General features: G+C 41.6%; 1 protein-coding gene across 9 annotated transcripts; it reads left to right on the top strand.

Moving 5' to 3' along the window:
* The first annotated feature begins 34,928 nt into the window (after positions 1-34,928).
* Positions 34,929-140,140, top strand: eif4g1a (eukaryotic translation initiation factor 4 gamma, 1a). 9 transcript variants are annotated; one of them, XM_055645368.1, is made up of 37 exons: positions 34,934-35,095; positions 35,249-35,309; positions 46,966-47,112; positions 50,808-50,861; positions 52,696-52,790; positions 53,508-53,621; positions 53,706-53,795; positions 58,738-58,920; positions 61,074-61,167; positions 70,164-70,279; positions 80,187-80,279; positions 86,106-86,187; positions 86,957-87,805; positions 95,029-95,120; positions 96,461-96,653; positions 101,875-102,008; positions 106,068-106,184; positions 110,610-110,744; positions 112,493-112,666; positions 114,428-114,625; positions 115,101-115,247; positions 121,155-121,391; positions 121,495-121,599; positions 122,726-122,885; positions 123,766-123,869; positions 123,987-124,095; positions 124,731-124,827; positions 126,260-126,591; positions 128,250-128,368; positions 130,443-130,615; positions 130,983-131,108; positions 132,682-132,763; positions 132,856-132,954; positions 137,417-137,560; positions 137,919-138,000; positions 138,095-138,238; positions 139,138-140,140. In XM_055645368.1, the coding sequence occupies exons 6-37, from the start codon at positions 53,550-53,552 to the stop codon at positions 139,317-139,319; spliced, it is 5,064 nt and encodes a 1,687-aa protein (XP_055501343.1). In that variant the 5' UTR covers positions 34,934-35,095; positions 35,249-35,309; positions 46,966-47,112; positions 50,808-50,861; positions 52,696-52,790; positions 53,508-53,549; the 3' UTR covers positions 139,320-140,140. The 9 variants fall into 9 exon arrangements, with proteins under 9 accessions (XP_055501340.1, XP_055501347.1, XP_055501343.1 ...); XM_055645364.1 differs by having other exon boundaries at positions 52,691-52,790; XM_055645365.1 differs by lacking the exon at positions 46,966-47,112 and having other exon boundaries at positions 34,929-35,095; positions 52,691-52,790.
* Positions 140,141-144,001: the final 3,861 nt, after the last annotated feature.

Raw genomic sequence — 144,001 nt, 5'->3', positions numbered from 1 at the left:
CTCTTCTCCCCTCTCCTATCGGGCAAAAGGTATAGAAGTGTGAATATGCACAGGTTTCTCCAGGTTTAGTGTTCAAGAAGGAACTGCAAATGCTGGAAAATCAAAGGTAGACAAAAATGCTGGAGAAACTCAGCGGGTGAGGCAGCATCAATGGAGCAATAACCAACCTGATCTCCCTGGGGCTCAGCACTTCAACTCCCCCTCCCATTCCGAATCCGACCTCTCTGTTCTGGGCCTCCTCCATGGCCAGAGTGAGGACCACTGTAAATTGGAGGAGCAGCACCTCATATTCCGCTTGGGCAGTTTACACCCCAGCGGTATGAACATTGACTTCCAATTTCAGGTAGTCCCTGCTTTCTCCTCCCCTTCCCAGCTCTCCCTCAGCCCACTGTCTCTGCCTCCTCCATTCTTCTCCCCTCCCCCCCCCCCCCCACACACCAGATTCAGGGGCAGTTTCTTTCCAACAGTTATAAGACAACTGAATCATCCTACCACAACTAGAGAGCAGTGCTGAACTACTATCTACCTCTGATGACCCTCGGACTATCCTTGACTGGACTTTGCTGGCTTTACCTTGCACTAAACGTTATTCCCTTATCATGTTCTATACACTGTAAATGGCTCGATTGTAATCATGCATTGTCTTTCCGCTGACTGGATAGCACGCAACAAAAGCTTTTCCCTGTACCTCGGTACACGTGACAATAAACTAAAACTGAAACTAAAAATCTTGTTCAGCCTGAAGGGTTGGAAAATGGAGCAAAGAGTGGCAGATCAAAGGACATAATGTTCAGTAGGAAGGAACTACAGATGCTGGTTTAAACCGAAGGTAGACACAAAAAGCTGGAATAACTCAGCGGGACAGGCAGCATCTCTGGAGAGAAGGAATGGGTGACGTTTCGGGTCGAGACCCTTCTTCAGATGAAGATTCAGATGAAGACCCATTCCTTCTCTCCTGAGATGCTGCCTGTCCCGCTGAGTTACTCCAGCTTTAATCATAGAATGTTGCTTGAACAACTGTGAACAGACTCTTGGCCCACCTATATTTCTCATTTGAATGGCTAGGACAAGCAACAGGAAAGAAGTGCAGCTTAATTAAACTTGTGTACGTAAGGAACAATAGCCTGCAATTGAATAAATAACTTCAATCCCTCAGCGGTATGCAATTTTAGACCTGGAATCTGCACAGATTGCTCCTCACTACAAATGCTGTTTGCCAAATCCATAATTACTCATTGGTTCAATAAATAGCTAGACCCGTCTGAACCCACACAGGTTCAAGGTTTACCACGCAAGTGGAAGCTAAGCAGCACATTGGTCAGATTTTCTGTTGCGACTTTGTTGGTTTTTGTTGCTCTCGACCAGATGTTGTAGCAGATTGTTGAATGGAAGTCGGGCTGTGACCAGAGAGGTTTCCTTCATACAACAGCATTGCTCACCTCCTTCTCACTGTGACGTGAATAATATTCAACTAAACTAATAATTAACCTGCAGCATCTGATAACTTGTGCCACCGTTTAGCACTGGGTTCCCTGTGCCAAAGGAAATTTGGCACGAAGCTTTGAAATTCAAATATTTCCCAATGTCTGCAGAGCCTTGTTTAAAGTCCCACCTGTGCCTGAGGTGCAATTCCTGCCTTTTCAAACTTCAGGTTGATGATGGGTACACCTTGAGTTTCACAGGATTACTGATCAACTGACTCACCCTGATCTTGCCTTACTTATAATAATCGTAGACAGAGGAAGGGAGGTACGAGTAAATATCCAATTCTTCTTCTCTGCGGCTGACAATCCCTTCACAAACTGAAATAACCCCCTGACTACATTCCGCAGATTGGATATTGTAAAGCAAAGTCAATAGACAATAGACAGCAAATGCAGGAGTAGGCCCTTCGAGTCAGCATCATCCAGAATCAGTGCCCCGTTCCTGCCTTCTAACCATATCCCTTGACTCTGCTATATTTATTAATTCATTTATTTTAATATTTTATTTATTAGAAATAGTGTACATTACAGTGATATCAGCCACAAATAACATCCTACATTTCCTGTACCACTTCTCGTTTTAAACTTTCAAAAGAAGGAAAGTAGAGAGAGTTAGATAGAATAGTAAGTGCGTGAAAGATCGATCAAGAGAGACCCGTAGAAACGTAAAACACGAAAAAGAGATAAAAAGAAAACCAAAGAAAGAAAAAAATCGAGAACAGAAAGTAAAATAAGATAAAAGGGATATACCTACTTCGTATCTTTACACACCCCTCACCAGGTCCTGAAATCGACTCCGCTATATTTAAGAGCTCTATTTAACTCTCTCTTGAAAGCATCCAGAGAAGCGGCCTCCATCGCCCTCGGAAGCAGAGAATTACATTCCTGTGCAGTGTGGAGTCATGCATTTCGGTAGTCGGAATAAAGGTGTAGACTATTTTCTAAATGGGGTGAGAATCCAGAAATCGGAGGTGCAAATGGACTTGGGAATGCTGGTGCAGGATTCCCAAAACGTTAATCTGCAAGTCGAATCGGTAGTAACTCAATGTTCGCATTTAATATTTAATATTTAATAACAGACTAAAAAACAGTTTTTACCCCACTGCTATAAAAGCACTAAATGTAGCCGCCAAGGAACGCAGGGACGAGACATACTAAGGGACTGTGGTACACTGTGAAATCGACAGAAGGATGGAGGGTTGGTGTTTATGCGTGCTATTTTCGTGATATTTATTTTAGTTGTTTATCTTTTAATATTTTATCTTGTATGTATCGTTAGCTTTTAGAAATGTTTGAATGGTGCACTGACTGGCTGACATTTTTAAATTTCGTTGTACACGGTTCATGTTACAATGACAATAAAGAAACTATTCTACTATTCTTTATGTCAAGAGGGCTTGTATACAAAAACAGGATTGTAATGCTGAGGCTCTATAAGGCGCTGGTAAGGCTGCATTTGGAATATAGTGAGCAATTTTGGGCACCACATCTGAGGAAGGATGTGCTGGCTCTGAAGAGAGGCTCCAGAGGACGTTTACAAGGAATGATCCCAGGAATGAGCGTTTGCCGGCACTGGGCCTGTACTCACTGGTGTTTGGAAGAGTGAGGGGGAATCTCATTGAAATGTACAGAATAGTGAAAGGCTTGGATGTGGATGTGGGGAGAATGTTTCAAGTAGTGGGAGAGTCTAGGATGTGAGGTCATAGCCTCAGAATTATAGAACCTTCTTTTAGGAAGGAGATGAGGAGAAATGTCTTTAGTCAGAGGATGGTGAATCTGTGGAATTATTTGCCACAGAAGGCTGTGGAGTCCAAGTCAGTGAATATTTTAAAGGCAGAGATAGATACATGTTTGATTAGTACAGGTGTCAGAGGTTATGGGGAGAAGGCAGAAGAATGGAGTTAGGAGGGAGAGATAGATCAGCCAGGGTTGAATGGCGGAGTAGACTTGATGGGCCAAATGGCCTAATTCTGCTCGTATTCCTATGATCCTATGACTACCCACAGCCCAAACATAATGAAATTCATTTGGATAAGAGATCTAAATGAAGTGGTTCTACACTGCTCCTTCCAGTGTAGTTTGTTTAAAATATTCTTCTCCTTAGATAGCCCAAGATGGAAGAAAAGCCACACTTTGTTCCACATCCTGCCAAGGGCACTCACCCCTGAATTATGAGAATTGCTGCATCTGGAGGCAAACATTATCCTAAAAATAACTGATCTCCACATCAGAAAACACATCAGAGTCAGCGTAATCTTGTGCTTCTTGCTAAAGGAAGTACACCATCAATCGAAAGGCACAAAATGCAGGAGTAACTCAGATGGACAGGCAGCATCTCTGGAGAGAAGGAATGGGTGATGTTTCGGTCGAGGCCCTTCTTCAGACTGAGAGTCAGGGGAGGGGGAGACCAGGTGACTGTTTCACCAAATATATTCACTGTCTGCCAAGGCCTGCTGGAGGTCCCAGTTACTAACTACTTGCCTATTTGCATACTTGCCAATTTTCATCTTTTCACCTTTGCATCTTTGGCCTTGTCCATAGCCAGGTTGAGACCACAAGCAAAGTGTACCATCAACGCCACAGTTGACACCACCCCTCCACAGTCCAGCCTCAATTCAGCAGACGCACAGATTCACAGTTATTCAGCATGGAAACAGACTATACTCACCCATAGATACCTTGAATTCAAGATAGCTTGATTTGACCTGTGGTAGACCGGAAAATGTTGGAGTAACTCAGCGGGTGAGGCAGCATCTATGGAGAGAAGGAATAGGTGACGTTTCTTCAGACTGATGCCAGGGGAGTGGGTGGGACAAGGCGGAGACAGTAAGACTGGGGGGAGAACTGGGAAGGGGGAGGGGATGGAGAGAGAGAGAAAGCAAGGGCTACTTGAAGTTAGAGAAGTCAATGTTCATGCCGCTGGGGTACAAAGTGAAACATGAGGTGCTGTTTCTCCAATCTGCACTGGGCCTGACTGACATTGGAGGAGGCCCAGGACAGAAAGGTCAGATTGGGAATGGCAGGGGAAGTTGAAGTTCTGAGCAACTGGTAGATCTGGAGAAGGCGGACTGAGCGGAGGTGTTCAGTGAAAAGATCGCTGAGCCTGCGCTTGGTCTCGCCGATGTAGCGAAATTGACGCCTGGAACAGCGAGTACAGTAGATGAGGTTGGAGGAGGTGCAAGTGATTTGACCTGTTTCGCTTTAAACCTTTCCATGCATGGATTTCTACAAATGTCTTTTAAATGTTGTACCTGCTTCTAGCACTTTTTCTGACGGCACATTTCATCCACCCATCACCCTATCATTTGGGTCCCCTTTAAATCTTTTCCCTCTCACCTTAAACCTCTTACTGTCCGACTACTTTTTATCTCTGTACCGTCCACTCTGCTCACATCAGTCTGAAGAAGGGTGTCGACCCGAAATGTCATCCATTCTTTCTCTCCAGAGATGCTGCCTGTCCCGCCCGCTGAGTTACTCCAGCATTTTGTGTCTAGCTTCTGTTTAAACCAGCACCTGGTTCATTTCTACACACCTGGTAGTTTTAGGTTGGCCTGACCTTGGAAAAAGATTATGATCATCTACCCTATTAATGCCCCTTATATAATTCCACAAATCTCTATACAGTCACCCTTCAGCCCAGCCTATCTATTCACTCCTTATAACTTAAGCCTTCCAGTCTAGACAATACTTTAGTAAAACTGCATTTGGTGCTCAGATGTAGCCTCCTTTACATCAGCCAGACCAAAGATAGACCAGACGACCCTTACAGCAAACATATTCACTCTGTCCGCCACTATCCTTGATGGCTTGACCTTGCACTAAATGTTATTCCCTTATCATGTATCTATACACTGTAAATAGGTCGATTGTAATCATGTATTGTCTTTCTGCTGACTGGTTAGCACCTGACAAATGCTTTTCACTGTACCTCGGTACACGTGACAATAAACTAAACTGAAACTGAAACTGAAACTGACATGGTGTGTACATATTTCTGCCACCATATCCCACCATCACCAGCCACCCTGTTATATTCCCCTCCTTCATACACTTCTCTCCGGCCCCTTTCCACCCATATCCTTCTCTGGTTTTACATTTCATTCCTCTACTTTTTTCCTTATCTGACACATTTTTTGTCTCCTTTTCACCTCTACCCTGTGCCCCTTCGCCACCCATCTGCCATTCACACCTCCCTCACCTGCATTCACCAAACATATGCCAGACTTTATCCTACCTCCACTTCTCTTTTCCAACTTTCTCCTGCTCCTCCTATCAGTCTGAGGAAGGGCCCCATCCTGAAACCACATCTGAACTGAGTTCCAGCACTTTGCCTTTTGCTCAACATCTTTGTCAATCTTTTCTGCACCCTCTCTAGCTTTTATGTGTACTATTTTATGGACAATAGACAATAGATAATAGGTGCAGGAGTAGGCCATTCGGCCCTTCGAGCCAGCACCACCATTCAATGTGATCATGGCTAATAATCCCCAATCAGTACCCCGTTCCTGCCTTCTCCCCATATTCCCTGACTCTGCTATTTTTAAGCCCTATCTAGCTCTCTCTTGAAAGCATCCAGAGAACCTGCCCCCACCTGAGGCAGAGAATTCCACAGAATCACCACTCTCTGTGAGAAAAATTGTTTCCTCGTCTCCGTTCTAAATGGCTTACTGCTTATTCTTAAACTGTGGCCCCTAGTTCTGGATTTGATGTATTTTTGTATTTTAAGCATTTTATGTATATTAATTATTTTAACTCAAGCACTCTGTTGTACACATGTACACACACTATGTACCATGTACCTGAAACAAAAGGGTGCCGTACAAAGGTCGCAGAAGCTTTGGCAGATTTCAGTTGTGACGAACATGTGCTGAACTATTGGCTCCAATCCATCAAGGCCTGCAGCGGAGTGAAAACACCGAAGCAACTGTTCCAGAAACTGATATCTAAAACCTGTCAATATTGTCAGTGACCTATATGACTGTCCCACGTGGAAACAATTCATAATATACCTGGAAATGATGATCATAATCATACTTTATTAGCCAAGTATGTTTTGCCACATACGAGGAATTTGATTTGCCGTACAGTCATACCATAAAAAGCAACAGAACACACAAAGTACATTTTAACATAAACATCCACCACAGTGACTCCTCCACATTCCTCACTGTGATGGAAGGCGATAAAAAGTTCAATCTCCTCCCTTATTTGTTCTCCCGCATTGGGGGATGTCAGCTCCCCGCGCCGGATGATCAACCCTGGGTCGGGGCTGGTCAAACCTTCTGCGACTTTGATACGAGACTTTTAATAATTTGTTGTTAGCTGAAGTCTTTGAATCTCATGGCAGGGGATTTATGGCATGTTGCTTGTGCAATATTAAGAGTTAAATAGATTGAGGAGCTGATTGCAGCTCAGGAGTTGCGGCATTTGTGAAAGGACAGCAGGTTAATGGGTCCGATGAGCTTATGGTGTTTTGACTTCAGAAACACTCGTGCCACTGTCTACTGTCTGCGTACCTCATGATGGTGAATTTACCATCTCCCAAGAGTCTGTAAATAAATGAGTAGATGGCAGCTGAAAAATAGTCAGTGGAGGTCACTAGGTCATAATCGAGCATTCATCAGCAGATCTGAATGGAAATGCCACTGTCATCAGTGAATTATAGTCACGCAGCATGGATCAGGTCCTTTGGCCCATCTCGTCCATGCTGAACAAGATGCTCCATCTGATCTCTCTGTGCATGGCCCAAATCCTGCGTAGGGAATTATGACTTCATAAAGAAAAGCATGGGCAAGGGTATATACCTACAAAACCATTCCGAGCCTTCTCCCACTAGAAGCTCTGCGTGAAACAGAAGGTTGAAGGCTACATCAGAGGCATTTCGAGTTGGCAATGCAAAGTCATACATGGAAGTGCAAGTACAGTATACAGAAGGCTATTGCAACGTAAAGGGATCATTTTAGATCAAACTGGAGTCACAGGTGGATGGGGGCCGGTCGATTGACAGCTACGGCAAGGCCTGCACGCTATCACCGCCTATGAGGTGAAGCCAGGTAGCATAAGTGAAAATGGCGCATCACTTCCCATTGAACTCAATGCCTTTAATTCACAATTTGAAAGGGAAAACAATGACATACTTTCATGAGCCCCCACGTCTCCAGCTTCTGCGTCTAATGTCAGACTATACTTCAGAGGGTGAATCCACATAAAGCGTCTGGCACACACAGCACACCACTGCAGACCAACCAGGTTGGGATATTCAAGGACATCTTCAACCTCCTGTTTCTATGAGCTGAGGTTCCCATCTGCTTCAAACAGGACATTTATCAGCTTGTGTTTGAGAAGAACTTGGTGACCTGCCTGAATGACTCGCGTCCAGTTGCATTTACATTCACCATTCTTTCATCAATGCTTCATATTGGTTATGACTAATCAACACTTGCCTCACAAATGACCTGGATCTACTTGAATGGATGAATGAATGAATACGTTTATTGGCCAAGTATTCACATACAAGGAATTAGCCTTGGTGCTCCGCCCACATGTGACAACGACATACAGCGACAGTTAGGAATGACACATAAAACATTAACAATAAAACATTATTGATTAAACATATGAATGAAATAAAATACCAGAGCAAAAGGAGGCTACAGATTTTTGGTTATTGAGTAGAGCTACTACTCTTGGAAAAGAGCTGTTTTTATGTCTGGCTGTGGCAGCTTTGACAGTCCGGAGTCGCCTTCCAGAGGGAAGTGATTCAAAGAGTGTGATCTTACCCACTCGCTTCCTGGCCCTTGCAGTGTACAGTTCACCAATGGAGGGAAGGTTGCAGCCAATAACCTTCTCAGCTGATCGGACGATTCGCTGCAGCCTCCGGATTTGACTTTCGCCACAACACGCCAACAGGAGATGCAATTTCACTGGCTCGCTGATCTGGACTATCTGGGTAACAGAAACACTTACACCAGGCTGTTGTTCATTGACTACAGCTCAGCGTTCAACATGATCAACCCTTCCCAACTTATCACTAAGCTCCAAGGCCTGGGCCATCGCACGTCCCTTTACAACTGGAGTCTTGGCTTTCCCCTCATTGGCCAGCTCCCTCATTCTGTGTGGATTGGTAACATCGTCTCTCCTCACTGCCAATCAACACAGGTACACCTCAAGGCTGTGTGCTCAGTGCCCTGCTCTGCTCTCATTGCCCCATGACGGTGTGGCTGAGCTCAGCTCCGATACCATCTACTAATTCACTGACAACACCACTTGGCCGATCAGATAGCATACAGGAAAGAGATAGAACACTTAGTTGAGTCTCAGAAAGGGGAAGTTGGGAGACCACACGCCAGGTTTCATTGGTGGAATGACAAGGAGAGACTTAGCAGCTTCAGATTTCTGGCTGTTAACATCGAGTCATAGAGTCATGGGCTATGTATTCCTATATCCCTCCGCAAGTCAAATGCCTTGATATGGGCCACATAGACTAGTCCTCAGCACTGCCCTCATCAACCTTCTTGGATACTCAATCAAACTTTATGCATGGGAGATATAATCTCCATGCACAAAACCATGTTGTCTAATCAACCCCTCTTTGCAAATGAATGTATATCATATCACTCAGAATCCTGTGCAATAACTTGTCAAAGATGTTAGACTTACAAGTTCTTTTTCCTGACCAGAGCCTCATTTTTTTTGTCATCTAGGGTTCGTTATCCCGGCCTGCCTTGCCCTTCACTAACAGGAACATACATACTGAGGCCTCACTATCAAACTCTTCATATTATCGTATTTTCCATACTTCACTTTGCCTGTAAATCAACCTGCTCCAATAACTTTTGCAAGCTTCTATCTAATGTCATCATAGTTGGCCTTGCTCCAATTTAGAACTTTCACTTGTGGACCAGCCTTGCCTTTATCCATCATTATTTAAAGCTAATATAACTGTGGTCGCGGATCCTAAAAGTCTCACCCACCAACACTTGTCCTGCCCGATTCCCTCAGCGTAGTCAAGCTTTGCCCTCTCCCTTGTTGGGGCCTCTGCATATTGCTTGAGGAAATATATCTGAACATACTTCATAAATTTCGCCCCATTAAACCCCACATCACAATGGCAGTCCCAGTCCCTATGGGCAAAGTTAAAATCCCCTTAGAAACATAGATAATAGATGCTGGAGTAGAACATCCGGCCAGCATCGCCATTCAATATGATCATCCAAAATCAGTACCCCATTCCTGCTTTTGCCCCATATCCCTTGATTCCTTGAAAAAAGAGAGACCTTCTATGGCAGTATCTCAGATGACGTGTCCAGTGTCCAGCGCAGAGATGTAATCACAAGGAAGGCACACCAGTGCCTCTGCTTTCTTAGGGATTTCAGGAGATATGGCATGACACTGAATACTCTGGCAAATGATATGATGCACTGTAGAAACTATCCTGGCTGGCTGCATCGTAGTCTGATATGGTAATGCCAATGCACTGGAACTCAAACGACTGCAGAAAGTGGTAGACTCAACCATCCCCACCATGAAGAAGCATCTGCAGGAGGTGCTGCCTCACGAAGGTAGCATCTACAATCAACAATCCTCACCATCCAGGCCATGACCTCCTCTTGCTGCTACCACCGGGCAGCCTGAAGTCCCACTACAACTGGTTCTGGGAACACTGCTTTCCTACGGCCATCAGCTTCAGGAGTCTGAAGAAGGGTCTCGACCCCAAAACGTCACCTATTCCTTCTCCACAGAGATGCTGCCTCACCCACTGAGTTACTCCAGCAGTTTGTGTCTATCTTCGGTTTAAACCAGCATCTGCAGTTCCTTCCTAAACAGGTTTCTAAACCAGCCTGCTCAGCCCTGACCCTACCTTGGCAATGAAACACCTGCATCATCTCCTGCACTACCATTCTAATTGTGATTTTGCATTAATGTCTTGTTTTACACTATTTCTTTATTTTCATTGTCTTGTATAATTCATATTTAACTTTGGTATAAATTAATGTTGTGTATGTTGTGTGAATCTTTGTGACTGTGCTACTGCTACTGCTGCTGCAAACACCATTTGTCATTGTATCTGAACATCAACATGCTTGTGTACATGACAATAAACTCGAGTTGACTTGACTTAAAGGATTCTGTCCCTACGGACCACCAGCTCATACAGTAGCCCTGTGACCAACTGAAATTAGTCCTGAATTAGTCGGAAGAAGGATCTCAACCCAAAACATCACCTATTCCTTTTCTGCAGAGATGGTGTCTGACCCGTTGAGTTACTCCAGCTTTTTGACCAAATGATCATAATTATTTAATTCATTGTACCCTAAGGCTATTAAGAAAATAATACTGGCTCAAAGAAAATAATATATATCTGATCTGTCAGTTGATTATGCTGGCACTAAAGCGATGAGCAAACCAATGTATTGCAGATTAGTACTTTTAAACGACCTGTCTATAAACACAGCTGTATTTTCCTGCTGTTTTGATAATTTAATTTTATCTGCAGCTGTAATCTTTTGTTTCTATTAAACGTGCATACTGTTGTCCTTGGACAACATTTTCATTAAGGCCTCAATTAAAATATCAATGGTAGTTGTAGTCAATCCAATTGGTGACATATTAATGTGTAGGAAGAAACTGCAGATGATGTTGTACATCAAAGATAGACATGTAATGTCGGAGTAACTCAGCGGGACAGGCAGCATCTCTGGGGAGAAGGAATGGGTGACGTTTTGGGTCAAGACCCTTCTTCAGGTATTAGTGGTTTGGTAAAGGCTGGAGGACAGTTAATCCATGTTAAAATTCTTTTATTTGCTCAGATAACTTAATTGAGCTTGGTCTTTATGCTTTAGAGGTTATATAATGTTCATAGAATAGTGAAAAGTTTGGATTTCATTTATGTAATGGAGGTCTTGGAGGGGAGGGCGATCCTCAAACTGCGGAGCATCCTGGACAATACAGCTCACCCCCCTTCATCACACAGTTGGTCAACCTGAGGAGCACCTTCAGCAACATGCTGGTTCCACCAAGATGCAGCACAGAATACCACAGGAGATCCTTTTCCCCTGTGGCTATCAAACTGTACAACTTCCCCTTCTGCAATCTTTGCACATCCCCAATCCTGGATTTTCCATGTCACTTTCATTACATGTTTCATGTATGTTGTGTTTTATGATTGTTGGCTGATCGATTTCCCTCCTGGGATAAATAAAGTTCTATTGTATCATTTTGTATCATATCATATGTAGACCTATTGGTGAATTAATAAGCTAATTGGTGAAGGAAGACCATGAGTTATGCTTACAATTTATTGAAGAGAAAAACTAGTTTGTACAATGTGTTGTTTCTCCTTTCCCAGCATAGAGTCAACCTGTTCAACAGGTTTCCAGCTCCTGCTATGAATGTCGTTTCAGGGAACCAAGAAAGATTTATGGAGAATACTGGAAATCACGGTCTAGATATTACACCAGCAAAAACGCAAAGACCTGGCGTTTACAATCAGTGGTGAAACACACAGTCACGTTGACATTGAAGAATCCCGCATACAAAGGACAAGTGATTTGTGACATGGCCGTCCATTGGTCTGATGGGGAGACAAGAAACTGCAGATGCTGAAATCTGGACTCTGGCGCAAAAAGCAAACTCCCACCCAACATGTTCACCATCTATGTGCCTCCACGGATGCTGCTTCACCTGCTGAGTTCTTCCAGCAGTTTGTTTGTTGTTCCTGTTTCCAAAGAAACAAGGAACTGCAGTTGCTGATTTACATAAAATGATGCAAAGTGCTGGAGTAACTCAGTGAGTTAGGCAGTACCTCTGGAGTACACGGTTGGGTAACGTTTTCTATCCATACTTTCCAGGTGTTGTAACCGGGCTAGTCCCGTTTACCTACATTCCACACATTTCCCTCTAAATGTTCTTATCCATGTCCTCGTACCACCTCTGCAGCTTCCTTTAAAAGCTCGTTCCATAAATGCCCCACTCCATGTGTGAAAAAATGTCCCTCAGGTCTCATTTAAAATTTGTCCCCTCTCACCTTAAACCTCTGCCCTTTAGTTCTGGACTCTACTCTGGAGACAACACTGAGACTATTCACCTTGTTTATGTCACTCTTGATTTTGGAATGGATGGAATGGAATGGAATACATTATTGTCACCTGTGGACCAGGCAGAGTGAAACTCTTCGCTTGTATACCTAAGGTATGCAAATAGTCGCCACATACTGCACTGACAAAATAACAAAGCATCCCGCACCGAGTCTTCCATTGTTCTTCCCCTTTCCTCATGGCGGTTCCTCGATGCCGAGTTCTCCATTGTGCTTCCCCCTCACCCCCCCCCCCCCAACCCCCCCCACACCCTCATCGACCGCCGCACTGCTGGCCGTGGGTCAACCCGCGAGGCTCCCCTGCCGCCGGGAGGCTCCGTAGGCCGCAGGGCCCACCGCCATCGTCAAGGCCCCACCACAGCCGTGAGGCTCCGTAGGCCGCAGGGCCCCACCGCCATCGTCAAGGCCCCACCACAGCCGTGAGGCCCCGTAGGCCACAGGGCCCCACTGCCATCGCCTAGTGCCCATTGGCCCAGGTTACTCCTGAGACACCAATGACCCAAGGAAGTAAATCCCAGAATATCCAGCCTCTCATTATAACTCAAGCCCTCGAGTCTTGGTAATATCCTGATGAAGCTTCTTCCAGCTTAATGACATCCAACTTATAGCAGGGGGCCACAACTGCACATAATACTCCATAAGTGATCCCACTAACATCTTGTAGAGTTGTAACATAACATCACAATTCCTATACTCAATACCCAGACCGATAACGGCAAGCATGCTCCACGCCTTCTTCACCACCCTGTCTACCTGTTTCTCCACTCTGACGGGAATTCAATGGAAACATTCAGGATTTCCATTGGATTGGGTCTTGGTTTCAACAGATGGGAACCTGAATTGAGAAATCTAGCATTGTAAAAGGTGATGTTTCTTTACAATCCCAGGCAGACATGCTGGGGGGTGGGGAAGGGCTGTGGCATAAGATGTGGAATATTCAAGGTTCTTTGGAATAAAAATCTCACAGGAGAAGATTGCGTCATTCATGGTTACCACTGTCTTAAAGGTTAGGGTTGACCTCTTTGGATATGTGTTGAAGGAGGGCAGGAGGTTAGCATTTATCTATAGAAGTCGCCCAGTTTGAAAAGGAAGTGAAATGATGAAATGTCAGGCTGTGCTGTTTTTCAGTGATGTAATTCAATGTCCATTTGGGATGCCAAGACATTGTACCACCAATTCATTGGTACGTTAGACTCTGGCAATAACAAATAGACAGGGTCCTGAACTGTGATTGTGATTGTAGAGGCACGGTGCTACAAGGTGCCGTCTTGCTGACTTCACCATCTCTGGCAGGACTCAGCAGTGGCTGCTATTTACCTGGTTTCATTGCCAAATCCATACTCTGCAGATTAATACCCTAATATGTTTTCTTACTGAACAGTCTATATTGATAAATAGCCAGTGCTCAATAGCATCACATCTTGCATTGAATTATAAATTGAAGCAATATGTCCATGTTGGACGTCCGTGCCTGTACAAACAGCTCTTCAGCCAAGACTGCTGCTCCACCCTTCTGTCATTGTGTGCCTCAGATCTGCAGGAAATTCCCAACAATTAACGTGAAAAATGAAATCCTTCTGGGAATGTGTCACAAATTGTTAGAAAGGCCCATTTTTTATGAAATATCAAGCTTTGTAACAAATCGAAGTCTACGGTTCCAAGATTGTTTAAGTGACTATAGACGCAATTCCTGATAGAACTTTATAGAAAGGTACAATGTTTAAATACTGAAAAATTCTGAAAAATTCTATTTCTTTTGAATTTCTTTTAACACTTCACTAAACACTTTACAAAAGAAATTAACAAAAATCCTCATTAAAATTCCGAAATGTTTAAATGCATTAACTAACATGTAGTAACATGTGGTGACAAACGTATGGGGAAGTATTTTCACTGGTGTATGAAATGGGTTTAATTTTTATTGCTGCTTTCATTTGTAACTACAATGTGCAGATTTGAGTACTAGTATTCCTATCAATTTTTTATGGATAATGAAAATGATTTTTTTTCAATACTTCCCACTCACAGCAATTGTTAACGTAGAACCAAATTAATAACCAACTAAATTAGTTCCAAAGATAGACACAAAATGTCAGAGTAACTCAGCGGGGCAGGCAGCATCTCTGGATAGAAGGAATGGGTGACTTTTCAGGTCGAGACCCTTCTAATCATGAAATGGCTAAAGAGCTTTGGAGCCAGTGATTTATGCTTTTCAATTAGTAATTGATACTTTAGGAAAGTGCAATGATCAATTCAATCAACAGATTTTTTGTGCATTTTTTAACTTATTAGTTAAAACAGTGTCAACTTCTATTGCTAGGTAAAACCATATTATATCTGTAACTTTCCCCAGTTCTAATGAGAGGTCATTGACATGAAAAATTAATCTGGCATCTCCATCCACAGATGCTGTCGGATATGCTAAAATATTTCCAGCATTTCTTATGTTTGTTTCAGATTACCGCAATCTGCAATATTTTGCCTTTGGAAAGTATGAAGCCCCTAGATGTCTTTGAAGACGGTATTATTCACTCAAGCAGGTGGAGGAGGTTTGACACCAATTGGATTATTCAGTGAATGTTCATGGACTGAGCAAGATGTGGCAAAGATGTTTCCAAAGATGACCTCACACTGGGCAAGAGTCCAAAACTACAAAATGCATTCAGCAAGTTAACCCGTGAATGCCAGCCTGCCAGTTCAATTCAGAAGATTCGTAGCTTACACGTGTTTTAATCATATCTTGACCCAATACGGTTTAGAGGAGCATCAAGAATCCTGTGAAGCATACAACCATGAAGCAGTAGCTGGGATTGTGGGAGAGCCACTCTTTCTCAATTGTGGGAACAAACTTAACAACAAGGTGTTTGTTGTGTTGCTCTATGTGGTGACCCAGCCCCTGCTCCCAGGCTGCAGCAGACCCCAAGTCAACTCCCATTATATCCACAGATTGAAAATAGATTGTGTGCCACAGGTATAATGCATTAATCTTCCAAGAAAGGGGGGGGGGGGGGGGGGATGGTACTTAGAAGAGCAGATCTCCACTAATGCCAGAACAGTTCTTCATGTTGAATGTGTGGGACACGATGATCACTATGAATGGCGGTGTTGGTTCGAAGGGCCGAATGGCCTCCTCCTGCACCTATTTTCTATGTTTCTATGTTTCTAAAACTGATTTTGAAAATGTGCTTATCATTGTTCTCCAGAGATGCTGCCTGACATACTGAGCAACTCCAGCACTTTGCGTCTTTTTTTTGGAAACCAGCGTCTACATTTCCTTGTGTCTACAATTAATATTGTATTGTTTAACGCAAGGGTGGGGAACCTTTCCATGTTGGAATGCCGCATTAAGTTAGCTGTAATCTAATAAGGCCGCATCCAGGAAACTTCAATTAGATATAGGATTATTTTGTTGAATCTTCTTTTACTCTTTGGTATTTTAAATACGTTCATTTTAAGATTAAAATTAAAATAATAAAAGACGAACAAAAACATATTAATAAAAATAAAAGGATTCGTTCTACAAAATTTGGATTCATTCAAAAGGCCGCACTTAATGGCGCAGAAGGCCGCATGCGGCCTTAAAGCCGCAGGTTTATCACCCCTGGTTTAACGCCTTAAAATTCAGCACAACGACCTCTTTGATGCAGGATCAAGTGCATTAAGGCTAGGTGACAACAAGAGAATGTATTCTGTGATTAAACATTCCGGATGCCTTGGTGGAAAGAACAAATATACAGCATCTCTGTTAGTGGCCATTGAAATATCTACCTCTGTTGGATTTGCTCAGGATTTCAGGCATTTTCTGTTTTACTTCAGATGTTTGATAACTGCAATGTTTTGAGTGAAGGTGTTCAGTCATGATGCATGACCAAGTGTATAACATTAGGTAGTTCCCTGATTCTAGCTTGGCCTATTTATGGAGCAGGTATGAAAGAAACATTTCCAAATCTTTCTTCAAAGGATTAAACAGACTGTGTAGGGTGCACAGAACACCAAATGCTTCATGAATGTTACCCATCGGTGTGGAATGTAAAGAATGTAAAGAATGGGATGTCGGCCTCATTCAATTTACTCTGGTCTTTTTTCAAAATACTGATTTATGTTCCTTACGTTGAATGCAAGATATCCTCTAATATATCACACAAATTTTAAATTTAACCGAGTGATAAGTGTATATCGGTTACAAATCAGCACAACTCATTCTATTTTTGATTTTGCCCATTCCTAAGTCCAAAGCACTAAAGTTGATTAAAGTTGCCACCAAAGTTTACAATTGTTTCAGATTTTCGCCTGTCGGAGATCCCTGAGTTGATATCAAGATACAAGATACAAGATACAAGATAGATTTAATTGTCACGTGTGCCTGATGGCACAGTGAAATGAATTTCCATACAGCCATACAATAAAAATCAACAGGACACAACACACTATAGGGTTTGACATAAAACATCCCCACACAGCTGAATCAAAGTTCCCCACTGTGTGGGAAGGCACCAAAGTCAGTCTTAGTCCTGAATCATGGTCTCCAATGGCTGAGTTATTGGATAGTCAGCATGAAAATCTTTTCAACGTGCAGCTGAGACGGGCTGTTTTTGGAATATGAGCAACGAGAAAATAATATTCTTTGGTTTTATTCCCATCTGTAGAAAACATAGTGAGATAATTGGCCATTGGCAGGACTGAGGACTCAAAGGTGTGTGACAAAAACGACAGCTGAAACAGTTGTCACAATCACGGATTACCAAGAGAAGATATCGTGTGGCAGCGATTTGCTTTGTTACATACCTTATAGTCTTTATTATGGTCTTTAATCTTCCTAGCATTGTGAAAACTTTGTGATAACTTGTGCACGCTTTGGTGCAAATCCCAAAAGGTGCACAACAGCAGTTTCACCAGACATAGAGAATGTAATAATCTGTTGAAACCAAAAACTGGAGATAGTTGGTGCATTCAGGACAATGTTGTGTTTGGACTTGCAATATGATTTTTTTTAATGTCTTTTGGCAATGATCATTTAACTTTGGAACTTTCACAAAGGTCAAGTTGACATGAATTTAAAAAAAGTAATATTAATCGGGAAGGAACTGCAAGAAAATAATTTCCATTAGACATATGTCAAGGTAAAAAGCCAATGAGAGGTATCATTAGGAAAGTGTCCTCCACATTTATTTTTATTAGGCTCCAGATGCTGCCGAAACAGGTATGTCTCTAATATGAACAATGCAAATTGGAAGCGCGGGTGAATTGTGCCATATATTTGCATATTTAACTTGCAAACATTCTGCTTTGCAATTATTGAGGTTGTAAGATGGCAAGCTGCATCTCCCACCAATTATAGAAAATGCCTAGTTTACACATTCAAATGCATATTTGCATTGCAGATCAAAAATCCAACTCACTTTATTTTGAACAGTTACATATCAGTCTATTCAACATTGTGTTTTACATCACATTAACATGCACAAAGTTAGTGTAGTCAAGTCAAGTCAAGTCAATTTTATTTCTAAAGCACTCTCGTTGACCAAAGTGCTTTACATCAGTGCAGGTCCCAACGTGCTACATACAGTGGTACATAGATCTAACAATACATACATAGATACATACATACAGCGCTCCCCCAGAGGACCTCAAGAAACGCTTGTGAGTAGTAATAAGTTTTAAGTCTAGACTTAAAGGAGTTGATTGAGGGGGAAGTTATGATGAGAAGAGGGATGCTGTTCCACAGTCTAGGTGCTGCAACTGCAAAAGCCCCTGAGCTTATGCCTAGACCGCGGGATGGTCGGCCGATCTGAGGGACCTGGAGGGCTTTGTATACATATAGAAGGAGCTTGAAATTGATTCTGTACCATGGGAGTCGGTGGAGAGAGGCCAGAATTGGGGTGATGTGGTACCTTTTACAGGTACTCGTCAGAAGTCTCGCTGCGGCGTTTTGGACCACTTGCAGGTGAGACAGGGATGATTGGCTGATGCCAGTGTAAAGGGAGTTGCAGTAATCAAGGCGGGAGGAGATGAATGCCTGGATCTTTTCAAGGTCATCGAATTGGAGGAATGGTTTGATTTTAGCTACCGTGCGAAGCTGGAAGAAGCTAGCCTTTACCACAACATTGACTTGTTTGTCAAACTTTAATGCAGAGTGTAAGATGCAGTACTCTGTTTATTTTTCTTCTTTTCCTTCATTTAGTTACTTTTTTAGTTTTAAAGATACAGCACGGAAACAGGCCCTTCAGCCCACTGAGTCCGCACCAACCAGCGATCCCTGCACATTAACACTATCCTACACAAACTGGGGAAAATGTATATTTATACCAAGCCAATTAATCTATAAACCGGTACGTCTTTGGAGTGCAGAATGAAACCAAAGATGTCGGCAAAAACCCACGCGGTCACGGGGAGAACGTACAAACTCCGTTCAGACTGCACTCCTAGTCAGGATCGAACCCAGGTCTCTAGGGCTGTAAGGCAGCAACTCTACCGCTGTGCCACCGGGCCACTGGATGCTGAGTGACCCTGACCAGGGTCAGTCATTATTGCCCATTCCTAATTATACTTGGCTGCCAGAAGTAACCAAATGGAGTCATGTGTAGGCCAATCTAGAAAAGGACAGTGCATCTTTTACATTAGGCTATACATGAAGCAGGTTCATTTTACAGCCAACCAATTATGTCAATTTCATCTGACAATTGATTTTTTAATTTCAGATATATTTAATTAACTAAATTTAAGTATAATTTCAGCTTGTCATTTCTCCAGGCCAGTGCATCAATGATTCAGTCACCACTTGAACAGAATGTTGGTAAATTTCCAGAAGACACCACAATTGCTGCATGGGGACAATGAAGAAAATTGCCTAAAGGGCCTGTCCTACGAGCATGTGACCTGCATGCGGCAAGTGGGACCAAACCGCAAGCGGGAGCCGCGCGGAGGTCGAGTGATCCCCGTACAGGGCCGGTCCCACCAGCATGCGCCTGCATGCGGCGAGCGCGACCAAACCGGAAGCGGGGGCCGCGCGGAGGTCGAGTGAATGATGTGAAGTTCGAGTGAAGTCCGTGGGAAGTTCGCGCGTGATGTACGGCATCAAGACGCTGCGTACGCCCATCGAGGCGATGCGTACGGCGTCAAGGCGGCTGCGGGCTGGCAGAATTTTTGAACACGGTCAGTTTTTCGGAGCCCCGCGCGATATCGGGACCAGCTCCGCACAACTCCATACAGCTCCGGCCATCGAAGTGGGACCGGTCCCGCGAGGCCGTACGGCTCAAGCGACCACGTTAGGTCGCGCTTCCCACATGGAGTCACATGCTCGTGGAACAGGACATTAAGGATCCACAGTAGATCCACAGTAGATCAACTGGGAACGTGGACAAGGGAATGGCTGATGGAATGTAATTCAAACAAGTGCAAAATGATGCATTGAGAGTTGTTCATTCAGGCTAGGACATAAACAGTGAATGGCAGGGCCCTAGGGAGAGTTATTGAACAAGATATTGGGGTACAATGGCATCGTTCTTTGATAGTGGAAACACAGGTAGACAGAGTGTGTTGTGTGCTTGCCTTCATCGTCTAAGGCACTGAGTACAGGAGTTGGGACATCATGTTACCGTTGTACCAAACATTGGTTTGGCTACACTTGAAGTATCCTATGCAGTTCTTGTCACCATGCTATAAGAGGAATGTGAATCAGCTGGAGAGGGTCCAAGAATGATTCACAGGATATGTCGTGTGGGGGGACTTGAGTTATAAGGAGAGATTAGGTAGGCTTAGACTGTGTTCCCTGGACTGGAGGTGGCTGAGAGGTGAACTTATTGTGGTTTATAGAATCATGAGGAGCATGGGTAGGGTGGATGGTCATATCATTCTCCCAGGGTTGCCGAGTCTAAAGCTGGAAGGCATAAATGGGGAAATATTTAAAGGAGATGGTGATAGATACGTGGAAGGAGCTGCCAGAGGAGGCGGTAGAGGCATGTACAATATTTGGAAAATGAATGGACAGAATATGGACAGAAATTATGGATATTGCCCAATATAGACTCTGTATGATGTCCAATTATAGACTCCGTAAAAATGTTCAATTGTCTATTTGGTGCACGTACTAGATTGATTGGTAAGTAGTATCATAGTTTATACGTAAAGTTGTCTTTCATTATAGCTGGGAATTCTCATTCTCATTCTCATTCTGTTTATCAACAGACAATATGATGCAGTCATTGACAATGTTGAAAAAAACATCATTTCACTCGCATGTTGTGAAAACGTCTCTCAGCTTTTCCCATTCCCAAAACAGTGGCCACCAATTGCCCTTGAAGATTTACAATACCCAGTTAAAATGTATCAAACCACTGCTACTGTTGTATGGAACAGTTAGAACACACTGCCGTGCATATGAAACCACCATCTTGAAGAGCTAATCCTTGGAGTGCTAATATTTATATAACACACGCACGCACACACACACACACACACACACACACACACACACACACACACACACACACACACACACACACACACACACACACACACACACACACACACACACACACACACACACACACACACACACACACACACACACACACACACACACACACACACACACACACTCTCACACACACACACTCTCTCTCTCACACTCTCTCACTCTCTCTCACTCAAAGGGAAGTTATTTTTTCACTTTAATTACTGGAAAAATAGTTGAAAACTGAGTGTCTGACAAACCCTGAAGGTTCTGATGGAAGAGGTCAGATGAAGAAGGGACATGTATTTCTACCCAGACAGGAAATAACCTGAAACACATGCACCACGCATGGTAAAGAGAATGTCAAAGGCTCTCATCTGCCTGAATAAATGCAGACTGGACTCAGTGGTCTCACAAGAATAGCAGAGGGCATGCCAGATCTTCACTTCCCCATTTCTCACACTTGGCAACAATCCAGTCTCAAGGTTCCTCTCCTCTCCATTACTTCCTCCATGACCCAGCACAAAGCAGACTCCCCAGTGTCAATGCAGTGGAATTGTGGGATGTTGGCATCCTGCCCCTACTTTGAGTACAGCGGTACTACACAGATCGCCAAACTCAAGTGAAAACCTATCGGAGAGTTCAAGGCATTTGCATTCCCAACCGAGCCTTGAAATTGGTGATGTTTACCCCTTTTGTAACTGTAGAGTATAATATCTCCATTACCATCAATCTGGGACCAGGCAACATGGCCACAAGTGAGTATGTGGGAACTCATTCTTCATCGGAAGTAGTTCATTGTAACGATATTTAGATGCTTTGTAAGGGCAAACAGGAAATTACAAACAGGTTATGCAGACTTGAACATTGAAAGCTTTTCTGCAGTGTTAGTCGTAGTTTTCTTCCTGGTTCTTACATCAGTAATCCTATCAAAAAAAACCCCAGCCAGATTAGTTTTGTAAATAATCGTTTTTGGGACCTCACTTTTCCTCCTGAAGATAGACACAAAATGCTGGAGTAACTCGGCGGGTCAGACAGCATCTCTGGAGAAAAAGAATAGGTGACGTTTCATATTGAGACCCTTCTTCAGACTGATCTTTTACCTGTTTCCTCACCACCAACTCCATCACAACTTCAGCACCCTATGGGTCAGTTTCTTTATATTATCCATCAAAATCCCTTCCCTGCATTGTCAAATAATTATGCTGCTGTTGAAATTATATCTGCAGTTCAACTCTTGAATGCACCCCGTTTGTCAAAGAGTTTGCTGAAAATGAACGTAAAATAAAAATCTCATACACTAGCGGCAAATGCCCACTTGTATAAATGACATAATATAGTGGTTCCACCCACTTTGGGCACAAAGGCCATTGTGACCAGACCATATCTGCCTGTTCTCCTCATTCATTTAGACAAGTTTGTCAAACTTTCTTGTCCAACTTGTCTTCTGCAACTAAGTAAACTAAAACTGTATCAATAAATCATTTCCCATAATATGGAATCCTCTTTTGTATAAAATGATTGCAGTGATATTCCTTGAGGAGGATCAGCTCCGATGTAACTCTATGTTTTGAAATGTTAGGTGGTTTTTCTTTTGCATTTTATTACATATGTCTTGTCATATAGCTTTAGGAATCCCATTTGTTTTTCAAATACGATCCTGTGGAAAGTTAATTTAAACTTTTTATTCCGACATTCAATAGAAATTAATTCCTACTCTATATTCCAATAAATGTCCTCCTTTACAACATATTAGCATGTTTTATCTATGTTGAACTACTAACCTAATTATTTTACACAGCACATTAACAAAACGTGCTGGAATTACTCAGCAGGCCAAGGTGCACTTGTGGGAAAAGAAACAGTGTTAATATGCCATCATGAAATGAAGAACACATGCGTTAGGTAAGTCTATATTAATTCCTTGATGTGTTGTAAGTCCTATATGTGGAACTACAAAGCAGCATATAAGAGGAGATGAAGCCTCGTTTGGGATCACTGGACTGCTTACTGGTACAAATAGAGTGCGTGGAGTTTCACATCTCTTGCAGAGACTCTCAATGAATAAGATGAATATTTAGGTGAGCCTTTACTCTATAAGGGAATCCTTTGTTCAGGCATTGCCTCCTTTCTGGGCAAAATGATGCTGCACATGAGAGCATCCTCCTCAGAATCATCATCACTCTTCTTCTCCCGCTAGCCTTTGTCTTGTTCTTCGGTCCTGGGTCTGTATAAGACATGGGTAAGATCACACTTGAAGTATTTGCCTAGTTATAGGAAGGATGTCAATGCGTAAGAAAAGAACAGAAAATACTCACAAGAATGTTAAGAACGTAGGAGTTAGAGATGAACATATGGAGATATATAAAATCATGAAGGGCATAGATGAGGTGAATGGTTAGAGTCTTTATCCCAGGCTATGTCAATCTAAAACTAGAGGATATGGACAATCTGGGAAGCAAGGATATAAAGAGTACCTGAGGGCCAACCTTTGCACACAGAGGGTGGTGGATATGTGGAATGAGTTGCTAAAGATGTAGAAGCAGATATAATTACAATATAAAAATATATTTGGACAGGTACGTGGATAGGATTTTTATTGTTACTATTGAACCTAAGAAACAGTGATTAACCCATCCACTCAGGCACTTGAACACATCATAATGTTCTGATATTTTAGTTTAGTTTAGTTTAGAGATACAGCGCGGAAATAGACCCTTCGGCCCACTGAGTCTGCACCGACCAGCGATCCCCGTACATTAACACTACCCTACACACACTAGGGACAATTTTACATTTGTACATTTATACCATGCCAATTAACCTACAAGTCTGTATGTCTTTGGAGAGTGGGAGGAATGGGGAGAATGTCCAAACATCATACAGACATAGGCAATTAAACACTACAACCACAAATAAGGTTCCAACCTAGGTAGATTTGGGGGCATCAGTTTTGTCTTTGTTCATTATTATTGTTTGTTTGTTTTTTATGTATGTGTATATATAGAAACATAGAAAATAGGTGCAGGATACATATCTATATTACTAAATGTCTGTTCTCGACCGGTTTTGGCCATCTGTGCTGCGATTTCTGAGAGAACGCCGCCACCTACGGCCGTCATTTTAGGCCACCTTGCTCAGAGCCCCCCTCCGCCGCATGTGTGCCGAGGATTTTTCCATTCGATTAAAAATGACAGAGATATTCATGTTTTTACAAAATTCCCCATTCTCTCTGCTGCCCCCGCTGGCGGCAGGGGGGAGGGACTATAAAACCAGGAAGTGGTGTGCCTCACTCACTCTTCAAGATGGAGGAAGGCAGAGGGTCACGTTTCTCTGAGCTGTGAATAACACTGAACACATGTCTACTCAAATGTAAGCGCCCTTAGTGGTTCTAAAATGCTTGTGGAATGTGTCTATTGGTTCTAAAGCTTGCAAAAAAAAGTGTCTATTGGTTCTAAAACTTGCAAAAAAATGTCTATTGATTCTAAAGCTTGCAAAAAAGTGTCTATTGGTTCTAAAGCTTGCAAAAAGTGTCTCTATTGGTTCTAAAGCTTGCAGAAAAATGTCTATTGGTTCTAAAGCTTGCAAAACAATGTCTATTGGTTCTAAAGCTTGCAAAAAATGTGTCTCTTGGTTCTAAAGCTTGCAAAAAGATGTCTATTGAGGAAGGACATTATTGCCATAGAGGGAGTGCAGAGAAGGTTCACCAGACTGATTCCTGGGATGTCAAGACTGTCTTATGAAGAATGATTGGATAGACTTGGTTTATACTCTCTAGAATTTAGGAGATTGAGAGGGGATCTTATAGAAACTTACAAAATTCTTAAGGGGTTGGACAGGCTAGATTGCAGGAAGATTGTTCCCGATGTTGGGAAAGTCCAGGACAAGGGGTCACAGCTTAAGGATAAGGGGGAAATCCTTTAAAACCGAGATGAGGAGAACTTTTTTCACACAGAGAGTGGTGAATCTCTGAAACTCTCTGCCACAGAGGGTAGTTGAGGCCAGTTCATTGGCTATATTTAAGAGGGAGTTAGATGTGGCCCTTGTGGCCAAGGGGATCAGAGGGTATGGAGAGAAGGCAGGTACGGGATACTGAGTTAGATGATCAGCCATGATCATATTGAATGGCGGTGCAGGCTCGAAGGGCCGAATGGCCTACACCTGCACCTAATTTCTATGTTTCTATGTTTCTATTGGTTCTAAAGCTTTCAAAAAATGTCTATTGGTTCTAAAGCTTGCAAAAAAAATCTCTATTGGTTCTAAAGCTTGCAAAAAATGTCTCTATTGGTTCTAAAGCTTGCAAAAAATGTCTATTGGTTCTAAAGCTTGCAAAAAAGTGTCTATTGGTTCTAAAGCTTGCAAAAAATGTCTATTGGTTCTAAAGCTTGCAAAAAAATGTCCATTGGTTCTAAAGCTTGCAAAAAAATGTCTATTGGTTCTAAAGCATGCAAAACAATGTCTATTGGTTCTAAAGCTTGCAAAATGTGTCTCTATTGGTTCTAAAGCTTGCAAAAAGATGTCTATTGGTTCTAAAGCTTGCAAAAAAAAAAATGTCTATTGGTTCTAAAATGGTTCATACTAGCGCTCCAGAAAGCGCGCCCCCCCCCCCCCTCCCCCCCTCCCTCCCCCTGGTTGGCTTGGCTTGGGTGTGTCTTGAAATTGAAAGGCACTACTTACTGCAAATGGTGGCATGAAGTTGAAAGGCACTACTTACTGCAAATGGTGGCTTGGGTGTTTTGGCTTGAAGTTGAAAGGCACTACTTACTGCAAATGGTGGCTTGGGTGCTTTGGTTTGCAGTTGAAAGGCAGTACTTACTGCAAATGATGGCTTGGGGGCAATGGCTTGAAGTTGAAAGGCATTGCTTACTGCAAATGTTGGCATGAAGTTGAAAGGCACTACTTACTGCAAATGGTGGCTTGGGTGCTTTGGCTTGAAGTTGAAAGCACTACTTACTGCAAATGGTGGCTTAGGTGTGGCTTGAAGTTGAAAGACATCACTTACTGCAAATGGTGGCATGAAGTTGAAAGGCACTACTTACTGCAAATGGTGGCTTGGGTGCTTTGGCTTGAAGTTAAAAGGCACTACTGTAAATGCACTTACTTCCTGTTTTGTACTGTATATTGATTTTAGATAAACCGCTACCACATACGGCTGTGATTTTTGGCCATCTTACTCAGTCCCCCTCCGCTGAGCAGGTGCAGAGAATTCTTCCCATCAATGAAAAATAAAAGTGTTATTAGTTTTTTTTTTTAATGTTGAGAATCTCTCTCCTGTCAATCACTCCATGAAAGCCACACCTTTTCCGGTGGGGTGGGGAGTGGTTATAAAACCCGGAAATGTGGGTGTGGCTCAGTCTCTGCAAGATGGAGGAGGGAGAGGTCACGACTCGCTGTCTTTAGTGGCTTTGCACCCTACTTCAAATGGTATGAACCTGCACTTGAATTTGGTGGCCTTACACCCTGCTTGAAATAGAATTTCAAGGATTAGTCGTGAGTCAACTACCAGCCCACCAGCCGTGAGTGAGTGAGTTGCCAGCACAACAGGCTTGATTGACTGAGACGCCAGCTCAAGAATCCATTTGGCACACAATTTACATACTAGCCCTCTGGAAACCAGTCCCTTCAGCCCACAACACCCATACTAGCCCTCCAGAAAGCCCCCCCCAACTGGTCACCAATATTAGAATTGGTGGAGAGGTGGAATATTGCGTTGGATGACCAGCCCTCCTGTGTGATGCTGGAACCCAACGGGTCCCACTTAGTCTAGTATATATATGAACTCCCAATTCCAGTAGCCCTTGCTATCTCCTCCCCTTCTCAGCTTTACCTCAGCTCTCGGGCTCCTCCTCTTCCTTTTTCCTTTCCATTCCCCTCCTCCCCTCTTATTTATTATATTGTTTACAGTGCACTATGTCTACATATTCTGTTGTGCTGCTGCAAGTAAGAATTTCATTATTCTATCTGAGACATATGACAATAAAACACTCTTGACTAATCAGTTCTTGGCTTTGTAACGTGTGGGAAGCTGGCCTAATGTCCGCTGTAGCTAGTGGAGGTGCATGTATTAGAGCTGAACTTGTGTTTGGAGTCTCTGTGCAGCATCCGTTAGGCTGACATCTTTGTGTATAGCACACTTAGAGGCATGGTCACCTCCAAGCCAAAAAGAGAGTAGCACAGTGGCGCAGCGGTAGAGTTGCTGCCCACAGGACGAGTTCATTCCAAGAGTTCTCCCGAATTTGTCCTGATTCGAACTCGGAGATTTACGGTGATGGCCACTCGTCGGTACTCGGGGCTCTCGTGGACATTTTTCAACATGTTGAAAAATCTTCCCGAGTCTTCCCGTGCTTACCTGCCGTTAGCGAGTCTTCCCGAGTACCTGCCGTTAGCGAGTCTTCCCGTGCTTACCTGCCGTTAGCGAGTCTTCCCGAGTACCTGCCGTTAGCGTTACGAGCCGCTAAGAGACGTCCCCGAGCTCCGACGTACCCGCTACGTTCATTCTCCGTGCTTACCACGAGTTTGATTTTATTTTAAACTCGGGAGAGCTCTTTGAATGAACTCGTACCGTGGGACAGGGCTATTACAGCGCTTACAGCACCAAAGACCCAGGTTCAAACCTGGCTACGGGTGCTGTCTGTATGGAGTTTGTACATTCTCTCCGTGACCTGCGTGGGTTTTCTCCAAGATCTCCGGTTTCCTCCCACACTCCAAAGACGTACAGGTTTGTAGGTTAATTGGCTTGGGGAAAATGTAAATTGTAGGACAGTGTTAATGTGCGGGGATCACTGGTCGGTGCAGACTCATTGGGCCGGAGGGCCTGTTTCCGCGCTGTATCTCTAAACTAAACTAAAGCTGTCAAGCTGGCAGAGGAGAAGAAAGCAAATAACATAAAGTCCCCGTGGGCATTCCCCTCTCAAGCAGATCAATCGTTTTCGATGTTTTTGGGGGATGATGACTTCTCAGCAGCAGAGAAAAAAACAAGTTAATGGCACAGTGGGTGGCTCGGCAGCAGAGGAAGGAGGTGAAAAGAATAGCAGAGCTGAAGACACAGGGGATTTAATTGTAAGGGAAACAGATAAGTATTTCTATGCCTCAAGCATGACTCCAGGATGATGTTGCTTCCCTGGTGTTGAGGGCCAAGGATGTCTCAGATCAGCTTCAGGAGATTATTACATAGAACAAAAATGAGTGCAGTGTAAGAACAAGCCCACAATGTCTGTGCTGAACATAACAACAAGAGCATCACATCTACCTGTGCATAACCCATAGAAACAGAGCAACATAGAAAATAGATGCAGGAGTAGGCCATTCAGCCCTTCGAACCAGCACCGCCATTCAGTAAGATCATGGCTGATCATCCAGAATCGGTGCCCCGTTCCTGCTTTTTCCCCATATCCCTTGATTCCGTCAGCCAAATTAACTCTCTCTTGAAACCACCCAGTAAATCGGCCCCCACTGCCTTCTGCGGCAGAGAATTCCACAGATTTACAACTCTCAAAAGACACAAAAGTTAGTGGAAGAATGGTTGATGGAATTTAATACAGAGAAATGTGAGGTGTTGCATTTTGGGACGTCGAACAAGGGCAGGACCTACACAGAAAATGGTAGTACAGATGCATGGGTCCTTGAAGGTCAAGTCGCAGGTAGATAAGGTGGTCAAAAAGGCTTTTGGCACATTGGCCTTCATCAGTCAGAGTATTCAGTATAGAAGTTGGGAGGTTGATGTTGCTGTTGTATGAGACCACATTTAGAATTTGTGTTCAGTTCTGGGCACCATGTTATAGGAAAGATGTTGTGAAGCTTGAAAGGGTTCAGAAAAGATTTACGAGGATGTTGCCAGGGTGTGAGCTATAGGGAGAGGTTGAGTAGGTTGGGTCTCTATTCCATGTAGCGCAGGAGGATGAGGGGAGATCTTATAGAGGTATACAAAATTATGAGGGGAATAGATTGGGTAGATGCACAGAGTCTTTTGCCCAGTGTAGGGGAATCGAGGACCAGAGGACATAGGTTCAAGGTGAAGAGGAAAAGATAGGATTCCGAGGGATAACTTTTTCACACAAAGGGTGGTGGGTGTATGGAACAAGCTGCCAGAGGAGGTAGTTGAGGCGTGGACTATCCCATCGTTTAAGAAATAGTTAGCCAGGTACATGGATAAGACAGGTTTGTAGGGAATTGGACCAAGCGCAGGCAAGTGGGACTAGTGTAGCTGGGACATGTTGGCTGATGTGGGCGAATTGGGCCGAAGGTCCTGTTCCCACACTGTATCACTCTATGATTCTAGGACTCTATGACTCTCTGGGTGACATTTTTTTTCCTCATCTCAGTCCTACATGGCCCACCCCTTATTCTTAATAATCCCTCCATTCCCTGCATATCCATTTGCCCAAAAGTATTTTAAATGCTACTAACGTTTCAGCTTCAACCACCACCCCTGGCAGCGTACTCCAAACACTCACCACACTCTGCGTAAAAACTTGCCCTGTCAATCTCCTTTAAACTTTTCCCCTCTCACTTTACAGCTATGTCCTCTAGTGTTTGATCTTTTCCATCCTTGGAAAAAGATTCTGACTGTTTACCCTATGTTCCATCAGGTCACCCGGCAATCGTCCGCATTCCAGAGAAAACAATTCAAGTGGCACCGTTGCGCAATGGTAGATCTGCTGCCTCACAGCGCCGGACACTTGGTTTCGATCCTCACCTGCTGTTTTTGTGGAGTTTGTACGTTCTAATTGTGACCGCATGTTTTTTCTCCGAGATCTTCTCCGAGATCTTCTCCGAGATCTTCTCCAAGATTGTGAACCGAAAGTCCTGTTTCGACGCTGAACCTCTAAACTGAACTGAGGGAGTTATTGATGGACCTCAAGTTCTCTCTGTACATTAATGCTGTTAAGATTCATGCCATTAATTGTACACTTTCCTCTTTAATTTTACCTCCTAAAGTGCAACATCTCACACTTGCCCAGGTTAAACTCCATCTGCCATTTTGCTGCCCATTTCTGAGGCTGATCTACGACTTCAGCCATTATCGGTGAAAGGAATCCCGACCGCATGCCAGCTGCAGGCCTGGCTCATGCACTGTGAATTCAAGAACCCACCCCTAGAGGGAAGCCCCAGAGGGCTGTGGAGGCCAAGTCAGTGGATATTTTTAAGGCAGAGATAGACAAGTTCTTGATTAGAATGGGAATCAAGGGTTATGGGGAGAAGGGAGGAAAATGGGATTAGGTGGCAGAGATCAGCCATGATTGAATGGCGGAGTGGACTCGATGGGCCCAATGGCCTAATTCTACTCCTATAACTTGTGAACTTGAGAAGCCCAGCGAGCTGTGGCTGTATCCCAACAGCAGGCATGGCTCGTGCGCTGCAGAAACCTGTCCAGAGAAGGAAGCCGTGGAGAGGAGAATTTGGTTGCACAGTCATGAGTATGTAGGGAATATAGTAAGGGTTTTTAATCACTATGGGTATCAGGGTTTATGATAAAGTCGACGCGAGGAAAGTTGAATCAGCCATAATCTTATTGAATGGTGGGCACGCTCCAAAAAACAACCCAATAATCTTTTCTGGGCTCTTTTAAAATGGACTGGAGTTGTCAGCAGATCATATTGTCACGCTGAGTACAATATAGGCTTGTCTACATCATAATATATTGGGTCAAATCAGTCTGAAGAAGGGACTCGACCCGAAACATCACTGATTCCTTCTCTCCAGGGATGCTGCCTGTCCCGCTGAGTTACTCCAGCATTTTGTGTCTATATTTGGTTTAAATCAGCATCTGCAGCTCATTCCTGCACATTGGATCAAACTTGCTGTGTTTGGTCTGCCACTTGGACTCTTAGTTCTCACCTGATTGTTCTTGTCTGGGCAGGATACAGAGGTTTGAACTCACTAATCCTCCACAGCTGGAAGGACTAAAGCAAGGTACAGCAATTCTGCAGTTGCAAATGGGCCTTGGGGACAATAAAAATAATTTAAAAAATGTAAATGATCGAAACATTAAAAAAAAGCAATCAATCCAAACTATTCAAATACTGTGTGATGGGTGACTGCAGATGCTGGAATCAAATTACTGGAGGAACTTAGTGGATCATGTGGAGGCAGATACGTTTTAGGTTGACACTCAAGTCTGAGAATGTAGAGGGGAGATAACTAGCATAAAGAGGTGATGGGGAGCAGTGGGGCAAGAACTGGCAGGCCTTAGGTGGAATCAGGTGAGGATGGGGATGGTGGGCAGTATGAACTAGTTAGGGGAGGGATGGGAGGCCCAGTAGGTTGATGTGGATGATAGGTCATGGAGTAATGGAACCAGGTTGTGAGTTGGAATGAAAGGGGAAGATGAGATAACATGCATGGAATAGAATGAGATAGAGGGATATATTTTGGCCAGGTTAATCCAAGCTGCTCTTTTATCAAATCCTTGCAAGGAATCTTCATCATTTGTCTGAGTGGGTTGATGATACTTTGGTTTGATATCTCAATTGAAGTTCAAGTTCAAGTTCAAGTGAGTTTATTGTCATGTGTCCCTGTATAGGACAATTAAATTCTTGCTTTGCTTAAGCACACAGAAAATAGTAGGCATTTACTACAAAACAGATAAATGTGTCCATATACCATGATATAAATATATACACACATGAATAAATAAACTGATTAAGTGCAAATAGCAGAAAGTGGTTATTAATAATCAGAGTTTTGTCCGAGCCAGGTTTAATAGCCTGATGGCTGTGGGGAAGTAGCTATTCTTGAACCTGGTCGTTGCAGTCTTCAGGCTCCTGTACCTTCTACCTGAAGGTAGCAGGGAGATGAGTGTGTGGCCAGGATGGTGTGGGTCTTTGATGATACTGCCAGCCTTTTTGAGGCAGCGACTGCGATAAATCCCCTCGATGGAAGGAAGGTCAGAGCCGATGATGGACTGGGCAGTGTTTACTACTTTTTGTAGTCTTTTCCTCTCCAGGGCGCTCAAATTGCCGAACCAAGCCACGATGCAACCGGTCAGCATGCTCTCTACTATGCACCTGTAGAAGTTAGAGAGAGTCTTCCTTGACAAACCGACTCTCCGTAATCTTGAAAGAATGATTTAGCCCTGATCACAGCCTAGACCTTGACAGGGAATCTGAACAAAGGTAGACTCCACCATTAGATTCTATATGGATTCCAAAGACATTCACATGGAGATGAACATCGATGTATATTCTTATTTTATTTCAATAACATCAGAATATCAAATTACATCATAAAACAGATTGAACTTTTTTTTTCCTCAACAAATTTTGCATGAAAGTATTCTGTAATTGTTATAAAGTGGAACACACAATAGACTGCAATGTGTAATAATAAGTTTAAAGTCCATGCATCAGAAGACACAGAGACAAGCTGCAGTATAACCATAATACCTCACAAACTACTCACCCACCTGTGCCAAAACTCACCTCCTGCCCTATCTATGGAAGGTTCACACATTAGCCTCATCTCAAATTGTACAAAACAGGTCATAGGACAGGTAACAGGCACAGAACTAGGCCATTCGGCACATCAAATCTGCTCTACCATTCAATCATGGCTGATCTAACTATCCCTCCTAATCCCATTCTCCTGCCTACTTCCCATAACACCCTGATACCCAAACTAATCAAAAACAGCAGTGGAAGCAAGTCATCTTTGATTCTGTGGCATAGCCTCAGAAGAAGAAAATAAGAAATAAAAGAATGATTAAACCCTCTGCACCGCTAAAAGAATAAGTGATATCCCAACGATGATGATCGCCCCATTTGGTTGGGGTGGGAGATTGCAACCTTCACGTGGTACACCCTGTTTCAATAAATGCAATCAACCTGGCGTGCACAAACAGAAGATCAAATACTGTTCTGCACGCCAGGGTCTGAAGAAGGGTTTCGGCCCGAAACGTTGCCTATTTCCTTCGCTCCTAGATGCTGCTGCACCCGCTGAGTTTCTCCAGCATTTTTGTGTACCATCAAACAGAACAAGTTGTCTTACAACTTTAGGCTGTGTACGCCATATGCAAGATGAAGAAGTCCCATTTAGTTCTTGTGGTGATTGTCATTGCCCACAGTTATCGATGCCTCCTGCTCCTTCCATTTACTCTATCTGAGAATTACACCAGTATTTGTGATATTGGAAGTGCTTGTGTTGATTCAAAAGTGTATTTTACTTACAATATTCTTTGAACATAAATGCACATAATCTAAAAACTCATAGGTATATAAAATTTAAACTCTGAAGGCAGTTAAGCTGCTTTATGATGTCACGAGAAAGTTGTTGACATCATATCAGTAAATTGTGACATATTAAAAAATATTTTCACTTTGGATAAGGAAACTTGTAAATAATGTAAATATGTAAATACTCCCAATTTGTTTAATGAAGCCAAATTCTTGTTAAGAACAAACCATTCCTCTTCTTAGGAAGACCTTTTCAGTTCCAATGTACAGACTGTGATGGAAAAGAGTGAGATATCAGGCACCTAATTAACCTATATATTATCTTTTAGAACGTTATTACGTTGTGTTCTGTTGATTCCCCCATGGGAAGATTGTCATTTAGAAGTAAAATAACCCAATACATCAGTTATGGGTTCAAACAATTATAATGAAAATGTAATTTTCTGTTAAGAACAATTTCTAATGTCAGCAATCTTTCTTGGCAATTTCAACATTCTCTATGAATAAACTGACTGCACACTTGAATAGAATTGGTAGCTATTTAATGTTATACTTCAATGATTATGTTCCCTTCACTGAGACAATAATCAAAAAATAGCATTGTTTGGTCTTTATAAGCTGAATCTTTGCTAGTATGACATTATTGTATATTTTGTAATGACCATATCATGACAAGTAAGCTTTGTTACAAATGTTACTAAGTGGTCTGAAATATGAAATTGCAAAAGAAAATATTTTCTAAAGTGCTATATTTTTTTATTATTACAGTACACTATAATGCAAATCTAGTCAAATTTACAGTAACTGAGAATGGAGACTCGCTTACAAATCCTTACATATACAGTTCCCCATTCTAATCTGTACCATTAGGAAAATGACAGATTGAGAGAATTCTCAATCAATAGAAATGAAAGAAAATCAAAACATTTCTAATTTGTACAATTGTAAGCAACATAGTTCATAAATTGTGTATATCCTCAAAACAATATAAAACATGATAGTTAGACAATACATAAATACGGACACATGCATAGATAGGACTAGTTTTATTTTATTTTATTTATTTATTTTATTTTAGATTTTATATTATGGTCAAAACTACTTTGATCAATTGTTGATACTGTTGATACTGGAACTTCTGAAAAGTAAACTGTGTTTCTCTTTTCACACATGCCTGCTGAGCATTCCCATTACATTCTATTCATATTTTTGCTCGATCTATTTAGGTTATTTGAGAACACTTCCATCCATGAATTGCTAACTTTTATCAGCTAAACTTGGATGGCATTGGGATAAAGTGTTTCACTGAGACTCTGTGGTGAGTTAATAGAACATCCGACGTAGTGTTCGTTTTCTTACTTTTTGTGGATAATGCCCAGCATTATAATGGGTGTGTTGCTCTTTTAATGACAAAAAAAGATCAGGATTTTTAGTTTTCCCCCCTCGGATGCTCTCTGGACCTGCTAACTAATAGCACTTTCCTTTTTTGTTGCACTGTAAAAGTGATATATTGAAAATATAAATTATTTGGGGCACTTTTCTAAATAAAAACGAAATAAAAATCTAGTGCGCAAAAATAAATAAAATGCAGTGCACTGAGTGTGTGAGAGTTGATGTGGATGTTTGCAGTTGTGTGGAGCAGAGGCAGGGTTGGTTGTAAGGAGAATAACTATTTGTTGCCAGGAGCGAGCGGCGGCTCGGCTGGCCCAGGCGGTGTCACGTGCCCCTGCCTTCGTCTCCGGAGCGCTAGGAGCGGGAGTGGCCGAGAGTAGCCGAGCGTTTCCGAGCCGAGCCGAGCCGAGCCGACGACAGCCGAGCATCGCCGAGCCGAGCCGACGACAGCCGAGCATCGCCGAGCCGATCGTCCGTCCGGCTTTGCGGACTGAGGAGGAAGGTACGCCATTACCGCCCCGTGCCCCGCCATCCAGCTCCATCCGCGGCGTGGACGTGTGATCGCCGAGCCGAGCCGAGCCGAGCCGCCACGGCCGGTGCCGCCCGCCCACACCTCCCCGCCATGGCCTGACTCTCTTCTTTTTATCATCCGCAGGACAGGAGAAGGAAAAGCAAACGTCTTGACAGCGGAGGAGGAGCGTGTCCTTCCTTCCCGGGTAAGGACGCCTGGCGTGTGTGTGTGTGAGATTGCCGGGGTAGAGAGCGCTGCGCTGGGCCGCTGGGCCCGACCCGGGGGCGCATCCTTTGTAGCCCCGCTCACGCTCCCCTCCCCGGGCAAGGCAGCGCCTCCTAGCCCGGGGGAACAAGGTGCCTCCAGACGCCGGCCGGCCGGGCCTGTTCCCGGGGAGGAGCCGGGCTCCGGCCTCGCTCACACCGGCCCGGCGTTAATTGCGGGCGGACCAGGCCCGGGCACTGGGCACTGGGCACTGGTGCATGGTGTGGGCTGAGCTTTCCCAAACCTCGCTGAGTGTTAATTGCGGGGAGTGGCGGCGTGAGTGAGTGTTGTACCGAGGCCTCTGCCTGCTTGCCACCATATGGGAGCAGGTTCTGGTGCAATGTAACCCAGCCCATGTGCAGCGAGCGAAGGCTACGAGAGCTGGTTCTGGTGCAAAGTAACCCAGCCCATGTGCAGGGAGAGGCACGAGTCTTGTACCGAGGCCTCTGCCTGCCTGCCACCATATGGGTTGGTTATGGTGCAATGTAACACCCACCCCATCGGCAGCGAGGGAGAGCGCACTCAAATTTTCCTCCACGTAGGCATTAATGTAGAAAAAAAGCATTTAATGTGTTATCACCCCGGTGTTAGCTGCCGGGGGGGGGGGGGGGGGAAGAAACCACGTTGGAGGTGTTGCGTTTGCTGCACGAGTTTAATCTGACGCGTTGGTACCAGAGGGGGAAGATACGCCGGTAGGAACCATGTGCGGCTGTACTGCGAGCATGGCGCAGCTCACTCACAGAGTCGGTGTCACCCCCCCACACACACACACTCTCACACACAGCTGCTGACATTAAATGAGAAAATATGACTTCGTCTTTATCTATATATAGAAATGGATACAGCACTGGACATAAAGTAAACCATGTGATCATTTAAAAAAATATATGAGGAGGAGGAGGGAGGGGAAGAGAGAGCTTGGATTTAAAACGGAAGTGCAATAAAGTTTTAACCATCTTTGGGAAATGTGTTTAGCGAGCAATGGGGCAAGTTGTAGCAACCTTGAGCAGTGGCGCAATGCTGCATTGCTTGGAACACGTAAGAGCAATTTGCTGCTCGAGTTTTTTTAATAAAATCCTTGGAAGTTGCATACAGTGAACTTGTTATTTTAAAAAATCATTTAGTTCACTTTTCAAGTTATAATGTGGGCCGGCGGAGGGCAGGAGGGAGGAGGGAGGAGGGGGGGAGTGAAACGAAATGTTGGGTTCATGGACATTTCTTCTTTTCGAAGTGACCGATGTACATGAATGTCGTGACCAGAAATGGCCATTTACCGATTTCAAAACTATATATAATTACTGATTTAAGGTTACATGATATCGTCATTTGAAGTAAAGTGAAGGTTACCTCTAGGAGAGTGACGTGTATCTGCCTAATCCAGTTTGTAAATTGCCGGGCCGAATTAATTTTGTCGGCCGATTTGAACCTGATACTAAAGTAACTTAACGTTACATTTACTAAAATATAAATTGACAGTTAATAGAAATAAATTAAGTTATGGCCACCGAATTGAAGGCTTGCTTATTTCAAATTTGTGAATCTTGTTCAAAATTAATGTTCTGGTTAGGTTAATGTTTAATTTCACATAACGAAAATGTAATGCACGAATGTTGGAAGTCTTAAAGTGCTGGTTCTCGTATTATAAAGTTAGATGAATTAAAGCATGCGGTGAATCTGCATGTGCATAGGAGGCCTGGCTTTTTAATCGACATGTTGCACATGGACACGCAGTGCTGTTTCCTGACAGTGGGTGTGGTTTTGATATTCATTGCAATTTGTAGGCCTCTGCACTGCAGTAACAGACAGTACGGCCAAATGGTTTAGCACCATATATGTTCTGATTTTAAACAATGACATATCTTTAGATTATTGCTTTAGTTTAGTTCCTGTATGTAGTCTGAATCATTTTGAAAAGTTACTAACAGGTTTGTGAATGTTTATTTTAAAGTAACCTGGATACTCAAAATCTCAAACTAGTTAATCAGTGAAAATGACATTTGTGAAAAAATGCATTTAATGTGACCTTGCATTTTGGAAGAAATATGCGTAGTTAAATGGTCTAATACTTCCGTGTCAATGTGTCTTGAATGGATTTTCTTAATGTGGCTGTTTTAAAAATTCAGATGGATGACTAAATGTTGCTTAATATGTGCAGTGTTTGTTTTAAAGTCAGGCGCATCTGACGTTCAGCTGTTATTGATTGCTTTGGTCTGGTACGTTAGGTGAGTTTTTGGAAGTGTAGCAAGGATGAAATGAACCCAACCATCTGCTAAACACATTGAATTGTTGGCGGGCATTACAACACAATTAATTTTAGTAGCAAAAGTTTGAACATATTTTTGGTCCTGTTTGCCTATGTTTAGTTTAAAGATACAGTGTGGAGCCAGGCACTTTGGCACACCGTGTTCGCGCATACCAGCAATCACCCATACACTAGTTCTATCCTACGCATTAGCGACAATTTACAGCCAATTAACCTACAAGCCTACTTGAATTCGGGAGGTAACAGGATCACCCAGGGAAAACCCATGCAGTCACAGGAAGAATGTGCAAACTCCGTACAGATATCACCCTTAGTCGGGATCGAACCAGGGTCTCCGTCGTAAGGCAGCAACTCTACTGCTGTACCACTCTCAATCACAGAATACGTATCTTGATGTTTAACATTTTACACCACATTCTCCTTCAAGGGGCTAATTCATCTACTTTGCATTGATCTTGAGTTACAGTAGATTTTATTTGGTTTGGTCAGCAACATATTTTACTGAAGAAAGTTTGTGATGCAGCCATAGTTGCGGAATTGGTTGGCAAGGTGTAGATAGTAGTGTTTAAATGTAACTGTGTCTCCAAGTTTTAAATATTGGCCGAAGAGTTTTTAAGTTTTTGGCGTTAGCAGAAATTAAGTATAACACATGAGATTAATTCAGTCCATTGCACATTCTAACAAATTAATAATCTTGATACAGTTTGTATCTATTACATAATTGATGTGCAAGATTGTTAGTTTTTGCCTGGAAAAACAAATAGCTGCATCTGGCATTTTGAGCTAAGCTCCATTAATGTTAACTGAAGCAGAATTGGCTTCAAAGAACTAGAATTTTGCTATTTGTTATTTGAAGTTATCCATTATTACTGGAATTAGTATTGTTGAATAGTTTGAAGTATGTTTTTTAAACTGCTTTTTTAAGGTCTGCTAAATAAAAAGTAATACACAAATCGGTTCAGTCCTATTTCTGTATGGTAACATCTTGCAGGACTGGAGAAGAACATTAGTCTTGTATTATCTGGCTCTTTAAAACAGTTGGCCAGTTTAGTCCCATGCCCAATTATATTTTGCACATCGGTACCTTTACTAAGTGATGACAGGAGACTGCCGATGATGAAACTTTGAGCAAAAAATCAAAATGCTGGAGGAACTCAGCAGGACAGGCAGCATTTGTGGGAGGAAATGGATGGACAACATTTTAGGTCTGAGCTATTCGATCTGAAGGGTCCCAGCCCATGGTGTTATCAGTCCACTCCCCACCTCAGATGCTGTCTGACCGACCAAGTTCCTCCAGCAGTTTATCTTTGCACTTTTAGCAAGTGAGCAGCTGTTTTTTTGTTTTTTTTAACTGCAATCTGCCGCCATCACTCTCTTGTTGCGTTCCAGATAGTTTATCTTTAAGGAAATTCCATGTGATCGTCTAGATTATTAAAAAGCTGTGAAGCCTGATTAGTGACCCATTTACAGAAACATATATAATTGACAAATTCTGTACAAATGTGAATGTCAATTGTGGAATTCAGTGATAATTTTGATGGTTAATGGTTTCATCTACTTCAGCCTGTTTGCATTATTGAAATCCCTTACTTAGTATTGACGTTGAGTCATGTTGTCAATAATTGGTGACATGAACAACTACAGGTACAATAATTGGGGCAATAAAGGTATAACATCCCTTTGTGTGACGTATGTTTTGAATAATTAAGATTGTAGAATAATTCAGGATTTGTATATTTTGTCAAACTTGTAAATGTGCTTGACCCTTGCTTGGCCAACTACTGGTGTGCAGTTTTGGGCTTGCCGAAAACAAAAGTTAAATCCTGTTCTTTCTGGTCTATTCTTTGATGTAGCAAATACATTTTTTTTCTCATTGTAAATGTGTTTTCAGCTGGACTGTAGGATGATCAGGGTTGTATCCCGTAGTTGTGCTTGTAAGTTACTTGTGCCAGCTAGATTTGTAAATTTGTGATGGGCCTGTAGTTTTCTGCCAGTTAGAGCACCCCATCTAGTGGCTAGGGTTGAAGCTTGTTTTAAGTTTATTTTGCTAAAATGACTTTCCGACTGAAGGTCATCTTAGAAAAATGCTAGATCTGTTGTCCTGTTATAATGTGATATGGTGATAGTTTTTAAAATTAATTTAAAATAGAAGCTGCTGAACCTAACATCAAAAGTATTTGGTATTCTTCTCGTCTTGGTGTGTGAACCTGACTATTATGCAAGATAATTAAAGTTTAGGCTTATTATTGCCACATGTACCATGATACAGCGAAAAGCTTTGTTTTGCATTCTATGAATTCAGATAACACTATACACAAATACAATCAAGCTAAATGCAAAGTACAATAGGTAGAGTGAAGGGAAGGTCCTTTTGTCATGTGACGCAGTGGAGTGGAGATAACCAATAAGCCGCGAACAGAAAAAAATCACTTGGTATAATATGGAATTCCCTAAATTTGTCAGACTGTCTTGATATATAAAACATTATATTATGGGCAAAATATAGGACATTTAAAATGTTTCTGTAACCTGAGAAATGTTGCTGTTGTCAGTTATCTGTACAATAGGCTATAATGGCTAAGGGGCAGCTTTTAGTTTAGAGATACAGCATGGAAACAGGCCCTTCGGCCCACCAAGTCAGTGCCAACCAACTATCCCCGCACACTATATCCTACACAAACTAGGGACTATTTTACAATTATACTAAGCCAATTAACTCGCAAACCTGTACGTCTTTGGAGTGTGGAGAGATACCCGGAGAAAACCCATGCAGGTCACGAGGAGAATGTATAAGCAAGCACCCGTATTCAAGATCCAACCTGGACCTCTGGAACTGTAAGGCAACAACTCCACCACCGTGCCGCCCATTATTGAAAGGCAAGAAAACGAGCTCTGGTCAGTGAGGATGTGCTATTTGAACTGTTGCACAGATTGAATGTAGTTTATGCATGATTTTTCATTGCCATAGATTGTTTAAAAAAAAAAAAAATTCCCACACCCTTCATTGTGCATCATCCTCAAGAATGCAAGTTTGACAAAGTTGTTTGTGAAAATGTGAACTCTGCTGATTCATTTCACTTGATCAAATACTTGAAATAGTATTCCAAAATTCCATAAGTAGATCTGCTCTCATACTAGAATTGGAAATTGCTTGTAATTTCTACTTTTATTCTCTATTGTATGCTTTTTGTCCCATTCACCTGCAGTAGAGTAGATAATACTTTGTTCCCCACAAACATGCCTATATAAAGCAAACTGTGTGAACCACCCTTTGTGGTTAATGGTAAATATTTAGTTATTTTGCAAAGAGCTTTACTGGATAGATGGCAAATCATTTGAGTAGCAAAGATGGTAATGTATCCTTGATTTTAAATAAATTAAAAAATATATATATGTGTGTGTGTGTATGTATGTATATATATATATATGTGTGTATATATATATATATATATATATATATATACATACATATATATATATGTATGTATGTATGTATATATATGTGTATATATATATATGTGTATATATATATATATGTGTATATATATATATATATATATATATATATATATATATATATATATATATATATATATATATATATATATATATATATATATATATATATGTGTATATATATATATGTGTATATATATATATGTGTATATATATATGTGTGTATATATATATATATGCGCACACACACATTTATACACACATATACATATATATATATATATACACGCATAATATATTTTTATTTATTTAAAATGTGTATATATATAACCATCTGAATTAAAAAAAAAATCATTAAAAGAGAACTTGCATCTGCCACATGCCTTTTTGTGATTGAATTGAATTTTATGGAAATTACAATTGCATTTCAGTGGCAAAGGGTTAGAACGCAGGTAATAGTGATAATAGGCTAAATTGGTGAACTCAGAGTTGTCTCCGGCCCACTGCTTGTCACACGCACAAATAATTTTAAAGAATCTGATTCAATAATAGTTGACTTGGATTTGCCTGAAAACCTGAAGAGAAAGCAAAGATATGGGGTATGAACCTGGAGAGGGGATTAATTATAATTGATAGAATAATACAATGGAATGAGTGTGAGATTGCCATTAAAACAGCGAGAGGTTCAACAATCATATTAAATGTATCACAAATAATAGGTAATCAAGTGTAAAAGTGTAAGGAATTTAAAACAATTGGTATCACAAGAGAATAAGTATGTCAAAGGGGTGACTTGCCATTTTGAATCCGTAACTTGCATTTTAGAGTTCTTTAAATAGGTTATATTACATTGTGAATGCATAAGTGTCACCACAGGGCATTTAAAGGATAACTTGACTAGGTAGAGGTAGTATGGTTGAGTGAAGAACACATGGTTGTTAGCAAATTGAGCATTTTTACGTAACTAGCATGATGGTCAAAGGGGCGCAGTGGGCCCACTGTGTTAATTAGTTTGTGTGCCATAAAGTTACTGTTTAAAATAGGGTGCAAAGGGTGGAGGCAAGGAACAGTCCCATTGACCCAACTTGTCCAAGCTGACCAAGATGCCCCATCTACACTAGTCCCATTTGCTGGCATGTGGTTCATGCCCTATCCATCTACCTGTCCAAGTGACATTTAAATGTTATTGTACCTATCTCTACTACCTCCTGGGGTAGCTCATTCCATATACTCCCCATTCTCTGAGTGGAGAAAGCTGCCCCTCAGGTTCCTGTTAAATATGCTAAATGTTGTACCCTTTATCCTTTATCTTTCATGTTTAGTCTCTTCTTTGTCTGGATAGCACGCAAACAAAAGCTTTTTGCTGTAGCTTGATACATGTGATAAACAAAACTAAATCTATCCCCTCACTGTAAACCTATGTCCTCTGGTTCTTGATTCTCCTACAATGGGTAAAAGACTCCAATCATCCTTTCAATTTCCCTCATGACACAAAGATCACTCTTCAGTCTCCTGCGTTCCAAGGAATAAAGTCCTAACTTGCTCAGGCCCTTGAGTCCTGACAACATCCTTGTAAATTGTCCTTGCACTCTTTCCTGCTTAATGACATCCTTCCTGTAACAAGGTGACCAAAACAACGCAATACTCCAAATGTGGCCTCATCAATGTCTTGTACAACTGTAACAGAACGTCCCAACTGCTCTACTCAATTCCCTGACTAATGAAGGGCAACGTGCCAAAAGCCGCATTTACCATTGTATCTACCTGTGATGTCCCTTTCAGGTAATTGTGTAGTTGTGCTGCTAGATCCTTCTGTTCTACAACACTCTACTGGGCTCTACTATTCACTGTGACGGTCCTACTCTGGTTTGACTTCCCCAAATGCCACACCACACACTTTTCTGCATTGAACTCCATTAACCATTTTTCAGCCCGCTTGCCCAGATGATCACGATTCTGTGGTATTTTTTGATAATCATCTTCGCCATCTATGATACCACTTACTTTAGTGTCATTGCAAACTTACTAATTATGCGTAGCACATTCATATCTATTCGTTAATATAGCCACAAACAACGACAGGTCCCGCACCAATCCCAGTCACACACCACTAGTCACAGGCATTCAGTTTGAAATCGACCTTCGAGCACTGCCCTCTGCTTCCTTCCATGAAGCTGTAGCCAACCAGCAAGTTTTCCCTAAATGCCATGCATCTCCCTGAAGGGTGGCACCGTGACACAGAGGTAGAGTTGCTGCCTTCTTATAACCATATAACAATTACAGCACTGAAACAGGCAATCTTGGCCCTTCTAGTCCATGCCGAAAACTTATTCTCCCCTAGTCCCATCTACCTGCACTCAGAAATGCACTTCTTCTTGCGTATGGCGTGCACAGCCTAAAGTTGGAGGATAACTTGTTCTATTTGATCTTATTTGATTGTGCACGCCGGGTTGATTGCATTCGTCGATACAGGGCGGATCACATGAAGGTTGCATTCATCCACCCCAGTTGCTGCATTGTAGCGCCAGAGACACAGGTTCGCTCCCGACTACGGGTGCTGTCTGTGTGTACCTTCTCCCCGTGACTGCGTGGGGTTTCTCCGAGATCTTCAGTTTCCTCCCGCACTCTAAAGGCATACAGGTGTGTAGTTTGATTAGCTTGGTGTATGTGTAAAATTGTCCTTAGTACGTGTAGGATAGTGTTAATATGCGGGGATTGCCGGTTGGTGCGGACTTGGTGGGCTGAAGGGCCTGCTTCCTCGCTGTATCTCTAATCTGAATTGTTAAAAAAGCCATGTGCTGCAACTGCAGCTTTCCAAGACTGCTCAGGGATACTGAATGTCTTTGATCTCCTACTTTAAGGAAGGTTGTAGGTGTAGCGTTACTTCACTAGTTTAGTGTGGTCTTTATGGCAAGATTGAGCGCATGTGGGATTGTGTTTGTTAGCGTTGAAAAAGGGGTGATTTTATTGAAATGCGCGATTCTGCTGCAGCTTAAGGTAGATGTGCGATAATGTTTATCCATCTGGGGGATTTGGAAATGGGGCTTAGAATCAGAGTCCAAGTGTGACCACATGAGACTAAGCTGAGGGGATCTTTCTAATGAGTTGTGAATCTTTCTATTTCATTACTGAGGGAAAGCATAGAACTATTATTAGGATTTTTTTTGATTACTGGAGAATTGAAGCGTTATAAGAAGTGTCTAGGAAAATGAAGTTAAGACCAAAGCAAAGATCGACCCTGGCCGTCTGAATGACCGAGCAGGTTTTATTTACAATACAAATCACTTCAATCAAAAATATATATATGCTGCAGTTAACTGAAGGTGCACCATGAATTTGCAAATTTTGTGGTTTTGGGCAGAGTTTCCAAACCAAGCAGCGATCTAACTCAGCAGTATGCTTTCTGCGATGTTTCTGTACAAGTTGGAGATATCCAGACTTGTTAGGAAGTACAGGTGTTGAGTTGCCGCTTTGGCTGGTGCAACATTGTGGTTGGTCAATGGCAGATCATGGGCTATAATAATGCCAAGGAACTTAAAACACTCAATTATTTCCACTTTGGCACCATTGATGCTGATTGGGGTATGTAGTCCGTCCGCCATGCTTCATCATTCTACCCACAAATGACTGGCAGTGGTTTATGAAAGATGTTTGCAGAGCTGTCCAGGTGAAGGTGGCAATTCTGCATTGTGCAAGATTCAGTTGTAGAAATATTATTTCCGGTCCGGTCCGGGGGCTGGGACGACGTTCTGGCGGCGGTGTCCAGAGTCCTGGGTTCAGCCGCGGGCCGGCGGCTGCGTGTGCTGGACTGGAGGTGCGGCGGCTTCGACCACCCCGGGCCGCAGTGTTTGAACCGGCCCGTTCGCGGGGTTCGGTGAGCTGCGGGACTGTTTGTACCATCGCCCGGTGGGGAATCGCCTCAGCGCAGAGGGAGCAGAGGGAGAGACTGCAACCCTAAGATTTTTGCCTCCACCACAGTGAGGAGGTGTTTGGAGGACTCACTGTGGTGGAAGTTAATTTGTGTTTATTGTTGTTATTATTGTATCATTGTATGTATGACTGCAGGCACGAAATTTCGTTCAGACCGTAAGGTCTGAATGACAATAAAGGAAATTCAATTCAATTCAATCAATATTAGAGGAATTATTTGCCCAGAACCTTTTTCCTTCCAAGGAATACCAAATTGATGTGTTATGATGTGTGGCATGCTATGGTGATCAATCATGTCAGAAACACTAATTTTGGATCATGGGTGCTTCGATCTCTAATCAACCTTTGATGCTTGTTGAACCTTAATGAATTTAAACTCCAATCCATGAATTGGTTTTCAAAAATAGTGTGATAATTTAACACAGGATTAAGATCAGCCATGAAAACTGTCTCTTCAAAACAATACAATCATAGCACAAACTGAAATAATTCTAAACATTGAAAATAATCGTTGCTAGAATGTTGGATTAGGAATCTTAAATATTTTAATTGACCTTTTGGCAATCAGCATTTTCATTTCAATGAAATTGAATACTGGTGCTGAAAATTTACAGCTATAAGCATGCTTATCAAAAGGAGCATCTGTTGAATTAAGAACTCTCTATATTTTGAAAGATATGTACTGACAAACTAATCGCAACGATTGACTGTTCCACGCACTGGCTGGGAAAATGTGTCAAACTGCAGGTGGGTTAGGCAGAGCTGCCAAGTAGTACGGATTTTCCGTATTTTGTACAGAAATGCGATTAGAATACGGATGTACGATTTTGTGTCGTTAAATACAGAGTTCAGTTCAGTCTGAAGAAGGATCTCGACCACAAAAGTCACCCATTCCTTCTCACCAGAGTCGCTGCCTGTCCCGCTCCAGGTTTAAACAGAGCGCTGTCAGTTTAACGTGTGGGAATTTAAACAGCCTGCGCGCTGTGGGTTCTAAATATAGCGCTACCGTCTGGAGCGCTATGGGCTTTAAACATAGCGCTATGGCCACAGTGCTATGGGTCACAGACTGTTCAGGAAAATTCTTGTATAACAATGAGTCTTTGGAATTCTCTTTCTCAGTGAGCCATTGATTATTTTTCAGGCTGTGGTAGAATTCTGGATAAGCCTAGTAGTGAAAGGTTACCAGTGGGATTGCAGTTACATTGGGATTGGCCTTGGTTTTACAGAACGGTGGGTGGGCTCAAGGGGGAGGGAGAGAGGGAGGGGTGGAGTTGGGGAGGGAGGGAGGAAAAAAAGGAAGGAGAGGGGGGAAAAGGGAGGGCTGGAGGGAGAGAGCGAGGGAGGCTTCCAAAATGGCTTCTACATCATCATCTGGTGCTAAAAGGAGGACGCAGCCATTCAAACAGCAGTATACAAAGAGATGGCAATGAATGCATTGTCAAGTAAGGTGCGTAGAAGACATGTCAATTGGTAGCAAAGTTATGCATTCTTGAACTGTTACATGGGTATGACTGCACATTAAAAAAAAAAAGAAAGAAATTTCAGCAAAATGGCATGGCGTAAAAATACTGATTTCCTCAGCAAAATACTGATTTTCAGGTACAGGTACTAGAATACTGAAATGCTCTGACAAAACTTGGCAGCTCTGGTTAGGGTGTAGAACTCCACCTCCCATGCTCATGTTCAAAATATTGGGCCTTGACATTAGCAGTTGTTCATCTGCTACTTGCCTATTTGACAGAATTGGGAAAAGAATGGAAAGATTCAAAAATGTACAACTTTAACTCCTAGCGTTTAAAAATAGGTTAGTGTGCTCTGAAGCATTGATAATGGGACCTCTAAAAGACTCCTGATGAATTTTAGTCAGATGTTAGTAAGAAATATATGGCCACAAAGCCAGTGCATCCCAGTTAATGGCACTGTGTTAATAGAACTGTTTGTTTAATAGGAACATTTGCTCAACCGCGGATTAATTCCTCATGACTTCTAATGGAAAGACTACTGGCTTGTAGGAACAGTATAGATCGGAATTGCTGCTTTATAGGGAACACGTTCGGTCCAGCATTGCAGCTGATCTGTTATTGAATTATCTGATGTAAGTATTTGTTATATGAATTTGTGTTTTTTTTATATTTGTATAAATATGATGCATGTGTATTTCATCAAAAATTGGATTCCCATAACATATGGGTAAACCAAATATTTTTGCCTGCAATAGTCTTTTATGCTGGTGCACTTTTTCTTAGGGCTCTACGGTAATCTTGTTCCCCTTCAATTTACCTAGCTTGTAAAAACAAATAACTGCAGATGCTGTTTAAAATAAAAAAAGTGCTGGAGCACCTCAGCAAGTTAGACAGTTAGTCATTTCTGGAGAAGGGTCCTTGCACGAAAAATCACCTATCCATGTTCTCCAGAGATGCTGCCTGACCCACTGAGTTGCTCCAGCACAGTCTTATTTTTGATTTGCCTAGCTTGGCAGCTTTGGTGAATTGAATGCATGGAAGCATATGTCTCGAAACTGACAAATCAGAAAGATAAAAATGTGAAATTTGTATGCATGGATTTTGAACTTGGGCAGTAATTAATTGAGTGTCAATATATTCACTACCTGAAGATTTTTTTTGTAATTGAAAATAATTGCCTATCCCATGTTTTCCTGATGGAATTTGCTTCTTTCATCACTGACTAATTTTTCCTGAGATTTGTCATGCTCAGCCTCTCCTTCTAACTTGGTATTTATAATGTAATCATTCATTGTGATTTAACACAGAATTTAAACGCCTATGTGCAAAGTACTTTACAAAGTCCACTTGTTCATTGCCTTTTGCAGCTTGGCACACCAATACAACTGGTTGCCATAGTGAATTTAATAAAATTCAAAATGGAATAAATGTTGGAGATGAAAATAAAATGCTGGAAGCATTTAACAGGTCAGGCAGCGACTCTGGAGAGGGAGCCAGTTAATATTTTGTCAGTGGACTTGTTCCTGGCTGCTTAGAATCCGCAGCAGCATTTGAAATTCATACAACTTTCTAGGTTTACAACTGTAAATTAAGATCTTGTTCTGGGAGAAGAGTGAATACATGTTTTGGAACAAATCCCACAAAATTTGAGAGGTGCCATTTTGATAAGCAAATTTTTATTTTGCGTTTTCGTGGAGTATGTCCCCTTTTCATATGTGGGAATGCTTATAGTTGCACCCTGGAATGATTATCTTATTTAAGTTATTGACCCCATCGTTTAACTTATTCCTAATTAGTTGCCTTAACTTCTGACCTTTGATCATTTGTGGTTGCTTAACATTTTAGATGCCTTGGAAAATCCTCGTGATTAGTGATTGAGAAATACCATTTTCTAGCATGCTTTAGGTGAAAATGGGTGAATAGCTTGCAATAGATACTTGGTCAGGAGCGTTTTCTTATTACCATTGGAATTGTTTAAGAGCCCAAGGCAAGGAAACTCTTAAACATTCATTTGATCACACTAATTTTGAAGTTGCACACAAATTTTAGTTTAGTTTGGAGACGCAGCATGGAAACAGGCCCTTCAAACCCACTGAGTCCATGCTGGCTCTCAATCATCTGTTCGCAGGCTTTCTATGTTATCCCACTTTCTCATCCATTCCCTACACACTATGTGTAATTTAAAACAACAAAATTAAGCCACAAACCTGCACATTTTTTGGATGTGGGAAGAAACCGGGGGAAACATGTGGTTACAGAGAGAGTGTGCCACTCCACACAGAGCACTTGAGGTCATGATGGGTTACTGGCGCTGAGGCAACAGCTCTACCTGTTGTGCCACTGTGTTACCCATGTGCGTGCGATGACTAAGGAATTTATTGCAATCTTGCACAGGTGTAGGAAAGTAAAGATATATGTCTTATTTTGGCATCTTATTTTGGCCGAGATTTGGATAACCTGCTGTGAAAATTTCCCTGACTCTTAGTGCTTTTACCTCCTTGGCTAGGTTGTACATTTCAAGTTTAAAATCTGTATTGGAGATATAATATTTGCCATATACTGAGCAAGAGTGGAGCGGCATTAAACTGGGGCTTTGAAATAAATCCGTACCATTCCTGCACAATTTGAAGGGAATTTTGGCTAACATTCCTATCTCAATTAATGCCAATAAAACTCCAGTTAATTTATTTCTCAGTGGGACCTTGTACTGCAAAATTGACTGGCATCTTTGAGCAAAATGACAATGGTATGGTAGAAATCATAGAAAATAGGTGCAGGAGGAGGCCATTTGGCCCTTCGAGCCAGCACCATCATTTATTGTAATCATGGCTGATTGTCCCAAATCAATAACCCGTGCCTGCTTTCTCCTGTTTTAGCAGAGTCCTTGTGTGTGAAGTTTTGGTGGCTATAAAATTCAATTTTCTCCAAGAACAAATACATTTGTGCAACTTATTGATTTGTTCCTAAGATTTAAAGTGAATGCTTTACATTGATGGATAATTTGCAAAAGACCTTCAGGAGGATGTAAATTGATATGGAGTGATCATCAAACACTGAGCTTTGTATATATATATAGGTTGCATTTGATAAATAACAAAAGGCGCAAAGCAAAAATGAATGTACCTAAATTCAATTAAAATGATGCTGCAAAATCCATTTATTTGGAACATACATGCAAGTTATTTGCTATAAATGTTATATGCAGTGCTTTATCTTCCCAATGTCTTTGTAATGTTAGGTAGATTTAAACTTTTGGGGGAAAAAAAACATTGCTGAAATATTGTTAAAAGAAATCTATTAAACATGGAATAAGTTATGCAAGTTTCAGTTGGGAAAATAGTAGTGTTCGATTTGTGCAGGTTTAAAGCTTTTTGTCAATTCGCTAAAAGCGTTACCGTGGCCAATTAGCTTAGCAGAACATGAGATGTGGAATGGAACAGCCACACCTGGCAAAAGCCCCTGCGATCATGCGGAAAATGTATCAAATGGCCAGCAGAGAAGGTCAAGAATCCTGCAATAATACCTCTAGTCCTGGATTCCCAGTACTCCTGTAATTTAAAAGCTACATCCGCTCTGTGTGCATGCTGCTGTACTGGGAACCTGACAGTATTGCAGCAGCTAGATTATGATCACATTGTGGAGCGGACCACTGAGGCAATGTGCTGATGCTGCCACCGAGGGTTGATGTTGGTGTGTGTGGTACAGTGCTGAACTGTGGGGCATGGGTGTTCCCTTGTCAACATAATGATCATGGACCATTTCTGGGGACTAACAGTGGTCTGTCAAAATATGGAGGGTCTGCTGTTTGTTCCAATTGAAGGCCCAAATTCCCAGTGTCAGGCAGGGTATGGCCCTGATTTCTTTCCTCCATCCCCATTAAGCATTAAGATAACTATCATGCCAATATTTTGATATCTAAAGAAATGTTGTGATATTACATTAAGGACTATGATATGGGTGCAAGTAGTAATGGAAATTGGTGCCTATGCAATCATAACTATACTTAGAAAAATTGGGTTTCTTGTTTAGGTCATGCAACTGCAAGCATTTGTCCAATTACAGACTATACACGGGGGGGGGGGGGGGTATGATATGTAAATGATTTGAATTGGACAGCAGGACCTGTTAATTAAATAGATTCTGACATCGACCTGAAAAGAACAAAGGACTGTAACCGCTCAATTAGTTTAGTTTATTATTGTCACATGCTGTATATGGAAGCAATTATGTGGGGGTGGCAGTCACAAACTGATAATTCATTGTGTATAGTGTATTTTATGTATCTATTGCGAAATGTGAAATTTTCCTTTTACCATTGGCTTGACAGAATTGATAGAGGACCAGAATCAAGCACAGAACAGCCCCGGGACGTTACAGCACAGTACGTACGGTTTTATGGCTTTCTAATTTGGGAAGAATTACATTTTAAAGGACTATCGCAGTATTTGAAGAGTTTTGTGTCTTTGTCTTTTTATTCTCTCAGATCAAATTTATTATTAATAATAGCAATATATCAGTGGAGTTTTCATAATCTGTATTTCTTGCTTAATCTTGTTTGTGGCAACATTGCTGCAGCAATCCAGTCAGGAGATGGTGGCTATCTCCTTAAAGAGTCGAGAATGTTCAATTATATATACATGCAACAGAACAGTGACATTTTTATTTGTGACTGCTTTACATGCCCATTAATGTAATAACACCAATAGACAATCTCAAATTCAATAATCAAATTAATAATCAGTAATACGCGGTAACCAGACCATAAAAGCACAAAACTGCAGTCTGTAGTGCAGCAAAAACAGTCCATAATAGATTTTAGTTGCTTGGGGAGGGTTGTTGTTCGTGTTATTCAGTGTTCAAGAGCTGGTTGCTGGGAAGAAGCAATTCCCTTGGAGGTCGTGGTTTTCGGGTTCCTGTGTCACCTTCCTGGTGGTAGTAATGAGATCAGTGTGAGCAGAGTTGTGTGGGTTTTTGATATAGCTGGCCTTTTGAGGCAGTGCCTCCTGTAGATAGATGGGGAAAGTGAAGTCATCCAGAGCCCCTGACTGAAAGTGTGACAAGGCATCCACGGCACTTGCCAACATTTTGTTACCAGTTGAAGGGAATAATACAACAATAAATGCATATTGAAGAGGCAAAACCCCAATGTTTGTTAAATAAAGCTTTAATGTTGGACAATAATCTTTCATAGATGTTTTTGTTTGATTGCCTGCAATTGCATTAGTCTTTCAAAAATGTAATCATTTGCAGTTGAGGTACTTAATGGAATTATATGTAATAATAATTTTGATGGTTTTAGTTCTGTGGTGAATGATTTCCATGATCCTGTGATAGGTCTATAAGCTGCATTTCTGGTATAAAGATAACTGTTGAATGAATAACTTGTCCACTTTACGAAGTGATTCCCAAACACAAGAATATAGGAGCAGAAATAGGCCACCGGACCCCTGAAGCATGTCCTACTATTCAATATGCTCAATATGCTCAAGACTGATCTGTGCTGGGATAAACCCCTCTTCTGCATTCAAACCTAGTGTCCCTTCTTATTAATGCCTTGGCATTATCCTTTGAAACTAAACATTAAATTTAGTGTCCATTATTTTCAACAAATATATATTTGCTCCTTGTAAAACTCCACATTTAGGTTTATATGGCAATATTTAGTTCTGATCCATTTTAGGTCTTTATTGTAGACTTTGCTGCCGCATAGTTAAATTCAATGATACATTTTGATTGTACTATTTCATATTTGTGTGGAACAAGGATCAGAGTTTTATGTCAGAAAAAAGGACCCAGAGCTAGGAGAGAAGAGGATTGATAGTAATAGTAATATTAAACCTGTGGTTGCTATGGAGATTTGTGCATTTGCACACTACTTGTATTGCAGAAAACCAAATAATCTTCCACAGGTGTAGGACTTCCTGTCTTACCCTAGTGGCACGCTTCACAAATAAGTCTTCACAGTTTTTACAAGTAATTTCACTATGCAGGAGATTACAATTATGATCTATTCTTTCCTAGCTTACGGTCTGTGTGCAACTGAGTGATTTGCAGAGGGGTAGTAAGGGTAAATCGACTAAATGATAACTGAGTCAATCGCAGTAGAGTTTGTCCTTGGCATGTGTTTTCTAGCAGAGGCCACTGGACAGCAATCGAGAACAGGAGTATTAGCTGATTTCTTTTTTTTTTTCTCTCTCTCGACTTCCCTAGTCCAGGAGTCCTGAGGCCATTTGTAGCATTTCATCTACCATCTCAGTTGACGTCAGCTAACTGAGTACAGATCAGGGATGGGAACTTTTGGTCTGTGTGGGTAAGTTCCACACTGAACAGTACATTGATTTCCATTTTGAATGGATTAAGATTAAGGTTCTGGGTATTGATGTAAAGTGCTTTCAGTTCCGGTAGTTTTCCACTTTGAATAGTGATGATTAGGGTTTGGGGGTGGGGGTTGAAGAAGAGATTAAATTACTATTTAGCTTCTGCATCAGATTTGAGCTGAATTAACAGATTTCAGGATGCTTAGTTATATAGCAGAACATACTGCTTTATTAGTCTGCTTCACTCTTCTTCCCTACCCTAACCCTGCCCTATCTGCCACTTTCCTTTACTTTCCACCACTTACCCCACCTGACTCTTTTGGTGCAACTAAGTTAGATTTCTTTGTTGATAGATGTTGCCTTGTTAATGTGGAATGGTTATACATCTGGGATAACTTGGATGAAAAGGCTATTAATTTAATACATGTTATCTACATTGAATTTCCCGACTTTCATGATAGTTTTTTGATGACTTTAGCTTGACTAACTTAATTTAAAGTTGCATAAAATTAAAATAAAAATAATTTGATACTCAAACCTTGAATACTGTTCAGCTGTATATTTATTTTCAGTGATTTGCTCATCAGCAATATTTTGAACCTTTGTAAATTGGGCCATTTACTAGAATTAATCAAATTCTTCTGTTTTTAATCTGTGAAACCAGATAAAGGTTAAGCAGGAATCACAGTTCTGATTTTGTCATTGAATAGATTTCACAACCAGTAGGGGCTCCATATGGTGTGCCACATGAAATGAACAAAGGACCCCAACCTATTGGAGGACTTCCATCTGCCCCACACCCATCCCCTTCTGGAATAACCCAGGTATTGTCCCACTTTTTAATCTACCAATGCGATCTTGCTTTCTAAATGCATTTTTTTTTTTAAGTACCACTTCATTGTTTTTAGACTGCCTATCACTCTGGCCAGACAACTGCTGCAGTAGTTTATGCACCACAGCAATCTCCACAAATGAACACTCAACCACAACCACGGCAGGTAAGAAATTTCAGAATGGAAAGTTTGTAGAACTATTTGAGTAATTGTATAATCATAGTCGTGCAGCAGTCCAACAGATCAAGGTCCTGCTGTCATTTTTGCTCACCATATTTGCTATCTACAATGTCACCCACTTTCATGTCAACTGTAAACTTGCTAATTATGCCTTGTATGTTCTCATCAAATTGTTGATATAAACCACAAACAACAAAGGGCTCGGCACCGATTCCCATGGCACACCACTCATCGCAGCCTCCAATTGGAAAAACAACCTTTCACATACATCCTCTGCTTCTTTCCATGAAGCCAGTTCTCTATCCAGTTGGCTAGCTCTCCCTAGATTTCATGCGATCTAATCTTCCAGAGCAGCTAACCATTGGAACCTTATCAAATGCCTTGTCAAAGTCCATATAGCCTACGTCTATGACTTTGCTCTAATCAACCATTTTAGTTGCAAAAGGTTCACCCATGGACACTTTGGTCACTTGCCCTACTCAATTACCTTAAAAATGGTCCAGCTTTGCCCTCTCCTGTGAAGGGCCCTCTGCATATTGCCTGTGGAACCTTTCTTGAACATATTTCACAAATTCCATCCTGTCCATGCCCTTGGCCTATATTGGGGAAGTTATAAACCCCTGTTATAACTACCTTTTTAGCCTGATTGCTGTCTACAATCTCTGCATATTTGCTCCTCCAATTCCCGCTGAATATTTGGCCTCCCAGCAACGTAATTATCCCCCTTTTTGTTTTTTGGCTCCACCCATACAGACTCATCAGATGAACCATCTGTAAAGTCATCTCTGACTACTGCTGCGACATTCTCCTTGATCAATAAAGCAAAAATAAAACCCCCACCTCTATCTGTCCTGTAGCCCCAATATGTGTAAGAAGGAACTGCACATGCTGGTTTACACTGAGTATAGACACAAAATGCTGGAGTAACTCAGCGGGTCAGGCAGCATCTCTGGAGAAAAGGAATACGTGACGTATCGGGACGAGACACTTCTTCAGATTGAGGGTCAGGTAGGGGAACACTGGAGCTAGGGAAAGTACAGAACGAGGTAGAGCCTGCTTCGATGACTCAAGAAAGATGGAGCTCACAATGGTGCACTGTAGGCTGGGGAATACAGAGAAATACGTTTTAACTCCCATTCCCATACTGACCTTTCAGTCCTGGTCTGCTCCTACTGTCACAGTGAACTCCTATTTTACTTGGGCAGCTTACAACTCACATGAATATTTATATCTATAACTTCAAGTAACCCTTGCATTCCCTCTCTACATCCCTCCCCCACCCTAGCCCTCTTGCTAATTTCACCGTTTGTATTCCTTCACTCCACCTTTCCTGGTTTCCAGGTGCTCCTGTTTCCTTACGCCCAAAGACGTGTAGGCTAATGTATAGGCTTCTGTAAATTGTACTTAATGCATAGGGATGCACAAGGTGTGCCGATGGGTCAAGCAGTCTATCCTTGAATTGTATTCACCTCTCCGTGCAGAAATATCCACCTGATCATTTCAATATACCTGGCACCCAGATACTGATGACACCTCATTTCTTTCCATATCGCCTTGCATTTTGCCATATGCACCATCTGGTACCTCCTTACTTTCTCACGTGATTTTGCAGCATCTACATTATTGCCATAACTCAACTAGGTACGTGCAATTATTGTATGCTGGCGTTTCATCTCAGTCATGATTGTAAAGTGGCAGAGGTAAGAGGCTGCTAGCCTCTTACATTTTAAGCTACAGTGCCCTCCATAGTGTTTGGGACAAAGACCCATCATTTATTTATTTGTGCCTGTACTCCACAATTTGAGATTTGTAATAGAAAAAAATCACGTGGTTAAAGTGCACATTGTCAGCCCATTGCTATACATTTTCATTTCATCATTGTAGAAATTAGATTGGTGTTTATACATAGTCCACCCATTTCAGGACACCATAATGTTTGGGACACAGCAAATGAAAGTAGTCATGTTTAGTATTTTGTTGCATATCCTTTGCATGCAATGACTGCTTGAAATCTGGGATTCATGGACATCACCAGTTGCTGATGTGTCTTCTCTGGTGAGGCTCTGCCAGGCCTGTATTGCAGCCATCTTTAGCTTATGCTTGTCTTGGGGGCTGGTCCCCTTCAGTTTTGTCTTCAGCATATAAAAGGCATGCTCAATTGGGTTCAGATCGGGTGATTGACTTGGCCACTCAAGATTTTACCATTTTTAGCTTTGAAAAACTCATTTGTTGCTTTAGCAGTAAGTTTGGGATCGTTGTCTTGCTGTAGAATGAACTGCTGGCCAATGAGCTTTGAGGCGTTTGTTTATACTTGAGCAGATAGGATGTGTCTAAACACTTAGCTACTACCATCAGATGTATCATCAATGAAGATAAGTAAGCCAGTACCTTCAGCAGCCATACGTGCCCAGGCCATAGCACGTCCACCACCATGTTTCACAGATAAGGTGGTATGTTTTGGATCTTGAACAGTTCCTTCTCTCCTCCATACTTTGCTCTTGTCTCATCTGTCCACGTGACCCTTTTCCAGAACTGTGGTTGCACCTGCAGCTGTAATTTCTATATGGTGAGACCAAAATGTATTTTTTTTTTAAAACCCTTTAATAAAATTTGACCGTGCACTTTAATCACATGTCAGGGCTCTTACTTAACTTTTTTTCCCTGTTGCCAGCCGGGCAACTTAGGCAGCTTTTTAGGTTGCCAAATGACAGTTTAGGTGGTCAATTTAAGACGGCTTGCATGACGCGTGCAATGTGTTCGAATGAAGTGTGTAGTTACCAGCCGGAATTATGCTCAATGAACCATTCACATATTATTTCTGCTTCTAATTAAGTCACAAACTAAACATATTCACCAATCAATGATATATACCACAATGGCATGCAGCAAAGTTACAATACAGTGTCTCAACTCTTTTTACACATTGCAATTAAAGCAATTTCTATTATTTCTTTCCACTTCCCAACAAAAATGTGGTTGGATTATTCAACGTATGATCAACCTGTGTCAATAAATCCTGGACCACGGTAACATATGCTTAACCATGCACACCACAGATTGATGCAAGCATGTTTTATGTGAAGGATCGAAAATTATCATGACATGGCCATAGCATGTGTCGTTATTGCTATTGGTACAGAAACACTCGCTTCCCACATAATTTATCCACAACAAAATATACAGGTTGCAAGGAAATTTGTAAAGGCGTTTTATGATAATAGCTGTTACAACCGACTATACCCATCTGACAGGTTAAACATTACACTAACTGACAAGAGATGGCCAAAGGACATAAATGCAGCAAATGTTCTTTTGGTAATATGTTTAAAGGTGTCAAAACGCCACATTACCGGTCATTCAGATTAAATGTATGTGTTGTGAACAGCAATGAAGATACCCAGTTTGTATGCACCAGATTAAAAAATAATTATTGATAAACGCAGTTTCCATCATTCCCACTTCAGAATTAATGTTAAAATTTCAACTGAAATATCCCCTGACCAAATTTATGATGTATATGACCGACTGTAGTAGTAAAACCTGGATAAATCCAACGTATAGTTGTGAATGTTGATCATTAAATAACTACGGTACTGATACTCCATATTAAGAGTATTGATTTGCCGTTAAAATGAATTCTGTAATAACGTGTCAATAGTAGCAGTGACAATCGAACATTGCGGTTTTAATGTTTCATGTGTTCACAATTTAATTACAAAACAAATAATAACATTGAGATTTAAAACACATTTGATTGCTTTCCATTATCAAACATAGTCAATTTTCACTCTGAAGACATTTCCAGCACAGTAGTGTTGGGGGGGGGGGGCTGTGAATCAGTGTGGGGTGGATAGATGGAGAGAGAGGAGGGGGGGGGGGGGGGGGGGTGAGAAGGCAAGGTGCGGGATGGATGGATTGAGGCAGGGGAATTAGTGCGTGTTGGTTCGAGTAGGTAAAATTGTGAGGGAGAGAGCGCGGGGAATGTCAGTAGGGTTGAATGGGGTGGATCAGTACGGGATTGACGGGGGGCGTCAGTACAGAATGAATGGGGGGATCACTACAGGATGAATGGGGGATCAGTACAGGATGAATGGGGGGGTGGGGTCAGTGCAGTGTGGATCGGAGGGTCTGTGCAGGATGAATGAGGGTATTGCTACAAGATGAATGGGACGGTCAGTAAATGGCTGCTGCTGTGCGGGGCCCATCATTCGCTCCGACCCTCCGTCAACCCACACCCCGTATCTTTGCTCCGCACCACGTCATCGCCGCCGACACGAAACATCACGTTCCTTTTCTCCAGAGATGCTGCCTGACCCACTGAGTTACTCCAGTTTTTTGTGTCTATCTTCGGTATAAACCAGTATCTGCAGTGCCAAGCCGGGCAAAATTACTCTGCATTTAGGTTGCCCGGCGGCACTTTGGGTGGTCATTGGCACCCGGGCAACCGCTAATTTCGAGCCCTGCATGTAATCTTTTTCTATTACAAATCTCAAATTGTGGAGTACAGAGACAAATAAATAAATGATCGGTCTTTGTCCCAAACATTATGGAGGGCACTGTATGTTCAGCAATATCCACAAAGTCTTTTGGAACTTTTTCTGTTTCTGCACTTTTACGATATAATATTATACGATATATGATATAATATTATTTATATGATATAAATCACTAGTGTAAAATGCATTGTTTTGCCAGATGAATTTAAAGGACAAATGCCTTTAAAGCATCTGTATAGAACTGAACAATTTTACTCCTGACCTGAAATGTCAGCTACTCATATTCTCAAGAGATGCTGCCTGACCCGCTGACTCACTCCAGTGCTGTGCCTTTTTTTGTAAACTGGCATCTGCTGTTCCTTGTTTTGCTGTTGGATCGAATGCATTCCGCTTGCTAATGCTTTTCCCCCCCCCTCCCCTCTTTTCTGTAGCAATACTACGCAAACAGAGCCCAGCAACAGAATAGTGCTTCCAGGGTTCAGAGTAGTGCAACAACTCGACCTGTGGCCTCTGCTACCCATGTCTACCAACCTGGCTCACAGACTATTATGATGATGACAACCCAACAGATTCCTGCTTATCAATCACAAGGACCTTATTATGTCCCAAGCCAGGCAAGTGCCTTTTCTAAACAAACCTTGTTACTCTTCGGGTTTACCTATGGGCACTGCTTGTTTTCATAGACTTTTAAGTTGACTATCATCGAAGAATTCTAGCAAAATAAAAGTCTGTATAACAAAGAAAAGATAGTTGAATTTCTGTACTGTTAAGAAAACAATTTCATTGTAAATTTCCCATTAAAATTACATGTATCCATCAATCCTGTGTTCAATGTTGAAGAAAACTGACAAAAGGAGACATTTTACTATTGCGTAAGGTGCTAACTTTCCTCAGCTCCATGCTAATCCCATTAATGTAACTAAAACTGCAAGACATTGCCACGGTTGCTTCATAATTTATATACAATTTTCATGGGCTTCTGAAGAGGCTCAATAAAGCAATTTCCTCATTAAATATTGTATGACTAATCCTGCCTAACTTTGCCATTTATACTAATACAGCATTTTAATTTTCAATATTGGATATCTTTTAATTATTTACACTCAATATCTTTCATAACTTTAAATATCTTGCATAAACCCCATAACTATATGTTACATAGAATCATTATAATGTCGAAGATAAGACACAAAATGCTGTAGTAACTCGGCGGGCCAGGCAGCATCTCTGGAGAGAAGGAATGGGTGACGTTTCGGGTCGAGACCCTTCTTCAGACTTGTTTTTAATGGCGTTATAATGTCTGTTAGCAATTCATTGAATCTACATTATACGTTTTAACAATGCTGGCAATTTCTATTTTTCTTACAAAGTGTTTCACTGCACACTGTATTTCTTGAGTATCTACTTATTCCCCTATTCTAATTTCTCAATTTGCAATATCTTCATTTAGTTTTGGCACGTCTTATCCCTTTTATACCATTGTCATTGTTTGTGAAATGAAGAATTTTAAGTGTCTATTGAATCGTTAGGGCAATCCACTGACTTTTTGTTTAAAAAAACAAGTGTCTTACAGCTCCTATATAAATGCAGCTATTCTTTTAACCCACACTGCTTCTATTGTTCCTTGTTTCAGGCTGAAGTTTTACCAGTTTAATCTCCTTTTAGAGCAAGTCTGAAATCAGCTGTTCGCTAAACTACCCATTTCATGTTTTCAAAATAAATAGCAGTGAGCTAGTCATTAGATGGAATTATGGGCCTGTCCCACTTAGGTGACTTTTTAGGCGACTGCAGGAGACTTTGCAGTCGCCACATGTTTGCGGGTGGTTGCCGGGTAGTCACCTTCATGGTCGTGCGGAGTTCCCACATTCTGGGAACTAGTCGAGGCCTCATGGTCGCCGTGAATTTTTCAACATGTTGAAAAATTAGCGGCGACTAGAATGAAGCCGCCATGGAGAGTAGCGAGAACTTTCGAGCCGTAGGTGGGTCGTCAGGAGGTCCTAATGGGTTGCCAGGAGGTCGAAGGTTCTTGGAGGTTCTCGTAGAGTGTAGCTGGTGCTGATCGGTGAATTTCATTGGCTCATTGGGGAAAAAAAAGATAAGGGGTAGTTTTCAGAACCAAGGATAACCGACCGGTAATGTTAAAAGTCCACCGAGCTTCACAGCCGTGTATCTCTGGATTCTTAAAAGTTGTCTCCACTTCTTCTTCCCCTTCTCCCCACTCTCTTTCCCCCCCCCCCCTTTTAAATGACTCAACGTGTGCTGTGCTTTAGCCATCCTTTTACAGCGCCAACCTTCCTGCTCATCGCAGTGTGTGTCTGTTTCACCGTGGCTTTGCACCGTGTGAATTTTTTAGACAGCGCTCCCCCTACTTGCCCTGTCCCCGCCTGCATCACAGGCTGGTGAAGGAAGCGATGTGTTTGAGTGTGTGTGTGTGTGGATTCCACTCTGACAGTCGCTATTCCAGTTGCCGGTTTTTCAGGCGACTGCCGGCAACTTGACAGTCGCCTGCAGTCCGCTGAAAAATCGCCTAAGTGGGACAGGCCCATTACTTGGTTTTGTTTCTCCCAGCCTTTTGTGCAGTTTGAAAGCTTGAGATTTGCTTGGCATGCAGTTTTTTGCTGGCACGGATCATTCTACAATGAAATAAAATATCGGCAATTTATGTCTGTTAATACTGATGGCCATTAGAAGTAAATTATTGCTAAGATCTATTACAAAGCAGTCAATTTGGAGCTAGAAGTTAATGGTAGTTATTTTTGTATTACAGTTCCGTTCTTCATTTGTACAGCCAACTCAGCAGTATCCTGTTCCACCCGGGACTGGATTTTATCCAAGCCCAAATCCTGGGGAGTACCCTTATGGTAAGATATTTATAATTGTCTAGTAGTTTTGCTGGTAAGCGGTTGAAGACATTGCTTGAATTGCCGATTTGAGGGGCATCACCATAACAATGCTATCGTTAATGTCCTCCTTGGTGAACTAGCTGATATTGCATTAAAGCATACCGCTTTTCACTCGGGATTTAAATCAAATCCAAATTAATATTGTTGAAGTTTCCTGCTCTCAAATGTATGTTTGTCCATCAACTCTATTTCTAATGTCTAGAATTCATAAAATGACAATGATTCAACTTGAATAAGATTTTAAGCCATCTATTTGAAAAAGTTATGGTGTATTCATAATTGGTGTTGAGACCTCTTTCCATGCGAATAGTGCATGCTTGCTGTTTCAATGTGTGATCCAGATATTTCCTCTGGTGTTTGTTCTTCCACTTTAACCTTGTAATGAAAATAATTTATCCAGCTGCCTTATCAAAGGCCACGATTTGCTGCTTTATCCGGCAGTACAGGATACCTGCAACTCTGCATGGAGTTTTGTCTTGTGTTCTTTAAATCATTACATTAAATCTTTGCTATTGAAAACAGTTTGTTGCTGTTTAGTTTCTCCTAACCTCCAACATTGATTTCACAGATGTGCAGACTCAATCTCAATGCTGTGCATAAAATTTAAAAATGTAATGCATTAGGTCGTTAATGCCTGCTCTGCTTTGCATTGAGATTAATGCTGATCATTTGATATTGTGCCAATTCCTATAATAACCCTAGATACATTGATTACTTATAAAATATAATATCTGTCTTGACTATGTTCAGTGACTGAGGTTTCACAGCCGCCTTGGATAATGAAATTCAAAGATTTGCCACTCATGATGTGCAAACCTCATGTACAGACTCTTGTTTTTAGACTAGTTTTGGTTCTAGACACACTGGCCAGGGGAAGTGTTATCTGATCTCTAGCCTATCCAGCCCCATAAGACTTGTATGGTTTTTAATAAGATCACCTCTGAATAGTTTAAATTCAAGAGTATATATGGGAAGTATGTTTAATCTCATACAAAAAATCCACCATCTCAGGAATTGGTTTTCCCTCTATTGCTGGTGTATCTTTCCTTTAATAGAGAGACCTTATTACATGGAAAATACACATGGAACAAGAGTTTATTCTTGTATTCATCTTGTAGCATAGGCCAATATTTGTTGCCAATTGTTTGTTGCAACGAGTTAACATTGTGGTCTGTGTATACGGAACATTTACATTTTTTGGTTGCCCTTAAAAGTAGATCTTTCCTTTTTCTACATTGTTTCCTATCTGCAAATGTTCTTGCCATGGCAGCCGATCTAGGCCCTCATGAAGCATCAGCATTTCATAACTGCCACCCCACACTGCCACTTCATATAATTACTAAACTTTGCTATGTTATTTTATTCCTTCATCCAAATCAACATATAAAATTATTAAGGGATTGGACACGCTAGATGCAGGAAGCATGTTCCCGATGTTGGGAGTCCAGAACCAGGGGCTACAGTTTAAGGATAAGGGGTAGACCATTCTTCTTCTTGCGTATGGCGTGCACAGCCTAAAGTTGTAGGACAACTTGTTCTATTTGATCTTATTTCATTGTGCACGCCAGGTTGATTGCATTCGGTGAAACAAGAACACGTTTAGAACTAAGATGAGGAAAAAACTTTTTTGCACAGAGTTGTGAGCTTATGGAATTCTCTGCCTCGGAAGGCAGTGGAGGCCAATTCACTGGATGCATTCAAAAGAGAGTTATGGGCCTGTCCCACTGTATGAGGTAATTCAAGAGTTCTCCCGAGTTTTCCCGTGATTTGAACTTGGAGAATGTATGTAGGAGTTTGTGAATGTCTCGTTGCGGCTCGTACGAGTAACGGTAGGTACTTGGGGAAATCCGGTAAACTCGTGACGATTTTTCAACACTGAAAAATGTCCACGAGTAAAATGAATACTCGTGATGAAAAAAATTGGTACTTATTACTCTTACAAGCCGCTACGAGACATCCACAAACTCATTCGGACATTCTCTGAGTTCGAATCATGGGAAAACTCGGGAGAACTCTTGAATTACCTCGTACAGTGGGACAGGCCCTTTAAATAGAGCTCTTGGGACTAGCAGAATCAAGGGATATGGGGAGAAGGCAGGAACGGGTTACTGCTTATGGAAGATCAGCCATAATCGCCTTGAATGGTGATGCTGGCTCGAAGGGCCGAACGGCCTACTCCTGCATCTATTGTCTACGTATCTATATTATGAGCAGCTAATCCTTTCGATATTCTCGTCAAAGCTACCAACTCAAAAATCACTAGGTTATTCCAATTTTCTTTAATTCGTTGTTTAATCCATTCTGGTAGCCTGTTAACGCCCTCTGAAATTCCAAAAACAACATAATTTGGACTGTCTATCAATTTTGCTGGTCATAATCTCAGCACTTAATATGATATTCTTTCATTAATTGCATGACAGCGGCCTAATCCTAGTACTGTTTTCTATGTTCCCCCATGACCACTTATTATACATGCATGTTGTTTCCAGCTGGTGTTATGGTGAGCATAATAAGCAAAGTTTCACTTTTGACGCAGTGAGCTCCAATAATTTACCCCTGTTCAACCCTATCTACGTATCGTTCCAGTGTTGTTTCACGGCTCATCCCAGCTATTCTACTGTACTTTTCTCGTCTACCAGATTTAAAAAATATAAATGGAGTGTCTCCTAATATTTAATTTTTTGTTGTTTAGAATCATTAATTTAGATCCATCAGGTAGAGAATCGTTAATTCATTTTCAAATCTCAGTATGCGATTAAGTCAATGAATTCTGATAATTCAGCAAATGGTATATTGTACCTATAATTGACGAAATTTTAATGCTGATGGTAAATGCTGTTTTGAAATGCCAGACCCAATGCAGTGTTCAGTGCAAGATAACATTTAGTGTCATGTCATTTGTCATAATGGTGCAACTGTTTTGCAAAGGTAGATATATTTAAAAGGCTATGAAAATTAGGATTGCTATTTGGGTTAATGCCTACAATTGCGCAAAATAGAAGATTTTGTATTTCAAAAACGCATCTGTCAGTGGACTAGGGAAAAGAGCAGTATTCTAGTGTCCTGCACCATGGAATGGAAGAACACCTATTTGTGTTCAACTTCATAACATGGTAAGTTCCTCGTACTTTCTATCAAGATTTTGTATGTCCAGCTGGAAAATTAACATTGCAATGGTTTTTATATGCATCAAATCAATTTGGTGTATTTTCATAGACTGCACTTAAACAGTCAGTCATGTTTTCTACATAATTTCAGCAATAAATTTATCATTGCTATTTTCATAAGACAATTTGAGTTTAACAGAAATGTAAGCATTATTGACATGAGTGTCTGATATTTAAGGGCCTGTCCCACCAGCATGCGATTGCATGCATCTAGCGCGACCAAACGTGATGGCTTGAGGCGTACGGCCTCGCGGGGCCGGTTCCACTTCCAACAGTCTGGAGTTGTGCGGGGCTGGTCCCGACATCATACTCGCCAATCAGCTGGGCAGGAGGTGGGCCGACTGAATTTGGACGTCACACGGTGTCGGGCGGTTACGTCATAACGCAACGGCACGTCGGGCGGTGACGTCATCACGCAACGCCACGCGCTATGCGTACGCCGTCAAGACGCTGCGTACGGCGTTGAGACGCTGTGTATGCTCATCGAGGCGCTGCGTACAGCCTGAATGTGACTGTGGGCCGACAGGCCATTGCCGCGCTGAATTTTTGGACCGTGTCAGTTTTTTGGAGTCCCGCGCGATGTTGGAACCAGCCCCGCACAACTCCATACGGCTCCGGCAATCGAAGTGGGACCGCCCCCCCCCCCCCCCCCCCGAGGCCGTACGACTCAAACGGCCACGTTAGGTCGCGCTCGGCACATGCAGTCGCATGCGGGTGGGCCAGGCCCTTTAGTTTTAAACAAAAAAGCACAATTGTACATTGTCTTTATTTAGATAGACAAGTTAACAATCTTCTGTACGGAGTAGGAAGTGCAGTTTAAGCAAATAATTTGGTTCAGCAAATGTGGGGTTTCTTCTGGTTTGCATCCTCTGGTTGACCCATACAGATCTGATATATGTTTGGATATCTAAAAAGGCATAATTTATTTCCCTTGCAATTGTCCTGAAAATGTAAAATTCTAATTTGTATTAATTCCACCCACTGCAATTATCTTGAAATAGGTTTAGGATTATTGGTGATTTTTGTTATTGGTAACAATTGGATTATCAATTGATCCAGTTTGCAATTGCATCAAGCAGCAGGAAATGTATTGTTTTCTGGCTTTATAAAAGTCTTATGGTAATTGGCTTTGATTCGTGTATCCAAATAGTTGTTGCCTAAATATTTACACTACTTGGGTAGATAGTCTTGCAGCGTGGAAACGGGCCCTTCGGCCCAAGCTGGCATAATTTACATGGTATAAAGAGTTCAATTTCTTATTTATGGGATATTTTACTTTTAAAATATCTAAAATCTGATTTCATAAATCGGTTAGGATGAATTGTGATTTAAAAGTCTAGTCTGATGCCTGTCTTGAATACATCAAACACAGTCCTTCAAGATTATATCATTTGTATAAGGAAAGACCAACTTGTTTCTAGTTGCTGTCTAGCAGTACTTGCAGAGGAACGTTTACAAGTGAGAAACCTTTGTTAAGAATGCATTAACATCATAAAGCGGCATCCTGGTAATTTATTTGTCAAAATGATTGAAAACAAATTTTAACCAGAGCCCAGCATAAGGTCCCCCGAGTCTGCTCTGCCATTCAGTGAGGTTGATTCTTTGTTACATTCACTTTGCTTCTTGACATCTCTTCTTTGCCATGCTGAACCAAAAAGCCTTCATGCGGTGTCTTCACCACCTCTGCACAAAGAAATTGCAACATGTCCCGAAAGGGTCAGCTAAAAAACGGCATCAACTGGTGAATGCATCTTTTTTTAAAAAAAACCCAAAAAAACCATATGTAATCTTATTCTTCAAACTATAGTGAGTTTAGATTTGTTTTGTTCAGTCTCCCTTGAAAAGATATCCCTCTCTTCATTGGAATTGATCTACACTGTCTCAACTTAAAAAATACTGTTAAACAGTTCATTACTGCAATTATGGTTTTTGCCAAAGCCCTGCACAATTTTCATTTTTAAGACAGTGCTGGAGTAACTCAGCAGGTCTCTGCAGGCAGCAACTCTGGAGGACATGGATAGGTGACGTTTCAGGTCAACTCTGGGGTGGAGGCTGAAAAAAGCCAAGCAAGTGATAGATGGATACATGTGAATAGGGATTGATAAAGACCAGAGATGAAAAAGACAAAAGGCTGTCAAATGAGGAGAGAAGTGCAAAATGTTAAACCGGAGGATAGGATGTAGTTGGCATGGGACGAGGGAAGAGGAAATCGGTGGGGTAGGATAGTGTGAGAAATGTATGCTCATTCAGGTGGGGTATATGGATGAGCTGTTGGTTAGTTTCCTAAAATTGGTGAATTCAATGTGGTATCACTCAAGCAATGGAGGAGGCCCAGAAAGGAAGTTCGATATAGGAAAGGGAGTTAATGGTTAGCAACTGGGTAATCCAGAAGGTCATGGTAGACTGAATGCAAATGTTTGGCAAAACCGTTGCCTGATGTAGGCTTGGTCTCGCTGATGTAAAGGAGGCTACATTGGGGACAATTTATGTAACACTGTACACCATGCTTGTCATAGTAAAAGCTAATATACCATTCCTTCGCTAAATACTTGCTTTTCATGATTGGCTCTTGACTAGTCTTGAAGATTAATGTTTTCTAATCTTGGTTCTAAATAAATGATTAGTAAATTATTTATTTTTAAAATATATTTTCGAGTAGTATTTTATGAATCAACTACATCCTGAAATATGACCATGTATGGTCAATATGCAATGTTTTTCTCACTAAATTGGATGTTCATACCATTGCTTTAAAGTCTGGAGATTCAAGCATCGAGTTCATGCTAACCATCATCACCCGTTCCAACTAGTTCTGTTATTCCACTTTTGTATCCACTTCCTACATGCTGGGGACAATTTACAGAGGCCAGTTAGCTTACAAATTGCTGTCTTGGGGATGTGGAAGGAAACCTGAGCACCCAGAAGAAATCCACATGGTCATACGGAAGACATATAAACTCCATACAAACACACCGGGTCTCTGGCGCTGAGGCAGTGGCTCTACCAGCTGTGCCACTGTGCTGTCCCTGAGCACAATAGTTGTATTGAGCAGAACAGCGTCTAATTTTGTTCATAATGCTGACCATGTTTTTTTCCCCATAGACTAGATTTCATTGTGTTTTCAACATTGATGGAATCAGCGATTAATTTTTAACAAGGACAATTTGTAGTAGTTTAAGACTTTATACTGTACACTTTCCACAGTAGGGTGTATACATTTTCAGCAATTGTCGGTGCTAAATTAAGTAGTCTTTAGATGGATTTTTATTTGCGGCTTGTTCTTAAAGTTGGGGTCTAAATATAGCCTTACTCAAAGCTAACAATTAGTACTCGGAGTACAAGATTTTTATTTCATGTTTCAATGACCACTCTAGAGTTTTGAAAACAAACATTAAACAGAAGGGAAAATAACAAACTGCATATTTCCTGTATGATAACTTGATCAGTGACTGAAGTTTATCAATTTGTGATGTCTGAATTTTTTTGTCAATTGCTTCCCTTGTACTCAAATGGACTAAACATTTCAATATGAAAAAGAGGAACAACCCATTACATTTTTCAAATGTATTTTGATGATTGTGAAGTAGTTTACAAGTGTAAGTAATATCTTTCGGTTCATTGCATTGATTTGCAGTGAATTTTCAACTATTGTGCAGGTTTTAAGAGGCCTTTTTTATTTTCATTTATTTTTGATGGTAGTTGATTATTTCCCCTATTGTTTTCCTGGCTGAAATTTTGATAGTAATGTGCAAACTATTGGTTGACTTTGTGGTAGATATGTTGTAAATTTTGAAATATTGCCTGTGTTATTCATTGACCATTTGGGGCCCTGTAGAAACTCTCCCAATAAGGTGATTGTTCCCTATGTTTATTTCTCAGCTCCACCCATGTAGCCTCACTGGGTGAATCATCAGTAATGTCAACTTGAACTACTGCTGTGGCATTCTGTTTAATCAACAAAGCTACTCTTCTACCCCCCCCCCCCCCCCCCCCCCCCCCCCCCCCCCCCCACCTCTGTCTCCTGCCACACCTGTCCCCTGGAACATTAAGTTGCCACTCCTGTACCTCTCTTAGCCAGGGTTCAGTAATGGCAGCAGCATTCCAGTCACCATACCTAACCCAAGTTCACCTACCTTTAACGATCAAATCTCTTGCATTAAAATAAATGCGATTGTTTTAAGATTGCACTACACCTGTTTTGTAATTGCTCTAAAGTCTTCTTGTGTGACATGGAATATTTTGACCATTGTGCTCAAGTGCATTAGGAAAATGGTGTAGTAGTGCGCCAAGTACATTTTGAAAAATGGGAGACATGTTTATGTATTAAAAACTTTCCTCCAGATGTTAAAAGTAAAACGAAGTTGACATGGATATAGGGTAAGCTTGCTTATATTAATATGTATATCTGTCCAAGTTCCCGCTCCAATGTGTGATGAGAATTGGATTATGGCAGTACAAATTGGCACTGTTCTTCAACACTGAACACTGCTGTGATGCTTTTGTGGAATAATTCTGATGGTGTCTATCGCAGCTTTTGTATGTAAATCATGGTTTTCAGATGGGTTGTAGTCATACAGCACAAATGTGCCCTTCGGACCAGCAAGTTCTTGCTAACAGTACTAATCTAATTTACCAACATTTGATCTGTAATATTGAAAAATTGTGTTTTGTTTAGATGCTCTTCAAATGTTCCAAGATTGCTTACCCAGCTCCACCTTTGGGAGTGTGTTCCAGAATGGATGAAAATATTTTTTCCTCTGCCTTCTAACCCTCTGATTCCTTAAACCTCAGCTCCCTAGTTTTAGATGATGCTATTATGGGGAAGGATTTTATAATTTAGCATGCCTCCTATCATGTTCTCATGTTCTTATCTATTCCAAGGAAAACTGCCATGGGCAGGTATATAGATTGGAACGGTTTAGAGGGATCTGGCAGGTGCGACTAGTGTAAATGGGGCTGTACGGTCAGCATGACGAAGTTAGGCCGAAGGGCCTTTTTCTGTGCTGTGACCACATGACTCCATTTAATCTCCCTCATAACTGCAGCGTTCCATTTCAGACAATGTTCTGCTTAATCTTTGTACACTCTGCAATGCATTTGTGTCCCAACTGCTCGGGATTGTGTGTTTATCAAGTTGCAACTTAGTTAGAAATCAAAGATGCCACTTAGATGAGAAAATTAGAAAATGACGTACGTAAGGTTTGTGCCCCTATTGTGCTCATGGGCAGCTGGAATTCTGCAATCATCTATGAAAATGAAGTAATGGGATAATTAAGAACTTGTCCCAAAAACTCTAGGGAAATTATCATAAAATTCTACGGGATGATTTGTCCACCCTTCAAATATTTAGCACTGCAGTTAAAATCAGTTTGTATTGTGACTCATAAATGTACTCTCCAGAATCCTGTTACGATTGGTATCCAGCCAATAATGATTTGAAGGAAAGCATTTGCAGTTCCTGTTGGATTGGGCTCTGCTAGTTTATGAAGAGGGAAGTTGAGACTGCATTTTCCTGATGGTATACAGCAATTGTTCTCAAAAATGTATAATTAGAAGTTTTGGATTCTAGGGGTTTGTGACTAATGTTTTTTTTTCATTTTAGATTCTCTATAATTTCATAGGTGAGAGGAGCCAAGATTAAAAAAAAAAAAAAAATCTATTTAACCTTCATTTGGTTTCCTGCAAATGATTGATCTAAAGTAGAATTTTTCTAAAAGGAATCATCAGAGGTTGACCTTTCAGAGGATGGACTACTTACCCTCAGTTGTTGACACTTTGTCTCTTCAGGAACCTATTATCCAGCAACACAGGGAGTGCAATCATATTCTGCACCAGTGGCGCCTGCCACTGTTATGATAAATCCGGCTCAGCCACAAATGCCTCCAAAAAGAGAACGTAAACAGGTAAGTTCTTGCTGAACTGCATTCTCTTGGGTTGGTATTACAAAGTCTTGCCAATACTTCTTACACAATTACTCTCTCAAAACTACGTTATTAATAAACTTGGTAAATATCTAGTTAGATGTTTTTACTGAAAATTAACTACCTTTCATGTTTTATTCTAAATTCACCGCAGTCATGTTTTATTTTAGTTGATGCTCGATTTATATGACAGTCCTGCTCTGATGCCCTCTGTTGCCTGACAATATAATTTACCAATATTTTTTTGACTGCAGAATTTTTAATGAATTCAAGCTTGGAAAATCTTTTCAAACATTAATGTTTGGCAGCAATAATACTTTAAAATAAGGTGGCACAATGGCACAGCTGGTAGAGCTGTTGCCTTGGAGTGTCAGAGACACAAGTTTGATCCTGACCTCGGGTACTGTCTGTGTGGAGGTTCCACATTCTTCCTGTGACCACGTGGGTTTCCTCTGGGTATTCCGGTTTCCTCCTGCATCTCAAACACTTGCGGGTTATATGGTTAATTGGCTTCTGTAAATTGCCCCTGATATGTAGGGAGTGGAACTAGTGTGGATGGGTGATCGATGTTCAGTGTGGACTTGGTGTGCCAAACGGCTTGTAACCATGCTGTATTTCCCGACTAAACAAAAATAGTGGCATTTCTCACCATTATGTTCAATTAAAAATGCAAATTGGTTCTTGAATGTGTCAATTGTGCTCAATTTGCATGCCCACTGAAAAGCAATATGTAATTTATTCATAATCATAATTTAATTTATTAGCCAATTATGTTTTGTTACATACGTGGAATTTGGTTTGCCATAGTCATACCAAAAAAGCAACAAGACATACAACTGCATAAACATCCACCACAGCGGCTCCTCTACTGTGATGGAAGGCAATAAAGTCTTGTCTTCTTTCCTCCTTTCTTCCCGCGGTCGGGGTAGTCGAACAATCTGCTGCCGGTGATCGAGCTCCCACGTCGGAGTGGTCGAACTCCTGCGGCTTGGGGTTCCCGAAATCGGTCCCTAATCAGGGACCGGGAGCTCCACAATGTTAAAGTCCGCAGCTCCCGCCGATTGGAGCATCAAAGGCCGACCCCTGGCAAAGGGATCGCCCAACTCCAAGATGTTTAGTTCTAGAAGTTCCAATCACGAGGCCGCCAACTCCACGATATTAAGCCGCAGCGCGGGTGGAGATACGACACGGAAAAGTCGCACCTCCGTCGAGGAAAGAGATAAAAAAAGTTTCCTACACCCACCCCCCACAAATTCTAAAACGTCATAATGTTTGGGACAAAGATCCATCATTTATTTATTTCTCTCTGTACTCCACAATGTGAGATTTGTAATAGAAAAAAATCACGTGGTTAAAGTGCACACTGTCAGATTATAATAAAGGCCTTTTATACTTTTTGGTTTCACCATGTAGAAATTACAGCTGTGTTTATACATAGCCCCCTCCATTTCAGGGCACCATAATGTTTGGGACACAGCAATGTCATGTAAATGAAAGTAGTCATGTTCAGTATATCCTTTGCATGCAATAACTGTTTGAAGTCTGCGATTCATGGACATCACCAGTTGCTGGGTGTCTTCTCTGTGATGCTCTGGCAGGCCTACATTTAGCCATCTTTAGTTTATGCTTGTTTTGGGGGCTAGTCCCCTTCCGTTTTCTCTTCAGCATATAAAAGGCATGCTCAATTGGGTTCAGATCGGGTGATTGACTTGGCCACTCATGAATTGACCATTTTTAATTTTGAAAAACTCCTTTGTTGCTTTAGCAGTATTGTCTTGCTGTAGAGTGAACCACCGGCCAATGAGTTTTGAGGCATTTGTTTCAACTTGAACAGATAGGATGTGTCTATAAACTTCAGAATTTATCATGCTACTAACGTCAGCAGTTGCATCATCAATGAAGATAAGTGAGCCAGTACCTTCAGCAGCCATACATGCCCAGGCCATAACATCCCACCACTGTGTTTCACAGATGACGTGGCATGCTTTGGATCTTGAACAGTTCCTTCTCTCCTCCATACTTTGCTCTTGCCATCATTCTGATATGTTAATCTTCGTCTCGTCTGTCCACAAGACTACTTTCCAGAACTGGTTTGCCGCTTGCAGTGTAGCCTCTGTATTTCTGTTCATGAAGTCTTCTGCGGTCAGTGGTCATTGACAAATCCACACCCGATTCCTGAAGAGTTTCTGATCTGTCGGACAGGTGTTTGAGGATTTTTCTTTATTATAGAGAGAAATTCTTCTGTCATCAGCTGTGGATTTTGTGATTAGTAATCTCACCAGTGCTCTCTTTCTTCTTAATGATGTTCCAAACAGTTGATTTTGGTTAGCCTAAGGTTTGGCTGATGTGTCTAACAGTTTTATTCTTGTTTCTCAGTCTCATAATGGCTTCTTTGACTTTCATTGGCACAACTTTGGTCCTCATGTTGATAAACAACAATAAAAGTGGAAAGACTAGGTGCTGAGAGCTCTCTTATAACTACATTAAGGAGGCAATTAAACACATCTGAGCAATTGCAAACACCTGTGAAGCCACGTGTCCCAAACATTATGGTGCCCTGAAATGGGGGGGGGACTATGTATAAACACAGCTGTAATTCCTACATGGTGAAACCAAAATGTATTTTTTTTCTATTACAAGTCGCAGATTGTGGAGTACAGTGGCAAATAAGTAAGTGGCGGGTCTTTGTCCCAAACATTATGGAGGGCACTAAATTTTACAACAAACTAAAAACACAAAGAATGAAAAAGGCGCAGACAGACCGTTGGCGAGGCAGCCATCGTGTGGCGCCCCCTGGTGGTTCTGCGTCTGGGTTTTTAAAGCATTACAATGCTGCCATTTATAACCTGCTTTGTGGCACAAGCACTGGTGTTAGATAGAGCCAGCCTTTGTGCCATGTCTTGCACAATCCTGAAGTCAAAGCCAATAAAACAGTTTACAGAGCCCAAAATCAATTCTTGTTCTTTTTGAATATAAGCAGTATGTATGCCTGGTGATCTAGCTGGTTTTGCTAGACGTCTGCAAATCGTTGCTTGACTTGGTTGCACATTGTCCATAATCCCATCCAGGTTACACCTGAAGTCAAACTGTACCTAGAATGGCAAATAAGAGTCCATGTGAATGCAAACCACAATGTGGTAATTACGTTTAATGGATTGTTCTCGTGCTGGAGATGACTGCAACCAGAACAGAGGATTGTGGTGAACAGAGATAGATACAAAATGCTGGAGTAACTCAGTAGGACAGGCAGCATCTCTGGAGAGACATAATGGGTGAAGGGAGATAGATAGATAGATAAGGAAGTGTGAAGGGGTGAAAACAGGGCAAAGGGAATGAAGTTCAAGGGAAATGTAGGAGAAATCATTGTTACCTGGGAGAAAGACAACAACAACGCAAACAGAGATAATGTAGTCAGAGACGGTAAGACTGGTCAGAGAACTGGGAAGGGGGAGGGATGGAGAGATTGACGGGATCCCACCCCTAGCCACATCTTCCCATCTCCACTATATTCCCCCCCCCCCCCCCCCCCCCCCCCCCCCCCCCCCCCCCCCCGGCTTCATCCAAGGATCCCGGTAGTTTAACCTGGTGAGGCAGAGTTTCACTTGCACCTCATCTACTGTATCCTCTGTTCCAGGTGTGGACTCCTGTATATCAGTGAGACCAAGCGCAGGCCTGGCTATCGTTTCGCTGAACACCGCCGTTCAGTCCGCCTGAACCTACCTGATCTCCCGGTTGCTAAACACTTTAACGCCCCCTCCCATTCCCACACTGATCTTTCTGTCCTGGGACTCCTCCATTGTCAGAGTGAGGCTCAGCACAAATTGGAGGAACAGCACCTCGGATTTCGCTTGGGCAGTGGTTTGAACATTGACTTCTCTAACTTCAAGTAACCCTTGCTATCCCTCTCTCCATCCCTCCCCCTTCCCAGATCTCCGACCAGTCTTGCTGTCTCCGACTACATTATCTCTGCTTCCTTTGTTGCTATCTTCTCCCAGCTAACAATGATCTATTCTACATTTACCTTGATCTCCATTCCCTTTGCCTTGTTTTCACACCTTCACACTTATCTATCTCCCTCCCCCCTGAGGTCAGTCTGAAGAAGGATCTCGACCCAAAACATCACCCATTTCTTCTCCTGAGATGCTGCCTGTCCCACCGAATTACTCCAGCTTTTTGTGCCTACCTTTGAGCTAGAGATGTTGTCTTGCTTGCAGGGAAATTTGCATATGATCTCTGACTTGTACGCTGTCTCCTTTTATAGTGTCAACTCATGTTGCATCTCTCTCCCTTCTGTTTTCCTTTGAACTTTAAAATTGCACTGATTCTGGACCTGCTTTAGTTTTCGAGATGCAGGGCATGAACAGGCCCCTTCGGCTCACCGAGCCTGCACCGACCCACACATTAACACTACCCTAATGTTCTAGATTTTGTTCAGTTAATTACAACAATGCTAAGTCCACATGAATCTGTTGTGCTCTGGACATGTGTAGAATTGTTGTTTTGTATTGTGCAAAATTGGTGCTTATGCTTTTGTCAGTATGTGCATTCGCAGCTGTTGCGTGCCTTGCTGTAATTTATTCTAAAGTAGCTCCTGTATCATCTTGATGCCTATTTGATGATCAGCTTCTTGTTGCTGGTAATAGGAATTAAGTTTATTTGGGGTACCCAAAAGGATAGTATTGGAGGAATGTAGGAATGTAAGGTGTGTAAGACCTGAGGAGCTTATGCGGGATGGAGAGGCAAGATTATGGATGAATATGAATTTTAGTGTATTTTGAAAAATATTGCAATAAATTTAAGTTTTTTAAGTCTTTAAATAGTTTATTTTGCTTAGCTTGGTATAAGACTTGTTTTAAGATTGGGAGCCTTTCTGCTAAACATCTAATGGTTGTCAGGCCTCTAAAGATTGGTCAATAGCTGGAATTTATGTGGCATCTTTATGATTTTGGAACTTCCCATTGAACTTGCATTTATTTAGTTCTGAAGTTATTTTTCACACAAAGGGTGGTGTATGGAACAAGCTGCCAGAGGAGGTAGTTGAGGCTGGGACAATACCTATGTTTAAGAAACAAACAAGTACATGGGTAGGACAGATTTGGAGGGATATGGGCCAAACATAGGCAGGTGGGACTAGTGTAGCTAGGACATGATGGCCGGTGTGGACAAGTTGGGCCGAAGGGCCTGTTTCCACACTGTATCGCCCTCTTTTAAGTGGCTACTGCTTCTGTAGACGGATAAAGCAGTCACCGAAATGTCACCCATTCCTTCTCTCCAGTGATGCTGCCTGTCCTACTGAGTTATTCCAGCATTTTGTGTCTGTCAACGCAGGAATAGGTCCATTGACCCGTGAAACCTATGCTAACCATGATACAAATTAATCAACCCCATCTGCTTCCTATCCAACCACTCCCTGCATGTTCATGTGTCTGTCTAAATGCCACTTAAAACTGTCTGTTTCTGCAAACCCCAGCCAATTTTCCCCCTCCCTTACCTCCTCATGGCAAGCATCTGTCAAATGTTCGCGCTTGTGTTAATTCTGAGTGTTCTAGTATGTGACATTTCTACCCTAGAGGGTGGAGGTTATGGCAGACTACCCTGTCTATGCCTTTCGTAATTCTACGTTACACAGGTTTTCCCTCGGCCTCCAATTTGGAGAAATCAATATTTTCATTATTTTATGGCTAAAAAATAGATGCGTTGTGAACTAAAAAAAACTAACATGCAGAATGCAAATAGGGCAAGTTTTGATTAGTGAGAGTGAGAAAGTAAATAAATAGAGCTTTTTATTTAAAGAATTGGAACAATTTACTGAATTTACAACTAAGAGGATTATTTTTTTTGAACTGGGATGGTTGAGAATCATTTCCAGTCATTTGAAAAGATTCTTGCTTTGGTAAATACTATGTTTTTGCAGTAAATATGTTGAGTCAAATGGAGGATCAGTCGCAAGCTTGAACTTTTGTAATTTAACACATCAGCTATAATTAATTGGCATTAATTGCTTTGTTTTAAAAAACATCCTATAAGAGCAAGATAAGTTTTTTTTAATTGAAAACTCACTTTTATTTGCCTGGCAAATTCTTGTCAATACATATCCGCTGAAGAGCAGAGAACAAAACTGCTTTGTTATATACTACCATATAATCTACCATGTACTTTGATTAATGGCTCTATCTGAAAGACTGCATCTCATCAGTTGTTGATCTCGCAAAATATTCCTCCATATCGCACTGAGGTATCATTTTGAATTTTCCTATAATTGGCCTTGAACCACAGATTTTTTGTTATTAATTGGTATATGAAGTGGAATAGAATTCTGCTGAATGTTTTAGGCTTCTGCTTTTGTGTTGATGTAAACCCCATACTGATCCCATTTCCTTGTTTTTTCAGCAACTTCTTTGATATTTTTTGTTTTTCTACTATTTGTAGTGAAATGAAGAGTGTTACCTTTAGCCACTGAAGTGCTTAATGTTATATTGTTGATCTGTGCTTGGTTAAAAGCAGACTACTGACATTGAACTGTCTTGCTTGCTCATGGTTTGTTTGGTGTTCAGCTTTTCATCCAGCAAATAAAGACCGTGCTAGAGTAACTCAGCGGGTCTGGCATCATCCCCATTATCCCTGGAGTCAAAAGGATTGAAGAGTTGTGAATTGTGTGTGTGGTGGGGGGGAAGGGGAAAGAGGAGAGGAGTGTAAGAAGGGACTGCAGATGTTCATCTCTGGAGAATAGGGATCGGTTATATATCAGGTTGAGACCCTACACCGGGCGGAGATTAAGGAAGAGGGAAATTAAGAGGTATGGGAAGGTACAGAACAAAGCAGACCCTGCATCGATGTCTCTGGAACAGTGGAGATAACGAAGGGATATAAATGTTGGCTGTGAATGGGGTGATACCAATGGGATACAAACGGTGAAATTAGTAAGACTAATTAGTAAGGGTGGGGAAGGGACTAAGATTAGTAAGGGTGGGGAAGGGACGAAAAGAGAGGGAGTGCAAGGGTTACTTGAAGTTGAAGGTTGTAAGTTGCACAAGCAAAATATGAGGTGCTGTTCCTTCAGTTTGCTTATGACAGTGGAGGAGGCCCAGGACAGGAAGGTCAGTGTTGGAATGGGAAGGGGAGTTAAAATGGTTAGCGACTGGGAGATCACATGGGTCTTGATGGACAGAGCTCCGGAACTCCGTGATCAATTTGTCCATTCCCACCCAATCCACCCTCTCCTGGCACTTTCCCTTGCAACTGCAGGAAATGCTACACTTGTCACTTTACCTCACCCCTTGACTCCATCCAAGGACCCAAGCAGTCTTTCCAGGTGCGGCACAGGTTCACCTGCAGCTCCTCAACCTCATCTATTGCATCCGCTGCTCTAGGTGTCAGCTGCTCTACATCGGTGAGACCAAGCGTCGGCTTGGCGATCGCTTCGCCCAACACCCCCACTCTGTTCGCAATAACCAACCTGATCTCCCGGTGTCTCAGCACTTCAACTCCCCCTCCCATTCCGAATCCGACCTTTGTGTCCTGGGCCTCCTCCATGGCCAGAGTGAGGCCCACTGTCAATTGGAGGAGCAGCACCTCATATTTCGCTTGGGTAGTTTACACCCCAGCGGTATGAACATTGACTTCTCTAATTTCAGGTAGTCCCTGCTTTCTCCTTCTTTGCCCTCCCCTTCCCAGCTATCCCACAGCCCACTGCCTCCGGCTCTTCCTTTCTTCTTCTCCCCCCCCCCCCCCCCCCCCCCCCCCATCCCCACCCCCACATCAGTCTGAAGAAGGGTCTCGACCCGAAATGTTGCCTATTTCCTTCCCTCCATTATTGCTGCCTCACCCGCAGAGTTTCTCCAGCATTTTTGTCTACTTTACTAAATGAGGACATCTCGACTTTGCTAGAATGGGAAGATGGAGAAATTGAGTCGGGGATAGTGTCTTTGCAAGAGGCAGAGTAGCTCCGATAACTGAAGGTCGGTAGGTTTTCAGTACGTGTCAGTTTGTAGTCTGTCCAGCAATTGGGCGATTATTCCGATGTTTGTACTTTGTGGATTTTCATCAGATAAGAACATGAGAAATAGAAGCAGGCTTAGACCATTTAGCCCCGGAACCAACTGCGCCATTCAGCAACAATGTTTTACCTCTGCCATTCCTGCACGAACCCATACCACTTGATAATTCTCAGTATGTAAAAATCTATCCACCTGTCTTGAAAGTGGTTTTAGAGGTATAACAAATTGTTGAACAGATTTAGGTTGGAAATATAGCAGTACTTATGACATTAAATTTGCTGTACGCCTGCACTGTCCAGCATAAGGTAGATTTTGAATTTGGCTCTCTCAGACTTAAAGATAGTACATAAAGTAGTTAAATGAATAGGTTCTTAATACGTGGAAGTACTTAGTACATACTTATTTTATAATTTAACTTTGTTCATTGATTATACAATATATGTTATTCCTTATTAACCTTTGTTAGTTGGGTAAAATGAAATAATTATAACATGGCTCATGTTTTCATTCTGCATTTAGAACCCCCTCCATTTCCTTTCAATATTGTTTTGGAGATAGTTATACTTTCCTTTCCTGCGAGCAGTTGGTTTTCATTGCTAGTAAGCCAGTTCGGTATTCAGACTGTGCATGCACAGGTCATAGGTTGCTCGGGCTAAGCACTCGCATGGGTGCAGATCTGCTCCTCGTCACTATCCAGCCGCCGCTGGGCTGTCCCCTCCCGAGTGCCCTGTCCGGAGGCGGCCCAGTTCCAGTGGGAGCGGCGGAGGGGGAGGGGGGAGGCGCCGGCTCCAGCTCGGCTCTGCCTGTCAGAGCGGGGTGTGGCGCGTAAAAGAGGCACCAATTCCAGCTCAACCCCGCCCATCCCCCCCGGCGGGACAGGCAGAGCTGGGGCCGGCGCCTCTCCTCCGCGCTGCCTACGGGCCTGGGCCGGCACTCCCGTCCATGGACCTGGAATAGAAGACCCTCCTTCAAAATTCCCACACATTAGACTTTTGCGCCATGGTTGGGGTGGATGGGAGCGGGGATTTCCACGGGCGCAAGGAACAAACGATCTAAAGTTTGCGTTGAGTGAACTGACTATTCTTAACGTCCTCGCCCTACACCAGCGTTTGTGAGAGTGGTTGGATCCCAGCTTCAGCTCAACCAATGTCGGTCACATTATCCGGACATGCGGTGGGGGATCAGCAGCTGATGTGAGGCATTGGTGATGCTCTGGAATCCTAGTCGGCTGCCGCCAAGCAGCGGGATCGAGGAGGCAGCGTCCGTCCCGGGGAGTAGAGGTGTGAGTTCTTCCAGCGGCGAGTGAGCGGAGAGGCACCAGCTACCGCGGGCCGCTCACCTGTCAGGCGCTGACTCCTCCATCCCGGGATCCAACCACTCTCACAAAACGTCGGTGTACGACGAGGACGGTAAGAACATTCAGGTCACTCAATGCAAACTTTGGGTCATTTGTTTCTTGCGCCCGCGGTCGAGATGAGGGGGTTCTGAAGTTGCATTCCCTCGATTGAGGACATTTTCTCGACTCTCCTAGAAGCAACAAGCCATGGCTTTACCAGTGGTTGTCTGTCTAACTGAAACCTATCTTCCCCCACCTCTCACCGTCTCTCCCTGTCTCCCACTCGCATCTACCCCCCCTCTCTCTCTCTCTCGCTGTTGCACCCCGCTCTCCCCCGCTACCAGGCACCCCGTTCGCTTTTTTTGATTCTCAAATAACCTTTGCCAAATCTCACGATTCCTTGCGTTTATCGGAATACCGAACTGGCTTATACAAAACTATCTACTTTGTTCTCTCATTCCCTACATGCAAATGCTACGTCAATGGCTTTAACTTGATGAGATTCTTGAGCAAAGTTTCCTTGAACTCTATATTTTCTGGATAATTTGTTTCTTAGATCCGGATAAGGGATCCAAACCAGGGTGGAAAAGACATCACAGAAGAGATCATGTCTGGAGGAAGATCGGGTTCTACACCAACGCCGCCACAGGCAAGTATTATAACTGGGTGCTTGCAAGTGTCCTGATTATAGAACCAGTGAATGGTTTCTTGTTTTTATCCTTTTAGTCTTATAAATGAAGGAAATATTATAAACATAACTTGCAATATTTATAAGAATAGAAATGGTGTCCTCTGGCAGAATTTGAAGAAAGATGGTTAATATTTTGAGTCCATGATCTCCCATCACGACTGGGAAAGTTAAATTGAATCTTTTAACGAGAGGTGGGGTAGATGAACGGAGGGGTATTGGTATTGGGGACAGAAAGAACAAAAGGGAAGGTCTGTGATGGAGATTGGGAGAGATTAATATGTAGAGCTCAGTGATGAACAAAATATATGACTTCGGAAGGTACAGTTGAGAAAGGACAAATAAACTCTGAAATTATCGGTAGGGAAAATAACTTACATTTACTTGAAATAATACTTACCTGAACCTGGACATTCAGGAAGGTTAGACCACATGGCCTGCAGGGGAGCTAGCACTGGATACAGAATTGGCTTCATTAATAGAGGCCGAGAGTGGTGGTGGAAGGGTGTAAGAAGGAACTGCAGATGCTGGTTTAAACCAAAGATAGACACAAAGCTGGAATAACTCAGCGGGACAGGCAGCATCTCTGGAGAGAAGGAATGGGTGACGTTTCGGGGCGAGACCTGTCTTCAGGTGGAAGTGTGTTTTTTTTCAGATTGGAGACTTGTGATGAGTGATGTTCCTCGGATCAGTGCTTGGCTCATTGCTGTTTGTGGTTAATATCAATGATTTGGATGTGAATGTAGAAGGCATAATTAATAAGTTAGCAGATGACTAAGGTGGATAGAATTGTGGATAGTGAAGATGGTTATCAAAATTACAGCAGGCTCTTGATCAGTGGGCTGAGGAATGGCTAATGTTTTTTTAATGCAGATATGTGTGAGGTGTTGCATTTTGGGAAGTCAATCCAGGGCAAGACCTTCACAGAGAATTGTAGGCCCCCTGGGGTGTGGTGGAACAGAGGGCTTGAGGAGTACAGGTACATATTCCCCTGACAATGGCACAATATATAGACTGGCTGGTCAAGAAAGCCTTTGGTACATTGGCCATCATCAGTTCCGGTATTGAGTGTCGAAGTTGGGGTGCTATGTTGCAGTTGTATAAGATGTTGGAGAGGCCACACTTGGAATAGACTGTGATCAGGTTTGGTCACCCTGCTATAGGAAGGATGTCATTAAGCTAGAAAGAGTGCAGAGAAAATTTATGAAGATATTATGGAGTCTATAAAATCATGAGGGGAATGGATGGGGAGTGCACATTCATTTGCGATGGGAAGGGAAATGAAAAACCAGGCCTTGTTTAACATGAGACAATGGTAAATTAAGACCAAAGAACTTCCCAAGGAGATTGAACATTTTCTAGTTTGAAGAACTCAATAGATAATGAAATTATGAGAAGAAAGTAACCTTAATATCAAGTTTCTGTAAAAGCGGTTGCATGGCAAAATTAGTGAATATTTTTGGTGTCCACCATCTCATGCATAACATCAGCATTTTGCAGTAGCTATATTTCCATCAAATTATGTACCGGCTGTCTCTTATTATGTATGGACAATTACTTCCATAAAGTTTATTCAAAACATGAGAAAGAAATGACAACAAAAAAAATACTGGAATAAACAGGATCTACGTTCATTTTGGTGTCGACTCTTGGACACTGTAACACACGTTTCAGTAGATAACATAAATATTGCTCATTTGGTCACATACTCCATGTTTATAGCAAGAAAGTATATTTGTATGTTAAAAAACAGCAAAAGTGAAGAAATCACCTAGCATGCTTTAGAAAAAAAACGTTCTAAAATTCATGTAACGGTTGTTATGGTGGACACCAAACATAAAATGTAAAAAAACGCATAGGGACGCATGTTAAACAAGGAATTTTGTTCATTAATTAAATTTATCTATCTCTCCCTGTCATGTACTGCTGCTGGGAGGGTTTTTGCTTAATCCGAATCAAGTTGAAATAATTTATTTGTGAGCTTCAGTTTTACGTATGATGTCACACTTTTTGTACCCAATATTGTAAAAACACACACATGGCCTAAATGAGACTAGCTTGACTGGGGCATCTTGGTTAGCAGGGACGAGTTGGGCCGAGTTGGGCCGAAGGGGCTGTTTCTGTGCTGTATGATTCTATGACCATATGAGATGTGCTTTTGAGATCAGGTTGAAAGGGCCCAATCAAAAGATAAATAGGGCGTAGCTGGCATCTGTATTGAGTTGTGTTGAAACCTTGCAGGAGTCCAGACCAAAAGTCTGAGTGAGAATGGAGTGGTTATTCAGATGACTGTTGGTAAGAAACTCTCTCACCTTTGCATAGAGAATGGAAGTGTTCTGCAAAGCAGTCATTCAGTTTGCATTTGTTTTTCTCCATATAAAGGGGACTACATTATAACCATGTAACACTGATATTGGGAAATATTAATTGGCCTGGGTTTGCTGATATAGGAACTGAAAACTGCATGATTGGCTTTAGAAGATTGTAGCTGGGAAATTTTCACAGGTGGTCAGCTAGTAAGATGAAGGTTAGCACATTTAAGTGGGCGGTCAGAAGCTTGGAAATACTTGCAGGCAAAACTGAGCAAAATCCAGGCCATTGTTTGCTGTCCCATTTGGTGCAAAAACAACTTTCCTGCGTATTATCACATTACTTCCCATTTCAAGAGCTGCCAAGTAGTACAGATTTCGCGTATTTTGTACGGAAATGCGATTGGCATACGGATGTATGATATTGTATTGTTAAATACGGAGTTCAGTTCAGTCTGAAGAAGGGTCTCGACCAGAAACGTCACCCCTTCCTTCTCACCAGAGTCGCTGCCTGTCCTGCTCCAGGTTTAAACAGAGCGCTATCAGTTTAATGCGTGGGAATTTACACTAAGCACTGTGGGTTCTAAATATAGCGCTACCAGCTAAAGCGCTATGGGTTTTAAACATAGCGCTATGGGCTTTGCATATTTGCATATATGGCCATCGCGATATGGGTCATAGACTGTTCAGGAAAATTCTCTTATAACAATGAGTCTTTGAAATTCTCTTTCTCAGTGGAAGTTGAGCCTTTTCAGGCAGTGGTAGAATTCTGGATAAGCCTAGTGGTGAAAGGTTATCTGGGATTGGGACTGGCCTTGATTTTACGGAACGGTGGGTGGGCTCAAGGGGGAGAGAGCGGGAGGGAGGGGGGAGAGAGTGAAGAGAGGTAGAAGGAGGGAGGAAGGGAATAAGAGGGAGGAAGAAAAAAAAGTGGGAGAGAGAGGGAGGGGTAGGAGGGAAAGGGGAGCGAGATAGAGAAAGGGGGAGAGTCGGATGGAGAGAGGGAATAGGAGACGGAGGGAGAGAGGTAGAGTCGGTGGGAAAGGCAGAGAAAGAGGGAGAGGGATGGAGGGGGAGGGAGACTTCCAAAATGGCTTCTACATCAACATCTGGTGCTGGATGCAGCCGTTCAAACAGCAGTGTACAAAGAGATAATGAATGCACTGTCAAGTAAGGTGCGTAGAAGACATGTCAATTAGTAGCAAAGTTATGCATTCTTGTACTCTTACATGTGTATGACCGCACATTAAAAAAACATTTTTTTCAGCAAAATGGCACCGTGTAAAAATACTGATTTTCTCAGCAAAATACTGTTTTTCAGGTACTAGAATACTGAAATGCAATGACAAAACTTGGCAGCTCTGCATTTCCAGTAAAAACAAAATTATGTCCTATCACCTTCTGCAATCAATTTATTTGGAATGTTGTTGCATTCTGTTGTCACACATCATTTTACTACCAAGTTCATTTTACAGCAAACAAATTGTGGTTTGTTTGTGATGGTCATAAATTCGCAAATTCTCTGACCATAATCTTAATTCATTTTCTAGCTGCTTGTCTTTGCGCTAAAATTTTGCTGAGGTGGTTAGCAAACCAGATAGAAATATTGACAGATTGATTAACCGTAATTTTTTATGTTATGTAACAAGTTATTGTATAGTGACAATAAATGGCATATCTCTAAGGAAACGCCCTGTTAACAGGAGAGGAAAAAGACTGTAGCAACTAGCTTTTAAATCTGTCTAAGATCTCACTGTTTCATTAATTTAATTTAAATATAATTTAAACTAATAAAATGCTTAAAGATTAAAAAATTTCAGCATTTTACATGCTGGAACAATGAATTTAGAAAGTGAATAAACTGGTATTTTTTAACAATGCAGTTAAAGCTAATGTAATTGATCTGCTGCCCTGGCTATTTGATTTGGAAAAGAGGATGCGGATAAGACATAATTGTATACAATTGAAAGATCTAGAGTGGATAGGAAGGTCAAATTTCTTTTAGCAATTCACCATAACTATTAATATAATTGGCAGCAAAAAATGATAGGGTGTAATGATCAAGATGATGTTAACATATGCAATGAATGAAAGTATGTCTGTAACCATGTGCAAAGCAGTATTGAGTGTAGATGTGGTGGGTGGGTAAATTAGTTTTATTCACATACAAAATTAGTTTAATATTATTAAAATGACTGTGATTGAGCTCCATAATCTTGGCGTTTGGGAATAATGCAATATATTATTCAGATACTGAATAAAACCGACAAAATTGAACGCAAAAAGTTGTTAAACAACCTGCCTTTGTTCATATCTTTAGCTAATTAAGATTCCAGCTCTATCCAATGGTATTTTTGCTGTGTACTTGAAGTAGCTAGTCAAGACCAGAACACCAAAGGTGGCCTAGTTGGTAAGGCAGCAAAATTGGCAATTGGAGTTTAATCCAAAAGAGTGGTGTGATGCGCGTCCCAAGGTTCAAGTGAATCGGCTATAACATTTGGGGATGACACGAGCTGTGGAGGAACAAATGGACCTTGGATAAAGAAGTTGCCTGAGATGGGATTTTGGGTTATATCTGGGAAGAGTAAATGGATCCTTGAGTCGGGAGGCCGATGAGGGTTACAAATTGTATAATATACTTTAATTGGAGCTGAGGCTGGGTTTACAAAGGCAGTGAAGGTTATGCTACAATAATAGTTAGCTACAGCTTGTGTAGTGTTCTCATCACCACATTACAAATAAGATAGGATCGCGTTGGAGAGGGGCATGGACTCTCTGTTCCTGCGGGGAAAGGAAAATATTAGCTTGGAAGAATGTTGAGTGGTCTGAGGTGATTGTTTTAGAACAGGGAGGTGAGAGATGACTGTATGAACAGGGAAGTGAGAAGTTACTAAGTTATGTATAGTGAATAAGGAAGGAGCTATTTCCCTCCGAGGGATCATGTATGAATGAATATCAATTTAAATAATGTGTGGAGGAAATTAGGATATATTTATAACCCAGAGGATAAAAAAGGATCTGACACTCGCCCATCTGAAAGCTAAATAATCTCCACCCGTGTCATAGGTTTTCTGTGATTGTATGAAAAGTAGGGACTGAATATTTTTTCAACAATTGAAAACTTAGTAGGTAACATTAGCTGAGTAATATTAGCTCTACAGTGAATATGAAGTGTGTATAGAGGCAGAGATGCAACATGGAGACTGGCTCAATTGAACATGTGCTAAGCATCGAACAGCCATTCACGCTTAACCCCACATTCTCTCAACTTAAAATCAAATACTATTGCTGATGCTTGGTTTCTAACTATTTAGCACTTTCTGTCTGTTCATGCTGTTGTTTTTACTTGTATTTCAAATAGCTTAAACGCCATAACTTTAATAACAATTTTAAATAGGCATCACATTATTTGGAGCAAATGTATACATAAAAAAATATTAGTTACAAACCTATCATTCTGTCCTTTCTCATTCCACAGTCTGCAGGAGGTTTAGAAGGAAGTGGTGCTGTACAAGCAAATGGGGAAAGTCCTCATCCTGTTCCCGTTGTCATTCGGCCAGGTAAGATGAAATGCTCATACAAAATGTAGTTCAACATTGGAATCGGGCAACAATTTGTTCTTGCACAACAAAAGCGGCACTTTTTTCCCCAGTATGGATGGCAGTTAACTAAATTGCATAATTTGGTTGAAATTTGCTTCTGGGCACATTTTTGTAATTGGGGATTTTATATTCAAATTTGTAGAAGTGATCTGGCATTCTACTTTCCTACAAACTGTAAGTAAGTAATTTATAATATCCTGGTATCTTAAACTCCAAAGTTAAGTTGGCTTTGAATAGACCTTAATTTATTTGTTTAGTATTTTTCCTAATGCCATTTTCTTCAGTTGAATTAGCTACTACAGAGCTGGTGACACTTCCTATGCTTTGTCAATGCAATTGTAGGTTATTCTCTTGCGTGACTTGTCACCTTTTTATGTGCTTGTGTTATTGAAGTGTGAAGCCACTGGTAAATCTGGTAAAGGCTCATCTGCTGGAACCCAGTCTTGATTAAAGCAACATTATTATTATTAATGTCCTTTTCAGAGGCACATGTTGGTTGCTTAAGCTTTTAAAACATATTATTGAAGAAAATCTGCAAGTTGTCATGTCCTCATGTCATTTAGTTGGACTCAAGCTGCCTCCAGACAACTTATGATCTGTAGTCTGACCCTGTCTAGACAATTATCTGTCTAGACAGCTATGTTGGTGTCACTCCGTAAAACTGAGCACCAATTTTTTTGAATTGTATGCGATATTTCTTGTATTAAATCTTTTTTGATTTTTGTAGACAAACCAAAGTCCCCTGCAGTGATATCGAAACCAGTAGAAGAGCCAAACCAACTTGACAGACCTATTTCGCCTGATATTGTAGAAAACAAATCTGAAAATGACACTAAACCACCAGAGTCCAAAGAAGTACAAGAAAATACCGTCACAGAGCCAGAGGACACCACAGACATTACAGTCTCTTTTGATGTGACTGTGACAGATTCTGTGCCACCTGATGGTGATGGTGATGATGATGGTGGTGATGATGATGGCGATGGTGTTGGTGGTGGTGGTGTTGATAATGATGGCGATGATGTTGATGATGATGATGTTGTTGATGATGAAATAAGTCCTTTGGCAGAACCTATTGCTTTGACACATGCAGTTCAAGAAATGCAAGAAAGTGAAACGGAGGTAAAAGAACTACCGAAAGAGGTGATTCCAGAAGAATGTAGCTCAAAAGACTTGACAGTGGAAAGTAATGGTTTTACACCAGCAGAGGAAGTTGAGCCTAGTCAAGTGTCTGAGCCTTCATTAGAACCTCTAGAACCTCCACTTGAACCTGTAATGGATTCGCCCATTGTACAACCTGAAGAACCGAAAATGACAAATGGTCTTGAGCTTTCAACAAAGCAGGATTCTGAAGTTTCAGAAGTTCAAGAGGAATCTCACATCAGTCCTATTTCTGAGCCTGAGGCACCGACATGTGAAGAGAATGCAGAAGTATTAGCACCTTCTGAAGAGAAGGAGAAGGAGAAGGAAAAGGAAAAGGAGGAGGAGGAAGAGGAGGATATTGCTGAAGTCCAAATGCAGGATGCCTTGCCATCAGCAGCTACTTTATCCCAGACTAACGACAATTCTACGCAAGGTATTTGTGATAGATATTGAGAGAGTTGAGTTAGTGGTGGCGATTTAACATTATAACCCATTTGATTGTACTAGCATTCAAAAGTAAGAGTAGCAGTTTAATTTGTAACTAATTAGGGAGAATTGTACAGCCATTTGTTTATTTAAAAAAAGAAATGCTGGATTGTGTAGCATTGCAAACAAAGTCCATTGTTAAGTATGTGTAAGAAGGAACTGTAGATGCTGGTTTAAACTAAAGATAGACACACAAAGCTGGAGTAACTCAGCGGGCCAGGCAGTATTTCGGGAGAGAAGGAATGGGTGACTGAAGAAGGGTTTCGTCCCGAAATGTCACCCATTCCTTTTCTCCAGAGATGCTGCCTGCCCCGATGAGTTATTCCGCTTTTTGTGTCCATTGTTAAATATATATATATTAATGTCAATTAAATCTCACTTGCAGTCCAAAGTGATTTTGGTGCAAATTGAGATGGTATAGAGTCATAGTGTGGAAACAGGCCAATTGGCCCAACTTGCCCACACCAACCAACGTGTCCCATCTACACTAATCCCATCTGCCTAGGTTTTGACTAAACCTGTCCTATCCATGTAGCTGTCTAAATGTTTCTTGAATATTGCAATAGTACCTGCCTCAACTGCCAGCTCTGGCAGTTCGTTCCATATGTCCACCACACTGTGTTTAAAAACAATAAGTTCTATGATTCTGCAGGCGCTTTGACAGAAATTATATTATCCATGAGTCCTTCATACCTGGACATAAGTATTAGTTTATTTTCCCTAAAACTTTACAAGTGTAAAAGAGAGATACAAAATGGCTGGAGGAACTCAGTGGGTCAGGCAGCAACATGGATAAGTAATGTTTTGGGTTGGGATCCTACTTCAGTCTAAAGAAAAGTCGCGACTATAAACATCACAGATTTGCTGACCTGATGCACTGAGTTACTCCAGCGTTTTGTGTCTATCTTTGGTATAAACCCAGCAGCTTTTTATTACTAGGCATAAGAGAAATAAGTTTAAGCATGATTTTCAGTTAGTATCTGGTTCATAATTTAATATATATACATTGATGCTTGTATGATGTGTACTTAAAACATCTGGAATATGAAATTGTTTCGTTCATTGGCTCGTTGCACCAAGATTGGCCTTTGTGCTGCTTTTGTGTTGGATTCCATAATGATTGCTAAAAGAACAGTTTTTCAAATTGCAATTGCAGAAAGACAATTTTTTGGGGGTTCAAGACTCCGTAAGAACTGCTGAAGGGCTAGTGATGGCTTGGGTAATAGAAAGTGTAAGAAATACTGAGCAAATCAAGTATCTGGAGAAATATGAAACATTAATGATTTTTCATTTAAAATTGAAAAATCAAAGATTAAAACAAATTTTAATTGGGGAGGGGGAAGATTGAAAACTAAATGAAAAGTCAGTGAAAGGAGATAGAATAAAAGTGTTGATGGAGCTGGCTCAATGAAGGATTGTAAATGACAAAAGGTAAAAATCAAAAGGGGAAATCATGCTTGACTAATCTTCTGGAATTTTTTGAGGATGTAACTAGGAAAATGGACAAGGGAGAGCCAGTGGATGAAGTGTACCTGGACTTTCAGAAAGCATTTGATAAGGTCCCACTTAGGAGATTAGTGGGCAAAATTAGGGCGCATGGTATTGGGGGTAGAGTGCTGACATGGATAGAAAATTGGTTGGCAGTCAGGAAACAGATTAGGGATTAAAGGGTCCACATCAGAATGGCAGGCAGTGACTAGTGGGCTATTGGGGTACCGCAAGGCTCGGTGCTGGGACCGCAGTTATTTACAATATACATCAATGATTTAGATGAAGGGATTCAAAGCAACATTAGCAAATTTGCGGATGACACAAGATGGGTGGCAGTGTGAACTGTGAGGAGGATGCTATGAGAATGGAGAGTGATTTGGACAGGTTCGGTGAGAGGGCAAATGCATGACAGATGCAGTTTAATGTGGATAAATATGAGGTTATCCACTTTGGTAGCAAAAACAGGAAGGCAGATTATTATCTAAATGGTGTCAAGTTGAGAAAAGCGGGTAGTACAACGGGATCTGGGGGTCCTTGTTCATCTGTCACTGAAAGTAAGCATGCAGGTACAGCTGGCAGTGAAGAAAGCGAATGGCATGTTGGCCTTCATAACAAGAGGAGTTTAGTATAGGAGCAAAGAGGTCCTTCTGCAGTTATACAGGACCCCAGTGAGATCAGACCTTGGAGTATTGTGTGCGGTTTTGAGGAAGGATGTTCTTGCTATTGCTATTCTGTCATATGCTGAGAGAATGGAGCGGCTGGGCTTGTATACTCTGGAATTTAGAAGGATGAGTGGGTATCTAATTGAAACGTATAAGATTATTAAGGGTTTTGACATGTTAGAGACAGGAAACATGTTCCCAATGTTGGGGGAGTCCAGAACCAGGGGCCACAGTTTAAGAATAAGGGGTAAGGCATTTAGAATGGAGATGAGGAAACACTTTTTCACACGGAGAGTTGTGAGTGTGCCTCTGAGGTCTGTGGAGGCCGGTTCTCTGGATACTTCAAGAGAGAGCTTGATAGGGCTCTTAAAGATAGAGGAGTCGGGGGATATGGGGAGAAGGCAGGAACGGGGTACTGATTGCGGATGATCACATTGAATGGCGGTGCTGGCCCGAAGGGCCGAATAGCCAACTCCTGCACCTATTGTCGATTGTGCCTGAAGAGGTGTTAATGAAATTATGGGAAAACGTAAAAGAAGCATATGTTAGAAATTTTAAAAAGCTGGAATTGCTGTTATTTGAAAGACTTCTATTTTACGCCAGAAGACATCAATATATCAAGTTGATCAACAGATGAGTTTGCATAGAGTTTTGAAGGAAGGTGTGTGGGGTGCCACTTGGAGGAATGAGTGTTGGATGGAGAGAGTGGTTATGGCTTTCAAGTGAGATTGTATTGCTAATCTTCCTATTCCCAGTAATATGGTAGGGATGCATATCGGTAGCAGTGCACTCTAGTGATAATGAGTTGCTGAGGCTCAGATGTTTCAGCACAGGATGTGGCCATTTAACCCATTGATAAGAATTCAAACTCTCCCTCTACTCTTAGCCATGCAAATCATTGTTTACTTATTCAGTTTGCCGTTTGCCGTTTTTGAAACTTACTCTATTGTGGCAGATAATTAAGCTGTTTCATAATGCCTAGTAGATATTTTTCACAATCAGAAATATAAACCATCTTTGTTGATAAAGGACGTAAAGGAAAATGTCAAAAGCTAAAGCATGCAAAGTGATGAAATTTAAAGGTAGATTCGAGTGCTGGGATATTTCAGTAACGATTGTGGAAGATTGGTAATAAGAGGGCAGAAAGTTTTGACTAAACTAATGTGTAATATCAAAGCAAATAACCATATAACAATTACAGCACGGAAACAGGCCATCTCGGCCCTTCTAGTCCGTGCCGAACACTTGCTCTCACCTAGTCCCATCTACCTGCACTCAGACAATAACCCTCCATTCCTTTCCCGGCCAATAGAATATAGAAAGAGAAATAGAAAGAGAAAGAGCTATGTGTATATAAGAAGGAAGAAGTTAGCCCAGGTAAATATAGAACACCAGTGGAGTGAGAGTGGAATTAATAGCAGGAAACAGAATATTTTGCATCAGTCGTCGCAATAAAAGTCACTGCAAACATCGCAGACAGCACATCAGCAGACATCAGATGGTTTAAAAAGGAGGGAAAAACTTGTAACTGAGATGCTCACAAAGACCAAAGTATTAGAGAAACTAATGGACCATAAGCAGAAAGTCAAAGAATCCAAAGGAGTTCATTTGGGGTATGTTATTTAAAAAATTGAGTGTTGAAATAGTTCTTCTGTTTGAAGTTTTTCAAAATTCACTTGGAGGAGGTTCTCAGGGTTGGGACCTACTTATATCGGGAAAAGCTTAGACTTCTTTGGGATGGTCAGCATTGCTTTGTGTGGGGGAAGTCATGTCTTACAAGCTTGTTTTTTGATGACGTGACAAAGATAGGGCTGTGGATGTTGTGCACATGGCCTTCAGTAAAGCTTTTAAGGGCTAGGCATGGGATTCATGGATAACAATGTGCTGGCTCTGGAGAGGGTCCAGAGGAGGTTTACAAGAATGACCCCAGGAATGAGTAGGTTAACCTCTGATGAACATTTGTTGGCACAGGGCCTGTATTCGCTGGAGTTTAGAAGAATGAGGGGGAACCTCATTGAAACATACAGAATAGTGAAAGGCTTGGATGGAGTATATATGGAGAGGATGTTTCCACTAGTGGGAGAGTAGGACTAGAGGTCATAGTCTCAGAATTAAAGGACGTTCTTTTAGGAAGGAGACGAGAAATTTCTTTCGTCAGAGGGTGTTGAATCTGTGAAATTCTTTGCCACATTAGGCTATGGAGGTCAAGTCAGTGGATATTTTTAAAGCCGAGATAGATTGATTTGTAGGGCCGGACTTGTAGGGCCGAGCTGGCCTGTTTCCGTGCTGTAATTGTTATATGGTTATATGATTAGTACAGATGTCAGTAGTTATGGAGACCGAAGGCAGTATAATGGGGTTAGGATGGAGAGATAGATCAGCCATGATTGAATGGTGGAGTGGGCTTGATGGGCTGAATGGCTTAATTCTACTCCTATCACATGACTTGGAAGATTTGATGTAAAGCTGGCTTTTCTGTGAAATAGTGATGGAAGTATTAATTTGATATAAGGTGTCTGACCAATGCTCTGAGGAATATTGCTGTGACCTCTGATTATGCATAAATGACTTGACAGTAAAGGTAGATGGGCCAATTAGTATCTTTGCAGACGACACAAACATTGGAACTGTGTGTATAATGTGGGAGGTTGTCAAAGGATACAGCAGGATTTCAACCAATTGGAAATGTGGGTGGCGTAATGGCAGGCGGACAAGTAAAGCATTGCACTTTGGGAGATAAGTGTAAGAGGAAGCTATACAGTAATGGCAGGACCCTAGAGCATTGATATTCAAGGCAATCTTGGGGTGCAAGTTCACAGCTCCCCAAAAATAGCAACACAAGTGCTCAGGATGTTAAAGAAGGTGTATGGTGGAATGCTTGCCTTCATTGATCGGCGTATTGAGCATGTCGGTCATGTTGCAGCTGTATAAAACTTTAGTTTGACCATATTTTGAAGTATTGTGTGCATTTGTTGTTGTGTTTGTGTGCATTTGTTGACTGGAGAGGATGCAGAAGAGTTTTGCCAGAATGTTGGTTGGATTGGACTGTGTTGGCTATAAGGCGAGATTGGACAAACTTTTGACTTTCAATGCATTTGAGGCTGAGTGTTGACTTGATACATTTAGGAGAGGCATGTAATGCTATGAAGCAGTCTGAATTGTAATATTTCATAATGCCACGCTTCTTCATTGTGCATGCATCGAGAAAATATAGACACAAAGCTGGAGTAACTAAGCGTGTGTGTAGGAAGGAACTGCAGATGCTGGTCTGAAGAAGGGCCCGAAACAAAACGTCACCTATTTTGTCCAGAGCCGCTGAGCATCTGAGCAATCCAGCATTTTGTGTTTATCGTCAAAAAAAGATTACTTTTGCATTCACCTTATTTTTTTCACACATTCTGTGAGCAAATATTTGTGAAAGTGATTTGTGAGTTCTATAAGGGTTAACTTTCTTTGAAAAGCAAAAAAATAGGGGTTTCCTGTATTACAATTTTATAGGAATATAGTAGACTAAGTGGGAGCCGTTGGGTCCCAGTCACACAGGAGGCCTGGTCCCCCCCCCCCCCCCAATGCAAACCGTTCCCCAATGCAATATTCCACCACTCACCGGTTCCCACAACGCAACCTGTTACCCCAAAGCAATGTTCCACCACTCTGGGGAGGGGGTGTGGTGGGAGGAGGGAGGAGGTTTGGGTGGGGGGGAGGGGCGGTGTGTGGGGGAACCTTCAAAACCTTCATAACTTTTGAACTATTTCACCGATTGGAACAAAACTTATTTGACTTGCAGCAGAGGAGAATTGGCGAGTAAGGTGGCGAAAAATCGTAGTGCTATGTGGGATCGTTTTTGCGCAAATTTAAATACAACGCAGACAGAAAGTGGTCAAGATGAGAGTTTTAGTAAGATACTAGCGAGTCCAGCAGATATTAGCGAATCAGTCCACTAGACCAATACATGTGATAATCGGATTGGCCTATTGCGAGTAACTAAAAAGTTAGACCTTTTTCTTTTCTGAAGTTTAGAATGAGTGATGATCTCTTATAGAACATACAGGATCTTGGAAGGTATGACAGGATAAATGTTTTGATGTTTCTGCCAGCTGGAAAGTCAGATGAGGACACGGTAATAAGATAAGGGGGCAGTCATTTAAAACCTAAGTAAGTATGAAGTTGCTCTTTGAGAGGATGGTGAGTTTCTGGAAATCTCTACGCAGGAGGGTCATGCAGACCAGCTAAACAGCCAATATTTATATTATTGATGGATTGTGGAATTGGTGGCTCCGTGAACGGACAGCAGTGCGGTTGAGAGAGGGGTAAATTGGTTATCACCTTGAATGGTGGTGAAAGACCAAGTGGCATTGTCTTATTTTTGTCTTGTTTTTGTTTATTTTTTTTTACCTAATTGTTCATGAATCAGTTTAATTGTTCTAACGTAGAGTTAACTCGTTTTATTGTAATCGAGGCGCACCACCGATTTTCCAGCACCCTTGGTTCCAGAGCCTTTCTGCATTATCCATTTTGCCTGACCAACAGTGGTCATGGCCTACAAGGGACCGAAATACCGGCCCACAAAGTTGGCCTCGGAAGTTGGCTATGGGAACTGATCTGCCGGCTTCAGCTGGACTGCAGTTCTTCCAGTGCCCCGGCTGCAGGGGGCTAATTCTACTTGCTGATTGGCTATGAAAGTGGATCTGCCTGCTCCGGATTGGCTAGAGTTCCAGAGCCCTGGATGCTAGGAGCAAATTCCACCCACTAATTAGCGCAGAGGTCCCATTGAGGTCAAGACCGGCCACCTTACCCGACCCATGCGTCACATTTCGGGGGGACTTATGGGAGGATTTCATGTGTGCACTTGTGTTTTTGTCCGGATTAAAGGAGCTGGAAAATCAGTAGTGGACCTGTATGTAAAATAGTCGTTCTGATCCTCAACGGGCTTCACCTGTGCTAATTCATTCTTGATTCCTATTCTTGACTTGAATAGTTTCTGCATGCAAGTTCACTGTCATCTCTTTTTTTTCAGCTGCAGCTGTATCTGTGCCAAAGAAGAAGAGGAAAATGAAGGATTTAAACAAAAAAGAAGCAGTTGGAGATCTTCTCGATGCTTTCAAAGAGGTATTTCAAAGAGGAACATATAAAGCAAAACAAGATAAATTCCATTTACAGCAGATGATTGCAAAATATGGCTTTTGGCAAGACCTTTGGGTGCTAGCTTGTACGTATGTAAATGGCACTAAATGTGCAGGTTCAGACTGCTGTATTAGGGTGGGAACAGCTCTATCCAAGACCTCAAGAAATTGCTGCGAATTGTAGACGCAGCCCAGACCATCGCACAAACCAACCTCCCTTGTATTGACTCAATTTATACCTCACGCTGCCTCGGCAAGGCCAGCAGCACAATCAAGGATGAGTCGCAACCTGGCCACTCTCTCTTTCCAGTCAACATTGGCCAGCTCCTCCCTCGTGGCTCCGTAGTCTCCTTTATTCAACTGTCACCTCTGATTTACCCTTCTCTCTCCAATTGTAATTTAAACTTAAACTATCTCCTAATGGCTCCTTAACCTGGAGTTCCTTTTATCAAATCCGGTTCATTACATAACACTAAATCCTTACACTATAACACTTACATAACGCTGCTCTAAGAATCCATCGCGGATGCACTCCACAAACTCCCTTTCTTGGGGTCTAGTACCAACCTGATTTTCCCAGTCTACCTGCATGTTGAAATCTCCCATAACAACCATAGCATTACTTTTACTACATGCCAATTTTAACTCTTGATTCAACTTGCACCCTATGTCCAGGCTACTGTTTGGGGGCCTGTAGATAAGTTCCATTAGAGTCTTTTTACCCTTACAGTTCCTCAGTTCTATCCATACTGACTCCACATTTCCTGTTTCAATGTCACCCCTTGCAAGGGACTGAATTTCATTCCTCACCAACAGAGCTACCCCACCCCCTCTGCCCACCTGTCTGTCTTTCGATTGGAGGTATACCCTTGAATATTCAGTTCCCAGCCCTGGCCCTCTTGCAGCCTTGTCTCTGTAATTCCCACAACATCATACTTGCCAGTTTCTAACTGAGCCTCAAGCTCATCCACTTTTTTCCTTATATTTCGCGCATTCGTATACAACACGTTGACGTCGGTATTCACCTCCCCTCTCGCAATTAGCCCTGACCTTACTCTCTTATCCCTTCTCGAACTTTCCTTCCCACTAATTTCTGTTGACTGGATAGCACACAACAAAAACTTTTTACTGTACACGTGACAATAAACAAAACTAAGTAAGGCATGAAAAATGTACCTGAGGTAGAATATCTGCTGCAATCTTGTAGAATGGTGGTGCAGGCTTAAGCTGATTTCCCATTATGAAATCCAACCTAGTGTTTTGGATACATGTCTCAAATTATGTCAGCTGTCATCTGAAAAATAACTTTGGGGTTTATTTCTGCAGTCTCAAGTAAAAGAACCTGCAGCTGAATCTGTTGCCCAGCCTACAGCTGTAGGTGTTGAAGTGACTGAAACAATTCGTCCAACACGTGACGAACCTGAGGAAACCTGGGAGGAGAAGGAAGATAAACAAGACGTAGAAAACATCAAGCCGGATGGAATTAAGTTGTCGGATCAAAAATATCAATATAAAGAAGGTGAGCTCTCAGCAATCAATACTAAAATGCAAAGCTTGCTTTTGTTCTGCAACTCAATCTTGCTGAATGGAAACCGTATCTTAACGATTGCCAATTGTTCAATGAAATAAAACATTGTTAAATGGAACCCTTAAATGGTAATAGGGGCACAATGTATTATTTTTTTCGTAATTAAATTTGTACTAATTGATTATCCACCAATTATTGTACTTTTCAATCTATTTTGCATGTACCATAATTTGATTGGAATATTGTGTTTTAGTATACAAATGAAAGTCGCCATACTTTGCTGTCTGTAATAGACTTATGCTCATCTAATAACTTCATGAGCTCCAGGTTGTTACGAAGGCACCAGGACGCCAGCTGTGACACTTCCTGTCTGTAGGCAATTTCCTCCCCATCCTGGATCAGTCCAATCAGGGTTGTGTTATCCGCAAACTTGAGAAGCTTGACAGAGGAGCCAGTGGAGGTGCAGTCGTTGGTGTAGAGGAGAGGGGCAACCTTGCAGTGCTCCTATGCTGAGGGTCTGTGGGTTCGAGATGTGTTTTCCCAGCCCCACATGCTGCTTCCTGTCTTGTCAGGAAGTTGGTGATCCACTGACAGAGGGGTTCAGGCACAGTCAACTTCAAGAGTTTGATGTAGTTGCTCTGGCACAATGCTGTTGAATGCAGAGCTAAAAGCAACAAACAAAATCCTTGTGTAACTCCCCTGGCGGTCTAGGTGCTGGAGGATGAAGTGCAGGCCGAGGTTGACTGCGCCATCCACGTATCTAATGCAAACTGCAGAGGGTCCAGCAGGGGGTTAGTGATATTTTTCAGCTGGGCCAGCACACGTCTTTCAAGGGTCATGACTACAGATGTCAGTGCGACAGACCTGTAGTCATTAAGACCAGTAATCCTTGCCTTTTTGGGTACAGGGACAATAGTGGAGACTTTGAAGCAGACGGGGACAGTACAGGTTTACAGGGACTGGTTGAAAAGCAAAGTTCCATTATCATGGTTTCAGATTGAACAACTAAGAGATGAGAAAATGGACCATCAGTGATCTATTAAAGTACGAATATAGATAAGTTAACCATCTTGTGTGTAATATGTAGTTTAGTGTCATTCTGTGCAACCTGGACTAATCACCTCAGATTTCCCCATCAGTGTCTGTACATCAGAGCACACAAGTAGCACAACAGAAAACAAGATCTCAACTCCAAATTCCAATGGGCATTTGGCAATAATTTGAGCGAAATCAATGGTTCATAACTTCGAAGGAACTTTGAGTTGAAAGTTGATTTTTCTGCTGTGTTCATTTGTAACAGGTGTGCAAAACATGATTTTCAATCAAACCAGAGATGGTGACCAGCCAACCTTCTTCTTTGCCTTTATTCGGTACAGAATCAAATCATCCAATACCAAACAATTTATATGCAAGTCTCTGATAAACCATCAATGTTTGCTGGATTTTATCCTTGAAAATTGGATTTTTAGACCTTAAGTCCTTGAATTTATAGCTGTTCCAAGTGTAGGATCCCTGGTGTTCATTTTCACTGAGCAATATTCACAATTTTTGTGGTCCCAGCCTCCCATACCAGCATTTGTGCCTCTTTTGCATTCAATTGATCACCAAAATGTTTGCCAGGAAAGGTGTGAAACAATTTTGTGGCAGGTCCTGTTTCTTGTACTCCTTTGACCAAGTGTCAGGTTGTATCAGAGCTGCCAAGTACTATCGATTTTCCGTATTTTGTACGGAAATGCGATAAGAATACTGATGTACGATTTTGCATTGTTAAATAAGGATTAAAAAAAAATCCGACCATAGATATTTAACTCTGAAATTGAAGATAGACACAAAAAAGCTGGAGTAACTCAGCCGGACAGGCAGCGACTCTGGAGAGAAGGAATGGGTGACTTTTCGGGTCGAGACCCTTCTTCAGACAATCACAAATACTCTCACCGACGAGACTTCAGTTCAGTCTGAAGCAGGGTCTCGACCAGAAACGTCACCCATTCCTTCTCTCCAGAGTCGCTGCCTGTCCAGTTCCAGGTTTAAACACAGCGCTGTCAGTTTAACGGATGGGAACGGGTCGGCTGCAGCGCTGTGGGTTTTAAATGTAGCGCTACCGGCTGGAGCGCTGTGGGCTTTACACATAGCGCTATGGTCCCAGCACTATGGGTCACAGACTGTTCGGGAAAATTCTCGTATAACAATGAGTCTTTGGTATTCTCTTTCTCAGTGGAAGTTGAGCCATTGATTATTTTTCAGGCAGTGGTAGAATTCTGGATTAAGCCTAGTAGTGAAAGGTTAACAGTGGGATTGCAGTTACAGTGGGATTGGCCTTGTATTTACAGAACAGTGGGTGGGCTCAAGGGGGTGAGAGGGAGGGGTGGAGAGAGGAGGAAGGGAGGGAATAAGGGAGGGAGTAAAAGGAAGGACGAGAGAGGGTGGGGGGGAAAGGGGAGGGGAGAGAGGATGGCGATAAAGATGGAGATAGGGATGGAGGGGAGTGAGAGGAAGGGAGCGAGGGAGGGAGAGAGCAGAGACTGAGACACATGAGAGCAGGTTGAAAAAACAGATAACGAAAAATGTTGGGGGCAATGAAAGCTGCTTTACATAACAAGTGAGTAACAAAAGCAGGCAGATACGGTGTAGTTACATAGATCGGATTTGCCTTGTTCTTTGTGTTAACATGTGCCCGCAAAAAAACCCCAACAACAAATAGCGACAAGGTTAGAATAGGAGTAAGAGTGCATAATGGCTTCTACATCATCATCTGGTGCTGGATGCAGCCGTTCAAACAGCAGTGTACAAAGAGATGGCAATGAATGCATTGTCAAGTAAGGTGCGTAGAAGACATGTCAATTGGTAGCAAAGTTATGCATTCTTGTACTCATACATGGGTATGACCGCACATAAAAAACATTTTTTTCAGCAAAATGGCACCACGTAAAAATACTGATTTCCTCAGCAAAATACTGATTTCAGGCACTAGAATACTGACATGCTCTGAAAAAAACTTAGCAGCTCTGTAGTATGACTGGATTCACACATCATAGCTGTAAATCAGGCTCAAGCTTGCCTCTCACTGTAGTTTGTCTTTTGGTATGAACCATAATTTGACACTATACTGTTGGTACATGGTCTAATTATAGATTTTTGCATTGATGTCGATGTTTGTAGTCTTCTGTTCAGTCTTGCAGGATTTGAGATTTATGTGTTCTTTCTGATTGTGTGTGTTGCTCAAGTCAATGTACCAGTGAACCTCTACAAGACAGATTTTCATTGGGCCTGTACATCGTCATAGTTGTTCATATCACAAAATAGACTTGACTTGAGCCAGGTAGCACCTGTGGAGACTAAACTAATTAATGTAACAAATAGATGGCCATTATCAGATAGTGGCGAGGAAAGTGCAAGATGGGCAGTTTGTGGCCAGATGGAAGGCAGAAGATTGATGAAAGGATCATGCAACACCAGTACTGTTTTAGGACAAAAAAATTGGTTCTAGAACTGGTGAAATAGAAGGATCATTCTTTGCTGCAGTGGGGAAAAATGTGTGTGTTGACAAAGTGCCTTGTCAAACTCTTATTACCAATGAGTACTTCCAAAATGTTACCATTGTGTTTTAAGGAATGTCACGGTCAAATATGCATTCAGCTTGCTCCCACAAAATAATGCTGCATTATGACTAGATCAGTTATTTATAAACACCATCTAGGGTGTTGGATTATTTGTGTCTATTCAAAAGAATCTTGATTTGGGAGTAGGATCTCATCTGCCACTTTTAGGGATGGATAACAATTAAATTTTGCTGCATCCCTGTGTTTTGAACTAAGGTTAGCAAGCCTGATGTGGGCATCTTCTACAGCTCTGACATATTTTCGAGCCTTTACATATTCCTTTGTTTTTTTCCACATCAACTATTCAAATGAATATGTAAAGGCTCTAACATACAAGTTAGACACTCTTTTTGCGCAGGATTCCAACATCTGACACCGTGTCTAATCAATCTGTTAATCTCTGCCTTAAAAATATCCATTGACTTGGCCTCCGCAGCTGTCTGTGGCAATGAATTGCACAAATTCACTACCCTATGACTAAAGAAATTCCTCCATCTCCTTTCTAAAGGTACATCCTTTTATTCTGAGGCTATAGCCTCTGGTCCTGGACTCTCCAACTAGTGGAAACATCTTCTCCACATTCATTCTATACTTTTCGGTAAGTTTCAATGAGGTCCCCTCTCATCTTTTTAAACTCCAGCGCACTCTCCCAACCTGTCCTTTTCTCTCTCCCAGTTTGTTCAAAGGGTTTTTAATCTCAAGGTCCACTCCTTTTCCCTTTGCTTTAATCCGTTTTCAAAACAGGTTTTTAGATTTCCAATATTTGCAGTTTTTTTTTAATTTTCAAGAAACTTCAATTTGTGTAAAAGACAAATGCATTATTTGGATGTCAAATTGTAGTGGGGAATTTGCTTATAATGCTATGTCTTGGCATGTGATTAGTTGATGGTTCTACTTTAGGAAGCTTTAATTCGGACAGCGACCTTTGAGGTTAGGATTAATTCCAGTATAATTTTCCACATAAATGGATGTGTATAGGTAATATGCACATCAGTGGTACTAGATTTCAATTGGTGCTCATTGCACTGGGTTATCTTGTCAACTGTTGAGAATCCAAGCGCAATTTCTTAATGTTAAAATATCAATCCATCTTTATTTTTAATGTTGCCCGTTTTTAGCATGCTAAAGCAATGCCTTATTGCTAGTTGGTTTATTAAAAGTATTATATCAACAATATACTAATTATAAAATCCTATATAATATATAATGCTGTTAGTAAGCAATTAATTACAAGGTTCTACTTGGGACAGCAGTTCCCAGTTTGTAAATGTTTGTCTTGTGCCCAGTGTTTCATTAGAAGACAGGTCGTTTAGCGACTTTAGCTTTGACATGATGGAAATGTGACCGTTGCAGCTGAGTTTGTTCTTGGTACCTGAGGTTATTCAATCCAGCAAAGTTTGTAAAATTTTTTTGGTGCTTTTGCTGCTTTGTCTCGTGGAGGTAGAGCTGAAGGCCTTAAACCAGGCAAGTTAATTTTAAGAACGACCAAAGACCAAGCTGCCACAAGATTTTTGAGAACAAAGTTGGGGGAGGGAAGAATGTAAGATGGTTGCAGTGTTTTATACAGTTGAAATATCACGATTTGACTTAACCATTCTAATTCACCCCATTAGAAAATTGGAAGCCACTTAATCTTGAAGATAAGAAGAAATATGACCGTGAATTTCTCCTGGGGTTCCAATTCATCAATGCTAGTATGCAGAAACCTGAAGGTCTACCAGCAATTAGTGATGTTGTATTGGATAAGGTAAGTGGCGCACTCCTTGATCAATTGGTTGTTTCAGCATTAAGTATCTTGACATAGCAAACTAAAAGTAATGTTTTTCAAAATAGTCTGTTGCTTTTGATTGATGTAAATTTATGTTGCTCCGACTGATGCTCTTTAATGCTATTGAGGCCCATATCGCTGCAGCTGGTATTTGCTAAGAGTAAAACTAAAGGTTAATGGATGAGTGGGGAATTTTTGATTTAGACATTTTATTTCCCATTTACATGTGGGTGATGGGTACGGATGTTACGATAGTTTTTATGATTGGGAATGTAACCATCTTATTAAACCCTGTTTTAAAGCTGCAGTTTTTTTACATTACTGTTGCTTTCTGTCCATTTTGAAAATATGTTTGTATATTTTGGCAGTTTGAGGAGTTTTGTTAACTGGGTGTGGTCATCTGTAAATTTCCTTATTTAAATGGTATTTTAAACTAAACCTGGTTTCAAACTCTGCATCACAATACATGCCAGTACTGTCACCAGGTAACATTTATAGAAATATCAGATTTCTTCATTTGGTTCAAAAATCTCTAAATTATCTCTTGATGTGAAAATAATTATGGATTCTTAGATATATCCGTTCAAACCAAAAATGAAAGCGGAGTGGTGATCAGCAGATCTGAAAGGAATACTACAACTTTCATGTTAGGAGAGATAGTTGTGGTCTGGACTTGCAGTGGACTTCAATGTGATTCACAGCAGTGGAGGTGACCAGAACTGTCGAGTAAAACTTGTTTTCTGCAGTTGTGTGGTAATAGGTTTTGATGTGGTGCTCATGGTACTTCAATCACCATGTTTTTTTGCCAATCTAACAATCTGGAATAATTCTTTTCTGAGTTCTTTACAGGTTCTCACATTGTGAGAATTTCCCATTATCTGTTGACTTGTAATTTATTCCCATATTTCTAAACATAGATGTGCAATATTAAATCTACTGGATGGGAGACTTTTCCTGGCTAAAACTTTCCCCCTCTTGTAGAGAGAATGCAGAAGGAGACTTAATTGATGTCATTACTCTGAGAGTATGATGTGTTTCCAGAAGCTGCATATTTAAATGGTATGATGAGTAGCGTGCCAGTGTGAGATCCTGATCATTGGATCTAGCTATACAGCATGTTGTTTGAATGACCCACTCCACTTAGAATGGTACCCCAGTCTTTCCCCAAATCTGTCACATTACTTTTCAAATACATATGGAGTAATGTATCAGATGTCTCAATGCATTTAAATCAGCATTGTTCCTGTGAAAGCCTAATGGGCCTGTCCCACTTAGGCAATTTTTTGGGCGCCTGCCGCAAAATTTTCAACATGTTGAATGTTTTCAGCGACAGTGGTTACAATTTTTGATGTCGTAGGTGTTGTCGTTGGCTCTCGTAGGTTGTCGCCAGGTGTCGTAGATGAATTTCATTAGAACTAGTCCTTGGCAGTCACCTAAAGAGTCGCCTAAGTGGGACAGGCCCATTAGTGCATCATGTTTCACAGGGATTACTGACTATGACTCTGCATATGGCAGCTTTCCACACTTGATCTTGATTACAATAACCAGATAAGCAGCCTTTTCCAGCCTTGTATTTGTTTTCATTGTTTATTTTCCCTTTGCGATGTTTTCAGATTTCATTCACATTACACCTACCGCAGATATTGTAACCTTCGGTAATTTATTTCCAGTTTTCTTCACTCTGGCGCCACCATTACTTTTGTTTGTTTTTTAACACTCCATCTTTTAAAAAACATTTTTTTTTTTTAAAACAGCCTTTCCACAATGTTAACTCTGCCTAAACACTTTCCATTTTCTGATTAAAGACATTCACCTGAAAGATTTAAATCTACTGGAGGAACCCAATGGGCCAGGCAGCATAACTGGAGCAAAATGGACAATTGACTTTTTGGATCAAGATACTCCACAGGCGCTACCTGACCAGCTGAGTTCCTCAGCAATTTGATTTTTGCTCCTGACTATTGGAGATTTCTAGTAGCAATCTCCTGTGTCTCCTTGACCTGAAACATTAGCTCACTCTCTCCGCGGATGCTGCCAGGCTTGTGTATTTACAGCACTTTATCTTTTCATCCGTAGCTACCATTCATTTACGTAGATCATTATGGCCATTACATGAACTGACTTTCTTCACCATTATTGAAATTCATTATTAGTCCACCTGTCAACTTCCTCTCATCTGCCATTTTCAATACCTTAGTTTTTATGTAGGATCCAGATTTTCCCCCAGTTCTCAGCGTAAGTAATCTCCACTGTTTTCCTAAGGAACCACTTCTTTACTCTCTCCAAGGCCTTGACAAAGTTAAATGTGCCAGGAGTTATAAACAGTAGAATTGTGACACAGCATTTTGTAAAAGTTTGGTACAGCTTCCCTTTTTTTGATTTTAATGTTTGGTACCAAACCCTATTTCCAGGTAGATTTCAGTCTGAAGAAGATTCCTGACCTGAAACATTCAGTCATTCCCCCCACAATGCTGCCTAACCCCGCCAGCACTTTGTATTTTGGTACAGATTCCAGCATATGCACATTCTTGTGCCTCCAGACTGTTGGACGCCATAATATTTTTCTTTCTTCTCCACCCCACACTCACCCTGAGTGTGAATATCTGGTCTTGTTTTATCTCGGATATAATCACATAATTTATCTAAACCATCCGAGTTGAACTCTGTTGGTTCTATCCTATTACTTTTTCATTTGAAATGTTTCTTATTTCACTATAGCAGGTCTGCTGCTGTTATCCATGTGAACTTTGTGGTATTAAGTAGTAACTACAATTTCATCACGCCCCCCATCCCACCCCACTACATCTGTTTGTATCTGTCATAGAATATCAACACCTCTCTGTGATGCAAGCTTCTCTATTATTGTCATGTGCGTATTGCCTGCTTTCTATCTGAATATCACCACATGCTGTTGTTCACTCGCTCACTCGATGCAGTCTTTGCCATCGCTCATCCTCAATTGTCCTTGCAAACCTGGAAGAAAAAATGTGTGGTAACTGCATCTATTCTGTCATGGCATCATTTGGGTTTCCTTGGAGGATTGAAGCCAGGTCATTGAAGATGTTAAGCCCGCACCCTGGCTCCCAACAACAGTGACTGTTTCAAACCTGGATCCTGTCTGGAAATTGGGTCTACAAATCTACTCGACTTTCAAATTGTAATTATTTTTAAAGTAACTGGAGTTAGATGTGGTCCACGTTGTTTAGCTGCAATGGTACATATTTGTTTGCCCTGAGCTACAGATGTTGGATTCCTCTGAATTGTAGCATTATGGCAATTGACTATTTCTCTGTTCAATATTCTTGCTTCAACTTTGCAGTTTTCTTGAACAAAGAGCCTGATATCAAGCAGTATCATTGTCATGTGTGCTTCCAAGATCATATCCCCCTTTTGACCCAAATTGATTGATCCTATTGTTTAATGATCCGTTTTCCTTCAATATTAAAAGGCTTGAATATTTTAATTACTCTATTAGGTAGAGAGTCCAGGAACATACTTTCTTACATTTGGCTTCTATATAAAACAAATTATTGGATCTTACTCTTTTTGTTACATTAATCAATGTTAATTATATATTTTTAGCTCTGTTCCTCTTTTAAGATTAATGAACTGAGGTGCTACTACATTTTCACAAGAAAAGGTATTAACAGAATCTACGTTTAAACAGATCAATAATATAGTTCTAAACTACTCCAGGTCAGAAGGAGAATGAGCAGTAGACAGGAAAGGAACTTTGTATGTGGAGGTTGAGCTTCTCTCAAAGAAAGAGGAATACTCTGCCTGTGGTGAGTAATATAATTCCTCTGTTTTTCTATCAACCTCCACATCCAAATAAACTGAGGACTTATCTTTTGGTTGATTCAAAATACAGTATCTTGTTTATCGTGCTTTTTAAAAATATAAAAGCGTGATAACACTTGAAAATGTAACTGCTCCAATCTCCAGTCATTGTATTTGCCTGATTTAAGAAAGATGAAGGGTGGGCCAATATGCAAGGCCAATATTAAGGTGATTGATTTTATTTTTTTTACTATACAGGCAAACAAGACTCCTCTTCGTCCTCTTGATCCAAGCAGGCTGACTGGTATGAACTGTGGACCAGACTTCACTCCGTCCTTCGCACAAATAGGGCGACAGCAGATTGGAAGAGTGCCTGTAAGTTGAACTTTTGAAATTATAGTCATAAAGTTAATATTTTAAGATGGTGGCATCTGGCACATGAGCTTTTGAGCACAGGTGGCAAATTTCATAGCCTTCTTTCTGCCTGGTATAATTAAAATTTTGCAGGCTACCAAATTCTTTGTATCACTAAACACTTCAGGATGACAAATACCTTAAAGTAAGATACAAAGGGCAGGAGTAACTTGGGCAGCACTGCAGGTGAACATGGATAGGTGACATTTGGGATGCAGATCCTTCTGACTGATTGTAGGGGTGGGAGAGAAGAAAGCTGGAAGAGAGGAGGGCTAGGCCAAAATGTGGCATGTAATAAAATGCAGCAATGGATCGACAAAGGCCAGAGATGACGAAACAAGGTGTGACTCAAAAAGATTAAAGAGTTGCGAATTGTGAAGCCAGAAGAAGGAATGTAGGGGGAGGGGAGAATGAAAGGAAGGACCTTCACGCCCCTCCCCTATGCCAACCTGAACTCGCACTTATTTCTCCCCTCCCCTTGCATTCCTTCCCCTGGCTTCACAATTCACAACTCTTCAATCCCTTTGCACCTTCTGTTTCAATGCCTATCAAAACCCCCTTCACCTGTGTGTATCTGTTACCTGCCATGCTTTGTCCTGCTCCTCTTCCAGCTTTCTTTCACTCCTTCCTGCACTACCATCAGTCTGAAGAAGGGTCCCAAGTCAAAACATGTTCTCCTGAGATGTTGCTTAGTTACTCCACTTTAAAGTACTTGTGGTTACTGGTTTGAAGCAATGTGGTCCACCTTTTAGTGCCAGAGCTGATGCAGTGTTTACTTTCCCATGAGAAATATTGTCTTGCTACTTTTGAGTTAAAATGATAAACTAATATAAAGAGTAAAAGACTCAAGAAGAGGATAAGAAATTGACATAGATGTAAGCAGCACAAATCCTCAATTCTTCCCCATTGGTAAATCTGTATTTTCAGTTTCCTGGGTGATTCCCATATACCACTTTGATCTCTTAAAATTAAATATACAACAACTCACTATTCCTAGTCTCTGGTGCAGAGTATTACAAGGGATAGACAATCTCCTTGATAGAAATATCTCCCTCTTCTCATCAGTTCTAAATTGTTGAAATCTTGTCCAAATATTTTATGTAGCTTACTAGATAGATGAAGTGACACGTGTTTACTGTCAATCAGTTTTGGCATCTTTAATTTTGCTACATTGAGGTAATCGAAAGGTTAGTGCATAAATATAAAGATGTGAACTGCGTAGGGATGCACAGCGGTGAAGTTGCTGCCTTGCAGCACCAGAGGCTGGGTTTGATCCTGACAACGGGTGCTGTTTCCTGTGGAGTTCATACATTCTCCCTGTGGGTTTTCTCTGGGGTTCCGGTTTACCCTCTCATTCCGAAGATGTGCAGGTTTGTAGATTAATTGGCTTCTTTAAGTTGTCCCTAGTGTGTAGGAAGGATCGAGCAAGTGATCCTTGGTTGGGGCGGACTCTGGGGGCTGAAGGGCCTTTTTCCATGCCTTATCTAAAACTAAAAACTAATATATTATACCTGGAATGCTCTTGCCAAAGTCTTGTGGGTTTGCTGCAAGACAGTGTTACAAGTAGGCCTTTACTGCAAGTTGTTTGATAACATCCCATTCTTTGCTTTGTTTCGCAAATCAGCATGCTAAAATTTTGCTACACATCTTGACTCTTGTCAATCTTGTTATTTTAATTGCAATATTGCATGTTTTTAGAATGACTTTCTGTTTTCTTGCCAATTAACATTAGCCCAACTGCTATAATTTTCTCTCCCCTCAAGAGTGGTTAAATTTGACACCTTCACATCTACTTGGGCTGCCCTATACTCTCAGGAATTTTGGAAGATCATCTGTTGTAGTCATCCATTAAGCCTAGAAGGAGATTATCAGATCATGAGAGCTTTTAGGTGTAGAGTCATACAGCATGGCAACAGGCAGGCCTTTTGGCCCATATCCCTCTAAACCAATCGTAAACAGGTCAGAAAGTTTCTTAAACATTGCAATAGTACCTGTGATCGACTACAGCTGGTTCCAGATACCCTCCTTTTTGTGGTAAAAAAAAAAAAAGTGACATCTTGAGTTCCTATTAAATCTTCGCCCCCATAACCTCACTTTAAACAAATGAGCTCTGGTTCTCTATTCCTCTACTCAAGGCAAAAGATTTTATGTTTTTACCCGACCTATTCCTTATTTTTGATTTTGTGCACCTCGCCTTCCTGCACTCCAAGGATAAAACCCTAGCCTGCTCAACCTCTCCCTACAGAACAGGACTGGAGCTGCTGGAGGAGATAGTTTCAATCCTGTTCTAGTTCCAGTCCTGGCAACATCCTCAAATCTTCTCTGCCCCCTTTCCAGCTTGACAACATCTTTCCTATAACATGGTGACCAAAACTGAACACTATACTCTAAAGTTCCCTTGGAATAATCTTTAATTAGTGAAAGCTTCTAACTTTTTGGTTGCCAGGTGTTTATGTTTATTGTCCTGACAATGCAAAGGATGTTATAGCACATTAGCACTTTGTAAAAGGGGAGGGAGAGAGAAAACAGGGATTTACCGAGACCAGTTAGTCTAACATCGGTAGTGGGGAAAATGCTAGTCAGTTATTAAAGATGGGATAGTAGCACATTTGGAAAGTGGTGAAATCATTGGACAAAGTCAGCATGGATTTATGAAAGGTAAATCATGTCTGATGAATCTTATAGAATTTTTCGGGGATGTAACTAGTAGAGTGGATAAGGGAGAACCAGTGGATGTGTTATATCTGGACTTTCAGAAGGCTTTCAACAAGGCCCCACATAAGAGATTTGTATGCAAACTTAAAGCACACGGCATTGAGGGTTCAGTATTGATGTGGATAGAGAACTGGCTGGCAAACAGGAAGCAAAGAGTAGGAGTAAACTGGTCCTTTTCACAATGGCAGGCAGTGACTAGTGGGGTACCGCAAGGCTCAGTGCTGGGACCCCAGCTATTTACAATATATATTAATGATCTGGATGAGGGAATTGAATGCAACTTCTCCAAGTTTGCGGATGACACTAAGCTGGGGGGCAGTGTTAGCTGTGAGAAGGATGCTAGGAGGCTGCAAGGTGACTTGGATAGGCTGGGTGAGTGGGCAAATGTATGGCAAATGCAGTATAATGTGGATAAATGTGAGGTTATCCACTTTGGTGGCAAAAACAGGAAAGTAGACTTTTATCTGAATGGTGGTCGATTAGGAAAAGGGGTGATGCAACGAGACCTGGGTGTCATGGTACACCAGTCATTGAAAGTAGGCATGCAGGTGCAGCAGGCAGTGAAGAAAGCGAATGGTATGTTAGCATTCATAGCAAAAGGATTTGAGTATAGGAGCAGGGAGGTTCTACTGCAGTTGTACAGAGTCTTGGTGAGACCACACCTGGAGTATTCCGTCCAGTTTTGGTCTCCTAATCTGAGGAAAGACATTCTTGCCATAGAGGGAGTACGGAGAAGGTTCACCAGACTGACTCCTGGGATGGCAGGACTTTCATATGAAGAAAGACTGGATAGACTCGGCTTGTACTCGCTAGAATTTAGAAGATTGAGGGGGGATCTTACAGAAACCTACAAAATGTTTAAGGGATTGGACAGGCTAGATGCGGGAAGATTGTTCCTGATGTTGGGGAAGTCCAGAACAAGGGGTCACAGTTTAAGGATGAGGGGGGGGAAGTCTTTTATGACCGAGATGAGAAAAATATTTTTCACACAGAGAGTGGTGAATCTGGAATTTTCTGCCACAGAAGGTAGGTGAGGCCAGTTCATTGGCTATATTTAAGAGTGTTAGATGTGGCTAAAGGGATCAGGGGGTATGGAGAGAAGGCAGGTACAGGATACTTAGTTGGATGATCAGCCATGATCATATTGAATGGCGCTGCAGGCTCGAAGGGCCGAATGGCCTACTCCTGCACCTCTTTTCTCTGTTTCTATTAGACTTGATGGATGTATTCAAAAATTTCTGTTTTAGCTTTTCATGTATTTAGTGCACTGACATAATGGCTATAAGTATCTTGACTTTCTATTGTTGGAGGAGGAAACTGAATCAAGGAGTAATTGAACACAACCTAATTTGTATGTCTCATCCTTGGGTTGGCAATTTGATGTGTTGCCCCCACAACTGTGTAACTTGTTTTAAAAAAAAAAAAAAAAAAAAAAAAAAAAAAAATGTCTTTCTCAAAATGCCAATATTACGCACTCATTTGTCTCTTGTTCAAAACTTTATAAATTTTGGTGTGATATATTTGATATATTCTCAAAGCTATTTAAGACAAAAATGGAACCTAACACTGAAATGATTATATTTGGAGTAAGTGGAGATGGGAACAAATTAAATACACACCAAAACTCATTTTTCAACTATGGATTAATAACAGCAAAAAAAACTTATACAGGTGCACGACCTTTTATCCGGAGTTCCTGAAACCGAAAAGCTCCGAAAACCGGACATTTTTTCCAGGATGTCGTCTGCACACCAAAGCTCGCGTTTGGCGCCAAACTTGACCCGAAACGACCCACGGTCAACCCAGGTCTGTACTACTGTAGCGGCTGCCTCCTCCCCAGAGACCGGGGAGACACTTAAACATCTGTAAATCATTGCTTACATGTTAGTCAGTTAGTTTGGAGGGCTTTTATGTGAAGTGGGGGGGGGGTGGGGGGGGGGGGGGGAATGAAGGGGGAAACTTAATTCTTATGGTCTTGGGCAATGCCTTAGTCCCCGTACCTGGGGCGCTGTGGACTCCCAACATCGAGGGGGGGGGCGTGGGCCGGCGGCGCCGGTAATGCCTTACCGGGTCGTCGTGCAGTAAGCTCCGGAGCGCTGTGGCCCAGCCGACTCCCAACTCTCAACATCGCGGAGCTGGGGCTGCGGGCGTCCGGCCGCGGGCGCGGCGCCGCGCAGCCAGGGGTAGAGTTGCGCCGGTTGTAGCTCCAACCGCCCGCCCGCAACTCTACCCCCAGCTCTGCTGCGCGAGCGGCGGCCAAGCGCTCCAGCTTACTGCACGGCGACCCCCCCCCCCCCCCTCTCCGACCACACTAAAATTAAAGTTTCCCCTCCCCCCCCCCCCAAACATAACTCCAAACTAACTACTACATTTAAGCAATGATTTACAATGATTCCCCGGTCTCCGGGGAGGAAGAAGCCGCTCCAGACTTTTCAAGCCGCCCGCTACTACCTGCCTAATCTATGCTAAAAATCTTCCATTCGGAAATCCGAAAAATCCGAAATCCGAGAAGTGTCTGGTCCCAAGGCTTTCGGATAAAAGGTTGTGCACCTGTACAAATTTTGGAAAAAAATGCTAATATACCAACATTTAAAATGTGGATCAGTAATATGCTGGACACAGCACATTTGGAAGAAATTAGACTCCTAATAGACAAACAAGACCTATTCTTAAGGAGTTGGTCCCCACTTATTGATTTCTTGGATTCATGTGGTGACATAGTATCATGAAAACCAACAGTTTCAGGTATGGGTGAAAGATGATTTAGAATATTAAAAAAAAAACCCATCTCACTGTGGCAATGGAATCATCTCCCCCCTGCTTTCCTTCTTCACTTATTCCTTCTCTTTCACTTTTTCTTTATTGGTTTTTCACCCACGCTCACTAATCTATTCTTCACTTTTCACAACCTCTTTTTCTTCTCCTTTCTCACTTCTCTCTTTAAAAAAAAAAGGAAGTTGTACAGAGAATGTAATATGTTAACATCGTTTTTGTACCAATGCATTGTACTCACTTCTAATAAATAAAATATTAAATAAATAAATAAATAGATAGATAGATATCTGGATATGATTTAAAAAAAAAAAAAAAATCTGGGATTCCTAACGGGTGCTCACCTTTGATCACCCTAATATTAAGCATTACTTTCTGGCCTTGCATCTTCCATAACCAAGTGGTTAACAACCACTTTTAGCGAGTTATTACCAAAGCTAAATGGCAATGTGATGTTATTGCTTACCTGTGCTTATATGAAATTTGGGCTGAATGCTGAATAAGCACTGGCAAGCAGGCGTGATGAAATTAATCCTATTCCTAACCTTGAAGCCAAATATACTGGAACACGGGGTCCTTCATGATGAGTGTTATAACTTGTTTTAAATTGCTTGCTTCAAGGAGATGATGCCTCATAATTTTGTTTCACAGCCTACTTTTATAGTGTACTAAGAATTGCCTCTTTATTATATACCAGATTTGAATTAGTAGTTTAATGCTAGCCCAATGGAAACATTTGTACCTCAAAGACCAATTTTGTGTATGTTCATTGTTTTATATAGCCTTCAGGTGTAGGCCCAAGAAGATCTCAACAAGGCCAAAGAAAGGAGCCTCGCAAAATTATTGCAACAGTATCCCTAAATGACGACATACAACTTAAGAAGGCAGAGCATGCTTGGAAACCAACGGTGAAGAAGCCATCTGATGAAGAAGACCCAGATTTGATAAATACACAGGTAACCATGTGGCAAAATTGTTGACACCCGTATACACTTTTCAGGATGCCAAAGGTGCTTTTAGATTTTCTAGATTTGTATTGGGTGTTGATATTCCCTCACTTCCATAACCTTGGCATTAATTTTCATCGTAAACAGCCATAATTTTTAAAGCGGCTGAAGGGCAGGCTTTGATCGTGTTAGAATGTAACTGCAGGAGATTAGTGAAAAATTAATTAATTATGAATTTTTAATGCTAATTTGACTCCCTGATTTTAGGGAAATTACTGACTTGTTATACATTGACTGAATATTACTAGCTTTGGTAGTAAGATCTGAATATAACTGCTGCCAGATATATTCAGTATCAGTAATATTTGCTCTCATTTCTGCCAAACTATTTTTGCACTGGAGTCCAATTGTTTGAATACTGGACAACGTGGCATCTTTAACATGCCATTTTGACAGCTGTCAAAAGTTACATGCATGAGAGAGTGGGCTGTGTCCTGGATGTATTGTCTTTAGGTTGATAATGAGCACAGATAATTGTAGTCTTGCAATGGATTTGAGGGCATAGTCATACACGTAAACTGGCCCTTTACCTAACTTGTCCATGCTGACCAAGATGTCCCATCCAAGCTAGTCTTATTTGTTTGCTTCTGGTCTATGTCCCTTTGTCTCTTCATGTACCTATCCAAATGTATTTTAAATGTTATTGTATCTGCCTCAACTACTTCCTTTAACAGCTCATTCTATATGCCCACCACCTTCTGTCAAACCGTTGTTTAGCCAGTTCCTATTAAATCTTTCTCCTCTCACCTTAAACCCATGCCCTTGCTTTCCCTATCCTGGGGAAAAGACTGCGTGCATTCACCTTATCTATTTTCCTCATGATTTTATACTTCCATAACATTACCCCTCACCCAAGGAATAAAGTCCCACTTATATACTTCTAGGAGGTCTCCCTGCAACCACTGGTGTCCCAGAAAAAAAGAATGCAAGTCTGTCCAATGTCTCCCACTAATCCATGCATCATTCTGGTCAACCACGTCTGCTCCCTTTCCAAAGCCTCCACTTCCTTCCTATAATGGATGGGGGGGGGGACCAGAACTGCATGCAATTTTCCAAATGCAGCCTAACCAAAGTCTTAGAATTGCATCATAATTTCCTGACTCTTGTATTCGATCAAAGAAGGCAAGCATACTATGTGTTGCCTTTACCGCTCCATCAGGATCTATGGACTTGGACTCCAAGATCTATCTATGCTATTAACAATGCTACATTAATGCTATAAGCTTATGGATCGGTATAATTTTGAAAAAACATATATAAAGCTAGGAATATGTTTGAATTGTTTGATTTTACCATAATTGTAACTTAATAAGTACAGATTCCTTTTTGGCAAGAATTTAAGTTTTGTGATTTGTACTGGGCATTATCTTCTGAACAGGTAGCTAGCGATAAATCTCCTACTTCCTCGCTCTGTTCCCTCAGTGAAGAATATCTGTGTTTTGCTAAGCCTGGAAACTCGCCCCACCCACTGAAAAATCTGTCTGCCCCCTATTTTAAATTTATTCTTGGACCACAACTTGCGACATGAATTACACTCACCATCACCTTCACTGTCAAATTCTTACGATCAGGTACTGTGAATATGCAGGTCATAACTTGTACCTAGTTTGAATGGTGCGAAAATCAATAGAAAAATGTAGGGTCTGTGATTGTTATGCTCATGTCAACACAGTTAGATGAATGCAATTTTTTTTTTTTTTACTGGTTTAGGAGCTGTTCCGCAAAGTGCGCGGTATTTTGAACAAACTGACACCACAGATGTTCCAGCAGTTGATGAAACAAGTTGCAGAATTGACAATTGATAATGAAGAGAGGCTTAAAGGTGTTATTGATCTGGTGTTTGAAAAAGCAATTTCTGAACCAAACTTCTCTGTTGCCTATGCCAACATGTGCCGCTGTCTTACAACTGTAAGTACCTATTGATATTTTGGAATACAATTGTGGCTTTTACCAGGTAGATTAAACCTTTGCTGTGATTAATGAATATTATTTTTCTCCAGCACAAATATTTATCTTGTGATAATCATTATGTCTTTGGGTTTTGGAGATACTGTTTAATAGATTTAAGATTTGAATTTCAAGCTGTAAAAATGCAGATCAAGGCTGATTCAAGATTAGATTCCATCTTTTCGGTCTAGAAATAACGCTTTTCTGTTTACTACAATTTAACATTTACCAGAACCAAATCAAATTGAGATTAATATTTCAGTTTACTACCTTTTGTTGTATTTTATAGGGAATGATATTGTTGATTGTAAAACATTGGCTGCACTGATTTTAGATATTAAAAACCATGAATGCATGATAGTGCACACTGTTAGAATGTAAATTTCTTACTGGATTTTCATTTTTTTTAAAATAAGTTAACGCATTCTTTTAACAGCTGAAAGTTCCAATACCTGACAAGCCGGGAGCAACTGTAAATTTTCGGAAGTTGCTGTTAAACAGATGTCAGAAGGAATTTGAAAAAGATAAAGATGATGATGCTGTAATAGACAAAAAACAGAAGGAAATTGATGCTTCAGTTATGGTAAAGAACTTTTTATAATTAAGAAAATAATAATTTTGGTTTGAGGATTGCACGTTTGTTATTCCTCCAATTTTACATGAAGTTGTTCTATTCCTTTCCTCTGCAGTAATTAAGATGCATAATATGTTTGGATCCATTAACACAATGTTAAAATTAAACATTTACAGAATAAGAGTTAATGGACCATTTGATATTAATCATACATTCTATGATTGCTTACATTTTGAAGGGATCATTGTTTGCAGATAAATTATGAATGCTAATGATGTTCTTGGCATTATGGTCGACATAGACATTGTGGGCTGAAGGGCCTGTTCTTGTGCAGTTCTGTTCTATGTTCTTATCTAGTTCCTTGGTTAACAACTTTATTTTTGTAAATTGAATTTCCAGTTTTCTTGTACATGCTTATTTAGTCCTATGAACAACAAGAAAATGTTTCTCCAATAATTTATCAGCTTTTCAGAGTTTTTGTTAAGTAATATCACATGCATTTAACAAGCCTTGGGGCATAAGTAATATCTTTGTGGAACCATTTGACCATTGCACCTGGTAGCCCTGAAGAGCTATCGAGTTAGTCCCACTCCCTGCTATTTTCACACACCAGGAGAATTTTTATTCTCTCAAGTTATTCATTCTGCTTCCATTATCCTTGTAGGTATCGTGCCTGGATTATGAACACCTCACTGCATTAAACTTGTTTACTCAAATTTGTTCTTTGCAAATCACCTGAAATCTGTGATTTTGGTTTCTGCCAGTGTATTTTGGTGTAGCAACATGGTTTTGTCATCTTTTACTCTAAACCTTACATGGCCCTGAATCCTTATCTGGTCTAGGGTGAATATTCAACATATGCTTCCTCATGTCTTGGATTATTTATTTCCTAAAATGTGCCCAGAGTTGGAAGTGAGTTTCCAGCTAAGTCCCTATTATGGTTATATGGACAAAACATGATTTTCGTGCTTTTGTTTCTCAGTTCTGTGGTCCTTACCAAATTCAATTTTAAAACCAATGTGTTACCTTTACTGCTCTTCTCCATTGCTCACTGCCACAATGTCACATTCATATTCCATTCTTAGCTCAATATATAATGCTCTTTCAAAGGAGGGATCTTTATTATCTTCTTTCCCAGTGCACCCCATCACTCCTATCTTTGGACACCCCTTCTCTTTGTCCCTACTCCCTGAATGTGCCATTTTGACCATTGTAGGTTTCTTGTATTGCTCCAATCACTTATTCCCTTCCCTCTCCGTATGTTTTAGCTCTTGCCTTATTTTAGTGCTTTTCCTTTTTCAAAATTTCAGAAGTCTAACCATTTACTTTGTTACCAATATATTTCTGGAACTGCAATCTACTCAACTATATAATTTTCTGTCTATGCCCCACCTAAAAATTATTTTCATTTGTTTGGTCCAAGCCCAAATGACATCAAACTTGAAAGGATGTGGAATACCACTCCAGGCTGCTCCATTTGAAATGTTTTTTCATTTGATTCTTACCGTCACAATTTTGAACCTCCATTGTCTTTTATAACATTCTCTGAGCCTGGGCGAATAACTAAAACTTCTGGATAAATTGCAGAAATATCATGCAAACTCAGCAAAGACTGCTTGGACAAGATGGGCATTAGTCTGTAGCCCAAGTTCAAAGTAAACAGAATAGTTCTGATGACTTGGCTTTACACTGGTGAAACAGGATACCGTCAACTATATTAAGGACCGGCATCATTTCACCGGGGCTGTTCAATGTGACTAATGATCAGGTGTCAAATGGGGATTCGTGACACCAACAGGCTTTTACATTATATGAAATGTAGATGTCATTGATGTAATGTCATAATTCTTGAATAGTACGCTGCAACTGTGATCCACTACACTCAATGAGGCTGCATTTCAGACAAGAATTACGCCTGATCAGTCATTGAAGATCTAGGTGTACTTTGATTGTAATCTTCGACATCATAGGGCAGATCACCCCATTTACTGTACTGAAAGTCTTGTTGAATTCATAATTTATCATTTGGGAGAAGCAGTCTAAAAGGGAATGCATGTATAATTTCCTCTGGAGGTCTGACTTAGGGTGTTGCACAATTTGTAGAAGAAAATGTGCGTTCATTATTTCAGCAATACTTTGTCTCTTTCCATCTAGTCTAAATTTCATAGCTGGTTGTCAGTTCCTGATCCCTTGCTCAAGCTGATTTTTTTCATGCGTGTTTGAGGGAACTGGCGGTAGCAGCTGGGTAAGATTCTTGCAGCCTAGTTTTATAGGCAACGGAGGCAATTTCTCTGTTTGTTCTCTAACCTATAAATACAGTTTATTGGCTGTTTCTTGCATTTTTGCTATTGCCGTTTAAATATGGCTAGCCATGCAAAGTCTTGAGTGCAGACCTGGAATTTGTCGTTGAGATGCAGGTATGATGGCGGAGTTATTAGAATTTGCTAATACCTATCTTGAGTTTTTTTGGCTGAAATCTAAATAATTCTACGTAGCTAATTTAGATGGTAACTAGGGTCCATAATGCACCATCGTATTTCTTTGGTTGATGTGGGAAAGTAAAATGTTATCTTGGTTTCTTGATACTTTATCATTTAACACCTGCTCTGCTGATGGCTGCAAGCTGCTTAAGTGAACAGCTATTGTTCTTTGTATTAACATCGCTTTGACCACAAGAGTTGAAAATGAAGCATTTACTTGCTGATTATGACCTCCATAAGTTTAAGTAATTAAATATGAGTACAGAACATAGAGTATAGAACATAAAACAGTGCCAGCAATAAAGTAGTGGCCCTGTTTGTAAGAAATCTGCTGACCAAAAGGCAAGGAAAGCTGCATTTCAATGCAGTGCCACATGAGGGCAGTCAGGCCCTCTGTTTTAGTGGCTTCATCACCTGTTGAATGGATTACAGCACCCTTTTGAGGATTCAATCAAGATTTTCTCTCAGAAGGTTGCCTTGAACCTATTGCCTGGTGACTTGGTGAGATTGCTACCATTGCGTTCCAGCGAATAATCTGCTTGATGAAAGAAGACCACTGTCATACTGGTCATACAATTAAAAGCAAGCTATCATGCCTTAGTGGCTCTGACATCCACCATGAAGTGCCTCGAGAGGCTGTACAATGCGTGCATTACCTCCATCCTTCCAGGCAGCCATGGTCCACTACAGTTTGCCTCCCATAGCAGCTGGTCCACAGCAGGTGCTGACTCCCGAACCTGACATTCTTTACTGGAACATTTACATAACAAGGACATTTATGCCAGACTCATTACTGATCATATCTCTGTCTGCAACACCATAATCCCAACCAAACACATCTCCAAACTCTTGGACCTCAGAGTTAGCACCCTCCTCTACCACTGAATCCTTGGCTTTCTGGCCCATAGACCACAATCCGTGGCAACAAAATATCCTCCAGTGGTGTCCTGTAACAGCCACATTGTGTTCTAACTGCATTTACAAACATGCACATGATACCACTGTAGTGGGCCGGAGACGGAGTACACGATGAAATCAAGAGTTTAGTGAAGTAGTGTCAAGACGACAACCTCTCTCTCCCTCAATGTCAGAAGATGAAGGAGTGAATTATAAGCTTCTAGTAGCGAGGTGGAGTTATATGCTCCAAATGCCATCAATAGTGCTGAAGTGGAAAGGATCAAGTACTGCAAGTTTCCAGCTTAACCGAAGATCTTTTTTTTTTTTGTCTACTTTCGATTTTCCCAGCATCTGCAGTTCCTTCTTAAATCTTTTTCACTCCGGTCATTCCCACTTGTCCCTTCACTCTTTGGGCAAAAGATACAAAAGTGTGAAAACACAAACCTCCAGTTTAAGGTACCGCTTGTACACAGTTGTAATCAGATGACTGAACAGCCCCCCTGCAAACTAGGTGTATCCCCATTACAGTCGTTGGACTTTATCTTTAACTGTAACGCTACAATGCAGCAACACAATGCTCTGCACTCTAGTATTTTTCTCTTTGCACTACGTGTTGCCCTTGTGTATGGCTTGATTTACTCGTGTGTACTCTGTTCACTGGATAGTATGTAAACCAAGCTATTGACTGTATCACAGTGCACACAACAGGAACATACAGGTACAACACAGATTTTCTGACATCCTTTGTTTCAAAACCTTTCTGCATTATCCGTTTTGCTGACCCAACAGTGGTCATGGCTTCCAAGAGGAGTCCAACAATACCGATGGGCTGCATAGGCCACTGAGATGCTGTCCAATTCACTGGGTGCATTCAAAAGAGTTAGACAGAGTTCTTAGGGCTAGCGGAATCAAATGATAATGTTGGCCACAGAAGTCGGCTAATGGTACCAATCTGCCGTGTCCAGCCAGGCCCAGAGCCCTGGCTGCGGGGTCATATTTGTCCCACCGATTGGCGTAGAAGTCCCGATGAGGTCGGCCGCCTCACCTGGCCTAAGCATCATATTTTCAGGGGGATTTTAAAAGCGCTCATAATTTTATCTAGATTATAAAAGAGATCCCAGAAAATCGGTAGTGGACCTGTACCAATACCAGCAGGGTTTCATGTCTGCATTGCACTGGATTGTGTCCTTAATGTTGCTTCTCTACGGGTTTGACAGGATGTAAAGACTCATCAACAAAGGGAGGATAGAAACATAGAAAATAGGTGCAGCCCTTCGAACCGTACAGCCCTTCGATCCAGCACCACCATTCAATATGATCATGGCTGATCATCAAAAATCAGTACCCCTTTCTGGCTTTCCCCCCCCGAAGGATGATAAATGGCAAAAGATTCCCTGTCCCCAATTCGACCCAGTACAGTCCTGAGTCAATGTTAAGATTAAATTAACTGGAATTTAGAAGGATGAGAGGAGATCTTCTAAAAACATATAAAATTATGAAGGGATTGGACACGGTAGAGGCAGGAAACATGTTGCCGATGTTGGGGGAGTCTAGAACCAGGGCCCACAGTTTAAGAATAAGGAGTAAGCCATTTAGAACGGAGATGAGGAAAAACGTTTTCACACAGTTATGAATTTGTGGAATTCTCTGCCTCAGAAGGCAGTGGAGGTCAATTCACTGGATGCATTCAAAAGAGAGTTAGATAGAGCTCTTAGGGCTAGAGGAATCGAGGGATATGTGGAGAAGGCAGGAACGGGGTACTGATTGTGGATGATCAGCCATGATCACATTGAATGGCTGGCTCGAAGGGCCAAATGGCCTACTCCTGCACCGATTTTGTATGTATCCATGCATCTAAGATCTGTTCCTTCACAACACGTTTCACCATCACAGATGGGAAAATATATGGCCAGGGATTATTGTTGTGCATTATATTTAAGATGCTATCTAAAAGGTTATCTGGTGAATATTGCTGTCAGACTTTGACCATCTATATAGCCAGCTCCCCAAATTTTGGCTCATTAGGAGTAAACAAGAATTTTTTAGAAATTATTTATATTTGGTTCCTTCCATCTGTTTGAATTATAGTGGTTTAATGTTGAGGTCTATTATGGCTGAATTGTTTGATGGGCCATTTCAGAATACATGATTGATTGTACTTGGATTTGGAGTTCAATATAATTCTGAATAAGAATGGTAGAAATTAGTCCCACTGGAAGCCTTCGAACCAGATATCCCAGAGGGATCCAGTTGTTGTGTTATGATTTGTTTTAAAATAATAATTTTAAAATTCATTGCATTTACCAGATTTCCTCATTTATAATGAATGAACTAGGCCCTTGCATCAACAATACAAATGAATACACATTAAAATTTTTGCGATACTCTTAATTGTATGCCTCCTATGGCTCCTGTCTAATGTTGCAGGGATATGTTTTTGTGGATACAGACAGTCAACCTATATATAAAATGTTTGTCTCTATACTTTATGCTTAAACCTGTATGCTTAAACATATTATAATCAAAATCTCCATTTCAGTCTGAAGAAAAAACTCGTCTGCAAGAGCAGTTAAAGGATGCCAGAGATAAAGCCAGGCGACGATCACTAGGCAATATCAAATTTATTGGTGAACTCTTCAAACTGAAAATGTTGACGGAACCAATTATGCATGACTGTATAGTGAAGCTGCTAAAAAACCATGATCAAGAATCACTAGAGTGCCTTTGTAGGTTGTTAACGACAATAGGCAAAGATTTGGACTTTGAAAAAGCCAAAGTAAGTATGAGAAATGTTTGCTTAAATATTTGATAGAATCGATATAATTTGTTCTTGAGATATTTGCTTTCTACAGAAAATGTTACCTCTTTGTATTTTATAGCCTAGGATGGATCAATATTTTAACCAAATGGAAAAAATAATTAAAGAGAAAAAAACGTCATCTAGGATTCGCTTTATGGTGCAGGATGTAATTGATCTGCGACAAGTAAGTTCCATTGACTAAGATAGTAAATGACCCGTATCCGTGTTGATGTATTGTGTAAACAAAATATTGTTGAATCTGAATTTTTCTGAAGTATCTTTGGAAACATTGACTACTCACTCATGCAGACAATGCATCGTCACAACAAGCACCATATTTCACAAAGTTCAACATTTAAATCGCTCGCGTTTTATCTTACAAATGGTGCTATTTTAAAGCCACGTCATAGTCATAAAAGCATTCTGTCCTTGTTAGTGTCCCCGATTACTTTTTGGATAACACAGCCAACAAAAAAGCAATAGAACAAGCTATAACACAATTTATCTACAGTAATATTTCCATAGTGTAAGTAAATGTGTCCAGGAGTGTTGGATTTGTATTGGCCGAAATTATAGACAATAGACAGTAGACAATAGGTGAAGGAGTAGGCCATTCGGCCCTTTGCGCCAGCTGTGATCACTGTGATCATGGCTGAACATCCACAATCAGTGCCACGTTCCTGCCTTCTCCCATATCCCTTGATTCCGTTATCTTTAAGAGCTCCATCTAACTTGAAAGTATCCAGAGAATCGGCCTCCACTGCCTTCTCAGGCAGAGAATTCCACAGATTCACAACTCTCTGGGTGAAAAGGTTTTTCCTCATCTCCGTTCTAAATGGCCTACCCCTTATTCTTAAACTGTGGCTCCTGGTTCTGTACTCCCCATAACATTAACTACCCTCCAATCCGCAGGAACTGATCCTGAATCTATTGAACATTGGAAAATCGCCAATGCGTCCATGATTTCTAGAGCCACCTCCTTAAGGTACCTTAGGATGCAGACCCCCCTCCCCCCCCCACCCGGGGATTTATCAGCCTTCAGTCCCATCAGTCTACCCAACACTTATTTCCTGCCTAATATGAATTTCCTCCAGTTCCTCCGTCACCCTAGATCCTCTGGCCACCAATACATCAGGGAGATTGTTTGTGTCTTCCGTAGTGAAGACAGATCCAAAGTACCTGTTCAACTCATCTGCCATTTCCTTGTTCCCCATAATAAATTCATTAAATTTTAGTCATTTTTTTGATGATGGGTGGAAAATAGTGTTATCCATGATATAATGTTTGATTGTTGAACTGCTTGTTTCCAGAATAACTGGGTGCCTCGAAGAGGTGATCAAGGGCCCAAGACATTAGAACAGATACACAGAGAAGCTCAGATAGAAGAACATCAACAGCATTTAAAAGTGCAACAACAACTACTATTTAAGCAGGATAAAAGGAGAGGTGGTGGAAGCAGCAGTAGTACAGGTGAGTTTAATAGTGATATAGATGTTTATTGTATTTATAGACATTATTCTGGAATTAGAAACTTTATGAATTTTAAACATTCTCTGCCAGCTAAATCTTGGCATCATATAAATTGTATTTAGGATCACCCACATAATCCTAAAGCATGTTATTGGTATTTGTTATATTTTACTGCAGTTATTTTTACTCCGTGTCACTATTTTTGCTTGATGTTGGATATTAGTTCAAAGATCTATACATCTTGAGCAGGGTGCTTCCCAATAATCAAATGATTGAGAGCTAATCTATGTTGTGATCCAACTTTCCTTGGTAAAGCAGCATTATTCATCGTACCTACCAACTTTCCAGAACTTGTATGCATTGGGTAGCACGGTGGCACAGAGGTATAGTTGCTTCCTTACAACGCCAGAAACCCAGGTTTGAACCTGACCACGGGTGCTATCTGTGCGAAGTTTGTATGTTCTCCCCGTAACTTGCATGGGTTTGCTCCGGGATCTCCGGTTTCCTCCCACTCTCCAAAGACGTACAGATTTGTAGGCTAATTGGCTTGGTAAAATTGTGAACTGTCCCGAGGATGATGCTACTGTACGGGGATTGCTGATTGGCATGGACTTGGTGGGCCGAAGGGCCTGTTTCCCTGTTGTATCTAAAAACTAAACTCTTAAAAAAGCATTGGTTTACTATTTCAGGACTTGCTGATTTAAAAAGGCATTGTTGGAATCTTGGCATTCCTGATCTCCTGCTGACATTGCATATGTAACTATTATAAGGCAGTATTGCTTATGATGCTACCAAGTTGTAAACAGTCGTGTGTGTGATTTGACTTGGGTATTATGATAACAGCATGCACTTTTCAATGACAAAATATTGCCGTCTCTAGGTGGTAGAGGAAATCAAGGAACTGATGAAGCAGGCTGGAATACAGTACCGATTGCAAAAAGTAGCAGGCCTATTGATACAAGTAGGCTAAGTAAGATTACTAAGGTAAGGGATTGGTCTCCTGAAATGCAACTTGCTTTAAAAAATATCAACTGTAAATGGTTTTTGATACTTGAATTCTATCCCCTGTCCCCATCCACACAAACTGTTTTTCTTAAATAGGCGGCTGGGGCCATGGATTACAACAATCAAGTGCTGGCACCAGCTGGTCGACTTGGTGGCTGGGTAAAAGGGAGCAGTGGTGGATCTGGAAGCAAGCCTAGTGACGCAGGTAACTTCAAGATTTAACTATTTTAAGCAAGTCATTCTGGCCAATATAGAAACAGTTATCAAGACATTAATGAACTGCGGATAGTCGTTTACAAACAAAGACTTAAGAGTAACATAGTATCATCATGCAGGAAAATGCCTCGTGTGGACAAAGGGCGCCGTGGCTGATGTCCCACTGCTTCATGGACCCGAGTTCAGCCATGACAGCTATTTGTATGCATTTTGCGCAATCTTCGTGTGACTGCATGGGACTCCACTTTGCTCCAGTTTTCTCCCACATCCTAAGGATGTGCTGGTAGATTAATTGGTTCTCATAAATTACCTGCTAATATAAGTAAGCGGCAATAGAAATGAGGGAGAGTTGATGAGCATATGCAAGAGCATATTACAGGTGTAGGGGAAGCTTCCTTGTATCATTCTTATTAAAGCCTTAAATTAGAACGTTAGACAATCATTCAAGGTCCAGGTGAAGCTACGTCTATGTATCTCCCGTCGTAAATTAACCTCTGAATATATGGTATTCCCTATTCTAGATCAGTGCTTATTTTGTTAACATTCTGCTCAAGAATAATTAACAGTATATTGGTGTATAAATGTTCACTAAACTATATAGCTATTTCCTATTTGTGTATTTAGGTGTGGATTCAGGAAGGACAGCCACATTAAATAGATTTTCAGCTCTCCAACAGTCTTCATCCACAGATAATTTTGATGCACGAAGAGTGGTGCCCAGGCAAGTTGATGAAATTGATTACCAGAGGTTTATATCTTTAAATCTGTGTTTGTATTGGAATTCCACTGATCTGTGCACACCAATAGAAAAATACAATGAATGCACTACATAGTATTTGTGCTATTTTGGAATTGCTTAATTTGAAAATAATTTGTGCAAATTAAGGGGTGGAAGCAAACCTCACATTGGATGAGGTTGCCTTCCTAGAAGATGGGCGACCTTGCAACTTTCTGTAAAGTTGTGTCGTCCGCAGCTGCATCAGGAAAAGTATGGTAAGAAGCAGCGCGTTTTTCGGACTGGAATCTTGAACAAAAAAGCTCATTGTTGGCGGAGCTCAGTTGATTAGACAGCATCTGTGGAGGGATTGGACGGGTGACGTTTCGGGCTGGAACCCTACAGATATTTGCAATGGGCAGAAATCTGGAAGAGATGGGAGAGGCAGGATAAAATCTGGCGAGTGATGGGCGAATACAGATGAGGGGAGTTTGACAGACGGGTGGAATAAATGACACCTAGAGGTGAAAAGGAGACAAGGCAGTCGCATGAGAAAAGAGGAGTAAAATGTAATGCTAGCGGGTGGGATACTGGTGGAAGGAGCAGGGGGGTTTTGAAGATGGGAGATGAATGTACGAGGGAGGGGAAAGGCACACGGTGTGACTCAGGTTGTGAGAAATGTGTTGCACCCGGCTGGGAGAGATGGGGGAAGGAGAAGGAAGTATTAATTGAAATTGGACACTTTTCTTACAATGTTGGTTGTATGTTAGCCAAGAGGAATACGAGGTGCATTCCCCCTGTTTGCATGTGACCTCACTCTTATAATGGACATGGCCAAGGACGGGTCACAATGGGAAGAGGATTTTAAATGGTTGGCAACCAGGCAATTCAGCAGGGCTTGGCAGACGGTTCAGTGAAATAGTCGGCTGATTTACACTGTCACATCTTGGAGGGACTCTGGGTGGGAAGTGAGAGAGGATGTGATGGGCTGCTGTTGCATCTCCTGCGGTTTTGGGGAATGGGTGGGTTGAGTTTGAAGGGATGAATGAACCAACCAGTTGCGGAGTGAGTGGACTCAATACAATGCAGAGGGAGTGGACTTCGGAAAGGATGGAGACAGGAAGATGTAACTGGAACTGATTTCCCTATGTTTGGATAAAAGACTGTTCATTTCCCCTCTATATTCCCCTCATGGTTTTATACACCTCTGAGGACCCCTCAGCCTGCTGTTCTCCAAGGAGTAAAGTACCTTGCCCAACCTTGCCTTATAAGCTCAGGCCCCTGGCATCCTGGCAATCCTTTGTGCACTCTTTCTTTCCTAAGCAGGGTGACCACAACTGAACACAAACACATGGGGGGGAAAAAAAAAATCATGTGTTGAAATTGGGTTTCAGTTGCAATTCGCTTAACATGGATCTCTTTTTTTTGGCGTGTTCAGCAGGAGTAGTTCAAGTCGCGATAGAAGTGAAAAGGGTGATCGTGAGCGAGGAGACCGGTTTGAAAGAAACGAACGTTTCGAGAGAAGTGAGAGGAATGATCGATTTGAAAGAATTGAACGCAGTGAAAAAGGTGACAAAAGCGATCGCGTTGAGAAATCTGAAAAGACTGACCGCAACAGACCTCCGCTAACCAAGAGAAGCTACAACAAAGAAGTCGATGACCGAAGTAGGGAAAGGGAACGACGAAATTCTCAAGAACCTGTAAGACGTGTGGCCAGCATGACAGAAGAGAGAGATCGAGGATATTCGAGAGATCCAAGCAAAGAGCCTGGTAAGTTGTCTTGATTTAAAATTTTATTTTGGAATTCTTAACAAGAACATAGCATTCTATAAGTACAATTTTAAAATTATACACTACATTTTGCAGTTATTTGGTGTTTGCACATCAGGATTACTATAACTATCAAAACGCTTCCACATTCTAATATTTTAAAGAATAATATAGCAGTTTGGTCCTTTCCAGAATTGTATGCTTTCAGTGACAAGCTGCTGGAGGAGCTCAGTGGGTTCAGCAACATCTGTGTGGCAGGGAAGGAAATATTAATGGTAGACAAAAGTGCTGGGGAAACTCAGCAGGTGCAGCAGCATCTATGGAGCGAAGGAAATGGGCAACGTTTCCGGCCGAAACCCTTCTTCAGTCTGAAGCGTTGCCTATTTCCTTCGCTCCATAGATGCTGCCGCACCCGCTGAGTTTCTCCAGCACTTTTGTCTACCTTCGATTTTCCAGCATCTGCCGTTCCTTCTTAAACAAGGAAATATTAATGTTTTGCGTCAAAACCCTGTATCAGCGCTGAATGACATATAATTACAGGGAATTGGGAATGCTAATGGAATTCTGGCTTTTAATTCATGGGAAATGGAGTGTAAGAGTAAGGAAATCCGACTGCAACTGTCATTTGGTGTATGAGTATTATATTAGTGCAGACATTCTGTACTAAGTTTGCTCATTATCTAGAGACTCGTGGAACTGCGGATGCTGAAAACTTGAGCAAAATGCAGTGCCGGAGTAACCCAGCGGGTCAGGCAGCATATGGAGAGAATGGAAGGTGATCTCTTGGCAGTTCCTTGATAATATCCGTGGCAGTTTTCCAGTGGATGGCTGGCTCTAGACGCGAGCGTAACACAGGTAGAGAAAAAAAACCTAAAGGTGGAGGTTAATACACAAAAGGACATAGTGCTGGAGTAAAGGGCCTGTCCCTCGAGCATGCGGCTCCATGCAGCAAGCGCGACCTAACGTGGTTGCTTGAGCCGTACGGCCTCGCGGGGCCAGTCCCACTTCGATCGCCGGAGCCATATGGAGTTGTGCGGAGCTGGTCCCGACATCGCGCGGGGGCTCCGAAAAACGGACCGTGTTCAAAAATTCCGCGCGGCAACGGCCTGCCGACCCGCAGTCATCTCGACACCATACGTCACGCGCGAACTCCCCGCGGACTTCTCTCGAACTTCACGTCACTCACTCGACCTCCGCATGGCCCCCGCTTCCAGTTTGGTCACGCTTGCCGCATGCAGGTCGCATGCTCGTGGGACAGGCCCTTAACTCAGCAGGTGTCAGGCAGCATCTCTGGATAATATGGACAGATCCGTATCCAGATCCATCAAACTGATCAGGCCCTGACTGGCCCAGAAAAACAAGGAACTGAAACTGGTGCATGCATGTCAGTTCTCAAAGAATATGAAGTGGGTCCATGATTTACGGATGAGACTTGAAACTGTTTTTCCAATAGCATCATCGAGTTTGTTTATGGTACCGTTTGAATAATTTGAATTTTGTGTGCAAAAAGATGTTGCAAGCTTTATTTAGTACATGTTGGTAAATGACCACTGATCAAGGCACATTTAAATTAAAAGTAGCAATTATCTACATTGTGGGAAGGCTGCGATGATTCAGACAAGTTTTTAAAAAACGTATTCCAATTATTATTTTACCAGTTAAGCTTGAACCAATCTCTGTTTCTACAACATCTGATAAATCTGCCCTTTCTGATGAAGAGTTTGAAAAGAAATCCAAGGCCATCATTGAGGAATATTTGCATATCAATGATATGAAGGTGAGCACAAATGTTAATCAGTAGACAAAAGTTAATCAGTTTATTATGTTTGAACAGATTAAGTGGCAGTCCTATTTAATTTGGCAACTTGGAAAATTAGCTTGCTCTGTGCTGTAGAAAACTATTCAAGGCAGATTGTACAGCATTGTAACTGGTAGTGATGGGGATGGAAAAAATAGTGAAGTGAACTTGGCAATTCATGAACTGTCATTACACAGCAAATACCTCGTATGTTGCAAAACATACTTGGCTAATAAAGTATGATTATGATACCAGACTGTGTGCAGCCTACTAATTAATAAATTTGCCCATCGTTTATCAATATTTGTTTTAGGACTGTGGTAATCATGACGATTTTAATCATATAGATTGGACAAATTAAATTGGTGTAGGAAGCAAGGACAAATCCATGATGTATCAGGATAGCTTCCTAGAATATATGAGGACCCAACTGGAGAAAAGGCTATTGATTGGTAGAGCTCAAATTTAATTTGAGAGCTAAATTGGTCTTGGAACTAATGCCCAATCTTAAAGGGAATCTGTAAATTGAGTTGGCTAAAGTGGACTGGTAAAGTTGATTAACGATGGACAGACATTTAAGGAAATATTTTAAACCTTGGCATACGGTATAAAAAGATTAAGACAAACGCACATTGAGGCTAACTAAGGAGCTGTAGTTTGATCTTGGGCCTACTGTTGGGGCCATAGACCTGCAAGACACCTAGACATAATGGCTTGCAGCCTGTTGTCTTAAGGGAAATGAGTGCAGAAACTTGGATGTGTTGGTTATTATCTAGCAAAACTTCTTTGCTTCCGGAGAGATCCCAGAGAAATTTATGGTCATTATTCCATATGGAAACAAAGGTTTAGGCCAGTTAACTTTTCATCTACAACTGGGGAAAATGCTGGAATCAATAATTAAGGCGGTAATATTTAGAAAATCGAGTTAATATGGTTTTGTAAAAAGAATATTGTATTTGACAAGTTTGCGAGTTCCTTGATGATAATAATGGGAACCAATAAATGCAGTGTATTTGGATTTCCAGAAATTTTTTGATAGTGCCTTAAAGGAATTACAACAAGGTAGTGTGTTGGCTTGTTAATGATAGGTTGGTACAGAAAGGGTTTGGCTAAGTAATGATGCACTTGGGTTGAAGGCTGTGTAGAGAAGGTTTATTAAATTCCAGGGATGAAACCATTGATCGTGGTCAACCAGGTTGGATTTAAACTCTTTGGAGTATAGATGAATGAAGGTTAGCCTTATTGAAACAGATGCTGAGGGGAAAGACAGGATGCATGCTGACAGAATATTTTTCGGAATGGGATTGTCTCGAATGAGGAACATTGTTTAAAAATAGGAAGTCACCCTATTTGGGGTGGAAATAAGGAGGAATTTCTTCTGAGGGTTATGAATCTTTGGAATTCTTCACCTCAGATCTTTGAACAGATTAATCAAGGAGACACAGAATGCTGGAGTAACTCAGCGGGACAGGCAGCATCTCTGGAGAGAAGGAATGGGTGACATTTTGGGTCGAGACCCTTGTTAATCAAGGAGACAACTGCCAGACATTCAAATTTAAAACTAAGTTGAGGTATATAGGGAGAGAGAGAGTATAAAAGTATTGTTGAGGATGAGAATAGATCACCCATGATAGTGTGTGATGTGATAGATGTGGCCCTTGTGGCTAAGGGGATCAGGGGGTATGGAGAGAAGGCAGGTACGGGATACTGAGTTGGATGATCAGCCATGATCATATTGAATGGCGGTGCAGGCTCGAAGGGCCGAATGGCCTACTCCTGCACCTAATTTCTATGTTTCTATGATCTTGCTGAATGTTGGGGCAGGATCAATGGGATGGATGGAGTTAAGTTATTTTCACAATGAAGAGGTTATAACCATATAATGGCAACATGGTATTTTGATTTGTTATATTCATTATTATAAAGCAGCATATCTTCTAATATGCTACATGAAATATTTAATATTGTTCATTCAGAAGTTGGGCATATTTTTATAACAATATTTTGTGCAATTTTTAAAAAGGAAATTGATAGCCTATTTAATTTTCTTTAGGAAGCATTGCAATGTGTACAGGAACTCGAGTCATCTAAGATCTTGCACGTCTTTGTTCGAAGTGGGGTCGAGTCAACTTTGGAACGAAGTGCAATAGCAAGAGAACATATGGGCATGCTTCTGTACCAACTTGTAAAAGCTGGCACTCTGTCAAAACAACAGTATTACAAAGGGTAAGCATGTACACACTGTGTGCACTATGGACCTGCACGTTTCATTACACATTAACCTGTTAATTTTACCCCAAATGTTTTCTAGCTACATCATTTTGAAAAGGCTTTTCCTTTCTGGTAGTTTGATCAAATGTTTCTAAATTACCTAAATCACTTTTTTCTTTCTCCTTTTCCACTCTGCCCACCCTCTATCTTACAGGCATTTGATAACTGGGTGTTTATATCTTAGCTTTAAATAGCATATAAATTTGAGCATGAGTGTGATCTGTATTAGTAGATGGAACGAGTACCCTTCTGTATTTAAAACTTACATGTTTCTAGTTAATTATTTGTTCTATACTAAGTCTTTTATTTTTACATACCACAGGCTAAGTGATATCCTTGAAATAGCTGAAGATATGGAAATTGATATTCCACATATATGGCAATACCTTGCTGAACTAATTGTTCACATGTTGCATGATGGAGGTATACCAATCGCAGAGCTTTTCAGGTAATGTTTCCATTTGTAATGTGTTCACCCAGCAGCTGTTTAAAAATGACAACCATCATGGGAATTATGGTGAATATTATATTTCATTTAAAAATAGTTTTGCTAGCACTTCACATCACCATGGAGTTTGTACCATGGTGATGTGAAGCCAATGAATTCTGAAGTGTAGCCGCTGTTAATACTCAGCAACTACGAGCACAGAACAAGGTTTCGAGCAGTAATTAAAGAAATGTTTTTTGGTGATGAAGACTGGGGGATAATATTTAGCCAGTACACCAACTATATTGTACCTTTTCAAATAACATCAGGGTTTTTTTTAAAATGTGAACAAAGTCGCACTTGCAATATTATGTAACAGTGTTCAGAATGGTTTTGTAGCTACATTCTCAAACTTACGATCTATTGTATGTATTCACTGAATGACGAGGGTTGCTAGTTTAAAGCTGATTTCAAGTTCAATTAAATATGTACATATATGATGAGATGTTACGGCACAATGGCACAACCTCTGCCCTAGAGACCTAGGTTCTATCCTGACCTCAGGTGCTGTCTGTATGGAGTTTACAAATTCTCCCTGTAACCATGTGGGTCTCCGCCAGATGCTCTGGGTTCCTCCCACATCCCAAAGACTTGTGAGTTTGTAGATTAATTGACGCTTCCAAATTGCCCCGGGTCCTTAGGGAGTGGATGAGAAGGTGGGATAACATTGAACCAGTGTGAATAGATGAGCAATGGTTGGCGTGGGCTCAGTGGGCCAAAGGGTCTGTTTCCATGCTGGATCTCTAAATTAAACTCAAAACTAAATATGGATGTATTCAGGTTTAGTTGATTTAATAGATAATGTTTGTACCTGGCAAATAACGATTGCAATGTCTTCCTCTTGGCATTCAGTGACATTGCTTTCATTTAATCTTGCCAATTAGTAATATGTTGGGTTCACTGTTGATTGGAAAATCTACTGGAGAAGCTACTCGTATTTTGGTTAACATGGCTGGTCAAAATATGTGTATTCTGGTCAATGACTGACATCTAGACTCCAAAGCCATTCTGACTATTTGCAACATTATGCTATACATGTGCCTGAATGAGGGCAGCTGCATCAATGTTAATAGTGTCAATCACCAACTAGCGCTTGTTCATTTTGTTTAAATGCTAGAAATACCCACTCTGCACCACATCACCATTCTCAAGGTTTGAAGCTGCTTGGGGGAGGGGAAAAGTGGGCAGCTCACTAGAATCCTCCAGGACAGTTAGAGATGGGCCAGTGATCTTCCACAATGACACTTAAAAAAAAAAAAAGATACCCCTTCTCCTATTGCAGTTGTATGCAAGCAGTAGTGGATGCGGTGTTTTCGAATGATGGAACAGCAAGACTGTACTTTTACAACTTGCTCAACGCCAGAAACGTGGCGATTCTTTGTGTATGTGTATTGTATGCAAAAACAGAATTTTACTGTACATGTGGCAAAGTATAATTGAAAATCGTCTTGGGCCACACAGGTAAAGTTGAAGTCATCCATTCATTTGGAAGTCTTTCTGAAATTAATGTTTAAAAAAAATCTTTTCCCAACAGAGAAGTGGCCAAACCACTCATCACCATTGGAAAAGCTGGGCTTCTGCTCGCTGATCTTCTATGTGCACTGTGCAAAGAAATGGTAATTTATTTTCATTTGTCTAAGAGCATACTTTTATACCAATGTAACCTTTAAGTTTCTAAATCCCAAATATTGTTAATAAAATTGTGCAGAGCCGAAAGAAGGCAGGTTCGTTGTGGAGAGAAGGAGGTCTGAGCTGGAAGGAATTCCTTTCTGAGGAAGAGGACGTTAACAAGTTTGTCACTGACAAGGTATTTCATAATAGAATTTGTATGCAAACTTTGCATTTGAGGCACGGTAATGATAATATACCCACTAGCCATAGTCATACAGCACAGCTTTCCTATGCCGGCCAAGGTGGCCTCTATCCCTCTAAACCAGTGGTTCTTAACCTTGTTGGGCACCAGTACGCGCACACGCAATGTGGTATGTACCTTGTTAGGTTCCTAAACATGGGCTCAACAAATTGATATGTTATTTGTGTCCCCTTCATGACCCCCGGCAAAGCCTCAAATGACCCCCATAGGGGGGTCACGACCCCCAGATTAAGAACTACTGCTCTAAACTGTAGATGTAGCCCAGACCATCACGCAAACCAATTTCCTTTCCATGGACTCCATTTACACTTCACGCTGCCTCGTCAAGGCCACCAGCATAATCAAGGACCAGTCTTGCCTTGGTCATTCCCTCTTCTCCCCGCTACCATCAGGTAAGAACACAGATGTTTGAAAAAGCATACCTCCAGATTTGTGGACAGTTTCTTCCCAGCTGTTCTTAGGCAACAGTCCTCTCACCAGCTAGAGTGCGGTTCTGACCTCCCATCTACCGCACTAGGGACCTTTGAACCATCTTTAATTGGATTTTATCCTGCACTGAATTTTATCCTGCACCCTTAATCCTTTATCTGTACACTGATTTGTAATCATGTATAGCCTTTTTGTTTTGTTGACACCATAAAGCTTTTCACGATACCTCTGTACATGTGACTATAATAAACTAAAGTAAACCTTTCTATGTACCTGTCCAAATGTCTTTTAAATGGTTTAGTTTCTGTCTCAACTAAATCTTCTGGCAGCTCATTCCTGATGACCTGGCATTGATTCTGCTACTCTGGGTAAAAGACTATGTATTTGCCCTTTCTAGCCCCTCGTGATTTTATCCATAGCCTGCCCCACCTTTCCCTTTGCGTCCTGGCAACATCCTCTTAAATCTTCTCTGCACTCTTTCCAGCTTAACACCTTTCTCATTTCAGGGTGTCCAAAACTGAACACAATACTCTAAATGTGACCTCACCAGTGCTTTGTGCAGCTGTAATCTAACATCCAACTTCTATACCTTGACTGATGAAGGCCAATGTGCCAAAAGCCTCCTTGAATATGCTCATCTGCCCACCATGTCTGTACTGAGATAAAATAATCTCATCTGCCATCATATGATCCACACTCCATTCCCAGCGCATCCATCTGTCTATCTCACAAATGCCACTCATATCTGCCTCCTCCACCACCCCTGCCAGTGTGTTCCTGGCACGCACTACTCTGTTTAAAACTTTGCCCCAGGCATCTCCTTTAAACTTTGTCCCTCTCACATTAAAGTTATGTCCTCTAGTCTCTATCTACTTCTCATAATTGTATATACTTCCATCAGGCTGCCTTCATGCAGCATTCTGGTAAACCTTGTCTGCATGCTCAAAACCTCTACATCCTTCCTGTTGTGGGACGACCAGAACTACAGGATCTACATCCCGCTGTATACTTTGACAGCCTTCCTCACTGTCTGTAACTCCAGGCATCTTGGTGTCGTCTACAGACTAACTGATGCTTCTACATTTACATCCTAGTCAATTCTATACATCACAAACAACAGAGGTCTCATTGCAGATCCCTGTGGACTTTGAGCAAGAAAAATGTTCTTCTGCCATAATCCGTGATTGTCTTAGGAGTAAGCCAGTTCTGGATACATATGACCAAGTCACCGTGAACCCTGTGCACCTTTCATCTTCTGGTTCAGCCTATCAATTACAGTTGTGTCATTAGGCAATGTGTTTGCTTCCTGAGCATATTGCTAGTTTTGATATTTGACCTGGTATCTCATCACATCCATAAATCATATGCAATTTTGAGAGATTTGTTTGTAAAGTTCTTAGAAATGCTACTTGATGCAGGGAGTTTGCTGTTAATGAACAAATATTCATTTCTACGCATCATAACACTGGCTGCAATGCGCCATCTACAAAATGCACTGCGTTTATCCCAGCAGTATCTCAAAGAGGAAATGTAATGAGAGTGATTGCAATGATAGTGGGGTTGCCTCATTAAAGTGGGATTGAATAGACTGGGGTTGTAGATGCCCACAGGATGTTTCCCCGGGAGAGAATTCTAAAACCATGGGATGTGCTTTCAGAAGGTTGGGCTTTTAAGATAAATTCTCTTCCCACAGAGAATTTTGTAATTTCCTGTCTTGAGAGGTCCATGTGAAGCATTAACATTGTTTTCATTCAAAACTGAGATGCGTGGATTTGTAGACAGGGAATAATGTCATATAGAGAAATGGCATTGAGATGGAACAGCAGCCATGAATGGCATGGCATGTACAAATGACCATATTCTAACTTGTCCTGAATATTACCTCCATATGCCAAATAAATGAAAGAATACGAGAATTGGAATTGATGGACCTTGTGGCCTCTTGAGTCTGCTCTGCCAATTATTGCAATCATGATCAATCTCAATCTTCAACACTTTCCCCATATGATCTTTGTAACCCTGCATTTCTCTACAATTCTTAAACTTTCAAGATCAACCTTGAATGACTTTTCTATTTCAATGATTAATGGATTGCTGTTTCACTGTACGGACCCTGAATGCCCTCTAATGTTGGACATTTCCATCCTGACTGTCTGACTCAATTTACATCTCGTAATTTAATAATTCCATCAAGTCTCCGCAGAACCTCTGACATTCCAGAGCAAACAATTCAAGTCTGTCCAGCCTCTCTGTAGCTGAAACCCTCTAATCCAGGCAGCAGTCTGAAGATGGGTCTCGACCCGAAACCTCACCCATTCCTTCTCCAGAGATTTTGTGTCTACCTTTGATTTAAACCAGCATCTGCACTTGTCCTACACAGAAGTCTGGTAAACCTCCTTTGCATCCTCTCAAAAGTCTCCACATCTTCCCTGTAATTGGGCGGTCAGAACTGTGCAGGCTACCACCTATCACCTTCCTTGGTTGAACAGCAACCGATGTTCCTCTGCGCCCGTCCACCTTTGTGCCCCGAGGTAGCCTCCTGCAGCCGACCTTGAAGGCATGATAGAGCGTTACCCTCTCCTCCTGGCCTCACTCCTCTCCCTTCTCATCCACTATCGCCTTCTCCATCCTCCCTGGCATGGGCTCCACTTCCAGCTACTGCCATTCTCCTGCTCTCGTGGAAGTCTTGCAGTTGGCCACGTGTGGTGCCCTCTCGAATGAAGGGTCCCAACCCAAAATGTTATTTGTCCATTCTCTTCACAGATGATTTCTGTCCTATTTCTGCTTTGCCTGCTTAAGTTCCTCCAGCACTTTGCATTTGGATGTAAATGTATATGGATTAGTTAGTAAGTTTGCAGGCAACACTAAAATTGGAGTAGCAGCAGAGGGTGAGGAAGGTTGTCAGAGGGACAAGCAGGATATAAGTCTGTCTGAAGAAGGGTCTCGACCTGAAAAATCACCTTTTCCTTTTCTCCAGAGTTGCTGTTTGACCCGCTGAGTTACTCCAACCTTTTGTGTCTGTAATCAGTTACAGATATCAGCAACACAATAGCAGATGGAACTTAATCTGGACAAGTGTGAAGTGTTAAATTTTGGGAGGTCAAATATAAAGGGAAAGCATGCAATTCATGGCAAGACCCTTGAACAGCATTAATGTACTTGGGGATCTTGTGGCCCCAAGACCATAGCTCCTTGAAAGTGACATGGCAAGTAAATAGTCCTGCAATGTTTGCCATTATCGATTAGGGCATTGAGAATAAGAGTCAGGTAGTAATGTAGTTTAGGCTGCATTCCAGTATTGTGTGCAGGTCTGGCCACCACAACATAGGAAGGATGTAGAGGCTTTGGAGAGAGTGCAGAAGATGTTTACCAGAATGCTGCCTGGATTTGAGAGGATTAGCTATGAAGTTGGACAAACTTGCACGGTTTTCTCTGGAGTGTCAAAGGTTCCGATGACCTGAGAGAAGTGTCTGATCACTTGCAACTCTTACCTTTAATTTTCCACCATTTTTAAATTACATTTTTTATTTGTTCTTCTCAAGCGGAATTTCATATTTTTCTTCGTCAAATTGTCAATGTTTTGCTCATTTATCCATTGGCAAGTCACATTTCCACTTTGTATCAGCAGCAAAAACATGGATAAATTGCTCCTCACCATCAGTCCTTAACTGATCCTTGAGGCTCTTGTCAATTCAAGAATTCCTTGAAATTCCTCTGGTTTAACTCTGCTATTTGTTTTTTTTAACTAATTTTCTATTCATCCTTCCCTTCTTCTGATCACTAATAATTGACCGCCTGGCTTAGTTTTGTTCTCCTGTCATTGAAAACTGATTGTACATTTGGTATTTGCCTATCTACTGGGGCTTTCCATAATCTGGGGATCTGAGGATGGCAATCAATGCATCCACTAGTATGTATCCAAATAACTTCATTTCAAATGACTAATTTCAATTTTATCTACTTATAGAAAGTAGAATTTACTCTGGGAAATGAATCTGATCTTGAGGCCACGCCAAGCAAAATGGAAATGTCCTTTGATGAACTGTGTGAACAGTTTGATAACCTAATTAAGGAGAAAGCTGAAAACCAAAGAATATTTGATTGGATTGAAGTAAGTTTACAACATAATCATTCTAAACTTTATTTTGCAGCAGACGAAATATCTTGAAATTTAGAAAGAAAAAGTTATAGATCCACTTTTTAATATTAGGCATTGTAGCTTATTTAACTGCCAATATGCACAATTTTCTATGTGGGAATTGGCTTTTGTAAAATTGTGCTTCCCATAAATCACATATGGCGTTAAATATTTTTTTTTAATTGAAGTGTTCCATATTTGTGGAGGGTCGGGGTCGAAAATGAGATCATTAATATCTTTAGATGTCGAAATGCAGCTTATATAATCATACAGTAAAGAGCTAGGTGTAATTGTAAATGCTAATTTATCAAAGTAAAAATCTGTGTTCTAGGCCAATTTAGATGAAAAGCAAATGATTTCACCACACTTCATCAGGGCATTAATGAAGTCTATCTGCCATTCTGCTGTTGTATGTAAGTATATCTTTGATTTTTGTCTTAAAGCATTGAAAAAGTATTATGAATTATTAATCCATTCTTTCTTTTCATCCTTTCTTGCCCATTTTAGTTGAAACCCCTATTCGTGTTGAAGTGGACATCATTAAAAATAGGGTGAAAGTCCTGACAAAATACCTGAATTCTGATCCCCAGCGTGAACTACAAGCACTATATGCCCTCCAGGCATTAATGGCAATATTAGAACAACCAGCAAGTAAGTCGAGCATTTGTTTTCCAACTATTTGTAGACCACCTGCAGGTTTTGTTTAATCCGAGGACATGTCTGAAAAAATACGTACATTTCAATCCCAAAGATTTATTGACAACTTCATAGTATTCGGAAAGCCTAATGTTGGTCTCTTGCGGGTTACTTTCCATTATACGGATAAACATCTAATCAGTCTGAAACGTTGCTGTAGCACAACTTGAATGATTGACATTTTGCTGAATCATCCCAATTATTTTCAAGTTTGATAAATCAGAACAACTTCTGTTAGCTATACCATAAATTTGCTTTTGCAGTAGCAGAAATGAGGTTACTTGCTACTTGTAGTGGTTGATATCACAGGTCCTACTTGTCTGACTACAGAGAGATGGAGAGTGAAATGTTGGTTCCGTCGTCTCTTCCAATTCCCACTAAAAGTGTATTTCCTATTGTAAACATAAGATTGGCACTTCAGTATATTACTAAAGTTTTCCAATGCCATTTGAATGACAATTTGTAGTGAAAGATGCCACAAGTGTAAAAGCTGACAAATGTTTGATTTCTGATGTCACAAAAATGACTATTCAATGGATTATAGATGACTTTGAAAGAGTTTTCCTTGGCCATGTTCAACGCAAATCTGACTGAAATAGTGTTGATTGTAAATGGAAATTTGGCACTCATTCACTATATCTGTAGTAGTAGTTCAAAGCATTGCAACTTAAAATTGCTCTGCACTCCGCAACCTGACCTGAACTCAACACGTACTTGGGATACTGTACAGTTCTGGTCAGGCTGTAGCTTACAGTAAGATGTGGCAGAATGATGATTAAGATGAATGTGATCATTTATAGGTGTTTGTTTGGATACTTGCACTGAAAGGTGTATATTTTCTATTTTCTTTGCAGGTTTACTAAGGACATTTTTTGATGTTTTGTATGATGAGGATGTTATATCTGAAGAAGCCTTTTATAAATGGGAGTCCAGTAAAGACCCAGCAGAGCAACAAGGAAAAGGAGTAGCTTTGAAATCTGTGACAGCTTTCTTCACTTGGTTAAGGGAAGCTGAAGAAGAATCGGAAGGCAATTAGAAATCATTATTGACACATATCAGTCATATGACGAATCGCATTCGGCAGATGAGGACTGCCCTTTTGAGTTTTTGCACAATCAAGTGCTTGGTTCTGAGAACGTCAATTCAATAAACCCTTGGTACTTCAAGGTTTTATCTATTTTTTAACATCAGCAGTTCATGTCTAACAAATATAAACTATTTAGAAAATAAATTAGGGCTGCTGAGATGATCTTTGAAATTAGGTGGTTGTCATGGGCATAGGAAAGTGGTGGGGATTTTTGATTTTTTTTAAAAGAATGGTGGATACCTTGGTGTTAAATCACCAACGATGCAAACTAATTTAGGGATCCCAGGATATATCAACTTGGCTTCCCTATGCTAGATTTTTTTGAGGGGCGGGGCACCCAGACCCTTGGACTCCTCTGTTCTTATGCCTATGAGTTGTATAAAAAGCCTTGAACAAGCCTGTAGTGGATTTTAAAAATCAGTAAGAGTTTAACAGTTTAATTAGACAAAACGAAAAGCAGTACAGTTCCTAGATGATTCTACTTAATGTAGGACAGTTAGGGCAGTTCTGTAAATATATGTTTTGCAATATTGCTAATGTAATGCCATGTTATTTCTGCTGTCTTTGATAAAGTGCAGCAGTGTCTCCTGTATTTATAGAATTCCTCAGTTCATAAGGTGCTTGTAATTATCAACCAGAATGAATCCTTCATTGATTACAGTTTAAATGAATGTGTAAATACTTTTGCTTTATTAAGTATTTAATTAAAAATTAATGCCTCTTTTCACATCCGAAACTGGAAAATAAAGAACATATTGCAAAGTAATAAATGTGTGTTTTAATTCTCCTGGTTTGCCTCAAGCAGGATCATCTCGCGACAGACGTCCACATCTTTCTAAGGCTTCTGCAGTTCCAAGACATGAAAATTTAAGTGCGTCTAAATTGTTACTGGGGGTGCAGCTGTAATCTGCCGTTTCAAATTTATCGTATGTTGGCAACGTGATGTTTTGGCTTTATAAAATGAAACAATGGGATATTTTTTATGTCCTATCAATAATTGGATAAGATATATTGATCTGTGAAATTAGGAAAAAAAATGTATTAACATTTTGTTCGTCAAAGTTGAGTGAATGGCATTGGGAGTTTTTCAGCACAGTTATACAGTTTGGTCACCTGCAGCAACTTTTAACTGTTACAGCAATCATTCACAGATTTAAGAGCAGACAACCTCAAAGGGAAAGAGAAACTGCTTGCACAGATTCAAATTCTGTTCTGATCAACCTTGTAGCTCTTTTAAACCCATTTCTGGCAAGAAATGCTTGTTAAAAACAGACTTGTGAGCATCCTGATTTAGATTGGTCTTGACTATGTCTGCAAAAGCAAATTTTAATGTGCTCCCATCTAATGTTTTTGTGTGTCTCGTTGATATGGAAAAGTTGGTCGGCACATTTGAGGTTGTAGGTTTCAAAGTCTTGCCTGATGGTGCTGTGAATGTAGAAGTCCAAAAAGAGCAATGCGCCAATTTTGTTTTGAATATTAAATGAAGAAGGTACTTTTGTATGATTGAATTAGCATGGGATTTATTCTGATAAACCAGGCATGCAAATAGCCCATTTGCCCAACTCATCCATGCTGAACTAAGCTAGTTCGATTTGGCCCATATCCCTCGAAATCTTTGTTATCTATGTGTCTGCCCAAGTGGCGTTTAAATGCTGTTATAGTGCTTGCCTCATCTACCTCCTGGAAGCTTGTTCCATAAACCTTCACTCAAAATGAAAATATTGCACCAGCTTCTATTAAATATTATCCCTCTCACCGTAAACCTATATCGTCTGGTTCTTCATTCTTGTGCCCTGGGTAAAAGTGCATTCATCCTGCCCCTTCATAATTTTGTACACCTCTATAAGATGATTCATCAGCCTCCTGCACTCTGAGGAGTAAAGTCCTAACCTGTCCTATAGCTCAAGCCCTCAAGTCTTGGCTACATCATCGTAAATCATCTCTGCACACTTTCTGGCTAAATGGCATCCTTGTGGCGGTTCCTGGGGAGTAGGCCACTCCCTGGTTCAACCCCCTCGGCACTTGATGGACAGGTCCGGGGGCGGCTTCCAGCTACGAAGATAAGAGAGATTTTTGGTGCGAGACCAGCCTTCAGTCACTGAAATGGAGAGTAGTATGCTGTGCTCATTAAAGCCTCCACAGAATTTGCCTGGCTTCTCGTCTTCATTCCGGGCTCTCTCACGCACCCGCTACGCTGGTGACCCTCGACATTTTGTTGCAAGTCACGATGGACCGGAATGTTCTACAGGACGCACAACTAGGCCTCTGCACGACGGGTTACGCCATTTCTCCGCGCCCCCGGCGGCTAATAAGCGTGAGGCCCTTAAGGTCCTACTCTTACGTAAAGTTGGCCTCCGCGAGGCTGAGCAGACGACCCTAACCTTGCGGATGACTGGCCTGGGTGACCGCCAGCCGTCGGCCCTGCTGGGCGATATGCTGGCCCTTAACAGGCCACGAGCCCTGTTATCTTTTTAAACATGCCTACCTGCAGCAGCTCCCATTGAACATCCACCTGCAGCTTACCAGCGACATGCAGTCGGTGGGCGAGCTCGCCGATCAACTTTGGATGGCCCGTCAGCAGGCCCTGGATGCGCTGGAGATCCTCCCGACGGCGCCGGGCAGCGCACAGCAAGTCGGTGCTTCAATTGACCACACCTCTGCTGCGCCTAAACGCCCATCCGGCCGCCATTGCGCGCTTGGGCTCCGGCACGTCGTTCCAGCGTGGCCTGCCATCAATTACTTTGGATGCCACCAGAGGTCGCTGGTGGTCGGATCAGTCCGCACGGCCACCTGTTTCTTCAGATGCCAGCAGAGGGAGCTGGTGCTACTATCACCGCTGTTGGGGGGCTGCAGCTCGTCAGTGTCGGCAGCCCTGTACGTTCCCGGGAAACGGATGGGCCGGCTGTCAGTGATCGCTTCAGCGGCCGGCCAGATTCATCGCGTGTTTGCGTGGGATCGCCACACTGGGGCTCGTTTCCTCGTCGACCCCGGGGCAGAGATAAATGTGCTGCCTTCTTTTGATGGCGACGTCTGCACTGGTAAACGCGGTTCCTTCCTCACTGCGGCAAGTGGGAGTCCAATCCGCACATATGGGGGCGCGCACGCTCTCCCTCAACTTTGGCGTTAGCCACTTCTCATGGCCATTCGTCATTGCTGCCTGCGGACTTCCTACGCGCACATTCCCTGCTTGTGGATGTCAAGCGGCAGCGTCTGGTGCACTCTGTAACATTGGAGCCCGTTTCCCTCCGCCTGGGCGACCCGGTCGTGCTGCCTGATGGGGCCCCTGTCGGCTGTGGATGCTACATTCTCGCGTGTACGGGCCGAGTTCCCTGAAATCCTCGACCCGCAGTTCCGCTACTACAACCCGAAACACGGTGTGGAGCATCCCATTCCCACTGCTGACCCGCCCCCGCACGCCCGGGCGCGGCGTCTTCCACCAGACAAACTCCGTCTAGCTTGGGAGGAGTTCCGCCTTATGGAGTCGCTGGGTATCGTGTGCCGCTCGGACAGCCCATGGGCGTCCCCGCTCCATATGGCCCCCAAGGCAGACGGTGGCTGGCGCCCTTGTGGAGACTATCGTCAGCTTAATGATGCCACCATCGCTGACAGGTACCCGGTCCCCCACATTCAGGATTTCAATGCGCACCTGGCCAGGGCTGCAGTGTTCTCCAAGGTTGACCTGATCCATGGCTACAATCAAATTCCAGTCCACCCCGCGACGTGCCCAAGACGGCCATCTTAACACTATTCGGCCTTTTGGAGTTCCTGCGCATGCCATTCGGGCTTAAGAACACTGCGCAGGCCTTTCAGGCTTATGGACTGCGTGTGCCGTGGCCTGGACTTTTGTGTTCGTTTACCTCGACGACATCTTGGTGGCAAGCCGCTCGCTGCAGGAGAATTGTACCCATCTCCCCCAGCTATGCCAGCGTCTCGGCAATCATGGGCTGGCCATCAATGTAGCCAAATGGCGTTTTGGGGCGACGTCCATTGATTTCCTGGGCCACCACGTAACTCCGCACGGTGCGTTGCCGCTCCCGGCCAAGGTAGACGCTGTGTCCCAGTTTCCACGACCGGCCACCGTGACGGGCCGCCAGGAATTCGTCGGGATGGTGGCCTTCTACCATCGTTTTGTACCCTCCGCGGCCAGGATCATGTGCCTGATGTTTCACCTCATGGCGGGCAAGCGAAAGGAGGTCGATTGGACTGACGAACCAGTGGCGGCGTTCCACCAGGCTAAGGAGGCCCTGGCTAGGGCCAAGGATACTCGTGCGGATGCACCAATCGGGCTGACGGTCGACGCTTCCGATGTAGCGGTTGGAGGTGCTAGAGCAGCTGATCGACGGGCGTTGGCACCCTCTGGCCTTCAGGCACCTCGGTGGTGCGCAGCGGCACTACAGTGTCTGACTGCAAGCTCACCGCCTTTTACCTCAGCGTCCGTTACTTTTTGGATGGGCGGACATTTACTGCTTACATGGCCCACAAGCCCCTCAACTTTGCGTTCGTCAAGAATTCCGACCCGTGGTCCGTTCGCCAGCAGCGGCAGTTGGCGTTCGTCTCTCAATACACGACCTCCATTCGTTTCATCGAGGGCAAAGACACCAAAGTAGCCGACGCCTTGTCTCGTTCTGCGG

Source organism: Leucoraja erinacea, chromosome 14 (assembly GCF_028641065.1).
Source record: "Leucoraja erinacea ecotype New England chromosome 14, Leri_hhj_1, whole genome shotgun sequence".
Lineage (NCBI taxonomy): Eukaryota > Metazoa > Chordata > Chondrichthyes > Rajiformes > Rajidae > Leucoraja > Leucoraja erinaceus.
Note: the sequence above shows the minus strand (reverse complement) of the source record. Positions and strands in the feature narration are given on the sequence as shown.

Bases quoted from the DNA above. Each gene is read 5' to 3' on its own strand.
- eif4g1a (XM_055645365.1), top strand. From the start codon at position 53,550: ATGAACAAAGGACCCCAACCTATTGGAGGACTTCCATCTGCCCCACAC. The intron at 124,096-124,730 runs GTAACTTCAAGA...TTGTGTATTTAG, and splicing joins AAGCAAGCCTAGTGACGCAG to GTGTGGATTCAGGAAGGACA. The intron at 132,764-132,855 runs GTAATTTATTTT...AAAATTGTGCAG, and splicing joins GTGCACTGTGCAAAGAAATG to AGCCGAAAGAAGGCAGGTTC.